Source organism: Aythya fuligula, chromosome 29 (genome assembly GCF_009819795.1).
Source record: "Aythya fuligula isolate bAytFul2 chromosome 29, bAytFul2.pri, whole genome shotgun sequence".
Classification (NCBI taxonomy): domain Eukaryota; kingdom Metazoa; phylum Chordata; class Aves; order Anseriformes; family Anatidae; genus Aythya; species Aythya fuligula.
In genome coordinates, this window is record NC_045587.1 from 923,892 (window position 1) to 1,027,448 (window position 103,557).

The 103,557-nt window shown below is 44.7% G+C and overlaps 2 protein-coding genes across 4 annotated transcripts; both read right to left on the reverse strand.

The window, feature by feature from the left end:
* Nucleotides 1-379: 379 nt before the first annotated feature.
* DIP2B (disco interacting protein 2 homolog B) lies at nucleotides 380-68,591 on the reverse strand. Of its 3 annotated transcripts, none has more exons than XM_032204814.1 (38): nucleotides 68,318-68,591; nucleotides 39,496-39,567; nucleotides 32,178-32,318; nucleotides 30,630-30,755; nucleotides 28,791-29,003; nucleotides 26,705-26,848; nucleotides 25,806-25,925; nucleotides 25,011-25,208; nucleotides 24,681-24,772; nucleotides 24,088-24,180; nucleotides 22,454-22,577; nucleotides 21,828-21,937; nucleotides 20,992-21,094; nucleotides 20,405-20,469; nucleotides 20,044-20,137; nucleotides 19,398-19,517; nucleotides 18,475-18,589; nucleotides 17,706-17,845; nucleotides 17,355-17,491; nucleotides 17,052-17,132; nucleotides 16,425-16,552; nucleotides 15,512-15,626; nucleotides 14,362-14,563; nucleotides 13,625-13,734; nucleotides 13,404-13,484; nucleotides 12,723-12,846; nucleotides 11,549-11,670; nucleotides 10,845-10,956; nucleotides 10,082-10,191; nucleotides 9,309-9,439; nucleotides 8,557-8,725; nucleotides 7,328-7,498; nucleotides 6,769-6,830; nucleotides 6,587-6,644; nucleotides 5,959-6,033; nucleotides 5,173-5,350; nucleotides 4,865-4,988; nucleotides 380-4,352 (listed from the first exon to the last, which is right to left on the reverse strand). In XM_032204814.1, exons 1-38 carry the CDS (start codon nucleotides 68,403-68,405, stop codon nucleotides 4,100-4,102), a joined length of 4,701 nt encoding a protein of 1,566 aa, XP_032060705.1. In that variant the 5' UTR covers nucleotides 68,406-68,591; the 3' UTR covers nucleotides 380-4,099. The 3 variants fall into 3 exon arrangements, with proteins under 3 accessions (XP_032060705.1, XP_032060704.1, XP_032060706.1); XM_032204813.1 differs by having other exon boundaries at nucleotides 24,070-24,180; XM_032204815.1 differs by lacking the exon at nucleotides 28,791-29,003 and having other exon boundaries at nucleotides 24,070-24,180.
* A 594-nt stretch (nucleotides 68,592-69,185) lies between these two features.
* LARP4 (La ribonucleoprotein 4) lies at nucleotides 69,186-90,610 on the reverse strand. The gene is given in 18 exon segments (XM_032204719.1): nucleotides 69,186-73,814; nucleotides 73,816-73,925; nucleotides 73,928-74,156; nucleotides 74,358-74,526; nucleotides 74,809-74,930; nucleotides 75,319-75,477; nucleotides 75,669-75,717; nucleotides 76,497-76,730; nucleotides 79,559-79,662; nucleotides 80,146-80,355; nucleotides 81,004-81,057; nucleotides 81,444-81,554; nucleotides 82,577-82,680; nucleotides 83,073-83,209; nucleotides 83,688-83,763; nucleotides 84,087-84,245; nucleotides 84,936-85,080; nucleotides 90,578-90,610. Coding segments are annotated over 18 exon segments (2,337 nt in total). The 5' UTR covers nucleotides 90,596-90,610; the 3' UTR covers nucleotides 69,186-73,667.
* Between the last annotated feature and the right edge of the window lie 12,947 nt (nucleotides 90,611-103,557).

Genomic DNA, 103,557 nt, shown 5'->3' on the forward strand with positions numbered 1-103,557 from the left:
ACATACCAAACCTGAATCTTAACCAGAAATTAAATAAGGAATATTTAATACTACAGTAAAATATTAAATATAGGTAGGCCATGCTCAAAATTGCATCTAGTTCCTCCTCAAAGAGTGATCTCGGTTATAACGCCAATTTCAAAAGCTGTAACAGCCTCCTACTGCAGATACAAAAAACTCCACATCCTGCCATGGAAGTGAAGTGCAGGGAGCTCAGCTCTTCATGGGCTCAGGTCTCATACATTTCTATATACATTTGATGAAATGTACTTGCAAAAATACTTACAGGTTCTCCCTTTCACCATGATAAATACTAACCAATGTTTTGCTTCTTACAAAATCCTTCAGGGAAGCAGCAGATAAAGAACTAAGCAAACAATCAGGCATCAATATTTATTAACACAAGACAAAGGAAACACAATCAATGCGTTAATGGAACACTGTCCAGCCAGATGTTAAATTTAAAAATGTATATCTAATCTAATTTTAAATAAATAAAAACTTTATACATAATTACATAATGCTGTAGTCTGAATTTGACAATGGTAAATAGGTTGACAGAAATTAAAGAAAATTGCATTTAGGGCTAAAATTTATCGTTTTTACAACCTTTTAAAGACAGTTAGTACGACACATCTTAATTACATTTATTTAAATCAGAAATGCAGTGCAAATGTTAACAAAACAGGACTTGAAATTACCTGTACCCACATACTTTGCTTAGGGAATATTCATAAACAGTAAGACATACAAAATATTTTAGTTCCAAGTGGTAAAAAAAAAAAATATCCTAGATTAAGTTTCATTGCAGCTGTTAGCTTGGAATCTGATGGACAACGACACGAAATAATTTGTCCTCTGCAACTAGATAAGCTGCCAAGTCAAATGGGCATGGAGAATCTGCTTCTTGGGACTCAACACTTGTTTCAGCAGTTATGGAGAAGAGCCCAAGTCTGAACCTGAACATGCAACATCAGAACCTTCAGTCGCCCTGCCAATTTTGTGAAGTTAATATTTCATTTTGTTCTCATATGGAATGACACCAAGCAAGCACTTTGAAGTGAAATGGTCACATCTCTTGACAGCCCTCCAAGACAACCAAATAATCATTTATCAGTTTGGAAGAACAAACTGACCCTGACCTCAAAGAGGCTAGCAATGAAAAATACTTAGCACTTAGTGCTGTACAGTTAGTTACCTCACAGGGATGTTGTAAGGATTAGATAATATCCTCATCTACAGATGAAGAAACTGAAGGAGTGAAATGACCTGTTGAAGGCCTTGTGGCAAGTCATTAGCAGAGCTGGAGTTAGAAATCAGGGTTTCCAGATTCACAGCTCCATAGTACTACTTCTCCAATACACTGCTTTTCACTGCGCCAAACATAGACAAAAGCATTCAATGAAATCAGAACTGGCCAGCTTCTATATGTCACTTACTGGCAATCAAACATAGAATGTTGTCTCATTCTAAGGACAGGACTGTAAATTTAGTTCTCTAACAGAGAAATGTAATATACCAAAGCAAAGATTAACAGCATGAGTAAACTTGCTAAGCATAAGAAACTAGCAGATACCTAGCCGTATAAAAAATGGGAGGAAATCAAGTGTGCCATTTAAAAATTCCATTTCAGAGTCAGTCTGCCACATACTGGAAGTCTGATCAAATGAATACATCCACTTTTTATTTCTGAAAAAACGGTAACTAAAAATAAAATACAATCTTAGAATTTAAAAAAAAATCATTTTTGATGGACAAATGTGGTAATTGTTGAAAGAATTTAGATAAAGCTTTAATTTCAGTAAGAAAAAGTCAAGGCCATCTTTTTTTTATTTTCCTGAAATGTGCAACAACAAAGTGAAGGCTGTACTGCAAGTCACTTTGCTGTGCAAGAAAAATTAAAAAGTGGTGCATAACAAAACAAGGAAATTCTCCCACTTTGGTGGCTGAAAATGAGTAACAACTTCAGTGCGTTCTGCACCCTAAATAAGTAGTTGCAGTACCAACTGTATTAATCACAGTTACACTTGTCACCTTCCTTACTTCGTGGCCAATTTGTTAAAACTAGATTTACAAAAAACTTCATGTGCAGGTAGTTTAGGACACACATAATAAGAAACTAGACACCAATAACAGAAAACCTGTCACATCTATGCTGCAGCACAATACCACGACAATTTCACCTGTGATGTTGTCTTAATCACAGTGGCAGATCAGGAAAAAGACGTCATTCAAAAATATGCACCTGTAAAGTGAAACCTTTGCAAAGAACTCAAATTGAGACTTGCCATAACAACTTGCAGTTTCTAAATCTATTTCCCCACCACATATTTTTCAAAAATATTCAGAACTTCCCATCTAAATTTTAACACTCCTGACCTCAGTCAGAGCTAACAGAATGCATCAGGAGTTTTTCAAGTACAAAACTGGGATTTGCTTACAGATACACTGTGTTCTGCTCTGACAACTGCCACAGGATCTTCAGAGTTCATACTACAAACCTTTTAAAAACTGCCTACAAATTTTGAATGAGGTAATGTGGAGCATTTTAATAACAAGTTTATTTACACTGTATACCATATTTGACTCAAAAAAAACCCTGCTGCGCTATCTGGTATCAGCTCTCATTGCTTCCAAAGTCATATTTTCTTAACATCCATATGAATTTATAAGATTATTAAGGATTACAAGAAAGAAAGGTAATTATGAGTCAAAACTTAAACACTGTCTCTCCATTAGCCCAGAGTGCAATCACTTACTAACAGCAAGAGCCTGTTCCCACTACTCTAGGGCTTCTGCTTCTTTACAGTTACTAATGTGAAAACCAAGTATTTTGGAGTTTGGAATATTCATTTTCACGAAGTTATTTAACAAGCATTTACCAGAATTACTCCGTTTCATTTTTGTGCCTCCTCCTGTAAAAGAAAAATTGCATTCAGCCCCAAACCCAGAAATCCGTAATTGTTTCTAGGGAATGTTTTGAAGAACTCTGGGTCTCCCATTTTACAGAAAAAGTCTATCTACAATGCTTCTTGCTATACCTAGAGGGAATTGAATGGAATAATGACTGAATTGCACAAACAGTGAATTTAACTGTGTGTTGACCTATAGGATTTTTTTTTTTTCCTTTAAACACGAGGTTTCAGAGGGTGGAGGCAGAGGCTGTAACTTTGCATCATTTCAGTTAAGCATTTTGGACTTAGCACTGCGATTTCTGCCAGATTGCATGTTACTGTTTAAATATTTCAGCCTCATTTATAGAGATGTGCCTTCAAATCATAGACTTCTACATGCTATGACACACTTCTGGCCAGCAATAAAAGACTACGTACTAAAATAAGAAAACTGGTGTAAGATTTATGTATCTCACATTATTTGTCTAACCAAATGTAATTATGCTAAGGACCACAAAAGTTACTTGTCCTTAAAAATGCCTACCTTCAGCTGTCATCATTATCCAAGTTAATTTTCTATCTAAGTGAATTATGTATAATAATATTTACATATTTAAAATATAGGCTTTTTTTTTTTTAATTCAAGAAATATCTATATGAATAAGTAACTCTTAGATTCCGTAAGTTATTGATTTGGTCATGGCACAATTTTAAATAAGTTGTGTGATCCCATGGAATGAATAGCTACAGTACAGATGCAAAGTACATTTTATATAGTAGGGAATTGCTGAACTCTGATGACCCTCCTCGTAATAGTTTATTATCTTAACTAAATAAACCCTCCCCTTAGAGAATCCTAAAACAGTATTAGATAAAAATACAAATATGTACAACGGATGAAAAAAGTAACACTACAGTAAAGGCCTTAGGAATTTTGCAGTTCACACGCTTGTCAACTTTGCATTTTCTAATAAAGCTAATATTTCAGTAAACTGTTACAAATGTTTTCCATTGTCTACCACATTTCCTTTTGTCCACTGGTAGTTAATGCGATCTTAATACCACAGGATGAGATGAAGGGAATATGGCAGCAATCTCAAACTTTATATCAAGTATTAGTAATTTTCACCAGCTTCATTTCTATAGCCACCCTTTGTCATTCGGTGGTCCTGCAAAGTTTCTGAGCATCACTTCCCCCATACATGTTACATGTTATAAGCTACATATATGGGGTCTAACTGATCCGCTAGAAAACTGTCACGGAGATGCATTCGTTGTTTCTCTCCTCTGGAATTGATCGGAATAACTCCAGGATCAACTACCACCACCACTCCCACAATTAGATAATGTTCTTCCAGGACCACATTTGTAACTAGAGGGACTAAATCCAGGGCTTCTTGTTCACAGCCACACAGCTCCACAACAACCACAAGCAAGTTGGTCCATGTGAACACAGCACTGTAGTTAAAAAGAAAAAAAAAAAAAGAACAAAACCAGAAAATCCAGTTATTTTCACAAAGATCCAAAGTTTTATATATTTTTTTTATCCCAAGACAAAGTTTATCACCTGGCTTTACGTTGTATTTCTAAACAACCTAACTCCAAGACCCAGTCCCAACGTATGAAAGATCAGCTCAAGCACATCTCAGTACTACCAGGTTTGACAAACGAACTAAATGCTGCCTTTCACTAGCTCACGTATGAATGGTTCTTTAAACCACAAAGCAGGAAATAGTAATTTCTATTTTGAATTAAGGCTTGTGAGAAGAGTCAGCCCAATATTATTCTGATCTATGGAAGGGAAAATAGATGGATATGAAGCTCACACAACTTGCTGATGGTAACACAAAGTAAGGGTCTGTCTTTGCTTTCTGGCCACCCCACTCCACCCATTAAATCCTGCATCTTTGGATAAAAATTGCTACATTCCATCTAGGTTAGGCTAAATTCATTTTTCATTGCTGTTTTACCATTCAGCAATGCTTCTGTGCGTTCGAGATACTGAAGTCTCAATATCAATTGGATGGTAACGCAATCCCCTCAGTTCCAGAGTTTCATCCAGTGCTCCAACAACATACAGTGCATCATGGCGCTCTGGGGAGGAGAAATGGGAAATGAAATGTATGCATACTATAAAAACAGAAAACGGCAGCCAATAAATGGATTTTGGTTACAACCAAGGGTCTCCTGTACCCCACCACATGGATCAGGACTCATTTGTTACACTCTGTGAAAGAAAACTCTCCATGTGAAAGACAAAGACTAATTTCTGCCGTACCTCCACTGGCAGCTGTAAGCTCTGTCCGACGAACAAAACCAAGGTATCCAGTCCGAGCCCAAAGGGTCTGAGCAGCATCACCAAAGCTCAGACGAGTGTTGAAATGATCAGCTTGAAGGGTTTCATTGTCATAGATGGTATAGTAGCCACTGGCTGTGTGTGGACTATTTACCCAAATCTGTATTAGAAGTGGAAAAACTGTCAGATCTACACACTACAACAACAGTGCATGTTTTGAGTATTTAAATAAAGCAGATAATAAAATGTAATGAGGAGGTTTTAGTTAGGTAGAAAGATATACAAGATTTTCCAGGTCCAAAAATATTTTGCATTTAGCTCAAACCCCCAAATATCCTATAGGATATCAAAAATGCATCTTGCAGATCCTCTCTCCTAATAACTGTAAACTGAGGTCTGAGTAATTTTTATAAATTCCTGGATTTTTATAACATGTGAGTCCAACAATTGATGGCAATCTGTCAACACAGATTAAATATACTGGTGTGTGATTCAGATAAGGAGAGCAAAATGTAACATCCATCTATTTGGAAGCCAGTCATGTAAGATTTAGAATTGAAGAAGCCTTCATTTCTGGCAGGTTTTCTTTTTCTTTAAACTTAACACTAAAATAACATCCCCTAAATCTGAATGCTCCAGCAATAATTCAACAAAAAAAGGCCTACAAGTACTGCTACTCACCAGCAACTTACGTAATTAAAAAGAGAGAATATAGATCAAGAAACAGACAACAGGAGAAGCTATCAGAAAAGTAAAATCGGTGTTTACCTCTCCAAGGTGAGAATCTCCTAGAGGTCCTTTTGTCTCAGGATTAACAATGACTACTTTGACTCCAGGTAAAATCTAAAGGTCACAAGAAGGAATATGCAATCAGTATTAGAATCACCTTCACACATAACCACAATACAAAGGCTGTTCATTTACCTCCACAAAGGCATGAGTTCACCCATGGAAACTACAAACATGTAAAAACACGCTAGGGCATGTACACTCCAGGTACAATACTCCAGTATGGAAGTATTTCACGTCTGCAAAGCCACACAGGAAAGGCATTATAGGCCTGCAGATTTTGCTAAACTTTGATTTTGAAGACTTCAGTGTTAAAAATTATTGCAAACATCTTCTGCTAATTCATTTAAAGGCAGTAAGAGCTACAGTAAATCCCAAATGGAACCTGATTTCAAGGATACTGTGGACAACACTTTTGATATGATTCATTTACTGTAAAATAGTAATATCCAAATAGTTTCATGCTCATTATAAACCAAAATAACCGTCTGGAAGAGCCACAAGACCACCTTTCCTAGCTACACATCAACATCATGAAGGGCATAAAAAGTGCTGCATGGTCACCAGGTGCTGTGTGCCATGCCACTAGGTAAAAACATGAAGTTACCTTCCCAGATTCTGAAAGCAGCAGGCTTTGAGGAGCTCCCCTTTCCACTAGACGTACTCTGAAATCAGAGAAAACATTGTCAGGAAAAGAAAAGAGCTGAAATCTACTGAGGGGCATGATAGCTTTAGTGACAACATTTTATATAGATGAGTTATTGGTAAGTTTACTTAAACTTACTGTACCTGTCATGTCTCAAGGATTTCAGATCTACATACACCGTGGTGGGATCAGGCCCAGAGGTTCCCTAAAGAGTAAATATTAAAAAAATATATATATTTTATGCAAGCTCTGCCTGAGCTCAAACATTCCAGGAACTTCATACTCACAGCAGAATTCATATCTGCTTTTCCCTACCTTTGCAGTTGCACTCAAGGAAACATGTCAGTAAATGCAGCCTATTTCTCTCTATACTAAGCGTAACAACAGTGTGAGATGCATCTTGAGGGGGAAAACAGCCCAAACACTTTCAGCTCTCAGCTCTGGGGCAACTAGAGTTACTGTTTACATGGAACTAAACAGTCCTCTAATGCCATGTTTCAGTAGTTTTGAATATTTCTGATGCAGCTGAAAACAAAAGCTGCTTAAACCTTGTGCTTGCTGTTCTTTACAAAGCAGACATGGGGCTATACTAAGACAGCACAGAAGCATGTGCAGATGAGGAAGTTTACCATTTCAGAATACAATGGAATCTGGAAATCTGATGCCAGGGACAAGATATGCACTAGAAGGCACTTGCATTACCTGTAAACAGATAGCAACATTGACTCTTGATCCAAAGGTGGTGCTTACAGCACGAGATGACAGGCCAATGTCTTTGAAGAGTTTTGAGAAGGAATGAGTGAGAGAAACTCGTGGTCGTTCTTCCGCAACTACCACACACGTCCGGACACAGGACAGATTAATTCCTCGTGACTGGAAAAGAGTGCAGACACAAATGAGTGCACAGGACTGTATGTGTTAATTACCTCTGCCATACTGCTCCAGGACCTAAAAAGTGGTATTTGCTTTTTATCCTTTAGATCCCAAAGAAATCACTCTAGAAATGCAAGAAAAACTCTGCTCTTGTGTTCATTTCCTCTCTTCAGCTCCTATGTGTAGTTATAAAATGTGTCTGACTAGAGCCCAGAAATACCGCTACAACAAAATCATCAACACTGCTCCTTCTTCTGAGAGATAGTGTAGCATCATGTGCTTCTGCAGTGCCTTTCAGATAAGATTACATCTGTTATTCCTTATTTATATACATGGAAACCAAACCAAGTGAGGCTGCAAAGTCATTTACTGAAGCTGCACCAACTCTTCAACAAAACTTAGACCAGAATCCCTTATTCCTTCTAGACATGATCACGAGGGCACTGAACTGCACTAGCCAGCTGTTCAAACCTGTGCATTATTCTGTGTGCCTGGTGACACTCGACAAGGTAAGCACCTTCAGGACTCTATGCAACCAACAGGACAAGACCAATCCTTAACCTTGTAAATGGAATACACAAATTATTTCAGTAAACCCATGCAAAAAGCCACCTCAAGCCTTTTACATAGCTTTTTTTTTTTTTTTTTTTCCCTCCTTCCTCTCATCTCTCAAGAGAAAACACCTTTATTTAGCCAAGCATTTAACGTGTGTGCTTTACATCATGTGCTGGTCTGAGCCTTCACTGCAGACTGTTATATAACCAATTCCTCTGCATAGCATTTTGCTGCTGGCATCCTCTCCTTAGGGTTTGCCCAGCAGTCTCTGACACTCGCTGGCAATGTGCTACCTACACTGCAACACATACACCTTACTCTATTTCAATCTTTTTAATTTCCTGAGGCTCCAAACATTTCTTTTGCTGCTTTTGCTTTTGAGCAAGCTGTAGACTGGGGACTTGTGCATCATGGTACTGTTGTGCTTAACAATGATATCGCTTTGCTTTACAACAACAGTTTAATTACTTTATGTAACATAACATTCAGGAAGCACTTCTTACCTTTAACATTTCAACTTGGTTTCCAAGTCCCTTTGTGCACAGTTCCATGACTGAATAGGAACAGAAAGTGTCCCTTATTTTATACTGGCTGACAGTAGATAACCAGAGAAAAAGATTGGATTCCAGCTCCATAGGAGGAATTAAAATTGACTGGTGTCCAGAATACACACTGTGAAGAACATCAAAGAAGAGAATATTGTTCTGCAGCAAGTAGTTATCTTTAAATTAATATTTACTGTATTTTCATCTCACATTCCTGCTAGGTCCCACAGCCCGCTTTTGGTCCCTGATCAGAGGCAAATTGATAATAGCTACAATGCCCACATTCGGTAGCAACACTGAATTATAAATACAACTTAGTTTACAAGAATAACGATTTATACACACACAAGCGTGCACACACACTGTCAGAGTGAAGGAAGAGAACTGGCTCAACCACACAGTTTACAGAAAGAAAATTCCCTTACTGCAACATATAATCAAGGAAGAAAGGCAAGAGAAACATTCTGGAGCCAGTAATATTCAGCAGCACAAATATGCATAATCAAGATAGGATAACAACTTGCTAATCTGCAGGAAAAGGGAACATATCATTGTCAGCTCACAGAGAAATTCTCCTCTTACTGTAAATTAGTCATTCTGGTAATGTCAACATATCTGTCTGTAATTACACCAGCTACAGACAGGGACTGTCATTTCCTACTTAAAACCAGCCGAGTTAATCTTCACCCTTTTCCACTCAAAGGTCATACCTGCAAAGGCACCAGAGCACAAAACCTAGTCCACAATAGGGGTCGAGACAAATTGCAATCTGCCGCGAGGAGTAGAGCTCGCACTGAAGCTTGATTGCCCTGCAAAGGCCACTCACTGCTGCGTGGGACATCTGCAACAGCAAAGACAGAGAAACTGTGCTGAAATTCCAGAACATCAAAAGAGGACTTCATCAAGACAGATAATGAGAGGTTTGCCTCGACAGCACTTCTCAATAACTGTATTTCTTCTTACCTTCCATTGCAGATGAAGAGCACTGCAAAACCCTCTGAGCCACAGTAAACCAGAAACAACAATACCAATAGCTACTGCTTAAAAGCTTTAGGTATCTCAGACCCCAGCTGATCATTAATGCCAGTCTAAGGCTTTCTTTTTGTTTTAGTTTCATCATATCTTCTCAATCAACTGCATTCTTATCCTGCTTTTGGTGTAGCAGCGGAAAGCCAAAGTTCATGGCTCTGCTACTCACATCCCTCACTGCTCTCCTAACAGGCTACTCTCCAGCGGGAGGCAGTAGCAGAATTCCTGATACTCCCTGTAGAGACCTGTCTTTCAGCACAGCAGAACTAATTCTTCAGCCTGCAGTCATACTGCATTCTGTGCAGCAAAACCATAGCTTTATTGGAAGAAAAGTGAGGTCTTTATTTAATCTACAAAAGCCAGTTTTGGTGGAGGTATGCAGGAGAGGTGGTTCAGATTATCAGGCAGAGGAAAGACTCCAAAAAAACCATCTTCTAAAACCATTTTACTGTACCTTTACTCCTGTAAGCATGCCTGTTGTGGAAACACTAAAATCTAGATATGCTAACATTTCAGACGTAGGTGGTTTATAGATCTGAGACAGCCGCTTCCTGGGCAAGTCATCTGTGCAAGAAAGGAACAAACAGATTTGATTTTTTTAAATACTCAACTGATATTTGAAAGGAGAACTTTCAAATAGGCTGAGGTGGACCACAAAGCTTTCAATTAATTCTCTTTCCAAAACAGACAGACTAGTACATGAGAAGACTTTTGCCAAAGTTCTCATGTAGCAAGTTATTCATTCTCAGAAAAAGGGAGAAGAGACCAACCAACTCTTCTATGTGTTTAAAACATTAAATACATGCTTTTACTTTTATTTTCTTAACCTCTAAGGCCAAAGGATGGAACATGACTACATAATAAGAGACACAATTAATGCAAAAACATAGCCTGCTTATTATGTTATCTGAGTTGCTCACTCTCTAGTGCTAGACAAGGAGACAAGGTAAGTTGACCATGACATGAGAAGCTGTCATAAGGGAATTACTGTTGTCTGCAACGTGATTTTTCAATAAAATTATGTTCCATTTATATCTCAAAAAATGCAGAAGAGAGATGAGCAAACAAGGTCAGATATCTTATATCTTGGACGGTTTGTAAGTATTCAAACAAAATTGTAGGAGCCATCTGGTTAACATCTACAGTGAGGGGCAGTGTTTCCCTTTGGTAATCCCTACACAGAACTTGAAAAAGTCTTCTAAGTCCATGGACCACACCTGTGTCGATGATGGTTGGCCAGGTTTTCACATCTACAGCAGCAGCTGCCTCTCTGGATTTCAGTAGTCTCATTAAGGTCTGGGTTGTGAGAATACAGGCAGCTTTACTGACCTAAAAAGAAAAACATTTGCTTAAAAAAAAAAAAAAAAAAAAAAAAAAGGACAAAAAGCACATCCCGCAGACACTGTCATTGCAAGACTTGATATTCAGAGAATATTTTTTACCATCTGTAGCCAGTTTTCCCAAGCAGACTTGCATTAATTTTCAACACTTCCTTCACTAAAACCCCAAATGCAGATTAAAATGCAAATAAGCATGGCAGGACCTTTAGTCCAAATCTAGCTTCCTCCCCATGGCTATAATGCAGAGACATCCTTTTCTGGTTACCAAACTTGTAAAGTAACTAATAGCAGGATTTGCACCAGTAAGGAACATCGATATGAAATTTGAGGTAACATCACATGTTCGTTTCCCTCAGAAACCAACTGTTTCAAGGCAATTTGTGTTGCCACATAAAAAGGAGAGGCGGTTCTCGCTTGCATCTTATGAATTAAATCACTGTCCTTCAGGTATAAGACGTGCTTCAATCACTGCTGTCATTTAAACAGCCTGGGAGTTTGGACAGCTATGTTACCCGTTCAAATCTGAGAGGCTGAAAGAAGAGTGCTCGAGCCCCGCTCTCAGCGATGGCCCCGTTACTCACTTCCACGATCATTCGCACAGTGGGCAGAGTAGCAGTGAGGCTCTGAGCATGAGGTGGTCTCACGGTCACGGGGATGCAGCCAGCATACAAACAGCCATAGAACGCGGTGATGAGCTCAATGCCTGCAAGGACACGATAGGCTGTAGCATGCAGCGCTGGTGGATGGATACCCTGGTGACACCAGCCTTTCCTGGTGATGCCAGCCTTTCCCCGAGTACTTGTTCTCTGAGCATCAGTTAAAATTTTCATTAGAAAAAGGAACACAGGCTAGTCACTCCCACGGCACAGATGTGTGACATAAGCAGTCCAAACACTGAGGCCAGCGTGACAAGGAAGCTAAGAAGCTTGGGATAAGGGGCTGGGAAAGCAGAAGAGACTGCAAAAAATATTAATCTTTCAATAAAAGAACATCCCAGCTGTTAAATGACTCCAAAGTCACGACAAAACACAGTTCTCTGGCAGTGAAAGTACAAACACCAAAGAGCACCTCTTGGTAGCAGTGAGCATCTTACACACGCTGAGTGATAAAGCCGTGTGCTGCTGGCCACAGCAGACTGCCCTGCCCCCTGCCCCCAGCCTCCTGCTGTAGAAGAGGCACCTAACAGTCTTGGAGGAAGCGCCCGTTTTCCACATGGCTGAAGGTGATGGCACCACTCTGTACCAGAAGCAAACTACATGCTTTCCCTGAAGGAAGAGCTGCCGACTGGCGTGACTTCAGGCAAACGAGACCTGAACAGTCCAGGAGCTGAGGAGCCTCTGGTAGGGAGACTAATTAATCAATTTCTCCAGCACATGCAGCGTGGTCACACGTTTCTAATAACCTTGAAGTGAGCAGATCATACCAGAGGTTCTTTGATAACCACAGAAGTTTTTAAACCTTTTGTTCTTAGAACAAAAGGAGACAGCAAGAGCTCACAGCATCTCTCCAGGAGTGAGAAGGTACAAATCAGCTCTTCCAAAACTCTAGAGAATCGAAGTTTGAGTCCTGATACTGCAACTGAAAGACATTAGGACAGCTCTCTGTGGAGTCAAAACTAGATCAGCAAGTTATGTAGTCCCTAAGGTACTGCTGCTTCAACGATCTCTCCTATATTTCCAGATCTCAGTGAGATTTCAAAGAAACACCACGTAGCATTTCCACAGTGGGATGCAGCTCTTATTAAAACTTGCTTACCAGGAGGATAAAGAAGCACCACATTGTCTCCTGCATTGAGATGTCCTTTGTCACAGAGAACTGATGCAATTCTCTCAGCCTTTTTGTGCAACTGAAGGCAGGTGGCTGTGCACACAGTGGTTCCCTTGAAAGGAGACAAAAATGTTCTAAACAAGGGCTGGCACAACATGGCAGTAAACCAGTTGCTGGAACCAAAGACAGAAAACAAACAAAACCAAAAGAACAACCCGACAACCTTGCTTACTACCCTCAGTCTATAGCTACTAGTTACTGATACCTATGCACTGCTGCCATTCATTGAGCTCTTTATCCACTACGATATCAAAAAGATAGAAACAGAGTTAGATCTGCTCTAGAAAATTCTACCTTCCAGGGAGTCAGTTCAGGTCTTCTTGCACCAGAACCTTGCCAGAATTTACTCAACAGGGATACACCATTAAATCATACAGGAACCAGTGAGACCTACAAACACGTTCAGTTTTAAAATGAAGCATTGAACCATTATGGTCATTAAGATGACAATGGCCTACAGGTTCAAAGGTGCCAATTTTAAGTTACAAATCCTAGGGCAATATCTGACACAGAGGCTAAGTAGAGGACACTACAGTGAGCAAAGATCTTAAACAGTCTCAAATTTGGGCTGAACAGCATGCTGTGGACCTTCAAGAAAACTGACTGTACCTTGGCATTTAATAGAAGGAAGAGCGGGTGGTCAGGAGTTGCTTGAGCTCTCCACTGTAATACCTCTGTCAGGAACTGGTGCTGAAACAAAGAGGTGGTAATTAAACACTAGTGCTTCTATTTCACAGGCAATACTTAAGTCTGCTTCACATTGCTGCTCTGCAGTCAGCTTTAGGGCAAACTCTTTTCCCATCCTTTAGTTGCAACAAATACCGATTTACCTTTTTAACTAAATCATTGTCTTCTAATTGACCAAGATCTCTCCCAGAGGCTTGAGCAATACGCTTCCCAGCGACCAGGTTCCCCACCATCACAGAGGCAGGGCCAACACCTGTTGATAAAGAACAGCCACGGAAGAATCAGAACACAGGAACACACCCACATGCTATCAATGGTGCCTTTCCAAATTATCTGCAGCAGGGTAATGTTTAAAACAAGCAAAAGCTGACAGGATGGGAGGCCTCACAGTGACTCATGTATGACCAAAAGGTAAGTCACTCTGTTACGAGGCAGACTGAGTTTCTTCTACCCCAAAAAAGGAATTAACACAAAGGAAAAAGTGCTGCTTTGTAGAGGAGGCTCTAGGTCTGGGATGCACTGCCAGAATCAGGACTTCTAATGCAAATGATAAGGAGCTGGCCTAGAACTGCGAACAGTTGAAGAGCAAAAGGTGCAAAGATTCTCTGTAGAATCTTTGGTGTTCAAAGATTCTCACTGCTCCTTGGCACAGATGAGAAGAGAGGTAATGAAATCTCACTTATGCAGTTCAGAAGGCATTGCTATTCTCCTCCTCATCAGCAGAGACAACCCCAATGTTCCCAGAGGCAGGAATCAAAATTCCTGATCAACACTAAGAGAAGCATCAAGCCTGCCCTAGCCATAAGTCATAAGACAAAAAAACAGCTTCCTAGGTCTGAGGTGGTAAGCTTCAGTTTACTTATGTTAAACAAAACGTTACCTGGTTGTTTCTGCCTGGGTTTTGGCAAATTTGTCACACACGTGTGCGGGCACATGAGGATGTTGCACGGATGCAGAGAGCCCTCCAGAAAGTGCTGTTTAGTTTGTGAGATATGGATCCCTCCCAGTGGAGTTTTTGGCAATGTATTAGCTGGCACAAGAGCAAGGCAATATACACCCACTTGGTGAATGCTGTCAATTGCCTAGAGAAAGGAAAGATGGTCGTCGCTTGAATTGTTGGTATTACTGGAAACGGTCTAGCGTTACTGGCTTCACTGACATACCACAAGACAAATCCCTACATTGTAAAGTACTGAAGGAGTGAGACAGTCACTGTCATTCCATCTGCCCTGTGTAACATTAGCAAGCCCTATGGTAAGAGTTAAGTGCTTGTTAGCATCTCTTCCTTTATAATCCATTCCGTATACATGAAATCCATTTTTAAATCTTTCATGACTAAACTCTCAAAATATACACAGTTGCTTGATGAATCATATGATTTTCATCTTAGGATTTCATCCATCTGTCTCCTCTGTGCCATCACTGTTCCTTTTTGTCCGCCTCGCCTCAGCATTCAGGCAACTAATACATTATTCACATCACCAGGTACTTCCCTGACTTCTCTCCCCAGTTTGCATACTTCACAGCATGCGTGCATGCAGCTCTCAAATTAAGCATTTGCAACTCATTCTACTTTCTTAGGACTATGCTTGTTCAGCTGTTTTAACCATTCTCTGTTCACTGTCTCCCTGCTGAAAACACATCTCAAAGAAAAGGGCAACTTTAAAGCCTAACTTTGAACACCAGCACAATGTAATCCTAAAAGCAGAATTGCTATGTTTGAGCACTGGATCTCATTTGCAGCGTCGAGAGGCAATTGTGTTTCTCTACACAGTCACCTTGCTAGCATAATGCCAATCACTTTGTCAGAGCTTACGCTATTCTGTGTTGCAGACGCTTTCCCAGGACCTTCAGGACATAACAGAACAGCTTGTACACAGCAGATGTACCCAGCTTGCAACCTTGTAAAAATACCTTGTGCCAAGAGGGATCATGAGCCTATGCTCTTTCCATCTGTAGCACGCTGGTGGCCTCTGATCTGCCCACACACTGCACAAACTCACCTCATCCACCTGTATAACTGGGCTTACCTGCAGCACTCGACTCATCCACTGAAAACTGTCCTCTTCAGATGCATCTGGCCTCTGCTCTGCAACCACCACAATCCTCTCATCATAGAAGACGGATACTGAGAATACAGCAATCCTAGGGACAATGGGAGAGAAGTATTGACAGGAATGTCAAATTTGCTCCTTGGTGTAGGCAACCAGAGAAACAGATTAAAGACAAAGCTCGTAAAAAACAAACGACCAACAACAAAACAACACCACAACCATGGGGCAAATACACAGAAAAAAACATTAGACAGTTAAACTGAGTCATAAAGGAAATACTTTGTGGAATAAAGGATTAATTCCACTTTCTGATTAAATTCCTACATAGCAAAGGCCCCTGAACTCTCATCCTGCTCTCACAGTCCTGTTCCAACCCTGTGGTAAATCACCAATGCAAAAAAAACTTTAACATTTTCTATGTGATAGAGGCTTAAAACCTTCTGTCAAGTCTTAGAGATATGAGCTCTAAATCTTCTCGATGATCTAGAAAGTTATATCCACAACTGGTAAATAAAATTAAGGACCTTTGAAAATTAATGACATTCATCCTTACTGCAGAGCATCAGCCAGTAGCCAGCTACTACAGAGACTTAAAACTAAATTCTACAGAGACTGAGAAATAAACTTTGCAGTGTCTCTGTGGCTGACTTATTTTGTTGCTCAATTCCTTCCCCTAAATTACACAGGCTTGAAGAAAAGCCAGACAGAATAATTGACCTGTGTTAGGCAGGATCAGGCCAACTTTTGTCTAAACCAAAAACATATGAATTCAACTGACTTAACCAAACAAACCAGTTACTGAAGAGAAACTGGAGATCACAGTAAAAATCACATTTCATTATATTACATGCATAAGTTTATGGGAAGAGGCAAGGTTTATTTTGCTAACCTTCCTCTGTAAACTGTTTTTATCGACTCTACAGCCAATCCAGTTGCGACGATGTCATCAGCGTTGTGTCTGCGCCCGCTGACTGTCAGCAATCCATCCATTTTTCCAACCACAAACACCAAGCTGCCCTGCAAGATAAAAGGGTATCAGTCAGTAACGTATATAAAGCAGGTATTCAAATGTCTTTGATAATTTGCATATTTTATAACTACTACTTGGATCTAGCTATTGAAATTATAGGCAACAGAATTTATATAAAATATTTTCTCTTTCAATTATACCACTTATAGCTAAACCAGGAGAAGCATCCAAGCAACTCACTGAGACAAGACACTCCAGCACGTGAAGCAGAGCCACCATACAAAAGATCCTTACATTTGGTTTTAAAAGAAAAGAACTAGTGACCTAAAAACGTAAGAAGCAATACAATAAGGCACTGTAATGACAACGTGCCCAGAAAGGAAGGGTTCTCACTGGTTCAAACACATTCTCTCTCAACTGCCTTGTCATCCACAGCTAGCAACTATGTACACATACTTTTGTACCCAAATTATTTTATTTTAACAGTTCTAGACTGTTAGCACAAATAAAACACAGCAGGGCAAGCTCAAAAGCTGTGTTACGTACAGGTCCAACAAAGCCCAGCAAGCCGGAACGGACAAATGGCACATCACCCACTGGAGAGCCAGCTGAGTTCACAGGGATAACCTGCAACAGAAGGGAGGACATTGGAGGCAAAGTGGATTTGCCTGAGGGTAGAAAGACATTCCCCTCAATGATTCTGCACTGAAAACATCTAACTGTAGCACGGTTTTCAGGGTCTCTCTTTAAAAAACAACATTAACGGTTCAGTTACAAAAACAAGAGATCATACAAGACCCAGTTCTACACAGAAAAAGAGGAAAGAAATATGCATTTGACTATACATACCTCAAATGTATTCTTCGTCAGCCCTGCCAGCCCATAATACATCATTCCTCCTGCTCTGGAGCTAACACAGATTTCACCAATCTCATCTGTTTTACACAGCTGAGGGGGTCCATCGGGTTTCACTATACACATCATTCCTAGGATAAATTATAAATTGTTTAGAAAAAAAGGCCCCAAGGCTTATGTAGGAATTAACATATTTAACCACAACAAACACAACATGTTTTGGGGACTCCTGCAGCACTGAGGCTGAATATGAGAGAGAATACCAACTGCATCTTTTTCTAAAATCTTCCAGTGCTCTAGAGCATTAGCAAAAAGATCTTACAGGGGACTTCTGCATATTCTTACCTCCTGGCATCACGTGGCCAACATCCTGAACAGTGAGAGCAGAGTTTTTATCTTCAGTGTTGACACGAATCACACCAAAGCTCAGCCCATTCATGGACAGTATGGCTCTTCCAGGCAAAGGTGCTCCAGGGACCCCAGGCCTTTGAAGGACATGCAAATCAAAATGCCAAATCAGACATACAAGCTATTATCAGACTCTGATGAAGATATCCAAGTACAGAAGAATGCCTACGTCAGTGTCTCTTCTCTACGTCACAGATTTAAAACTGTAAGATGGCAGCAGAGATTTCCCCCAGAAGAGCCACAATAAGAAATTTTACTCTTGTGCATGTGAATCACAACTCTTCTGCCAGGTCTTTAGCTTAACCAGCGTTAAACACCAGCTCCCAGGTCAGATGATTTTAGTGCTATATATTTACAGGAGGCAGCAACAGACAGAAAAACTGTGAAAAATACTGTCTAAAGTGACATTAAATTCAATCTCTGATTCAAAAATACCACACTGGCTGGGTAAACCAAGAGCAGAAAAAAGCAGTGCACACTTCTTAAAAGCGCTTTTGAGCTATCGTCCATCTTAGAGGGAAAAAAGCACTTACATGCTAGGAGAAATGTTTAACGACTTAGCTACTTGAACACCCCGAGCGCACACAGTAAATGTCAGTGGAGCTTATTACATGCTGAAGTCAACTACGACCAACAGATGTGTGCACAAACCTTAGCCAGGATCACTTAATCTAGCAAACAGACTGCAATGCTCTATGCCCATTACCTCCGTATTGCAATAGTCATCGCTTCTGGAGATGTGGCACATGGACAAATTGCCTCTGGTTTAAGCCCATGGCTCTGAAACAAGCTCAGGAAGGCATCACATGAAGAAACAGACCCTGGAAAGAAAGAAAATATGCAACTATGACTTTACATAGTTACATTTTAAAAACTGTCTCTAAAATAACCTAAAATAAGTCCAGTATATTTGCAGAGTATATATATACACCGTATCCCTTCTAAAAACTCCACGTAGCATCTCCCAAAATATCAGCCACAAAGGAGTGCCTACTGAATGCAACTTGGGAAAAGGCATGCTCTCCTTGAACAAGTCTGCTTTCCTCCCCCAGCTTGCTCTGGAGTTGGTAGAGTTGTTAGACACTCATAGTACAACAAAATTAAAATATTTTCCAAACCTGCAATGATTAGCAGACATGTAGGGTCTGTTTCTACGCAGTGGGCATAATCAAAACAGGTCTAACGGTATTCCAAGCATCCCTTCCAGTTGGTACCTCTAGATGAACATTTTTTTAGCCTCTTCGCTAGCAGCATTCCTTACAGATCTTTCAGGGTATTTTTTCCCCTTCAATTTTCTTCTCAAAAGCCTTTACCTTATCCCCAGTGAGCAATTTAAAACCAATCTCACTGTGCCTAGCAGAATTCTGTTTTACGCATAAGAGCTCTTCCCATTCAACTCTCCTGCTTCTGCCTTTGCAGTACCTTTCACAACTCGTACTCAGAGGATGAAAGCACAGAAAACCCATTGCCCTGGCATTCAAGTACCACAATCCACAGTTCTGTGTTACTAGGCAGCTGCCCTAACTTTGATCTTCTTGGAATTAACTACAAGAAGAGTTCAATTTGAGCATATGGTAACAACTCTCTGAGAAACCTCTCTTGTGGTAACAGCAGAATGTGCATACTCACAGGGATTTGCACCATCGGTTACAATCAGCATCCGTAGAGAACTCAAACTGACATCTCTTTGGTCTCGATGGGCCATCATGGCCCAGTGCAAGTCTCGACACTTGACTAAAGCAACTTTTGCTGCAATCCGACACAAAAATAGATATCAGAACAAATAAAAGCTTTCCATGAGTCGTTTTTACATGAATATACACTCAAACACTCTATAAGAATACTCTAAAGCAAGCAAGCTGTATTTGAGCCTGCAGTAACAGCAAACCCAACTAGACAACAGCATTGTATGCAGGACATTTCCCTCACCAACTCAGCCAGGGTCTACAACTGTTGTAGCCTCTCCTCCAAGACACATGAATCGTTACCATCATCTGAATGTCCTCGTTAAGGACTTGGGATCTTTCTGTGCTCAGCTATTTTTTTGATCTCATGAGACTTCATGAACACAGGCTGTGAGGTCTCCAAGTTCTCTGCAGTTTGCTGACGTCCATGTTGCACTAGGACTTTGTGCATATTTAGAAATAAAATAGTGTTTTGGCCCATTTGCCACTGAAGAGCATGAAGATAGGCTCTAAAGAATTTTAGATTTTAATGCCCTTCACTTGTTTATTCTGAAATCTTCAAGCTGAAGTTGTGGAACGTGCACAGTTACCTTTGTGGGTATGAACCCTCTGCACCCATGACAGTGGACAGGTTTTCATCACAGAATAGGGCACACTGATAGTATGCAATTTGTTCATTACATTCTGAAAAACGGGAAAAGGATTTTTAGCAAAGGGCTAATAAAACATATTAAGAAGCAGAAGCAGGAGTCACCCTTGGCCCCCAAACAGCCCTCCCCCCCACCTTAAATCCATATACATTTACTGATGATGCATCTACGCTTCCCACCAGATCTACAGTTCTCTGGTATGGCTGACTTAGTAGGTAATGGTCCTTAAACCATCTCCTCACATGCTGCAATTACGAAGAGTTATGAAATGCTTCAGAAAGCCTTCACAGGCTCAACTCACCGTTAGAATGCCATGCCACAACCCTGCATCCTTCTTAAAATCCAAAACATTCACTATTGTTTCACCTGGAAAAATAAAATTGCAGTTTTGAAGCAAAATGTCCTTGGACAATTGAGACCATTATTTATGGTCAAATCTGTATACATTTGTATCTGTCATTTTATTGTCAGATCTGCTCCAAGAGGTACACAAGTAGGAAGCAAGTACAGAGCCTTGTTTGTCTGATTATACATTTTACTAGTCAGAGTTCCTTGTTATGCAAAATAAGGCAACCAAACAGCAGTTGAAGAGAAGGAACACATCCCAGGAAGTTGCAGGAAATTTACATTCCAGCGTGTAATGTACATCAGTAGAATAGAAAGGGTCTTAACCTCATTATGCACGAGCAATAGCAAGGGAAGAGAGTAGAGAACATCATTGAAGCACTGACTCCCAGAAGCAGGGGAAATCAAAGTGATGGCTTTCAAAAGACATACTCTGCATTTTAAAGTACTATGACATACAGCTCTAAAAATAAAGTTGAACTCAATAGATATACAGATTAGCTTTTTTTTCTTCATTCCTTTGTTGCTTGTGACATCACCTACCTTCAGAATAGTTGCAAGCCTGAGACAAAGCTTGACAGTGAGATAGCATTGCGATCCGAGACACTGTAACACCCATAACACTGCCTTCTTTGCTAGTCTTGTACTGCAGAAGAAAAAAGGTCATGGTGTGAATCTGGATCCCAAATATGAAGAAAATTAAAACACAGAGTCCATCTTAAATAAAATTTTGTTCCTCTAAAGCTCTGAGAGAGACTCAAAAAAGTCCTTGCTTGTAGAAAAGTATCAGCAAGGTTCACTATGGAAAAGATAGTCGTTCAGGTATCAAATGTGTTCAGAGTAATCCCAGAGATGAAGAGAGTAATTTAATGTATTTGTGCTTATTTCGTTATTACTACTTCTCAGAACATCTCCTTCTCTTCCTGTAAGTAAATTGGAAAGCCAATTGGTAATTTTAGAATAGCCTAATTACTGTTACTACTTAAACCACTGCAATTCCTAGAAGCTGCCTTATTGGGATGTACAAATGAAAATAAGCTCTGCTACGAAGGACAGAAAATTCCAAGTGCTGTTGATTTAAGTAGGTACAGAAATCTGTGTAATCAAGTACACCATCTCAGCTAGTCCAGTTGTCTCCACTACTAGCTCTCTGGAACAAGAGCAGGGTTCTCCCATTCTTTTTAAGCAGTGCTCAAAGTCCACAAAAATACTAACAACTAAAATAAGCTTCACAGCAGGCTGTACACAGTGAAGGACTTGCTTCAGTGGCTAACAACTGAGAAGTTTAAGGTACTGAGGTGATGGTATTCGCTCTCTGATGATTAGAACATTACATTCAGCTCACAGGAACTACTTCCTATTCCCCATACACTACTTACCTCAATATATGCTGGCTCAGTTCCTGCAGCTGAGATGTTGGGCTGCCAGTCCTTAGGAGATTTGGAGAGGTATTTTGAATCTGTCACAACCCATTTGAGTCTAGGCCAACCTAGAGCCAAAATTAAAGTGGAACATTAATACCAGTTTATTTAGTGACGGATTTATATTCTGCAAGAATACTCAAAAGCCCCCCATCGTTTATCCAACTTCAGTTATGCAAGCACAATAGCAATCCAACCCAAGCTGCTAGCCAGAAGGCATTTCTCATCAGGGAGTTCAGTGGGCAACAAGGCACTTCCTCTACTCAGGAAAGATCCCTGCAGTATTTCTAAATATAGCTTGCTGTAGCATTAATAAAACTGCTTCTGAACCTGCCAAATGCCACTGAAGGGATCTGAGGACAACCCTGGCTCCTGAGGTGGATTCATCACGAATTCCAGAACAACAGGGTAGCTCTGCCAGATACATGAATCAATCTATACCATATGCATAAAGCCCACAACAGTAAGCGATGCTGTTGGAACAGTTGTTCACTTTGCCTCTCCAAAATGCATTCAGGCTTTTGACAACTACTTTCAGACAGTTCAGTTAGTACAATCAAAAGCGAGCCTATAAGCAAACTAACCTTTAAACTGCACAATTTCTCCATTTTGGGTTTTTGGAAGCCCTTTCAGACAAACTTCGGTGGTGAGGGCCAAAGCGATCCCACAGCTTCCCAGCAGAAAACCAATCTGCTGACCACCAGCATCCTGAGGAAAGAGGCGTGGAGAAGAGGGGGAAGAGTCATTCCTGTTTAAGGATGCAATAAGTCAACTTTCCCCTTACCAAACTCCAAGGCTTGGTAATGCTCTGGTAACTGGATGGTAACATTATGGATCACACTGAGAGGAGACGGAAACAACCCATGCTCGCAAGCACTCTTTCTTTTGGTTTGTCTTTTTCCTCCCACATCCAATGTCTGGCAATGGTTTGAAGCTCTGAAAACCACTGTCTGGCAGGGAGGAATGTAACCACTTCCACGTTTATGTAATAGCACATTTTGGAAGATGAAATATCCAGCACGAAGTCATGCTGGGTGAAAACAGAGACATACCTATAAGCCAGAAAAAGTCCACAGGAAAATAGTAAGTCATTGCAGAAACGCAGAAGGGCTACTTAATCTTCTGCTTACCCAGTCTGCTCTTTTCAATTTGTTTTGAAGTTCAGAAACAAAAAGATTACGTAACTGGGGATAGTTTGCACAAAAGATACCCAAAGCAAATATTGCATTGGCAAAACGAAGATGCATTGCATAGGAAATCCACAGAAAAGGAGTGCTCATGTCCAGTGTATAGGCACTGAGTGTGCACCATTTATTTTCATTAATGGAAGGCCAGATGCTTCAAAGAAGAATCATGAGGCCAAAAAAAAAAATCAAAATGTGTAATTACACTGAAATAACAAGGCTTCTGTTTCCCCAGTAACTAATTTCTATTGCACAATGATAAAAACACTGAAATGAAGTAGCTCACTAAGAAACCTGATTGGACAAATGCTAAGTAAAGCTTTAATTTTATATTTGGTTGCTATAGCAATTGTCATGTTGAAGACAAATGAAAGCAAAGCTCTGTGATTCCCATAGTATTACCAAACTAGCTTACCATTTCATTACCACCTTTCTTGCCATATGCTTGCCATTATCCTATTGCTTTTGTTAACTCTTATGAAACTGTCTAGTTTAGAAAAACTTTAGACTTTAATAAAAACTTCAGACAGTTTTTGACATAGCAATAATATGGCAGTATTGCAAAAATTCTGGTAAGGGTAAAGAAAATGCTTTGTAGAGAATTTACAAAAGGTGCCAGGAAGTCTTCGGAAATATTTAATACCTCCAGCTTCCAGCAAAATCAGACACTAAGCATGGTTGGAAATGAGCCCCCTTCAAATGAATCAGTAGGCAGATTTACAGCATTATCTGTACCATGCAAATTATTTGCAATAATAATCGTCAATACTACTGTAGTCAGAACTACAGCATTTAGGCAAATGGACCATTTGCAGCTGCTCAGCACAGCTCTCTGGTCAATATGTTTTTCCATTTTTAAACTCCTATTCCAGGTTCACAAAGGTCTCGCACATTGCGTTGATACAGAACTGCTCAGGCAGCAGCTGGATGCTGTGAAACGCTTTCAGAGGTTGATGGCCTGACTTGGGTTTCATCCCACATCAGCCTACCACTCCTCTAAGTTCCTTCAACGTTACCTTTCTGGTAAGAGGTACCTCTATAGGCACTGGTATGACTTCTGCTAGGAGACAGCCGTAAAATGCCACCATAAACATGACTGGGTCATTGTTGGGATAAACAAGGGCTACCTACAATTCACAAAAATGTTTTTGTTAGTTGAAATACACGGAAAAATTGAAAAAGTTCAAAACAATAGTGACTTGAAGTCAGAAAACTGTTATTTCACATTCTAACAGAGCATTTTTCACAGGGTTTCTTCAAGCACTCTTCCACAGAATGCGTTATGTGCGCTCATTCCTCATGCAGTAACAGCAGCATTCCCTGCGCACACATACACATAGATTTGCACATACAGCCAAAACAGATCTAAAATTCTGTATTTCTCTCAGGTGCAATGTTCTTCCTTAAGACGTGCTTCAAGGTCCAGAGCCAAGAAGTTGCTTAGAGAGGAGCCAGGAGGACTGAAAAGTCACAAAAGTATCATTCCCAAATAGCCTGTTCCTGGGATAAAAGCCTTGTTATTAGAAGAACAAGGTTTTAGTGTCTGTGGTAAATTACAGCCCCCCCCCACCCCCCGCAAAACCCTCTTTGTTTCAGAGGGAGAACCAGACAGTCCCAAACTCATTACCCTATCTCCAGGTTTTAACACGGGTTCATTTTTGGTCCCCAGTTTATTAAGCAGTGTGTAGGCCAGCTTGAGACTTCTGCTCCACAATTTGCCTAGAACACAAAGAAGAGAGACTTGCACAACTCTAAATCAACCCAGCAGACGAGAGAATATTTCAATTCCTGACTGCTTTAACTGTCTACAGTCACCTCTGTTTCAGTTATGCTTTGTTTACAAAGCTCTCACAAGCCAGGAAGGTGTTTGCAACCCCATCAAGACCAACAATCCCATGTCCTATCCACTACTGCTCTTCCAGAAGAGTTTAGCAGAGGAAGCCAGGGCCCAACTCACCGTATGTGAGGGTATAAACTGGTTTTCCTGTAACATCCAGTGCTGTCAGACAGGGGCACTTAGCCTGTGTGGTTCCCCAGCGCTGCAGGGCTGCTTCCAAGGCAGGAGGCCAGTTACAAACAACTCCCAGTGGTTCTCCCTTCACAGGTGTCATCTGGCGTCCCTCCGGCTTGGGCTGATTCGGGTCAGGCTGTGGAACTGAAGAAAATTCAACAATGTTCCCAGTTCATCTTGGACCGTGTGTTCCCAGGCAGTTAAGCTGCCAAGGCACACTGAAAACAAACACTTTTCCTTATAGCCTTTAGGTTTAACAACTTCTATGACATTTCGGTTTCTAGGAAGCTCTGCACAAAACATCTTTACGAGCATCATCCTAGCTTTTTCCTAAGGTGCTATGAAAAGGTATTCAAATGCAATAGCGAGGAACTGGATAAAAGAAAAACAATCTTACAAAATAAGGCGGTAATAAAATTATCAGTAAAGACTTTCATTTTGGAAATCTAATTAAAGAAACCTAAGCAAATGAAGGGTTTTTAAAAATGTGTTTAAATACTTCTGTTAATAAACTTTAGTAATTTTAAGAAGTTAACGTTGAGGATGCTACACAAACCTTGGCAGTACAGTATTCAAACACTGTTTCTTTTTAATCAGACTATTAATGAATGCTACTGATAGCAGCAAACAGGAAACTAAACTGAGTCAACTTCAGAAACAATGGCATAAATAAACACAGAACTATGCACATCAATTTTCTTATGACAAATGACTAAAAAAAACATGATTTGGTGCTATTACCTTCCACAATTTCTTCAAAATCATCCACAAAAAATTCTTTCAGAGGTGGCCTTTTAGGTCTTTTCAAGGTGTTAAGCAACTGCTGAATTTTCGTGGATACTCTACTACTCACAGGAACACCTGGAGGGAAAGATTTTGTCTAATAAAAGCATTCATCATCTCTATTAACATTTATGACTTACCTCCTTCTACTGGAGGATACTTCTCTTGGCGTGCTTCCTTTATTAAAGGTTGTGCCAAGCAGGATGACATTAGTATTATATCAGTTCTTTATTAACTTAATGGTCAGAAAATGCTAGTAATAGAAATCATTTTTAAGGCATTTACTCCATTCTATGGGCTGAATTCCTTCTGTCTCTGACACACTGCGCTTGCCGTAAAAAACAACCTAGACATCTGCACCTGCCTGCAGGATCGATCAATTGTAGTGGAAGAACTGCCAGCAGAGGGAGGACACAACAAGACCAGAAGCATTAATGCTGCCCCTCTGCACAAAGGTTTATGGCAACCAGCTTGCTGTGAATATTATCAGCTTCACGGGATCTTAATTACAGATAAAAGTTACACACTTTCAGTCATCTTACCTTTCCTTTTGAGGATTACAGGACAAAAGCTTTTAAAAACAATTAGCCTACCTATGCCTTTGTATTTTTCTTTGCTTTAAAAAAAAAAAAAGGCAGGAAGGAGAGGAGAAAGCCAATCTCTGCCGTGATTATCTCCTGCTCAGTACAAAGTAGGTGATTGCTGTAGCATGGGAGTGTGCTAATGCAAGTGACAAAACTATCTCAAACTTATGAAGTGCTTCAATAGGATAAATTTAAGTCACAGGATTTGTTCTCCCAAATCAAGCCCTTCCTTAACACGGTTCTAATTTCTGTGTACTCTGAAAGGTTCCATACCATCAGCAGTATCCATGAGACTAGACCGATTAGATCCCTTGTGCATGCCTTTCACGATCCCTGAAGGAGGAAGGTCAATTGCTGCCGGGCGTGCTGAGGAAGAGGAGGTAGTTGCTGTGACATCTGGGGGAACTGAGAAATTTTCTAAAAGAAGGGAGACAATTGAGATGACAATTAACATATACCTTCCATTATCAGATGGAACAAGCAAAGCGTTAGTTACCTGTTAATAACGAACTCAAAAAGAATTTAAGGTGTGAAATTTATGGGGGCTCTTACTAATGCTGAACACACTGCTTAAGTAGCTCTGGGAAGCCTATATTATCTATTCTAGAAAACCGTATACAAAGGCACAAGATGAGTGGCTTTATCCATGCCAGGAAAGCAGTTTGGTAAAACACTCAAGATGTTCCAATTTTTGATCTCTAGCCTTTAAAAGTAAGTTAAATCTCTTGGCATTCAATACCGTTTAAAAAGTTTGTGATCCAAATGAGCTCTGAAATACTCAAAACCCCCCAAAAAAAACCTCCCTCACCTATTTGGTAATCTCTGTTGCTAGAATTATACTATTTAACTTTTTTTTTTTTTTTTTTTTTTTTTTTTTTTACAGTAAAGCCTTCTAAAACAAAACAAGCAGGAGACTATTGACTAAAGCACATCAGCAAAAAAAACCACAACACATTGAGTTTAAATTTTTTCCAGCTCGGTGGCTAAACAGCATGAGCCTGCCCAGCAGTCAACAAATTTAAAATCTAACTAAGAGAGTGAGCTGGGTCTGCCTCTTGCTTTAAGTTGCAAGAGGCTGATCAGCTTTTCAGATGAGTTTGTAAGCTTCAAAACTGCAAGGAACTGCATACTTCTGCAGCTCTCGTTAACTTCCTCTTCAATATGTATTTTTTGTTTATTTGGGATTTCTTTATACAACATGGTAGGTTGGATCATTTGAAGGTTTTGCATAACCTTTTAGCTATATCAGATAGCAGTTATTCTGTAGGTAAAAACCTAGATTACCTTAATTCATTAGAAAAGGTAATGTGGCTTTCTGTATAGTCCAACTAAGAAGAGCCTCCGTGCTTCACAGAGGCATTAATTACACTGACTACATTTTATGGGCAATTCCCCCAGTTTTCCATTTCAGAAAACAGCTTGCGTGGCAGCAAAGAAAGAAACAAAAATAACAGAGGGGAAAAAAAAAGAAGTGAAACAATTAAAAATACCAGCACTTCTTTGCACTGCTTGCCCCAAACCAGTTAAGCAAAAGCACAGAGCACACAAAATACAGACATCTCCAAGATGCAGTAATATCCTTAACAGCAGATAAAAAAGACAAACATACACAGAGCAAAAACAAACTTTGCCATTTCATACAGAAGCATCAGCAGCAAGGAGCACCTCAGAGCCTCAAAAAACTGAGCCTGGGGTATCCAGATCTGTAGGTTTTTGCTCCGCCTTCTCAGTACCTGGATGCTCTGGTTATTTCTCAGACTACTCACAAAAGACCTGTGCTAAATCTTTATTTCGCTGTGGCCATTTTTTGGAATGACCTGCTCAGCTGTTCTCATATTTTGGTTGGTTTGGTTTGATTTGTTTTGTTTTTCTTTTGGTGTAACACAAACAATAAACCATTAGGGCTTACAGCAGAAAGTGAACGTTCAAACACAACATTTCCCCCCTCGATAGGCAAAAACACCCCGATGGTCTTCATCAGGGCACAGATGCCAAATCTGACTTGCGTATGGTAGCTTTGTGCACAGAGTAGCTTCAGCTAGCTGTGACAGAAGCAATGCAGTATGCAGAAAGAAAGCTGTGCCCACTGGACCTGTCAATGCTCCCATCACACCACAGAATCTTTTCTACTCCAATAAGCTCCGGCTCACCACCTCCCCTTCTTTCAACCAACCCAATGTTCTGAAACTCTTATAGGGGGAAAAACAAATCGTGATGGTACAACTCTAACCAACCCTAACAAGTTCCACCCAAACTAACTAAGCTCTTGTTCCAAATTTCCCTTGCGAAGTGGACAACTCCAGCTTTATTAATGCAATCTGAACTTGAAGCGATTTTTCTGTTCATACCCATCTCCTACCTATTCGAGTATTGGCAAATACATCAGCTAGTGACCCACTGGTCCCTTTGCCTTCTCCATGGGAAAGTGTAGAAGATGCTGATGAAGATGTGGATGACCCCTGAATAGATCGGTTGATCCAAGACTCAGCATTCTGTAAGCTCTGATGCAATGCAGCAGAAAGAGCAGCTTGACGCCTTAGCGACCCCTCATCCTCGGATGCGGAAGACGTGTCTGTGTGGAAGCAGAAAAGAAAATCTAGCTGCTTAGGGAAAAGCACATTGCACTGAACATGCTCTCCTTGCAATTCACATATCAACGGCACAGGCTTGTAATATGAAGATCTTTTTTCCCAGGCTGTGTCAAACAAGGTTATGTAGGCCAAAACAGAAGTTAAAGCAGCAGACATATCCAATCCGACCATGTGTACTCCTGGTGTTTTGCCCTTGTTTAAAGCACACAAAAGATACAACGCATCAGACAAGTATCCTTCTCCTGGGTTCTCCACGTTTATTCTCTCTCATTACTTTTCCATTCGTATTCTGCTATCAGATGCTGTTTTGCCTAACTTTGGTAAGTCTGAAATGGAAAGTGAGGAGTCAGTTTCATTCCCCAAAGTGAAAATTCACAGCAACAAAAGCAGAATGCAGGCACTGGGAAACAAATGTGCCAAGGCCACATGCAGAAAATGCTTTTGTCTGGTATTCTAAATGGTTCCCTTTCAATGGCAGAAAACAAAAAGGGATGGGGGGGGGAACGGATGCACACAACCACAAGAAAGGAACAACATCCTGCATTTCCACGAGAATTGATATCCAGAAAGCTGTGAAATATTTATCATGAAGAAAGCACCCATCGCTTAATACCTTAAGCTGTTCAGCGCTACATATAAACATTCAGATAGGCTTTCATCTAACACTTACCTGTTCTTCAGTGATCACCTGCCGGAGGAAAAGACTGATTCCAGATGATCATGAGTGAATGCTAACCTTTATCTGTGTAGTGCCCACAGCTCAGAATGTGCTGTAGTCCTGGACAAGTTAGTACAAAGCTGAGACCTGAACAGACACCATAACCAGGCACTAGCACCCAGCAGAAAGGGAAAGATAAAAGGAAGTATGAAGAAAAAAGGAGGTGAAAGAATAGTTATAAGTGGCCTAACAACGTAGTTTAATAGAGATGTGAATTTCTAATTAGGAGGGTTTTTCTCTCTTTTTTCATCTCTCATTCTCAATCCAAATGACCTTGGTGCTTCTGCACAGTAAGAACCAACATAAAAGACACTGCTAAAAATTACAAATATCCCTTTTTAAGCCGGGGTACATAGCTACTTGAAAATGGAGATGTTTATTAATATCTGCTGCACAAGCATCATAACAGACACCTCATTATCCGAGGTGTTTTGCTGCTGAGGCAAAATGGCCATTGCATGGGAGGGATAAGGAAAGAAAAGTCCTACATGTCATGGAATCCCACAGGATGCCCTCCTTGCCCAGAAACACACCTCGATGCATCCTCCTGTATGTTGAGTAGTGTAACCTTACCAAAACATGAATTCTGTAACTGAAATACGTGTGAAGGAAGCAAAAGATTCAGCATCAGTCCAGAAAGCCCGCTCAGTTCTTCCCAATTGATTCTTTAAAAGCTCCCAAAAGAGGACTCGTTTTCACAGCCGTTAACAGCAGCTCCACGAAAACAAGCAGCTGCTCAAATGTAGCAAGAGAGCTACAGGAGTAACACGCTACCTACAAATGTGCAGAAGATCTTGAATATTTTGACAACTGCAGCCTCTTGATTTGGAAACTGTTACTAATGCATACCTTAACATCCACCCAGACAAGCACACTGTAAGAACCTAACCTGGGGGAGTGCAGGCATCAGCTGGAGACTGAACAAAGGTAGATCGTCTTTTTGTTGGCATAGGCAGGGCCATCTTCTGTTCTTTGTGTTTTGCCAGTGCTGCCTGAACTGCTTCTGTGTGGATATCTGCAAAATGGAAGTTAATGTACTCAGTTTTGCAACAGTAGAGGAGAAAAAAAACACACAAGTCTTACAAGTGCAACTGCTGCTAGCCTTCTGCATTTATGCAACGCTCCCATGTTACTCTACCTTCCCAAACAACAACATTTTGCAATCCTGTACGTAACCTTTCCTTTTTAAAAAACAAAAAAGCAAGCAAAACAAAACAACAAAAAGAAACACAAAAACCAAGCAAACCAAAAAAAGGAAACTGATGCTTCTAAAGTTAGCAAGCTCACAGCAAGGCCGGGATTTTAGGTTGGAATCTTCTGGCTTAGTCATCATATTCTTGTGTCTATGGCAAATTTTATAGAAAGTCCCAGCCCCACCAGACTGTTCCTCTTGCCCAAAGATTATCCTAAAATATGCTTGTGCATAACAAGATATGCACACATGCTACCAGTGTATACAGCCCCAGGTGCAACTCTGGTCTATAAACTTAAAAATTCTGAGCCAGTTGTCTAATTTAGGAAAAGCTTTATGTTCTGAAAAAATATAATAGATACAGATTTCATGTAAATCTTGGAAGTTATTAACTGCAGCTGTAAATCCATGTTGATCATTAACTGAAACAGGCTAGGACAGGAGGCTACCATCCTCCTGCAAACATGCAGAACTCTTTAGAAGAAGACACATCACTGATGATGAGAAGACAACATATTAAACTACTACAACAAGTAAAAGAGTTCATCTACATCAATTTCACAAATTAAGGTATTTTAATGATGCTCTTCCAAAAAAGAGAGAGAACTAGGCTCTTCTAACGCTTCTTTAAATGGTGATATGATAGCAGTGTTACTGCAAAAGGTATATTTAATGTAATTCGTTTGCCCCTGTTGTGAGGAAAACTTGAATCCCATTGATGTGAAGTGAAAAACTAAGCCAGGTTGAGACAAAAAATAGGTGCCAGCTTCCATTCCTTTCCTTTTGTGGAGAAGGAAATCAGCAGGGCATTAGTCAGCCAATGCTGCTGCTCTTTGGAAGTGCTTTAAGCATTGATAGAGAAAGACAGCTCTCACTTTCCAGTATCCTAGAGCAGATCTGCACAGCAGTCATCAATTCCACGAGCAAATTATTACCTGACATCTCACTGAATCTGGTTACTTACAGACCCGGTTAAAATAGGCTTTCCGTTCTGTGAACAACTGGCATTGAAGAGCTGCATTCAGGCCAGAAAATCAAGAAGGCAAAGAGTTACTTGGGATTTTTTTCTGCTTAGCACTCTATCTGCTTCAGCAGCTACAGCCCAACAAGTCTGACGTTTCCTCATACAGAACAAAGGTGGGACTTTCGATCAGTGGACAAACAGTGAGCTTGACTCCTTGAAAAGACATGGTAAATTCCTCCTCACTGACAAAAATCCCAGGTGAATTCTTGCCCTGCCCTTACCAGATCGATAGCGTTCATCTCGGGCTCCCCCTGAGCGGGCTCGGTGAAATTTGGATGAGGATGATGACGATGCTGAGGCTGGAGCTGCAGCTGGAGCGGGTGTCTGAGTTCTGGATTCCTTCTGTAAAGCTGGATCAACCCCTGGAAAACAGCCCACAATTTTCTGAGTGCAGAAAAGAAAATGCAGCCTTTTTTGAGTATCCTTTTCTGTTTTAACATACAATTATAGGATTTTCCTTTTATTTCCTGTAGCAAAGAAGACCTAATTAGTATGTTAATACATCTGTTCAATTACAACCTTATCAGTTAAAACATACCTGTTCCTTCTTTGACCTTATTCTTAAGAGTTTTTTGCTACTTTTTTTTTATTATTATTATTTTTAAAGGGTTGTTAGGCACATGAAGTAAAAGACAGCTTACAGAAAGTCTGGAGCAGGTGACATAAGACACAGTTTCACATAATTTAAGTAACCTACTAGTGACAATGGGAGCTGAAGCCACCTTTCAAGAATTCATTACAAAATACAAAAGAAAAGGTGGTGAGATTCAGATAAATCTGGATGGGTGAAGTCAGTAGATCAGCCAGGCAAGTCCTGCACTTCCAAGCATTTCACAGGGATATATGCAATGAAAAGCATGTTTTGTGTTTTCGTACCCGTGTGATTTTCCCCCTTCTTTGCCACGTTTCCAATGGCAAACTCTCATTATTTCATTAAGATGAATTAGCAGTTTAACTTCTGCTGAAGTACCATATATAAGTTGCTTTTAGAGATTGCATTCATTTACACCAGAGTCCTCTTAGACACCACTGTTACGGGCACAGGGAGTAAATGCCTTTGGCTGATGCAACAATTTATAGTCTCAAGCCTGAGCTGTGAAAAAGATCAAACCTGTAGAAAACATGTTCAGAAGCTGGGTTCAGTACTCGTCATCCCACTGACCAGTGTGCCTTGTTGACAGGAAAACCAATAATATCCCAGCGGCAAGAGCCTTTGCTATTCGTGTTAATTACAAAACCGAGCAGACCTCTCTCTGGCTCTCCACGTTCTGCCTGCTTCCAGCATGTCAAGAAGTGAGTGGCTTTATCGTCCTGGAAATGTCTGTTTTTTCCCCATGGATACAGGGAGCTAAATAGAGAACCTAAGACCTGATGGTTTTGTGTAGTTCACCAGGGCATGCTAGAAATGGCTGCTACTGGAATTTCACTTTTAAAATGAATCCTGCTTCAGTGGGAACTCTTAAAAACCAGAGGTCACGCAGCTGCAATTAGCCTGAGGTTGTCACCTGAAGTCATGCAGAAAAAAAGAGCAATTGTGTCATCTAAATATGCTCCGCTGATGAATTCTCACAAACTCCCAAAGGATTAGAGAAACGAAGAGGAAACCACAAGTCCTGGGTTCCAGTTCCACCGCTTGCTCGGTGTGGTTCTGGGTAAACAACTGAAGGCAAGAACCTTGAGTTAAGAGAACTTCTAATAACAGCCCATCACACTGAACTTGTTGCAGACATCTTTGGCCATCCTACTCCTTCCAGCACCCTAACGAGCAGAATATTACTTGAATTTTTACAAGCTAAATGGATAGTTAGTTCATTCGCTAACATTTTGTTACCAGTATTATGCAATTCAGAGAAAATTCAGTAACATGGGGACAATGCGCTCCTGGAAGTTCTCTCCTAACCCCTAACGCTATCATTTGGCCTGGGAATCGTTTCAAAACTTCCCACCTCTTGCTCAGCTTTGGAGGAGTCCTGTTTGTGATCTCAGCATTCAGCAGAGGCAAGCTACTGAGCTTCTTATTAACCCTTCCTCAAACAGCCATGCCAAAGAATCAAAACCTTCATTTCCAGTTAAAATAACAGATCCAGCTAGCCAGAAATCCTCAAGCCAAAAGAAAGGATCAAACAATTACTCTCAATTTTCCTTTTTTTTTTTTTCTTTTTAATATCATAACACACAGCACAGCTTTGCATTTGCATATCAAAACCTAACCATTGCCTGCAACAAGATGCCAGCAGCACGAGAAGTAGGGTGGGGTAAAGGAAGAGCTGCTGTGGTTTAGGTGCAGGACGTGGCAATCAGAAGACCTGCACTTCAGAGCAAGACTCACTACTCCACAGCTCAGCTTAAGCACATCCAAAAGAACCAGTATTTGTGCCCCCTTGCTGTGATTCTGCAGCAGACCTGATATTTATAAGCACTGGAATTTAATGTCTTTGTAGCATCATTCATCCAAACTTTGAAACAAGATAATTAAACAGGAGCTTAAAACTTGACAACTCTAACTCTGGTGTTTAACACAGTCTGATCCTACCTCATAATTCCTTAGACTCAGCCTCTTTATGCTCGCACGCACAGCGCCGAACACACCAAATTTACATAAGCACAGGCTGTACGTGATCCAAATGAAGTCAAGTGTCTTCCCCGAATAGCAAAGTGAGCTTCCCTAGGAGCCAAGCAGCAGAGCAGAGAGCTGCTGTATGCCCCCAGACGGGGCCGTGTTTGGATTCATCATAAATGAATTTTATTTCGATCCAGAGGAAAGACAACTTCACAGACTAAGAAAAGCCTAAATCTTTCTGATCATTTGAGCATCTACAGAGTCAAGTACCCACTAGATGTCAGCAGCAGATTTAACACTACTTTAAATAATTTATTTAATTCATATTCAGTTACTTCTTATAACTCTTGCAGGAGCATCTCCTCTGCTCTACAGGGCATCACAAGGCAAATATGACATTCCATTTGCAAAGGGATCCGATATGTCTGTAAGCGACATGACACACCAAGAGCAAGCCCTTTGATTAAATATTTTGCTATGACATAATAACATGCTACAGTAGCCTAACAAAGCATCCAGGCGCAGATCAAGAAAATTGTGTGTAGCTACAGTAAATCACAAGTGGTTAAACAACAAAGCAACGTAAGTGAGCTAAGCCTGGCAGGTGATAGGTGACTTTATTTAGCATTCCCTTTCGCATAATCCTGCTACAGCTGCAGTTTCCACTGGCAGGATTGGAATCTAAAGAGGCATGAAAAAGAAAAAAAAAAAGATGCAGATTTGCTTTTGAATGATGCTACGGATTTTTTAATTAACAATATTTTTTTCCAAGGGAATTGACTGGTTTGTGGTCTCTGCAGTTTACTGAAGGCAGAGAGGCTCAATGATTTGGAGATTTACAGATTTATTTATTTTTTAATTAGAACATTTTTAGACTAAAGGAATCAATAAAAACATCATGTATGATCAGCAAGGATAAATGTTTACGTTAATAACAAGGACAGTCAGTGCTAGATTCATCTGACAGAAGAATAACAGGTTTGCCTGCTGCTTTTCTGCTGTTTTGCATACAGCATTGCACAGAAGCGCTAGGATTGGGCTAATCCTTCAAACAACATGGTCTTCAGAATAAAAACTGTGTAAATAATAAACTCAAATACCTAGGGTTTGCAAACCAGCCTGAACAGCACTCCCAGAAGGATTACTGCTCTCTCCCAGTGCTGAGAACCCATCAGACTTACAAGGTTTCAGGCTTTTGCAGGAGTAATTAGCCAGATGGATCTTAATTCTGCCCTGAACGAGATGTGATGGGAGAATTCAGGTGCTCCACTTAGTCCTGGAACTGATTTCAAAGATGGAGAAATTGCTTTCCTAAAGTCAAGCGATAAGCTTCATTTGCAATGGTGATACCCCTCAGACTTCACAAAGAAAGAAAATAATTCCCCATTTGTGGTAGCTGCAAGTCGGATCTTGTAAACGGGTGAAACTCTCTAAACAACGCTAAGCTGGAGCGCGTGTGCGTGATTTACAGGTTTAGACAAAGCTGGTTTATCGCCGGCTACCATTTCACATTAGCTCCCGTTTGAAATAACACAATGCCAAAAGACAGAAAAAAGAAACTAGAGAAACTTTGGAGTAGAGCTCTGCCGGTTTATCAGCCTCCGCAGCACGCAGGACAGCAGGAAGGACTCTGCCGAGACAGGAAACGCAGAGACAGCCCGCTCGGGAAGTGGAGAACTGCTTCGTTTCCAAAGTGCCATGATTTGAAAAGAAATTTAGCACTAAAACGACAAAATCTGTAACGCTCCTACCTCAAGCTACCCAGTAAGGGCACGAAGCAGATAAAACCAAAGCACGTATTGCCAACAACAATTTACGGATCAATTAAATTAGTTGCAAACGTTGTCAGTTCCCACAGGTTTACAAGCCCATCACTCGCGCCTTCCAACACCTTTCCCTGGTGCACTGAAACACAAAATACACCGGGTCACGTTCACCTTCCCTTTTCAGAAAGAAGTGCTCCTATGTTCTCTTCACAAATGCAGTTAAAATAGATTAAATATATTTATTTATTTAAGAGAGCCCTGGGAATAGAGAACAGGAGCAAGAGCACGGAACTCCAGCAGCTACATGGGAAGGTCTGACAGTGAACCAGGGCGTAATGAATATCATTTCCTTTACACATTAGCAGAGGAACAGAATGCATTATCTTAAATAGCAAGCAAACATACCCTGCCAAAAGCCTGTGTGCAAGGGCTGCTAATTTTGGCACAAGGTATTCCTGCAGCGGCATTGTTTAAGCTGAAATGCTGTAAACACTTTTCCAGATTTGCAGCAACCGATGTGGAGAAGTTTTCCTCAAGGCAGGAGTTTGCCTGGTGCCTGCAGCAGACCAGTTTCAAGAGGCGGTGGGTTTCTGTACCACCTGCTAGTGCCACGACAGTTCGTCTGCCTGTCCAAAAAGCACTTTGCAAAATAGTGAAATTGTATTAATTCCTTTAAAATGGGCCTAGAAATATTTGGCCCTAACTAAGGACTCTGAGGATGACTCCCAAACATCAGCTTTACTCCAACAAAACATCAACTCACAGCAGCAAGACCCCCTCTGACCGTGCCAAAAGGACGCCTGCGGTTTAAGCTCGTTACCGTAAAGCGAAATTAGCATCCGTCCTCCCTGCTTCGGTCCAAGGCAAGAGTGAAACCTGCAGCATTACTTACCGTGTGGAACCTGGGGAGCTGCCCAAAACGCTTTCTTCAAAGCCTTTTTGTGCCGCAGCCAGCGCAGAGCGGAGGAGCAGCAAGCCTGGCACGGCGGCTGCAGCACCTCAGCGCGGTCCATTTACAAAAATGGATGTTGCACCGGGAAAACATGTATCTTTAGGTAATTAACATTGTTGCCTTAACTCAAAAATAATGAGGCGAGCTCCCAGAGGCAATGTGAATGGAGCCCAGCTTAAGCAATAAGAATCTCCCGAATTACAATGCCGACGTGCCCTGACCTGTCATCATGCCTTCGTTTGTCTCGTTTCACATCTGTGAAATGGAGACAATGCGTTAGCTAACATCAGGCTGGGGCCTTGAGAAACCTAGGGCACTAAATGACAGGAGTAAACATTTTCTTGTTGTGAGCTAAATCAGGTTTCTGCTCGTTAAAAAGGTGACCTGATTCTGCACCCCTCACGCGTGGCTTCAACAGGATTTTTACAGCTGGATATGGGGGCAGCTGGATATAGGATATATAAAAAAAAACAAACTAGAGGGCTGAGCCAGAAGAGCAGTCAAAATACTATCTTAATTGGTGACCTCCTATCAACCTGTGTCTCTTCCTGAACTTCGGTTCATTCTGCAGACTTGAAAAGCAGGACAATTAGGATAGCAGGGCCGCAGACAGTCTTGCCATTTTCTTCCCCGCTTAATTAAACAACATTTGCTGAAACAAACCAAGCAGGCGTGCAAAGTGACAGGCGTGAGGGGCGCATCACGCTGGCAGATGAAAAGCAACTTGGAGAGCTTCAGCCTCCACGATGAAAGCAAACGTGCCAAGAAGGCACCCGAACATACGGGACGAGCCCACGCTTCCTCCTAAGGCTCAAGATCTCCCCTGGTGTACACGTCGGACTCAAAGACCTGCTGAGCAAATACCGACTTCCAAAGCCTGTAAAGAGGGATTACTCATGTGTATTAGTTTGGGGTTTCTGTAAATAACAAGCAGATTTGATACAAGGGCAACAACCGGGCCTCCAGAGCTTCCCATCCCATCTGTGGCTCAGGGAGGAACTCGTCAGTACGCAGAGTGCTGCTTGTAACAAAACCTTGTTGAAGACCGAGAAACAATTTTTGCTACCTTCAGGATGTTTCCTCCGGCAGAATGCCCTGTTCTTTTGTATACAAAGCACCCGCTATGGCACGAGTCTCACGCAAGAGAGCAGGCATCAGCTTTTGTAGAATATGCAAAGAGAAAGTGGAGAAAAAGCTGGGCTGGAGGAGACCGGGAACGCAAACATCGATGTTTTGGAGTGGCACAATCTAGATGCTACCGCGTGACAGTGGCAGAACTGTTTTGTGTTGCTCAAACCTTGCCTGAACCACTGCAATTTCAGCAGAAAACCCGCACAAGCTTCCCCCAGTGGAAGCAGTGCTAACGGTCAATAAATGCACTTTTAGCCTTCCTTTTTTTGTTTTGTTTTTTGGCAGTAGTTCAGTCTCCGTGAATTACAGTAAGTCCAGTCACTGCTGCCTATCAGACCCATTCACTCCCCGAACTGCTAAGAGCCAGACACATTAGTTTTGAATGGTTAAGCATCTCAGCATATCAGCCGTGCAATTATTTTGGGCAAGCATCCCCATAATTATTGGACATTCAGCCTTGTCCTTCAGTTTAGAACTATATATAATTATCCCGCGGCCACTCAGCTCTACAGCCAGGGATCTCTGAACCAAAAGAAATAGATGTAAACAAAGTACGTGAATTCAGCTCTCTAGTAAAAAAAAAAAAAAAAGAAAAATAAAGAATATTCTCTAATCAATATAGAAATTCTCTAATATTCTAATAAATAAAGAAATTCTCTAATATAGAATTAAGATGGCTGAAAGCAGGGCTATGTAAAGCCAGTTTTAAGATTTCAGGAGCCATTCTTGAGGACCTCACACTTCATGAGCAATTCAAAGGCCTGGACTTCGCAGCTGACGAAGGAATAGGAAGTGATTTATGCAGGGGTGAGATAAAGACGGGGCAGGGAAGGCACTGAGGCACACACAGCGCTCTACGAAGCCCCAACAAACAGCCCAGCCAGCAGGAATCCCTGGAGGCCAGTACGAACCAGCAAGCTAGAGGCAAAATGCTGCCCGTGGCTTCCTGGCTCCTGTGCAAACTCCACAAGTGTCCTTATTAGATAGCTACGGAAACACACACCAAAACACAATTTTTGCCAGGCTCAGAGCTGGTAAACTAAATGTCAGCGCTGCGTTCCACAGCCATCTCGGATCCCTTTAATGCCAAGGGTATGCACACTCGTTACCCAACCGAAACAAGCACCCACCTTGTGTTTGTGGAACATACGGAGCCAGCAGCTTTGCTCTCTTCTTCTCATACCCCTTTTGTGTGATGTCCCCTGAAACCAAGAAAAGAAAACTTATTTAACCAGTGTTTTTGTTTTGGGTTTCATTTACTTTTCAATGACACAAAGGTTTCACCTGAACATGTCAATGCAAACGCCGAAGACAACCTGAAACCAAATAGAAGTGGGTGCATTATGATTTCAAAGCCTCCATATTACAGAGTTTCTGTAGTTTCCCTTGGGATCATAGATATACACTATTTAAATGCAGTAATTTGAATCAGAACCGCTATCTAAATGGAATATCAAAGCCATGAAAACGTAAAAAGGGAAACTCGAAGCACATGAAAATATTCTGTAACCACAAAGCCAAGTCGGCTAACTAATAGAATAATTCCCAAACAACAGGGCAAAGGGAAAGTGCAAATTCAGAGCCTGAGCTTAAACTAATCAAAGGGAGAGCAGCTTCCAGCAAACAAAAGTGGGCCCAGTGCAGGAGGGAACACTGCTTAGAGCTCCTCAGAAAATGGAAGGATGAACAGAGGCACCTCTGAGACTACTGCCCAGCAAGCACACGCTGTGATTCAGAAAACCAGACTTGCAATATTCAGTTTGATATTCAGTGAAAGGAAGCTTTTTTATTTATTTTTAGAACTTGTTGATAGCCCTAATTCCATCGCTTGCCTGCTAGTAGAGCCACGCAGAAGAGAGATGCTTGAGCTCCACAGAAGCAAAACTCCAGAAGAGAATGCGTATTAGTGAACGTTTCCCTTTTTTAAAAAAACTAATCTGTCTGATCCTGGAGATGTACCATCTGGCTGCTGTCTTTTGTTTTAATTTCTCACATTACATCAGAACCACAAGAAAGCCTGAAACCTTGAAGGGATTAAAACAAAAAGCCCCGCAGCATTTCAAGCCTTTTTGTAGCCTGACCCTGCACTCATAACCTCATCTCTCTTGGGGCTGAAGGATTGGAAGTGATCAAATACACAGCAATAGGAAAACAGAATTATTTGGTATTCCTTACTCGGGCTAAAATGAAGCCATCGCTTGTGTTATAACAAGAAACTAGAGATCACAAACAACATGCTTGCTTTGCCCTGAGCCTGATTATCGTAAGGCTGCAGAGCATTAGACACCGAGCAGCACAGGCCCCAGCTTTTCCTGGCTCCTTGCAGCATCTTTCAGCCAGACACTTCCAGCCGGATCTGGACGGGCACATCAGAAAGGTGATTAAAGGGTTTAGGCTCTAAGCCGCCCTACACCGCTGGCATCCCCGACGAAACATTCCAGCCAAGTGGCCACTGGGGTTCGAAAGGTGATTTTGCAGCACTGAGATGCTTGGCAAGGGTACGGGATTAGCTCCTTTTGCTGGACAGTCGAATCTCAGCATCGTTTAGCACCTAGCCTAAAAGTTTTGAGGCTGCAGCGGATAAATACGCTGCCTAGCGGAGGGCGTGCATTTGCACACACAACTTTATCTCACTTCTCTTTTGCCACGTTTGAGTCAGGCCCCGACAAGTCCGAACGAATCCAGCAGCAGCACATTAGAATGGCCATGAAGCACCGAAATGCCAACCAAAGCATTAATTTTAATGCTTGATTGCAATACACGGCTCAGTGAAATGAATCCAGCTCACGAGAAAGGTATGCTGCCAGCGTACGAAAACTACACCTTCAAGAAAAGCCATACAAAGAGCGGGGTAATGTTTTCATTGACTGCGTGAGCTACAGAACCTACAAGCTTTTGAGATTTGCCTCTCCTCCTTCAGGAGCAGCTTGAATTCCCCCACATTTGGGTAGCAAATGGAGCGGGGTGACTGCCACTTCAGGAAAAACAAACCTGCGCAGGCAGGGGGAGGGATTTTCCCTTAGAAGCCAACCCGCAGATTTGTTTGGAGCTTGTTAGTTTGTGATTAACTTCTCCGCAAGATTTAATTGGGCTCCTGACATCGGTGGTTACGCACTATATATAATGCAACATCTGCCACAGAAATTTGTTGGTATTACTGAGGAATACTAGTGCATTACCAGCAAATACCAGCACTCTCAACGGTCAAAACGTTTGCAACCTTCCCTACCACGTGATCCGAGGCATTTATCTTATCGCTTGAAAAAAAAAAAAAAAGGATTCTCCGAGCATGAGATAATAAGAAAAAGTCAGCTGCTATTTGGCAGGAGCAGGGAAGTTACAGCCAGTAAAACCCAGGCAGGAGAAAGGAGGGTGAGAAATTCCTGGGGCTTCCCTGCAGCTCTGTGCCCTCCCACTGCTGGGTTTCCAAGTAGTGCTTGTAACAACAACAGCAAAACCAACCCAAAAAAATAGGAAAAAAAAAAAGGAAAACCAAAACAAACCCATTCCAGCAGTATTTTGACAAAGACTGACAGGCTCAAGGACCTGTCTTACGGGACAAGAAGCCATCACATTTAACTTCTTAGGCTAGCCCCATAGAAGGGGAACTGGCCAGTAGGGAACAAAAAGGTTAAAAGAAACTGATAAAAACAAAACTGATAAATAAACTGAGTTCTTTCTTTAAGGACAGCCACCCCTGCAAGCTAGAAACAGACCACAATTAACTGAAATGGGATCTCCAGCAAGACACGGGGACTAAGGCTAGGAAAAAAAGGCTGCATGCAGGTATGGGTAACAGGTGTAAAATCACCTTAATAAAACCATGATCCAGTTACTGCAGCCACAGGAGTTACGCCTAAAGCGACATCGTGAGTCGTGCAAACAAATGTCTTTTTAACATGGTGCATGAATGGAAGGCATTTATGGCACAGTGTCTCCTTCCTCCGGTCCCATATACCCCAAATTCGGGATCGATCCACTGAGAAATCAGAGACTCACCAGGAGGGAAATTTTCTTTCCCGCTATCCCTTTTCTGCTGATCCACAGGAAATGGAACTGGCTCGATCTGAACATAAATGCGGATTTCCTCGCAGAAAGTCATAAATTACAGCAACAGGAAGAGAGCCAAGACAATGGGGCTGCAATCTCAAGAACCATTCACTCCTACTACATAAACCTGGTAACTCCTCATCAAGCCTGCTCCCATAAATTCAAGGCTTTGTGACGTTTGCTGTGCTGAATTCTTCTGGACAGCTAAAAACCAACCCAAGAACTCCAACCCCTCTCTAGGCAGACGTAGCACCACGAAGCATTAGCGAGGCAAACGAGGGCTGACAATTTTGCTTTACCATGGTGCTAGTGTTTGTTCACTCCTCGGAAAGAAATTCCAAACAAAAACACTTACTGCTGAGGCATTCTTTTGGCCCTCTCCCAGCTACAACTGTTTCAGTTCACTTGGAGGCTATATTTATCTGTAGCCGTGCTTGTGCCTCCATGCGCTGAGGAGGCCCTGCCGAGGAAAAGGGGATTCTTGGGAAAAGAAAGCAAAAATTCAGTTCGTTTTCCATCAAGAACCATTCACCATCACCAGCTGACGTTGTGACATCGTGACCTTGCCTACTGTCCACAAAGCATCCCCTCCCCACGCTGCCCCTACCCCAAATTCAGCAGAGCATCCTCACCTACATGGCCTCAAGGGCAGCGGTCCCAGCCCCGGGCCACCTCTCACAGCACGGCGGAGGAGTTTTAGCAGGACTTGCTACAAGCTATGTCATTACCAGTTCTGCTCTCACGTTATGGTCAGAGATCTTCTCTTTATTTACATTTAAGGGTTGTGTGAGCGAGCTAGGCCTCCGGTCACTGACGCGACGAAGAAACAGGCTCGCCTTCCTTCTGGCACCAGTAGCCACCAGCTCGGGTGCAGCAATGTCTTCAGGCAACCAGGAGGGTGGAAGAGGCTGAAGGGTAAATGCAGCCCTGCTCCATCACCACGATCCATCCCAGCAGCTCCACGCACCACCATTTTCCTCCCTCTGCCACCCAAACTCCCAGGTTTTTCCATCCCAAAAGCACCTCCGCGACTCACAAAGGTGAACCCATCCCAACACATGAGAGATTTGCTCCAGCCCAGCCACCAGCTCAGTTTTCCTGCTCATTTGCACAGCGTTTGGTGGACCAGCTCCAGGCAGCTCCACAGAACAGGTTCTGTGGCAGGAGGGTATGGAGGTGCTTCAGGAACTCCTCACCTTGCTGGGTATTGCAGTACAGATCCCTCTTCCAACGCTGCCCCCTCCAGCCCGTTTCATCTTTCCTCTCTTCCGACAGATTTAAAAGAATTTAAAAACATTCTACTTTTCAAGACACTGCAGGTCTTACAAATACATAAGAGATGGATGTCGTTCCCTGGAGTCAGAAGTAACTCAGCATTTATGGTTTGCAGAGATGGAGTCGAGTCCGGGAGCAACCCTCCGCCCTCGCCGAGGACGCCTGGACAAGGTCCTGACCGCAGGAGCTTTGTTTGTTTGTGATTAAACCAATTGCAGCTGAGAAAGAGAATTCCCTGGAAAACACAATGTTCCCTTCTTCTGTGATTCTCCTCCCTTAGAAATCAGAATTCGTCCTCATCACACGCATCCCCCTGGCATTTTCTGCCTGCCGAGAGTTCACGCCAACAGAGGAACCGCGCGGGCTTACCCAGGGCAGAAGGAAGCCCAGGGAACTGCCACCGATCAGCCTTGATGTTACACCTATATTCAAATCATGCAACAGAGGAGCCTCAAACTTCAGGAGCCTCACCGCCCTGTGACGCCAGGCTGCTTTTTAGCAATTAGGGTTGATGATCTCTTCTAACCAGCGGTGCTCAATCAGTGCAAGGTGGTAACACCAGCTAATCCTGCTACGCTCAGACAATACTCCTCTTTCAACATCCTTGCTCCCCTTCCCCCCATGGAATGAGAACACTGAATCATTTACTGTCTAACAAAACCATAATTACTACAGTGGAGAAATTAAGGAAAATGATCACGTAGCGCACAGCATCTCTCCAACAAAGCCTCCAAACACTTGACTGCATCAAGCAAAAGAGTCGAATCTGAAATGAGTTTGTATGCATTTGGAAAAATGTTTGGATGCTTTTAAAACATCAACAAAAAAACAATTTTGATATTTCTAGCAGCTTATGCTGACAGAGAATCCTGGAAATGCTTCTGGTCCATTCATTAGTCCCCCAACATGGTTACCTGCTCTGTTTACTTAACAGCAAACACTCTAACAAGGTTATAATAGGAAAATAAGGAAATAAATTATATTATCACCATTGCATCTGCTTTTCAGGTCTCACCCGGGTTAAGTGACCTTGATGACTTTGCCCTTCTTCCCTGCTCCCCTTCTCGATCCCTAGGCATGTGTGCCAGGCCATGTCTCCCTGCAGTTTTACCACCTCTAACTCTGAAAGGACACGATACCAAGCTTGGCTTTGCAGAGCTTGATTCTGGATTTCCTGTCCTTGACCAGAAGTAGCCACCAGCTGGAGATGTTGAAAGCCAGAAGTGCAGAGCTGGAAGTCCAAAATGTTCTTGTGCTGCATGCCACATCCAGATAAGGCCTTTCAAGTGTGCTTGGACGTGTTAGGTGGCATGTCTGAGAAATCCCAAACTAGAAAGGCATGCACGTTAACACTTCTGACCGTCTCAGCTACAGCCTAGGCAGAAAATAGCTATCACACCAACCAGTTTGGCACCTCAGGAACCAACATTATTGCCACTCACGTAATTAATTACCTATTTCAGAGTTAGAGCTCACCTTTCTTCCACCGCCTGGAGGACTGGCACCTTCCAGACACCCCCTGCCATGGTTTTACCAAGGCCAAAAGCTAAGATGTCCTCAGTGCCAGGCTTCAGCAAACCAAAGAATAACATTTAAACCTCTTTTCACGTGCCCAAACAGAGCATACCTGTTAAAAGGTCTTGCACTCTCAACACTCTTTGGCTATAAATTCAGCACCAGAACTACGTTACAAGTTTAGACAATTCCCTCGTTCTGTTTGAGGCCAGGTGATGATGCAGCTTCAAAGATTCCCTCCTCCTTCCTTCTGGTGAAGCTGTATATCAGGTTTCCTCCTTGAAGACAATACCAAGGTCTGCAAACTACAGTCTTACAGAAAAAAAAGTCACAGATTTCTTAAAAAAAAATATAAATAAAGCCTTGCTCAGTCCTTATATCACAAAAAGCAGTATGGATAACCAAAAAGAACAGGTTTGCGCATTGCAGTTCTCCTTTAACAGCACCATTCTGTTCCCTTTAAGAACATGAATAGGCTACTGAAAAAGCAGCAAGACTTACAAAGCTGTGTTTGTTAAGCACCAGCATTATACTGCTACAGTTGCAGCACTAGAAGTTTCACAGACAGATCAGCTCCAGATTAATTTATATACACTACAAGTCTACTTGGCTGCAGCACTGTGGGGACTCTGTTCCACACTTTAAGAAGAAATCTTTTCTAAAGGCTGATGAATGCTGTTTTATCAAGCTAAAACTATTTTAATCTCAACATTTATTACTTCGAAAGAATGCAGTTGGATTTTCGTGGCGTGGTCTGCCCCATGTGCAGAGGTCCAGGGCTGTGTCATTCAAGGTCACAAGGTGCACTTCCCCCCACGTCACTTCGTGTGCACCTTAAGCACTTTTAATATTTTTTTATTGCTGTTGTTTCACCTTTAAACAACAAATCCATCTCCTGAAGAATGTCTCTCTCGTACAGCAGCATTTCGGAGTTGCAGCTGACCCAGTGTCCTCGCTTCACCCGTCTCGGCGCGTGTATTATGGGCAGTAATCTTGGATGCCATATGTGATGTATCACCAACCTGGGTGAGCTCAGGACAGAGTTCAGTTTTCTTTGTGTGCACGGGCAGGGGGTGACCGACAAAAAGGAGGTGGCGTCAGATCAGTTTCAGCTGAAGACCCTCCCTTCCCCGCAGAAAAAGACCCGTGTGGCATCTTACTGCTGCTGCAAACGGCACCGTCCTGGGTTAGCAAAGGAGTTCTCGAAGGCTTAGCAAGACTTGGACACTGAAAAATACTTGGAAACTTACCACTGTAAATAAAAGAGCCCCTGATATGAACTACAACTCTGTTGATTCTTCTCTTTGGAGCAGACACGAGAACATTCCTGCACGTTGCACGTGCACAGTTTTTGCAGCATCAGCATGACCCCGGCATGCTCCGGGGTTGGCTTCTTCAAAGGATTTCCCCAGCTAAGTTGCTCAAACGAGGACGCAGCCAAATTTTAAGCCATACTTCTAACTCATTCCTGTGTCAGGAGAGGAAGGCTGGAGATGCTTTGCCTTTCAGACCCTTACCTGTGACAAGAGGATGTGTGATGAGCTCCTGCACCAGCAACTCAGACCTTGCTATCGATGCAAGGCTGACATCTACCTCTGCAACAGGCAAAATGTTTAAAATAACAAAACTGCTGGAGAAAACCACTCAAAACCTTTAAATACATCACCAAATTCTGTTAACTCTGATAACCCTACTAAATAAACACTCTGCTCGCAGCCTCTAACAAACACCTGCAAAGTACAATCACTGAATGGAATTTTTATCTAAGCCATTGTTTTTCAAAGTGCAGCCCTATGAATTTCACGTGGAATCAGCCAGGTTGGAAAAGACCTCTGAGATCATCCAGTCCAACCTTTAACCTAGTAGTAGTAATAACATGTTACCCACAAAAGCAGCATACGCACAGAAATAGCTTAATCCCATGCACAAATAATAAATCCTGCCTCTAACCCCACCCTGGAGAAAAAAAAATAAATAATAATATACAACTTTTAAATAGCTGCGACTTGCATGGGGAAAAATAAGTTTTCCCTTCTGAATATTACACAGGGCACAAAAGCAAAGCTTTGTCACAAATAGGGCTTTTACAAAATCTGTTCAAGAGAAATGTTTTCACCTATTTTTAACAAGCAGTCCCTGGGCAGAACTTGGGTTTTGGTGTAGGAGCCCTTCACGGGGTTTGTAACACCAACGCAGCATCAAAACAACGCATTTAGATGATGAAAAACAGCAAGAGCCACATAACCGTGTGCAAGACCTGGCTATATGCACAGTCGAAGCTGAGTAAAATGTCAAACAAGACGACTCACAATGAATTTTAAAGCCCAAGTGAAGCAAGTCTGCAAAAATTCTCTTTTCTGACTAACCTCCGGCAGAAACTCATTTATTTCACCCCCAGCACAAACACGCAGACCTAGCCCTCTACCACCAGACTGAAAACAAAAGTTTCCCAGGAAATGACTAAACTCCAGGCAAGAGCACCAACCCCGTGACTCAGCACCTATTCAGGAGGTGCATCATTGTCCTCCTTCAGGGAGAAACCGAGCCCTCAGAACCCTGCGTGTTGATAACCTTCTCCCAGGAGTCGTCCTTCCAGCCCAACTAGCAGGGATTACACACAAATTCTCCGCCTGTTCCAAGCAGCACACTTTCTCCACCAAATAGGCTACTGTGGACAGATGAATTTCCAAACCAAGCCTGTTTTCAACACAGCCTTAATACCGAAAACTTGCAGGCTCCCAAAGAGAACTCATCCTGCTTCAAAATGAAATATTTCAACCTATGTAGAAAGGCATCTGTCACTAGAAAGCCAAGCATCTCCCCTTAGTTTTTCCACAACCAGCATCCAAAGGCTGTCAGGGGCTCCAAAGCAAGGCGATGGGTTGAGGAGGGACGTGTAAAGCTTCTACCATGCAGCAGCCATCGGTGGCACTGCCTTACAGTACAAGGCATGCGCCAAAACCTTCTTCCCAAGGGCTTTCCTCTTGCCCCCGTGCACAGAAACATCAGAATATTGCTGCAGTGGATCTACCTCGGATGAGACTGAAACAGGAGTTTGTACGGATTTTATCCTGTGTGCAACTCCTGCCCCTCACCCTTCCAAGGCCTGCAGACGGCAATGATTAAGAATGCTCTTGAGGAAGGCTTTGATTTTCCTACCGTAGGCCAACTGCCACGGGTATTCCTTGCTGGTAGCCCTCCTCCACACCTGACACGGAGCAACACCTTGCCAAGCTGTCCAGAAGCATGCTTTGGATATGCAACTTGTTTCAGTCCGACTGTGCCCGAAGTTGCCTTTTGTAATTAAATTCTAGATCCCTGAACACGATGTCAGAATGGGAAAAGAAAGAAGTGAAGAGCAATTACTCCCCTATCTACTGATCAAACAGCGCTTCTTATCACAAAGCATTCAGGTATGGAAATGCAACTCCCATCCTCCTTTAAATACAGCCCTAACCTAGTTGGCATGCTGTACTGCACCATAGCACGATAATTATGGAGCTCCAGATGGGCAAATGCTATTCCAAATAACTGGCTGAGCTCGATGATTATGCATGTTGAAACAAAGAAATATCGCCGCAAACGCATTAGCACTTAAAAGACCGATCGCCCCCCAAACAAAAAAGCCATCAAAAGAATGAATTTATCGAACTAAAGAGGTGAGACATCTATCACGACGTGTTCTCCCGCATGCCTCCTATCCCGATCCTCCCAAAGAGGCAGTGCCAAGCCTGTATTCACCAGGATGTCACTCCTAGCTCTCAGAAAAGGGCAGCAAGGAAACGATGGCTGCTTGAGAGAGCAAAACACATTGTTTGTCCCAAAGCACTCAGATCTGCAACACAAACCGCAGCCACGCTACAGCATTAGCGAGTGCTCACTCTAGGATAGTTACTATTACACAGCATTAGTCACCCCAGTAGGATCCCACTACTTAATGCTAAAGCAATACAATTATTAATTTTTTACCCAGCCTCAAATTAGTGTGCAACACCAGTAATTCGCCTTGCAGGAACTCCCACCCAATTCCAGAAGCGTGCTCGACGAAAACACAGGCGGCAGAGCGGGTGAGCAGCTCCCAATCTGCTCCTGGCTCCCCTATTTCATTCCTTCTGAGCCCGACTGGTGGGAACCAAAGCGGAGATAGCCATCGAGAGCCATTTGCACTGTGTTAAATGCCCTTAAACCTGCTCTGCACGTGGTCATTCGAAACAACCCCGTGCCCAGCACAAATCCTACAAAAGCGGAGCTGCGTTGGGGCTCATGGCAAGCTGCTCGGCGCCGCGCACAAGCCCCGAGTGTGTGCAGGCTCCTCCACGCCGAGGCGAGGCCGTCTCTTCGGGACTGAAGAGCACTCCCTGTTCAAGTTGGCTCCAGGCTTGGGAAAGCCGACTAAAACAGAAAGAACAGAAGAAAAAGGCGCTGTGCAGCAGGGCAGAGGAAGCAGATTTCAGGCCCCGCGCTTCAGTACAGGCTGTGTTAAGCTTCCAGCTATGTTTACATCAGCAACCGTGGCTTCTTGAGGAATTTCACTGCTAAGGAAACCACGCTGGCATGTCCCCAGCAAGCCTAAGAAAACCCATTATTGTGTCAGCTGCAGTGCTCTTTACAAGAAAGCTGATGCGAGGAACGACTTCTGTTCGGGGCACGCCGGAGAGTCAAAGCGTCGGCTCCAGCAGCACTTTGTTCAGACGGCGGGTAGCAGGACGTGGTGAGATCCTGCCAACGTGAAAGCCTTTCAGCTGGATGGACGAGCAAAACTGTGGCAAAACATCCTACTGCAGACACGGCACAGCTCGGCAATCCAGCTCACAGTCAGCCCAAGGGCTGGGAAGCCCACCCGAGATCCCCCCCGAAGCTGCTGAGCACAAACACTTCCAGAGAAATTGGCTCCTCACAGCCAATTTTCCCACCCTGGCCTCTCTCAGGGGGCACCATCTCCTTTTTCAATAAACTGAACTCTCAAGTGTCTTACTTGTAGAGGGAAGGAAGTGTGGAGAAATCAGTAGGATTATTTAAGAGCACACAGTCAGCAACCTGGCAAAAAGAAAAGGAAGGCAAAGCAAATGAGCAAGAGAGGTTACAAAAAAAAAAAAAAAAAGAGTTTTCCTGCAGTTAAAGACGCGGTCTAGTTCGAAGAATTGGTCTTTGAAAGCAAATAGGGGAATTATTTACAATGAAACAACCTTCCCAAATGCAATGCATTTGTTATGAAAGCTGTCGCCGCAACCTTGCTAAGCGCTGTTCCTGAGATCACATTTTCCAGCCAAACGTTCACGTGAGCAAAATTCACAGGAGGAAATTTCTACCTTGTTGACTTCTCATTAGGGAAAAATAAAGCAGAAGATAGCAACGGAGGAATCACAACAAATGACCCCAGAGCACCTCGCCGAGATCCGCAGCGAGCAGGGACCAGAGGCACTGGATAAAACAACAAGCGGAGCGACACAAAGCTTTGGACAATCGCTGCTTTGTTCGTGCCATAATTAAAATCTCCCCAGCAGCCTAGAGAGCGAGGCTGAGAGAAACATCTCATCCCAACTCCTCCCTGGCCTAGCTATGGCATGATTTTGGGAAAGCTGCTTTCGTATTGCGAATGACTGAGAAAATCTGCTGATGCTTCCCCCCCTCTCGGGGTCAGCTCTTCCCCGTGCACGGCACGAGGAGGGCAGAGAGCTCCCCACACGGAGGGACCTCCCTTCTGGGAAAGCAAAGCTCAGCTTAAAAGCTAATAAACCTCACTGGAGAGCCGACTGGGCAGCTTCCAACACTGCCAGCTCCACGCTGGAGGCCTGCAAACCAGGGACCGGCCCTCGCACAGCACGGCCAACGCTGGTAATTAATGAGGCAGCCCCTAACGACACGCAGGAGCTGAATAGCAATGAAAGAGGGAGCGGGTTGCACATCTGGCACCTGGCAGAGCGCTGCTTTGCTGGCTAAGCAAACACCCCAACACCCTGCGAACTGCTCCGTCTGACGCCGAGGCTGCTGCACCCTCTTCCCACGAAGGCCAGGGACGTTGGATGCAGTAGAAATAAACTCAGGGTGATTTATTTATGATAGCAAGGGAAGGAAAACAAACACGCTCGCCTAGGAATGAGACAGCTTTCTGCAGGTAAATTGAAAACTCCTGTTGGTAAATTCGGTATGAAAGGACCAAAAGGCAGCATTAGCTATAAACAAATTATTTTAAACAACAGATCGACTGATCCAGCAAACAGCAGCCAACTGGAAAGAAACATGAGCTGGTAAACAAAAAGGGGCTCTGCCAGAAGCCAGAATGCTGACTGCATTTCCCCTTTTTTGTTTGCATCTTGAATCACGAACGCCACATTTCGGGAGGCTGAACGTGGGACTCAGTCATGTCTCCGTCAGCTGAAAAGCACAAACTCCTCTGCAGGCCTCACCCAGAACTGCCTGAGCACGATGCAAACCCACCAGGAGCTTGTGTACCACAGGCAGCTGCACGGTCTGAGTGGAAAAAAAGGAACTCAGCCTCTGAACTGGTTCCAAATGTTCCTCAGGATGAGTTATCTGCTGTGCTGAAAGGCAGCCTACCTGAACCAGATCTGCTCTCACGTCCTGTGCTCTTCACTTCCCACAATTTCTTGAAGTTGAAGGAGACAGAGCTTTATTTCTAGTAACTGGTTGAAATGTCACGGCATGTATGTGCTACGGGTAACGTATTGTGCTGACAAGCTGCAAGCTCTCCAAAATCAAATATACCGTGAAAACACTTGTTAAAAAAAAAACAAGACACAATGAAAAGCCATGATACAAACTTCCAAAAGATGTACCAGCCGCGTAAATAAGCACGCTGCAGCCCTAACCGAGAGGAAGCCGAGCACCTCCTTGACACCGAAGCACCCGAGCTCTCTCCTTTGCAGCGCAGGGCTCGATGTGAGCACAGCCCGACTTCTGCCCCGAGCCCTGGCAGCCCAGGCGAGGTGAAGGAATCGGGCAGTGATGGATCAGGGGATGGTGCTGCTGTGAAAGCTGCTGCTCCCTGTGCCATGCAGCTGGCTGCTGCTTGCCCACGCTTTTCTCCGCAGGGCGACACCGCCGGCAGTCCCCATGGCACGGACGGGTATCGATCGCGTGGAGGTGATGAGTGTGTGCTTGGTGGGACTCTAGCTGGAGAAAAGGAAAAACTGCTGGATCTGTTTTATGGTTGTTTATGGCAAAGCTACTTACAGAACAGGACGAGCGGCTTAGGAGGGTTTTTTTCAATCATAAATCAAAATAAATAAAACCGCATTCCATACTGCGAGTTAATCAGAACGCTCTCTCAAGTTGTCCTCACGTATACCACCACAGGGAAGAAAGCCTGACAAATCTGCTAAAAGCTTTAAAAAGCCTAAATTAAATATTAATATTCTGAAAATGATGAAGCCAGCACAAAAACACAAGTCTCCTTACCACTCCAGTTCTGCATAGCCCAGAGCTGGAGATGAAAGATTCCTTGCAAACAGGGATGCTTTTTTTTTTTTTTTTTAATTATTATTTTATTTAAAACACGCTAGATGGTATTATGAATAAAAGAGGAAAAAAAAACAAAAGCTCTAGCTGCACAGGTTGGGAGCTGCAAGCTGTCTGAAAAAGCAACAAACAGCAAAACGTATTCAGAGTAAACCAGTAACAACAGTTAATTGTTGTAACGCCAGCTAATGAAAAGCAGAGCCAACGGGCTATCAATACTGGATTACAGTTACAGTTAGCGTGACGAGAACAACTCGTGTCAAAGCTAAAGTCAGAATCCTCCCCTTCACAGTTCTGCTTCTGATGATCATTCACGTTCAGGGCATTCACAAGCCAGGTACCTCGAGACAAGCACGTTAAGAGGAACTTATTCAGCTTCATTTCCAAATTTTGCTGACTTCACCTTACTAACATCAAGACAGAAATCTCCACAAAGAAGAAATCTTTTGGTAGCTCCACCGTAGAGTGGTTTGGGGTTGCTGGGTTTGGTGGTTTTGCAGACAGGTACTTTGTTGAGATGCTCCTTCGTATCTGTCAATTACTTATCAGGGAAACATCTCCCATCCCCTCCAGTTTAAAGATGCTTCGTTGGTCAGGTCTTAATAGCAACCTGGAATGACTTGCCAAAAGCTCCCGAAAGAATCTTCTAATTGAGAGATGACATCAATTACTTAATTTTAATGAGAGTGAGATCACATTTGAGTTTTTCATTCTGCAATAAATTTAATGCAAAGGTGACTGTGCAGTTTTCTCTTTGCAGTGGCCAATCTGCCTCAAAGGTGCAAGAAGCATTAGATTAGTTTAAATAACGACCTAAACTCTCCCTCTTTATTTACCACTGGCATTTAATTCTAACAGTATTGGCCTGTTTTTATTACCACGCAATAAATGTGCAAGCCCTCCAAATTACTCATCTAAAACAGAAACCCAAAAGTGTGAACTCTCCAGTTCTCACAGAAATGGTGAAGTGTGAGCCACTTTCCTTCTAGGAACGGACAGAGAGAAAATAAGAACAGGCAACCCAAAAGTGTCCAGGAAACTATTTGTTTAACAGCAAACTCTGAGTTTAACCAAAGCATCACCTGAAAAAGCAAGTTAAGAATTTCGTAGGGTGTTAAGTTTGATTTATCTTACAGCTATCAGCGTTCACATCGTGCCTGCTGAAAAATACCTGATGGAAGCTCCAACCGCGCGCAGGTGCACAGGGCAACTGCAGATGTTCGGCAAAGCTGTTGCTTCATCTCCACAGGATGACCTTGGCGAAGTTATCTGATGTCCATGGCCTACTTCCACGTCTCTTTTGGCTGGTGAAGAAGGCAGGGACTTTCCAGGCCTCTCCCTCTAACTGAGTAGCCGCAGGAGTCTTACCTCTTCTAAAACCTGGACGTTTTACAGAAAACTGTGGTCTGCCCATCTGCGGATCATCCTCCCTGTGGCCTCGCTATCCATTCCAGTACCCACGCTCGCTCGTCTTGCTCCAGCATGATTCATTATCCCTCTCCGGCCTATTTTGCATCACTCTGAACAGCAGTTTACTTTCTCCTCGATCTGATGACCTGACATTGATAGGAGATCCTCCGGCGCACCACGTTAATTCCACGTTCTCTTTCATTTTAGTATTTCTGCTATCAATGACAACAGAAGAAGTACTCGTATATTAACCATCTGTTACTACGCCTAATGGAGCCGTAATCACTAGATATCAGCCATTTCAAAGAGCACTGTTTATAAAAGCAGTGTGGAAATGTAGTAATATTAATAGGAAGATGGTTGTATCACGTTGATCAAGTATTATATTCACGGCAGGCTTTGCTTTCAACTGCAAAACATAATGGCCTTTTTAATAGCAATCTGAGGCACCACAGCCTGTGCTCCACATTTTGGGGGAGCGGGGGGAGCAGGAAGGGCTAAGGACATGCTGACAGCAATAATTTAAGACAGGACATTCTGCCAAGAAGGAGAAACTACAGTCCAAACAGAAAGCTTGCAATTAAGCAAAAACTCTGAAAAAGGAGAAACGGAGACAACAGGCATGGGTTTGGATTGCTGCCCTCCAATTTGTTCGCTAAGACTCGTCTGCTGACTCCATATGTTTCATATAAGTAAAACTTGTGCCATGGTACGTAATAGTCTCTTAAGAGAAATTATGGTCTTTGGGAAGCGAAGCAATCACTCCTCCTCGATATCCCTTGCGCAAGAGGATCGTTTCTTCTTAAGCATTTGGCACTGCAGAAGCACAAAGCAGTGCCGTACAAACCCCACAAACAAAATAAATTCCTTGGGGTCATCCAGCTCAGATCTCCTTCCGAACACGATGCTGAGCTGGCCTTTCAGCCAACCTGGAGCGTCCACAAAAACACCTCGTAGTTGGATGTACCTCAGACACTATTTGGGGAACTCTGGATGGATGTTCTGCCTGACCCTACTTCTGCTGGAGGACAACACAACAATGCTTCTCCTGAAACCTGAAAGTCACGCTCAGGTCGCTAACACAGACACCACAAAGGCAGGATGTGCTCACCACCAGATACGATCATCACAGCTCTCTGAAGCGTGATACCTGTATCAACTCTCCTGTGCACGGATACGATTGAATATTTCATGTTAAAAGCTTGAAGAGGAAGAAAAACCCAGCCCAGAAACGCAATGCAGAAGCCAAATTCTCATCTACAGCAGAGTACTGACGTGGTTGATGTGATGTGACTGGCGTAACAGCTACGAACTGCTCCAAAACCTTCTTTTCATGCAGAAAACGGCAGAGCAGTGCAGATTTGAGAGTGGAAGTGTGTACATTTCTAATTCAGTTAGCTTCACTGGCTTAAAATTGAAGTTTATTTTGGGACTTGAGTTTTTCTTTTTTTTTTTTTCCCTCCCAGCTCACAGCAAACCAAGAACAAGGACTCTACCGTAAAGACTCTACCCTTCCCAGAGCCATGGAGACATCTCCTTCCTTGCGACCAGCACAAAGTCACACGAAGGCTCCGTGCAGCTCGACTAGAGATGGGTTTTGCGAGCGTCCTCGTGCAGAAGATGCTGTCCTCATGGTTTACTTTCACCAGATGGGTTAAGTGCTGCACTGCCAGACCCACAGGATGAAAACTCGGAGAATTAAGCACAAGATCTTAGCGTTCAAACAACAGCCAGGGTCTGAAGAGCTAATGTAGACTGACATGCAAAAGTGTGCAATCATTTCCATGCGGCTGCCTTCATCTTCTTTACATATGAGGCCAAGAAAGCCCCTGGGGCTGTACTAGTGCCTAAATGGGCGCAGGTTTCCTTTAGTCTCTAACAAAGGCTTTAAGCAATTGGCAAGCTGCCCTCGCCTAGCTGCCTTCTTCCTTTTCATATGTGCCTCCATCCCCAGATAACGCAGGGCGGCTCTGAATTTGCACCCTGCACAATCAGAGGTAAAGGATATCACAGGAAACCCAAGTCAGCTTTTCCCCTCCATGAGGTAACTCCCTGGAACAACCAGCAGAGCCCTTTTCATTTACGTATCTAACCGTATGTAACGCTTGAAGAGCAGACAATATGTTCAAAGCTCAACCATCAACTGGTTTAGTGAGTTAAGGAGATGCTGTCTGCAATTGCTTGGGGCAGAATGTGCTGAAGGAGCAGAAATCTACCTTTCAACTGGGAATCCATGAAGCAGCTTCAAATAGTCCCTTCAAAACAGGGAAGCAATCCCGAAAACTGCTGCCTTACTTCGGCGTGACAGTAACTCGGGGAGACTTTTTGTCACATTTCACCCACAGAAAATTTAAGCTGTTCCTAAAGAGCAATTCTCGATAGCAGAATTACAGAAAAAAAGGGGTTTAACTTGGCCCAACTCTCTCCGCTTCGCTGGTTCCTTTCATTCTTCCTTTCTTGGACTGTTCTGTAGGCTCTCCTCTCTCGATGTCAGATATTCAACAGCAATGCTGTTCATTTTTGAAGCCTGGCAGCTCTTCCATCCAGCTTTCAGGACAGACCCAGAGCAGCTGAACCAGCACAACTGGGAGAGCGTCACTTTGCACGGCAAAGCACCATCAAGCAGCAAACTCTCTAAGCTGTGCTGCTGCCAGCCTGCTCGTAACCTGCAGCCAAACTCCGTTCTGACAGAAGACTTATTTACTCCTTCCCCACTTCTCCACGCCAAGTCTTCCCTTTCATCCTCCTGCCCAAACACTTCTGTCTCTGCTGGAGGACGAGGGTGCCTGCAGTGCCGTGCAGCGCGTCCGTGTCCCTTTCGCACCGGTTTATTGCTCACGGGAAGGTATTCTGGGATTTGAAACAAGAGAACATAAGCAGCAATAACTTTCCTAAGAGGAAAGGCCAAGTTAGGGCACCTCGCATGGCACGGAGAACACAGCTGCCATCATCTACCTCCCTTGTTGCTTTGCTGCGTCCATTTCCATCTCTAGAACATGAAAAATAAAGCGTCACCTTTGCTGCTCCATCAATAACCCCCCGAAGAGCTGTCAGGACACGAAGCTCTCTTTCTATTTGGCTTTCTCCATCAGGTTTACCACTAGAAATTACCTTTTCACTCCAGGGAAACGCACGGGCTGAATATCATGAGCTGTCACGCTGCAGCACTGATAAACTGAGAAAGATTACTGCAGGTACGCGTGCCTAAGACAAATCTCTGCAATTCCTTCGAGTCAGAGGATCACATTTCATAGGCCACATACACAGCCCAAAGGACAGCAGGCAGCACAAAAGAACAATGCGAAGCAAATGGTACGTGTTTGGACAAGAACCAACAAACAAACCCTAACCTCTCTTAAAAAAAAATGGAATTAAGGACGGCCACGCTCACCAGACAAGCCTTTGTGCCCCCTTGAGGGGAGCTACAGGAGAATTAGGGTATGGGGTGGGAGGGAAGGGTCTTTTGTCTTTTGTATTATTTTTTTTTAAAACCTCTTCACTCAGATTTCTTAAAATTAGCTTATCCACAACGCAGGAGGGAAGGAGACGAGCTATTAGCTAATTACCCAGTAAGACACATGGCAGCAATCACGATACATCAAATACAGTTCTGCTAGATCAAAACGCCTTCCCTTACACCTTCCACGCTACGACCAGACACACCAGCAGCGTTTCACTGAAGCTCTATACAATGAATAACCTTTTGCTGCACAAAAGCCAAAGGGGAATTACATCTTCCTGTTTGCTCTTCTAGCCAGGCTTTTTTTTTTTTTTTAAAGGCCTACTGCAGAAAAAGAATTGCCCTGAAAGCCTTCCAAAGCAACACCGGCCCCAGGATTGTGTATTTTCCTAATTTTGGGGAACTCCGAGAGCAAATTAACTACGTTCTAGCACAGGCATCTCCGTCTCTGGTCAAAATTCCTAAACCAACATTCTTAAGTACTGAACACTGCTGGTGAGTAGCCCTAGACGATTTTTACATGCTGCAATTTGAAAACAGGACTTAACAAGTAAAGTGTATCAAACGGAGGAATAACTAAACAGAACAGCAGTGTTTGTTCAGGGTTTCTAGGTGTGGCAGCAGCCAAGACATAATAGGATTATTTATATCTGACTCATTTGCTTTGTCTTCATCCACGATTCTCCCTACTTGGGACTCGATAATTGACTTTTTTCTACACTGTAGGACTTCTTAAATTCATCACATTTTCACAAGGGACCCGAGAATTTAAAGCAGAAGGGGAAATTCCACAAATGCAGCCAGTTTCTACCCACGTGCTCAACCACAAGCTACCGTCACTGCCATGGTACACGCAGCCGAGCATGAAAACTCTCAGCATCCTGCACAGGCACCTGGTTAGGGGTCACCAGGCTGAGTATTTGAAGCCTCCTCCTCTGCCAGGGTTCAGGCACGCTGCTGTAGGAGCTGAGGGCCAGGGGATCTCAGGTGTGCCTGGCCCAGGGATGTGGCCCTGAAGCAGAGCAAGGCGCTCACCTCTGCGCATCCCAGCTTCCCAGCTACGAACTGAAAACACTTCCCCCTCTTCACTGGAGCAGCTTCCAATCTCGAATTGCGTAAGCGTGGAGGTTTTCATTCCAGCTACAATAAGAATTGTTCGCTTTTTTTTTTTTTTTTAATCCACAAGGGAACACTTCAAGTCTCTGCCCTAAGAATAAACACAGGTCTCGGTCTCAAAAAAAAAATAATTAAATAAATCTCACAAACACTTTGTGAGCTCTACTTTTAGCTAACACAATACTTCAGTCTGGTGGCCAGCATTTCCTTCAGGGCGGCCTTAAAAGCTTAAGAAAAACTGTAAAAAATAAAAAAATAAATGTAAATTTGGTTAACTACAAATGCTTGACTGCAAACAGGATGAAGTAAATAGTTCAATACTTTTTTTAAAAAACGGAACTTGCATTCTTAAAAGCTGAATCAACTGCCCTGAGCTCACCACAGTTCACAGCTTTAAACCGAGGTGTCTGTGCTCTGAACGGTGCAGAGGAGTAAGGTGCTAAGAGGTGTGAGCATCCTGAGCTGCTACTGCTGCCAAAAGCTGTGTTGTGAGACCAGGGCTGCAAGGTGGGGACACCCCAAGACCACACGAGCTCTTCTCTGGCTTCCAGACCCAGTAAAGAGTCTTCTGAAGCAAACCTCTCAGCATCGCCCCCCTCCTTTTGTACACACAACCGAGCTGGAGCCTTACAAGAAGCCCTGTGTCCAGCCACCCAAACGCCAGCATTTGCTACAACCACTCCTGCGGGACAAATAACAATCTTTCCTAAATGCCAGCAATGGAAGACCTTTAATAGGCACTTTCCATTTCTGTTCAATTAAGGAAAGAAATGGGCAGCGCGGTTTAACGAGCTGCAGATCTGTTTCTCTCTCCAGCAGCCCCACCGAGGATCAAGGACCTTTTATCTCCGTTGGGATCGCCTGACTCGGCTCTCCACCGCTCGGTGAGTAAGCACAGGCTGGAATTTGCCATGTCACTTCCAGCTCCTCGGTGTAATTCTCCTTCTCCTCACCACAGTGACAGCGCAGGAATGTCAGCTGCTGCATTCGAGGCAAAACCGTGCTCACCACGCGCCTCGCTTTCTTGACAGGAAGGCACCGAGTGACCTTTTCCAACCTTCTGGTGACTTTGCTCGTGCCTCTTTCTAGAAATAAACCAGAAAACTTCAAAACCTCAGGTTTTCTTCTCCTCCTCAGGTTTCTTTTGGCCGGTCGGCTTATCTGCGTGATCGTTGTCACCAGGAGCACACGCAGCTTCCAGCGGGTAATTACAGTGAAAGGCGATGATGAGGACGTGACGAGTAGGCAAAGAAAACAGCCTTATCAGGACGTCCCTACTGACATACGTGCGCTCATCGCTGCTCTCGGCGAGGCAGTTGGAGTACTTCTAGCAAAGGTTCTTCCTATCGAGATGGTTCTTCATTTCAAAGACTGAGCAGCACTCTAAATGAAAAGCTGAGGTGTGAAGGTAGAGGTGACAGCAGGTGACACGTCCTCACCTGGCTCTGCCCTCGCCGGAACGGTGGCTGCAGAGCTACGTAACGAAGCCACACGTAGGGACAGGACCCGAAACCCAACCTGCCAACTCTCAATCTTGTGCTTGATCAACCTTGAGATCCCACCCTTCCAATTTATGGCCAAGCACAACTCACCTTGTCTGCCTGTTCCCATCCTCCTGGGCACCCTGACGGCCCCCAGCTCAACGCCCTCCGCCCAGCCGCCGGCCACCCCGGGGCCAACCACAAAAATCGATCACACATGAGATTACTGGGGGAAAAATACTTAATTCTTGCCTTCCCTTAATGACATTCAGCAGCTACGAAGGAGGAGCTGAAGTACCACATGATCGATCAATTCCCAGCAGAACTGGGCTTTGTCTGCGCTGGTGGCTGCGGTGACACCGGTGCCTCCCCTCTGCGCCGGGAGCTGTCAGGAGAGGCAGGCAGAAAGCACAACCAACACCTCGATTTTGCCTCCCTCCAGCGAGTTACCTACACTGCTCTCAGAGAAATTTATTATAAACTCATATTAGAGGAACACAAGAGGTCCTAAACGACAGTTGCTTAATGCAGAATGAGTGCACATATTTCCAGGTCGCAGCTAAATCCTCCTCTCTGCAATTTACACTTTATTTCCAACAACAGGACAGTTCTGTTCCCCAAATCCTTTAGGACCAAGGTACAGGAACATCCCTGTTAACACCACGAGACAGGCCAAACATCCCAAACAATCCTTTTCCACTGCTGCACTTTAGACCTGCTGTTTGACATTAGTCCTGCTCCCAGAGGCAAAATGGGAGTGCTTTAGCCACTAAGTCGAGCAGCTCCCACGGCTATAGCCATCCGAGCTGGAATGCATTATTCCTGCATTAAAACATATGTTTGTGAAGGCAGCTAGCCATCCGGCTGTTCTGCGAGAGATTACAGAAGACCTAATTTTATCAGGCTGGGATACAATTCTCTTGGTTATTTTTGCTCCCTAGGGTCAGGGAGCTGGTGAAAGCAGGTTGCCTGACTGCTGGGGAACAATTCCGAGAGGCTCAGTTGCTGATCACCGAGGCACTGAACTCACATCCCAGGTTCCCAAAATACATCCGTGCATGCCCAGGCTCTGCGGGCTCCCACCCCCATGGAATTCAAAGTCCAGACAGACCCAGTCGGTATCAGCAATTCTCAAGTCAATAAGGGACAGAAAAAGTTTACATTGGGAGAGAAGTTCTACAACTTTAAGCTTTTTTTTTTTTTTTTTTTAAATCCTACTCAGCTGAAGTTACAGGAAACAAAACAAGGTGTTTGCTCACTAGAGCAGAAAGGAGGAGTTCAGTCACTAATACATCGACAATCTTTGGTATAAATACAACCTCTGCCGCCTGCCTGTACTCCAAGGAGTGTTTTAGACCCTCTTCGATTTGAAGCTGGAAAAAAAAAAAGCAAGCAGATAGAAATAGGCATCTTACTCAGAAAAATACCCAGGCAAGAGTGAAAACACAGCGCTGGCAAACATTACTCAGAATGAGAAATACAGGTGTGAGGCTTTTCCCAAGACTTGTCATCGAAATGTAATGGGAAAATTTGTGCAGCAGATGGAATGCTGCTGCCTGCAGAGCATCCGTTAGCTATAAATCACCGTTTCCCTCACACATGGTGCAAATTTAAGGATCTTCCATTCTAATTAATAGAACGAGACATCCTGGCCTGATGACTCTTCCCTGATTTCATAAGCTCCACGAAAAATTTGGGATTGAATCAACCTCCACAGGAGAATGCTTCAGCTCCTCAAGCCGACCCGCTCCAAAACGCGGTGGAACAGCTCGCTGCGATTCAGGAAATGCTTTTTATAACTTTGAGGCACGCAGTTTAAAGAAATCCATTTTAAGAAATTATCTGAACGTTAGATTTGAAACAAATCAAAACAGGAAACTATTCAGCTTCTGCTTGCACCTCTGGGACGTCTCACCATTAGTTCACTCTTTGGCTTCTGAAACGTGCCACTGAATAAACACGATAAACCCGATGAATAGAAAGCTTCATGACAAAAACTAATCAGAGGGGACCAGGAAGGAACCCATCCCCCTTTCTGACACGTTACCCATGAGCCAGAAGCATGAGGGGTCCTCTGCATGCCTGCTTTTCCATGGAGCTCCGAGTATTTTGTAGCTGGATGTAGTTTGGAAGAGCAGCCCTCCGGCTCCGCGCCGCTCTGCTACCACCCAGCCCGTTTCCCACTTAGTATTTCATGCCCCAGACTTTAAAATAGAAAACTGGAGATGGGTTATCTAGGACAGCACAACAGGAACGCCAGAGGAGGCTTTTCTGCAGGCACGGCAGGCCAAGGGGCCTGACTGATGTTTCCTGAGCACCCAGCTCAAAGTGCAGATGCCACCACGACGAGGAATCATCGCTACCAGACGTGCCCCGCGCCCAGCTGAGGGGAACTGGTTCCAACTCCAGCAGGGCTTCAGAGAAGCAGTCGGGGAGGAGGTGGAGGACTGCCTTTAAAGCCTCTAATTTCCTCCTCTCCCCAAGGCAAAGGGTCAGGGCTGCAGCTTTTAAAAATAGCCCCGAAGTCGCTCCTTGTTTCCTAAGGACTGGAGGGAGAGCACAAAACACCCGCACATTCTTTGCCTCTCCTGGCTATTCTTTGCTATCCCAACCTGCCTGCTCCAAAAAAGCTTCCTTGTACGGTAAAACCTACTCCCAGGCACAGGCTAGGCAAAATATTTCTCCCAATTTTTGCGTTTAACTCTCCCCAAACCGTCAATCACTTTTCCCACTCTTTAAATTTGCAGTGCTCCCATGGACCTCCCGCTGGAGGCACCGGTGACAGATTTGTTACTCTGCTCCTCTGCTGCCCGTGACTTGAGCTGCATTTCCTTTTCCTGCAAGACAGCCATTGCGAGGAACCCACGTGCTACCACGCTCGCACCACTTCTTCCTGCGTTGTAAAGCTTAAGAAAATACACCACCATTAAAAGCGAAGGCTCTTAGCAGGATCTTCAGAAAGCCAAGCAAGGCAGGGACAATCACCTCCGAATTTGCGTGAACAACTCTCTGTGACGTGCTCCAAAACGATTTTTCTGCATTTCAAAGCACTGCCTCGGAACTGCACCTTTGTTGGCTGCGCACAGAAAGGCTCCGTCAAAGCCCTGCACAGATTTCTCAGCAGATTTGGTACCCATCAGCTGTCAGTCCTGCAGGTGAATTAAGGAAGCAACATAAAAGCTTTCCCATTCCTAGTTTTGCCTAATGCAAGACTTGTGGGTACAATGCGGCATAAATGCACAAAAACCACCTGTAGGTCCTGCTAGCTGCAAGAAATCAGATCCGACTCGCTCATGAGCTCTGCAACCTCTTCCCTGCTGCAGAAGTTTCCCTCTGAACAGGAGGAAGGAAAGAGAAGTGAAACCTTTCTGCCCACTCAGCAAACTCCACATAAGCAGACCTCACTCGGACAGTTGCTTCTTTTGACTCTTCTCTAAACCTATTTAAGTGCTGGACTTCAGCTGCTGAGCGTGCGAGAAGAGATCCTCTCCTGCTTTGGTAGGTGCCTGGCAGTCAAAGAATGAAAACCAACAAGCGCAATTTTGGGGAGAACAGAAAAAACACCACGATTCCGTAGGAATTTTTCAAGCCAAACAAAATAAAGCCTCTACCCACTTGCTTGAGTCAACATGTTTTCTTCCAGTAAGGTTCTCTCCTATTTGGCTGGCCTTCAGACCTGGGTTTCAACTGTTTTGCTGATACTACTTTTTCCACGCATGCCACCATCCTTGCACTTTCTTCTGAAAACCCTTACGCGAAGCTTTCCTCCGCAGCCAGCCTCGATTCTTCAGTAAGAGACAATCAGCTTGAAAAGGAACAAACACAGGTGCACGAAGCCATTCACAGAAACACCCACACAAGATCACAAACCAGACAGCCAAATGGATGTTTAACCAGAAAAGTAAACAGAAACCAGCTCCTTCTGTACATGAGGTAAGAGCAGCGCTATGATAACGCTGTCACACAACCCAGAACGGACAAATCGTGTTCCGAGCCCGAGCTGCTATCAGAGGAATTCCTCGTTATTACTAGGTGGAGTTCCCCCCTCCCCTTACCTCATCCTCTCACAGGTGGCACAAGCTGAAGTTCACGCTGCTCACATCCCTTTACTAGGTAAAAACCAGGGGAGGAACCACAGTCAAAGGAAACTCAGCAGCCAAGTAAGCTCTTTATGCGAGGACTTAACCCGCTCAGAGACGAGCTGGCCCATCCAGCGTGGGCTGGGAGACAGCTCCCTGAGCAGAACAGCAAATCCCAGCCCCATTGTGCCAGGACCAACAGCCACAGTCCCAAAATGTGCAAATCTACTGAACACGCTTAATTAAAGCCATCTGAACCTGGCCATGCCAGGGTTTCCTAGCTTGAGGAACCAAAGTGTGATGAGGTTAACGGGAGGGGAGCTGCTGGAGAGTTCCCCCAGAGCATCAGAGCGCCTGGGCACCCAGAAAGGGTGCTGGAGTGCTTTGTGCTGGCCTTTTAGCCTGGCCATGGGAGGAATTGAGAGCTTTTCTGTGCCCTGCAAGTGCACCAGCAGGCACTGGGAGCCTTGTAGGACACAGCACGGTGTAGAGGATACAAAGTCACCTTCACACACAGCTGCAGCAACACCCCAAAGGTGTAAAGCCGAGCTCCTGCGCTCACAGAACCACGAGACCTCTAATTTTTCTGACCCCCAGCCGATGGTGGGGGTAAAGCCTTTTAAGTTCACATCCCCGGCACCTTTACTCATTAGGCAGCAGCAGATGCAAATACAAAGCCAGCCCTTCCCATCATTACCGATGCAGGACGTGGGCGTTACTGACAGATGAAAAAAGCACTCGAAAGAAAAAAAAAAATAACCCTAAAGTGAGAAAAGAAGGAAAACATGAGTAATCAGTAGGTTCCAGGTTCCACACAGCTCCATGACTTAATTCTTCGCTTGTGTACGGTTATTGTTATTCAGCCTAATTAGAGGCAACAACACCGGTCCCTTCTGCAAAGAAGGGAGATGTGTCCATAAAACACGCTGCTTCAGGTTTGGATCTGATGCACTTGGCATTAATGGAAGACAACTGAACCCTTATCTAAGCTCTTCAAGTAATAAAGGAGACTCAAATCAATCGCCGAGGCCAAATAAAGGCTCACAATGAAAGACCCAAAATAAAAAGACAATTTCTCCTGCTGAAACAAGAAGGACTGCTCCCTGAAGCTTTTTTGCTGTTTTGCTGAGACATTTGAGTTGTGTTCAGGGATGGGGCTCCTGTTACTTCCACGCTGACCACGGGGCTCCGCAAGGAGCAGCCCTGGGATGGCAGAGGTGTAATTAGCCCTGTTGTCCTCTCCGCGTAGATTGCTCCTGAAGAAAGTCTCACGGCTCATCACGGCAAACTATGATTTCTATTTTAAGCATACATTAAACTAATCCTTCTGTTCCACTTTGCATCCTGCTTGCTGACACAGCACCTCGAACGAGCGCAGTGCCAGATAAGATTTTAATACAGTCTTTCCCCCATATTGTTATAAATCCTGTAAACTGGGAAAGTTCAGGGGAACGCACAGGCAACTTGCTCACACTCCCAGCCCGCATCCGAAGCCACAATTCCTCCACCAGTCTGCCCAGCGCTCCCCACCGTGGGATCCCACCGAAGGCAGAGCGCTCTCCCACCTCCCCGTCCGTGCCCCAAAAGGAGGTGTTCGTCCTCAGAAAGCCCCCAAAAACATTTACACACCGAACAAGAGGCAAGCCCGGGGACAAACAAAGCTGCAGCAAGGCAGGGGGGGAAGGACGAAGCATCTTTATCGGAGCAGGAACAAATCAGTCAAACACAAAGCACGACTGCCACTCGAATAAAATGCTTCTATTCAATATTGTTTACCATCAACAGATCCATAGTTATACTCGGCTGAACAATGCACGCATACACCTTAAAATCTTTAAGCTTAACTCTCAAAGTAGGGCGTATTTTCAAGAAGCACACAATGACATTACCTCACTGACTCACCCCGCTCCTTACAGGGCAGACCTCAGCTATCTCAGAAGCCAGATACCAGGAAGAATGTTTCCAAGCAGCTTGGGGCCACAGTCACACAAAATTCTTTGTACTCGAAGCTTTTTGATGAAAAAAAAAAAAGTGAGCTGCGCCAACAAATCCATAATATGCATATTAAAGAATCAGGGTACTAAATCCATAAAGTGGTAGTGGATTTAATATCCACAGAGTTACTTACATAACGTAGGAAACTTCAGTGTAAAAGCAGGGAAGTTTAAGCTGTTAGAAGCTTTTTAAAGATTAGCATGATGTCATAGCCAGCCATTCTAGCAAAAGGGTTTAAAAAAAAAAAAGTTTGCAGGACTGCATATAGCAGGGTCAGGCCACAATGGTCTCTCAGTATCACACGAAACAGAAAATACAAGCAAAAGCTTAAGAACATTCATCAAACTCTTCTTCACGAAAGCATTGCTTCATATTGTATTCTGAGTGACCTAAGAGGATGTTCTTCAATCCTTTGCTATCACGGAGCACCCGAAACCAAACAGCAGATAGAGTTATCACTTTAGTTAAATGTTTACAGAAAGCATATCTGAGAAAGATTTGACAAAAAAGCCACCACCAAGCAGCGAGCATTGGATGTTTAACTACAAACAACTCGCGTTGAGCTCTACCACTGCCTCTTCTAAAGGCTTAGCACTGGACACCACGGCGGGCAGCTCAGGGAGCGAATTCCCAACCTTCCAAACTTCAGGGCTCCTTTAGGCGCTGCACGTTCTGGGACAAAGTGACAGAGCAAAGGTGTCACCGCAGCCTGATTTTTCATGAATTTCCATGCTAAGGGTGATGACTGCGACCACGCCGATGACGCCGCTCAGGGCCCTGCTGGATTTGAAGGTGGGCGACACGGAGCTACCTGCCCGGCAGCCTCCAGCCTCGTCCCCCGGCTCCGCGGGGGAATTTACAACAAAGCTGCACGGCGAGCGGCGGGTTAGGCACCAGGAAACAAAGACGGACCCGTGCAAAACGGGAAACAAATTCGCTGGGTTTTGTTCTCGGCGAACAAGCGTTGAGCTCTCGTCCTGACTGCGGCTAGGCAAAACAACTCGGGGAGCGACGAAGCAGCCGCTTGTGCCTCCCTCGGTCACCCTCTGCTCCTCCGAGCCCCCACCTCAGCACCCCAGGCCCATCAACCTACAGGGGCGATGCCAGGACACGGGGAGGGAGCCAGGTTGGGTTGGGTGGTCCCCAAATGACGCCCACAGGCAGGGTCCTTCCTTGCCCCACTCCCCACAGTGGGCATGGGGCCCCCTGACACAGCCCGGGCCTCCCTCGGCAGCCTCCGCTCCGCACACGGGCACAATCCCGGCCTCCGCAGTCCCAGGGCCTCCGGCACACAACCACGCGCCCGGCTCCTCCACAAGGAGATTTCCCCCCCCCTCAGAGGCTGCCCCCTCATAGGGAGCCCCCCCCAAAATCCTCCTTGACACCGAGAACCCCCTCCACGTCCCCAAAATACACACCCAGACCCCCCCCATCACACCGAGGACCCCCCCACGCACACACACGAAGCACCCCCTCGCAGCAAGAGCTTCCCCAAAACGCACCCAGAACGCTCCTCATGGTACCAAGACCGCCCCACACAGCCCCAAAACACACGCAGGGACCCCCCCATCACACCGAAGACCCCCTCAAAACACGCACAGGGACCCCCTCGTCACACCGAGAACCCCCCTAAAACACACACAGAGATCCCCCCATCACACTGACCCCCCCAAAAAAACAAAGAGACCCCCCCCCATCACACGGAGGACCCCATAACCCACACAGGGATCCCCCCATCACACCAAAAACCCACATACGGCCCCAAAACACGCACAGACGCCCCCTTCACACTGAGACCCCCCTCTTCCCACAGAGAACCCCTCTAAAACACACACCGAGACCCCCCAACCGCACCAAGGACTCCCCCACACACCCCCAAAACACCCCCGGCGGCTCCCCCTTCACACCGAGAACCCCCCAAAACACCCCCAGAGACCCCCCCCCTCACACCACGAACCCCTCAAACCACACACGGGGACCTCACTTCACACCGAGGACCCCCCCCCCCCAGGGACCCCCCCACACCCCGTTCCGTGCCCCTAACCCCACAGAAGCCCCCCCCAAGACCCTCACCCCCCCACCCCACAGGCACCTTCCGACAGCTCCAGCTCCAGCTCCGCCAGCTGCTCGCGGACCTCGCGGGGCAGCGAGGAGACGCCCGCGGCCGCCGGTTCGGCCATGGCGAAAAGAAGGGGACGGGGAAGGAAAAAAGGGAAAAGGGAAGGGGAGGGGAAAGGGGAAAAAGGGAAAAGGGACCCCCCCGCCCCCGGCAGGCCCGGCCGCCGAGCTCGGTGCGGCTCCGGCTCAACGCCGGGGGCTCCGGGTCGCGGGCGCGGCGGGAGCGGCCGCCACCTCCGCCATGCTGAGCCCCAGCGCCGCCTTCGCGTCACGGGGCGGGACGGGGCGGGAAGGAAGGGCCCGAGCGGCCGCTAAAGCTCGCTGCCACCGCGCCCCCCGGCGGCACGGCACAGCCCGGTTCCCTCCCGGTCCCCTCAGCTCCCTCCGGGTCCTCTCGGTGCAGGTTCCGAGCTGGAAAACAGCCGCAAAACAACGCCCCCCCCCCCACCCCGTTCCCCGCCTGCCCGCCGCCGCCGCCCTCCAGCCCCTGAGGGACGCGGGAAGATGGGGTGGGCGCTGCCGGCTCCACGCGGCGCTTTTGGGGGGTTAGGAGGAAAATTTACCTCAGAAAGATGGGGTTTAGGGTACAGAAAGGGGAAAGGGGGTCAAGGGGAGGGAAAACGCGACTCAGGGTGAGGGGAAGCCTGGCCCAAGGCCCGACCTTCGTCCCTTATGGGGGGCATAAAGTAAAGGTGAGGGTGAGGAGCAGGGTTTTGAGGAATAGTTGAGGAACTTAAGTAAAAGAACCCGTTCAGCATCACAACATCACACAGGCCAGCAAGAGCTTGGGGTTTTGGTGTTTTTGTTTTGTGTTTTTTTTTTTTTGGGTGTTTTTTTTTTTATTTTTTTTTAAATCAGCTTTATTTTTCTAACTGTTATTTCAATTTCCCATAGCACCTTGGCAATGTCAAAAACAAATACAAATACATGTATTATCATTTTAACATTTAAAGCATGAACCTACTTTACACAAATTTCGTTTTGGACAGGTTTGACAACAGGAATATATACCAGAACAGACAAAGTATAGAAGCCAGATAGGTTGCTTTTTTCTCCTTTCACTGAAGCCCTACCACTTTGAAGAGAGATAATAAATGCCAAGGGGAAGCTGGATTCATCGGGGAGGAACAAGATATCTGTAGTAACGTGAGCTCAATATATTATCTGAATATTTTGTATTCTATAAAAATTAGAACAAAAACCATTTATGCACAGTCTGTTTATATTTGAAGTTGCATTTCTGGAAACTGTATCCATAACTGAAGCTCCATAAAAATAAACCTCTGGTTCTTAAATATAAAATTTTAAAGTTGTTACAGGTTAGTTTGCAGATGGATTTTTTTTCAGAAATAAGTTGCTTTAACTCCATTTCAAGTCCTCCCAACTGTACATTAAAAACAGACTCAATAAGCCTCTTGAAGTGCCTATGCTAAAGGCACTTAAGAGAAGAGCCAACTAAAATACTACACCAAACCAAAATTATGTACCATCCTAAAGGAAGCTCAGACTATATGTAATATATACACACAAAGAAGAGCATGATAAATCATTCAGATTAATGGCAACAATCTTATGTTTCAGAAGGAAATATCAAAATTAGAAACAAAAATTCTATTGCATATCTGTAGTAATCAAGGATTTACAAAAAAACTTATCAGAAGCAATTTCCCCCCGAAGTGCATTTCTGTTGCATTGTCTGTAATACGGCGCATTTTACAAATTTAAAATATCATCTGTACATACCAGATATTTTACCCCAGGTGACCATTCACTTGGGTAACAGTAAAAATATCGGACATTTTCAAGACAATTAAGCTGATATTGACAAAGTAGTAAGGCCATAGCTATTTAACTACAGTAAAGCATTGATTAAGTCACTTATTTGCTACTGATCTGCCACAGTATCATCTTTCTCTTCTGGTTAATAGAGTGGGTTACATTTTTTTTTTTTAAAACCTACTGCTAAAACTGCACCATCATACTGTGCCAAGCTAACTTTTTTTTTTTTTAAAAAAAAAAAAAAAACAAAGCAGGAATGTAAGATACTATAAAACTAACTTAATTTTAGAAATTAAAAGAAATTTTGCACTTTTAATTTTACTATCACATGCAGATAATTACTCCTCTTTTCACTCCCCAGCAGAAATACAAGAGAGTGGCCCAATCTTCTCCATGCACAATAATTTGGAAAAGAACTTAACTGGGGAAGTATACTTCTGTAGCTAACAAAAAATCAACAATTCTGAAAACAAGTCACAACAGTTCATGAAATTGAAACTTACATGTGATTTGCACCTTCTGGTATTTAATATCAGCAGAGTAGGAAAATGTGTGTTTACATCATGTGGTAAGCTACCAAGAAGGAACCACTGAGAACTGTTATTTATCATTTCAAGTGCGCTCTGAACACTGTTGTTGAACAAGGGGCAGTTTCAACTCTGCTGCTGATGTGATACAACCCAAGTGAAACCAACGAGCTGCCCCCAGCAGTCAATCTGGCTCCCAAGTGATCTTTTTCTCCCTGTTTTCCCCAGTCAGAACAGGCAAACTTCATGGGGAGAGACACAACAGCTTGCCCCAGTACGTTACAGGGATGAGAATTTAGCAGCTAGCCCAAGTTAAATGTTTGCCATGCAATACGAGTACTGCAGGAGAACTTGCACACAGAACTATGGTTTTCACAGCCTTCATATTTACTTGGTTATTCCCCCCGACACACAAAGAATTACAAATTAAAAAAACAGTAAGTTGCAAAGGGGGGGGGGGGGGGAAGGAGGGGAATGCTAATGTTAAATCCTTGCACACAGGTATTAAATAAATAATTATGAGTGCCCTAATTTGATAAAAGTTTGAATATGCTGGAAAAAGCCAACAGGTTTACAGACTTATTTGCATACACTGTACAAAAGCCATATTCTGCTGCTGGAAAATGCACACCCAGGTCATACAAAGCATCCTTTCCACGGTCAAGTTTTTCCAATTACCGTTCAAGAAAGACTGAACTGCAGTTAATCCTTTTCCACATGTAGGAAAACGAAACAAGTTACATTTCACAATTGTTAAAAAAAAATAATTCTATCTTTCAGCACTACAAGGTTATCATATGCACTGCACTGAAAGCGGACGCCTACACGGGTCACAGTTAGCATGCCACCTTTTCCACGGAGGCCAGAGATCAACATCTGCAAAAGCCTCTTCCCAAGGAACTTCCTTGCAAACAGCAACCAGCTGAAGGCAGCTGTTAGCATCCCAAAACATATTTGACTTCGCAACGACAGTGCACATCTATCTAAACATCTGTGACTATCATTTTTTTTTTTCCAGTTTGACTGCAGTAATTGTTTATAGCCTTTAAACTGATTAAAAATTAACTCTGAAATTCACTGCATTTCAGAACTTTAACATCTCAAAACACTTAAAACTTCTCTATCATTCCAACAAATGTAGCATTATTGAAATAAACGGAGAAGGGTTCTGTAAGCATCCCTAAACTGTAGATGTGATCAACTTTTTTTTTTTTTTTTTTATTTTTACTAAATTAAAAAAAACCTTCCAAACCTAGTACAGGTAGTCTAAAAGTGAGTAATGATTTTGGTTGTTTTTTGCTTTTTTTTTTTAATATATGTATATATATATATAACATGCCTAGAAATGAACAGTTAACTGCATAAATACATTATATTGTGTTATGAATCAAATCAAAGCAATTGCCAAGCTGAATAATAAGTTAGAGAAATGACAACTCTGGCTTTATATATATATTTATAAAAATAGATATGAGTGTTCTCAAAGCAGTTGATAGAGAATGCCTACTGAGTAAGAAGTCGCCAAGGGTTATCTGGCTAAGAAATCAGAAAATGAAAATTTTCACAGTTATTTTAACTGCCACTTACATTCATTCTAATGGCAACACTAGCATATATTACTAAGATGTTTACGGTATATATCACAATTGAGTTTTCCAGTGTTCACAACTTACGACTTTAAATTTGTACACTTGCTATTCACTAAAAAAAACAGAAAAGGAAAAAAAAGGTGTGATTCTTACTGCTGGAAGCTACTTTTCCCTAACACTTTATACAGAACTTTGAACCCTGGCATGCTGATTTTGGCAGATTAATGCACTGAATTTTCCTATTTCAGTCATTATGGTAATCACCTTTAAACTTAACCACTTACTACACAATAGTGTTGCAAATTTAGTCAGCATAAAGCTAGGCAAGATGCTACCTTTCAAGTAGCTTCTCTGAACACGAGGGTTTTTGTTTAACTCTTTACCTTTAGTTCCATTTTGAACAGTTAAAAGGAAGTCAGTTGTTACTGTATCAGCTGTAAACAATGAGCTCCCAGTACACAAACCCTGATTTCTAACATACAGCATCCAATACCCTACTCCAGAACACAAAGATAGGTCAGGAACAACTATTCAAAACCAGACCTCAGTTTAAGCCTGGTGGGGTGCACAGGGCTCTGTGCCCAGAGCCCCCATCCCCACAAGAGAATTCCATGTCTGCAGCTGGAATCCCAGGCTCTTCACCTGTCAAGCTAACATCGTGTACTCTGTAGCTGTCCATCAATCCTACACTGGGCCTGCCTCTGGAAAACATACCAAGATACCACAAAAGCCTGTGTTAGAGATTAGAGAAAGTAACAAGCAAGAAAACAAACGAACAAACAAAAACCCTATAAAGTTGCCCTCAAAAGGAGGCGAGGAAAATGGCAAATGAATAACTCTGACATGCTCCCTTCTGCCTCCTTCCAAGTGCGGATACAAGACAAGTTTTGCTGTCCATGTGCTCTGATCTACAATCCAGTCTCCTGTAAAAAATATAGTTTAAAAAGCTTGCTGAATGAATTACTAGTAAGGTCAAGAGACTATACTCCAAGCTGGAAACACAAAGTTTACTACAGTAGTACATTCAGTTTTTTATCATCAGTGACTAAGTGATGACAACAGTATCTGGCTGCACTCATTCAACTCACACGCTGACCAAGCACCTCAGCTGCAGATGTGCTCTGCAATGCAAGGCCATTATGGCAGACGCATCATCCTACAAGCCAAGTGTTAAATAGGTTAAAAAAAACTTCTAATTTTACAGAAACGCTCATTTTTCAAAAATAATAATCTCTTATCCTTTTCCTCCTACACCGAGGGACATGTTAATTTGTCAATTCATATTCTCTCACTTTGTCAAAATGCTAGTTTCACAACCCCAAAACTGATTTCAAGCAGGAAACCCTCTGCAAATTAAAAACAAAAATACAAAAATTATAATCTCTATATTTATATTGATTGGAATCCTCCAGCATTTGTGAAATCACTTTCAGAGATGAATTTTGGGACCCTCCACAACTTCTCCATACAAGCCACACTCCAGTTCAGTATTCCCCTTCACGAATACTTCTTTCTCACAGTCTCCTTTGCTGCTTATTAGTCCACAGCTCAAATTAAATAGAGAGAAATTGGCTGGACAGCGTTACTTTGGTGACCGAGGTGGCACATACTGCTCCTTGCCGATACGTCGCGGTGCTCCCTGAGGCGATGATCTGCGTCCAAATTGGCGCCTCTGTTCCCTGATTTTCCCAGCAGCTCCCCGGGGAGGCCCGTTGCCTCGGAACCCCGAATAATCCTTCATTCGACCTTCGACCTTGTCGTGAGGCTTCTCCAAAGCCTTCTCAGGTGTACCATTTTCTTCATTTTTGGCAGGGGGAACTATGTTGGTGCGAAGTTCCCTAAGAGGCTGAACAGGAACTGGAGGAGGTTCCTTTGGGGGCTTCTGGCAGACTTCAGCATAACTTAGCTTGCGTGGCTCCTTTGGGACCAAGGGAGAAAAGCAAGGTTTACATACCAGAATACCCACACTGAGGTCTTCCACACTATTCCAAGACCACATACGGGGAGTGATTAAGCCCCAGCTGCGGCCAACTGCACAAAAGAGCTCCCAGGTGCTACATCTGCATGCCTGAGTGAAAACTCCCCAAGTTGTCCACTCAGCCCCTGCTCTGGACCTTACCTGCATCAACACAGCAGGAGCTGCACTTGCATTAGTAGAAGGTGAAGTGGTATTTGTCCTTGGTGGCTTTGGAGCACTGACAGGACAGACAGACACGGATGGAGAAGTGTGGCTCGTAACATCTTTCTGAACAGACACTTCTTCCGGTTTGCTGTCTGGCTGAACTGTGCTGTTAAGTCAAGAACAAGTTAACATTTAAGACTATTAACACAGAAATCAATGTTTGAGGAGATCTCTTCCATCTCTGAAGCCACAACTGCAGTTTTTGCAGAACAGAAAGGTTCAGCTTCTATTGCCACGATTTGTTATTTTTATCTAGTGGCATCTAGAGAAGCTACCTACCACAAATAAAGAAGGAAGGACAGACATCGCTGCCACCTTGCAGGACTCCAGCTACAGTCTTAAGTCAGAACACTCAAGTTTTAATACTCAGTTTAAATAAACAGCATACCTTAACACCACAGCTTCACTCTGACCTGATGAACTCGCACTTGTCACGGGCTGTTGGATAGTGCTGTGCGTCTGTTCTTCCTGAGCAGGAGTCGGACAGCTAGACAACAACTCTTTGCTTTCCTGTACAGAAAAAATAAGTTGCAAAATATGGAAAAAAAAATAGCAGACGCACTTAAATTGCTCTTCATGACAGTACAAGAAAAGTGGGATATTTCCAAAGGCTGTCAATTATAGGAATTCTACTTCTGGAGCACCGGCTCTAAACTTCAACAGCCAACAGTCTTCATTCGCCTGCTTCATGCCAAAACAGTACTGAGTTTACAGTAGTTAACTAGAGATGCTTCAGGAAGCCAAGGAAATCCAAAAACAGAAAGGCAGAAAATGCACTTAATGTACAAACTTAAAGCTGTACATCAGAATAATTTAACCCAAACAATTCTTTCAGCAGGGGAGAAGGGAGACACAGCATATCCATACTTTTGTTTGCATGCCAGAGAAGAGCAGGTACCTTTTCTTTGCAGATTCCTTTAACAATGTCAGACATCCTGCTCTCCAGCACAGGCTCTCCTGGTATTTTTGCTGTGCTGCCAGGCAAAGGTGGGAAATTTGATGCTAGCAAGTCAAACTTTGGTGTTGGAGTCTTTGTTTCTGCTGAAGGCTGAGGTCTCTAGAGAAAGAAAATGTTAACAAAGACATGATGTAGCACTGATAGTACTGAAAGCAAGCGTTGGTGAGTTTTCTAGAAACACTGTATGCCCACACCATCAAAAATTTAAGGACTATGCCATTCCTTCAATAAATGCAAAGCCAATGCACTGCACTTCACAAAACTCCTTGCAATAAGGAAGTGGAACTTACCGAGATCCGGTCATCTTCCCGTCTTCTTCGACCTCTGAAAATGTTCCTCCTGTAAAGGCAAAACCAAGTCATTAAGAGCATTCATCTAGCTCAAGCACACAGCTGCATAAAAGGGACCCTGTGGCAGTGGGATTCACAGCAGCCTACTGATGTTTCTCAAGACACAGTGCCAGGCTGTTCTCCATCTTCAGGAGGTCAAAGCTCTTGTACGGCTGGAACACAGCCAACACGAGAAACAATTGCTCTTTTCTCTCCCCACAGAGGAGGTACCCTAAGCATTGTATCTCAACAAGCACAGTGACAATTAGACTGCAATATTATAGAATAATATTCTGTAACTTCATAAAAATAAACTTATCCACCTCATTTCTCACTTCTCTACCTTGGTCTCTTAGTTTTTAAGCGTCTTAAATCTGAATTAAGAGACAAAAGATTAAAGACAGTTGATCTTAGAGCATTTAGGAGCATCAAACTCCTAAACTGAGGATTTGATTATTATTTACACCAAGAAAAATCCTGACTTTAATTCATCAACTGTTTTTATACAGGAGACTAATCAGTTATTCTGAAATAATGACACCTTACTATCTTCTTTAAGATATTTGTCAGAACTAACAGGCACGCAGCCAAGCAGGAAACATTCATGCTCACAGTTCAGTATTTATCATGCTCCGTGTATTTAGATGTCACTTTTCCCCGGTGACTGTTTACAGCAATATATACTGTGCTAATGGTTGATGATCCTTGGTTCAAAGTCATTTCGGCCTCCACCACCGTGTCCCAACCGCATCGTTGGGTCACAGCAGATAAGCAAACAGAGATCTTTACCTGCCCCTGCCAATGCCATAATCTCCATTCTGCTCTATCTGCGCGGTAGGAGAATCCTTCTGGGAATAGCCTTGGTCTTGGTGCCCAGTTAACGTGCTGTTATGGCGCTCCATAACAAAATTCCTGGAGTTGGTTCTGTTCAGTGGTCCGTCCCCCATTGACACGGTACTGGCAGCAGCTGGACCCTCCACGGCATGTTCGGAGCTGTTTGATGATCGGAAGTGAGGCTTCACACTGCAGGACACACGGACAAGAGGCTCTGCAGTCCAGAGTTTAAAGAACAAGAGGCAAAACTACCACCAACTACAGTTTGTAGCTGACAAGAAAGGAGAGGTTAGCACATACTGGAACTTCACCAGACAAGTCTTGGTTCCTGAACTTTCCTAACACTTAAGGAAGAACAGAATGTGTTCTTCCTTACCTTCATCTACGCCTTTCATTCTAGTTCTCTCGCAACCTCCCTTCCTGTCAAGCACTGCCAGTACAAGAAAACACAGAGATCACTGCCTGACAGAGACCAAAGGCCACAGAACAAGGGGAAGCACAAGAGCCAGAATAACCCAAACCTGGACCTGCAGCATGGGCACAGGGCTCTGGAAAGTGAGCTGGAGAACAAAGCCAAGCCTGAGGAACAAAACTTACTTCACAACAAGCAAAAAAATGAACTGAAACAAGAAGCTGGGAGCAGTCAATGGCTGAAACAGGGTGAAGAAGACAGGGCAGATAAGGATAGGGTAACTGCAAGCCCACATCCCCAAGGGCTTGAAAGGATTTTAGCCCCACTGCCTTGTTACCAAACACCCACAGGACTGACTTTGCAGTTTATGCTAACTCAAACCTTTTACCCAGTTATTGACTATTCAGCATCAAAGCTGTATTCCCTTTGAACTGTGCATGCTCAGTGTTACTACTCGTTAAAGCTCACGGTCCTATGCAGAGAATTACCCAGAAAAACTCCGACCTACCAGAAAGCAGAACAAAACCCATCTTCTAATATCCCAATTCTGAGTGTTCAAATCCATCTCCTTTGCCAAAGACAATTTAAACTAGCTTTTAGATGGCTGGACATAAAATTATCAACAGTAGCACTGTAGGTTTTGTCACAAAACCCAGCCTTCCTTTCCCACAAGGATGTTGCAACAAATCAGGGCAAAATAAATATAACCAGCTTAAACAAATGTTTTGCTACGGACAAAAATCCAATATTTAACTAGTGACTGTCTGTATGACAAAACAAATGAAGCTTAATGAACCAGGGCAGAAACCTAAAAGCAGCAGCTGAACGAGCGTCTCTGAATGAACTCTTCTGCAGTTCCAGAGACGACACACTGAACAAAGATTAATTTATACTTGGCACCTTTAAACTGCAGTAAGAACCAGTTTCTAAGCCCCAATAAGGGCAAGTTTTCTACCAGCAACAAGCACAGGAAAGAGGAGGTAAACCAACTAAATTCTCCCATTTTGTTCAGCTCACTCTTAAAATTGAAAGGGTTCTCAGGTCTTTGTTCAGCCCTCAGATCTCATAATCTTACCCGTCACTGAGAAGGCCACAATCTTATCTGGGCAGAAGAGCAAAGCAGAAAAGACAAAGAAAGATAAGAAGGAAAAAAAAAGAGCAGAGAGAAAGAGAAAAGTGATGTCAAAGAGCAAAAAGAAGGAAAAGCATGAAGTGCAGGCTGCCCAGACAACCGACTGTTGGACCTGTTCTCTCTTAGCGCGATACTTGATCATCACTGGGCCAGACCTTCAGGGCTGTGCATCGCTGTTATTTTGGCAGTGCCCTGCCTGCAGAGGAGTCCTGCTGAAGCATAATCCCTGTCTGCTTCTAGAACATGAAGGTTTATTACTGCAAAAGCAGAGCTTTGGATGAGCACAAGAGTTGAGCAAGATTAATAGGGAAGATAAGACAACCAAGACAAACCAGCAGAACCTGTACGTGTTTGACCCTGAAGCCGTAACTTCCCAATAACTGAAGTTTTAAAAATGGAAATCTTAAAAAAATAAAGTCTTAAAATAACCCGATGAGTTTTAAGAAAAGCTTTAAACAGCGGTGATCTACAGGAAGGCAGTGAATGTGTGGGCATGTCAAGACATTAATCTTCAGGCACGTACAACTTTTGTACATATTCAGGATCGATCCATACATGTGAAGAGTTCTACCAGTTTTAAGTTTGGACACAGTTTAAGTAAAAAGAAAAACTTTAAGAATATCTTAGTTGGGAGCTGCACAGCTGTAACAGAATCAGATGCCTCTTCTCCTAAGTAGTCATACTACCAGCCTCAGAGCCTGTATTAAGACACCGCTGAGTCACCACAGACCAAGTTTCCAAGTTTATCTTCTGCCAGCTGCCACAAACCTTAACTGCATCACAAAAGCATTTATGGAACTGGCAGTTGTCAACCCATTTCTCAAACAGTACACAAAACAATTCCTGTGCTACCAGCCCTTATGCTGAATACAGTAAAAGAGCTTGCAAATAAAACAATTTCCACCCACACAAACAGATTACTACCCTACTGTATTTACAGAGCACTGTTCCAGCAAATACAAAGCTGTTTCCTCCACCCCAATGTTTATATCTGAGCTGAGTCCTTACAGTTGTCAGGAAAGATGGGGATAAAGCAAATAAATTACAAGTAACAGACTCAGCAGCAAGCAGTTTTAGCGTAAGCAGACAGGGCATGCAACTCTCGGCTGCATAAAATGAATGGCTCTCTACACGACTAATCACACAACAGGAAAAGCTTATGTTTGTGCTGCAGGAGTTTATAATCTGCGTATAACAAACATAATTAGAAGTATTACCTTAAGAGGAAGTTATTTATTTGTCTGCAGAAATTCCTCCAAGACTTTTGCAGGAATTACCTCTGCTCTCACCAGCACGTACGTCTGGTATTTTAGGATCTTAAACTGCCACCTTTATTTTTATTTTATTGTATAAATCAAGTTGAACGTCACACATATTTAATAAAATATTTAACCATATCAATATGAGGCACTGTACAAGTGCAAAGAACACTTCAGGATCTCAGAGAGCACACAACTGACACAGCTAGCTTACCGATTTCTATGGAATGGGCGACCTATACTCAGAGAAGCAGCATTTGTTTTATATGATCCTGGTGTATTAAAGCCATTCACAAATCCACCGTTAGGAAAGGGGGCCTGCAACAGACAGAACAGTTTCAATGGCTGAATTTAAGAGAAAAACGTTTGCAAATACACGAGATCAGTTTCAGCAGTTATTCAGCTAGTCTGTGTGTACTTTTATGCTGGGCTACTTTACCTACTATGTTTTAATCTTATTACTAAAGAGAAAACCCCACCAGATAAACAGCCTGCAGATCTACTTCAGTGCCAGTCCTCTGGTTCCTGACAGAGCTACAAAGCTCCTCTGGTAACACCAGCCACTGGCTAATAGAATTGCACAACAAACTTCGACAACAGTAGCCAGCCAACAGAGAGACCTACAGCCTATTTAACAGGTTTTATCATGTCCCTGACATAATTTATCATAAAACTGAGGAATCTGACTAGAAAACCTGTCCACTCCGCAGCTGAGAAGCCCACACTGATTTGTTATCCCATTTATTACTGGTGCTTTGGGCTAGCTCCCCTTGTTTTCAGCAAGTAGCAGCTGTTACTTACCAGTGGTGTTTCAAAGTAAGGTGCAGGACTTGGAGACCATGTTTGAGGCACAATGCTGTAAATAGAGTACTGCTGAGGACTATATACAGGCTGCATAAACAGTGGTGAGGCAAACTGTGCTTGTGTTTGAACTGGCTGAGTATAAACACTGGAATCTACTACCCGGTAACCATTCTTAGCAAAAAACGTGTTGATGGCTTTTATCCTTGCCTGTAAGATATCAATTCACATCACAGGCATTAGAAGGGAGAAAAGAAGAAGCAGAACATGAAATCTTTACTGCCTACTACTGAAACTGTAACAGAAGGGATGTAAGGGGAAGTAGGTTGGTTACTGCTTACAAATAAGAACTAGTAAAAATCAATGCAGATTACATTCTTAGAATGTGCTAAAAGGAAGGATACATATGCTACTTTAGCTAGAGAATCTCTGAAGTTTAAAATAACACAGCTTTCCATGGCAGTAATTGTCCAGACTCCAACTTTGACAATTGCTCTCGCAGTACAACCAGCTGGCTTCAGCCTTATTTGTAGAGCAGCTAACAAACCAGAGACTCAGGATGGCAAGAATCCCTCTCCTGAGCTCTGCAGACCCAGATTCTTGGGCAAGCAGAGAAGGGAAGATGAAACAAGAATATATTTCACACCTCCTGGGAAGCAGCACTGCGAATAACCAGCAGTCACTGAATGGTAATTTTTCAAAGCTACTCTTGACCTCATTCCAGTTAATAGCCTACAGAGCAAGTGTTACGAACTATCTAAGCCACAGTTAATTCTTTACCTCCCCACTCCCATAAACACACACTATCACTTCAACAAACAGTATGTTATTCTGAAATCTCATGTGAAACAGCCTTACCATTATTGGCTTGCCCTGAAAGGTTTTCACTTCTTCCCTTAAGTATTTAAATGCCTGCACAAAAAAAAAGATTAACATTAGAATATCTTTATAAAACTCTACTGCTTAAAGGACTTCATATGATTTAACGTGAAATACTAGCAACATGCTTCCCTGTTAGCCCTGTTAAATTAACAACTTCAAATTCAGGATACTAGACAGTAGTTATAGCTGGTGAGTATAGAGGCAAGAAGATGGGAGTTATAACCCTAATTTCTCAGCTTTTTTCTCATTAACTAGAATTTGCCAATAGCCTCTTAAAATAACAAAGGGGGTGGTGAAGAAATCAGTAAATAAACAAACAAGCCTTTTTAGCTACAGGCAGCACACATGCTTCTCTTGAGCAAGGCAAGTACCAATAACAAAATAGAGATGTCATTAAGAGCCGAAGGCCGCCTTACCTGTTGGGCATCCGTATCCGACTGGAATGTAACGTACCAGTTGTTGTTGTGAGCAAACTCACAGCTTATTACTTTGGGGCAGTTTTCGTTTTTAAACAGAGCCTTAACCTCCTAGGGAAGAGAAAAAGGCAGGCAGTTAAGGGGATGTAGCTCAAGCTCTAAGCTGTAAGATGAACAATAAGCCAACAAAACTTTGAACTCCAGCTCCTCAGCAGCAAGTTTCTCTTGACCAGGAATGCTCTTTGATTCTCTTCAACAGGTATGCAGAACAGCACGATGTCCTCTACCAGTTTATGAACTAAGTAATACAAACCCAGCCTGCTGAGCTCCCCAAATAAAATGTAGCAGGCACAGCTGGTTAAAAGAGTAGAACTGGTGATACTTCCATATGAAAGAAGTAACAAAAAAAATCAGATGATCAAGACAGGCTTCTAGACAATGATTCTAAGGAGTATTTCTAAACCAAGGCAACTTGACAGCTTTGCAACAATCAACCAGATTTTACATACAGGGCAAATCAGCTGTTCAGCATTTGCATTAAAAGAATTAATTAAAAATGCTAGTAGACAAATACCCTGTGTTACAACTTTAAAAAACAAAGAACAAAAATCATTCCGTTAGCCAAATATCAGTAGGAATTTTATTATCCTCCCTTCTACGAACATAATGAGCTCAGCTCATATTGGGCCACAATGAATGAGAAATGTGTGTTTTTAATAACATACCTTGCTGCCAAAACAACCATCTGACTTCAAGTAAAGTTATTGCTGTGACAAAAATTCAGCCTGAATTCCACACTATGCCCTGGACTGATTTTATTTCTGGATCTAAAAAGAGACCAGTGCAAACTTCATTCCAGAAAAGCCCAGCTAGCTCAATTTTCAATTGAGGTTTTCTTAAAAGCATTTTTATGTATTAGAAAATAATAGGGAGGGGCAGCAGCAACTATTTTTTGTTATTGTTTGGCTTTCTCAATAGTGCATCCAGGCAGAGAAAAATACTTATGTGGTTTAAAAGAAAAGTATCAGAGTTTAATTAAATAACAGTTGACCTTCTAAGCAACACTTTCTGTTGAGGTTTGAAGCACTGCTGAAGATCCCTTCCAAAAATATCAACAGCCTTTTGTTTCTTACCTCTATAGGTGTCGTTTCAGGGATCTCACGGAGGATGATGATACATCGTTTGTGGTTTGGTCTTACTTTCTCCCCTGTCTCATCCACTTGTACCATTGGAGAAGCTAAAATCAAAATATACAAATTGGTTTAATATTGAACACTGTACATAGCAAAGTAAATTCTCAGCAATACTAGACTTAATTACTTACAGTAATTAGTAAGTTTCACAGTGAACAGAAGAGCAGGCTTACTCCCCCCCAAAAAGAACACTTTCATTGCTAACAGTATCCTAGAGTGGTCTCTAACTGGAACAGACTCAGAAGTTTAGTATAAAGCATAACTACAATTCAGGAGCCTGGAACAGCCACTTCTATACAAACATTCTTTGCTAGGTTCTCTTCACTATCTACCCAAAAAATATGCCATAACCAGCTAAGAGACTAGCCCATTTTTTATTTAAAGTAAGGATGGATTCTTTGTTTTACTAGTACAGACACCAAACAACCAAACTTACATCTCAAAACTTCAAGAATAAGGTCCATATCAGTTGTCAGCTTCTTAATACCTTCCATGTTAGCAATTGTCCATATTGGAACAAACTGATCGCTGTCCATTTGAGACATCAAGTAGAGGTCCTTTGAAAGATTCTCACTAAAAAGACATACATTATCTGCTTCACAAAAATCCCAAACTTTACTTACTGAAGCCTAAAAACAACAGGGTAACCACAGGCTTAAATATTCACTAATGCTATTCACAGCCACTCTAGCCAAAACATACTCAGATTTTCGCTCCTGGAAGAATTTCATGCAGATGAACAGAAAACATAATTTAAAAAAAAAAAAAGAAGAAAATTATAGTGTTCTGCACGTCACTTTGTCTTAAAATCCTTTCTGCAGACATCTCTGGTAACACAGGCCAGATTCTCATTAGATGACAGGGACACGTGGACAGGACTAAAACATGCCACAGGGTTTCTGAAGGATTTCAGCAAATCTTGTTTCATATCATGAGCAACTCCTTTCACTCACAGTTAACGTTTTTATGATAACATGTATCAAGCCAAAAAATGGAAATATTTACTAACTGTTTTAATAAAGGGTTCACACAAAGGGGTCATTAACTGTACCGTGAGAAGCAGAATTCAAGTTGTTTTCTCAAGCATTCTCTAATGTCTTCTGTGGACACAGCAGAGCTGCCTTCACCTGAAATTTATCACACTCACCATCAGATCTTAGTTTCACATTAAGAATACAATGAAAGAATGCATTTCATTGTACAACAAAAGTATGAATTCTTCTGGATAATAAGGAGAGGAAGAGGTCATCTGAGACTTGCCTAAAGACAGCTATACTACACATTCCACACTGTATCATTCCTGTCAAAATGATTTGGACCCCGTGGGCTTCACCTGCGTGGCCAAGTGTGATAGCTGACTTGGATTTCCTCAAAAATGTCTAAGCTTCCATTCCAAATTTCTAAGTGCAGCAGACATCACAAGATTACAGATTCTTACTTGAATACTCACCGGACACTTCATAGATTTGGTATCCAAGATCTTCAGTTGCTAAGACAATCCCATTTGCAGCCGCTTCATCAACTCCTGTGCCATTTCTTGTAGCTTCACAAGGCGTGGAATACATCACTTCATATTGCTTGCAGCTATCCTCCGAAATCTCTATGTTACCTGCCAAAAGAACGTATCATCATCATCAGATCTACTATAAGGTTGAGCCTACTTCTATTTGAAAGTGCCAACAATCAAACAAATACTCAATGCTGTACCCAAAAGGTCTAGATCTTCAATGTCCGCTTTGTAGAGGATAGCGCCTCCTACCTCTCTATTTTCAGAAAGATCTGGATTGCACTTGGGTCTCTGGGCTAAGTAAATAACAGGATCGTGAAACTGCAAGATCCCCAAAAGTGGGGATGATTTAAAATACAGGCTTTCTGCCTCGAGTTTAATATATTGAAAGTTCTTAAAAACTTTGAAAAAGTGCTTTGCACTACTGCACACCAGTTTCCAGCAAACCTTAGTGATCTAGCAGGTCTGTGAGTGGCCCTCAGAACTTACTTTCGCGTTCACTGGGTCAAGGTTCCCTCTTAGCGCGTTACATAGTCATCACCGGGCCCCTTAAACACTGGTACCCCTGCCAAAGCGTTCTGTCCAAGCAGAGCTCTGGATTCCTTCTTGAACTCCTAAACAAAACCTGAGTGGCCCAGCCTCTGATCTGTAAACAATTATTTTTCCTCTCTACTGCTTTCTCACATTTGTTTCATGATTGTTGCTACATCAGCACTAAGACCCTTGAGGACAAGAGCATTTTTCCTCGCTGAACTCAGCACTAACAGCAGAGGACGTATCGTGACAGCTCACCCTCGGGATGAGTCCCCTGAGCAGCTGCTGTGTCTTGCCACGAGTGCTCCGCGCCATTTGTTGGCGGCACAGCCTCACCGCTCCCTTGGGGTACTTCTTGCCACACTTTTGCGTTCGGGTTTAGGCCAGCACCTTTCGATGTTACCTGCTGAAGAGAGCAGAATGCTTCTGTTAGGAAAAAACAACCCAAAGATGCTCTGAGAGGAAAGCCAGAGGACACGGGTGAACTTAGTGATTTCCGATACAGATCCACACCTCAAGTCCCTGACTGGCTATTAAGCACCTCTGTAATTTTTCATTAACCAAAGTGGGGAACTCCTTCATATTTTCCACGTATTTTATTTCTGCCCCATTAGAAGTGTTGCCTCCAACCTGCGACATCTGACACCATCAGTAGAGGAAGAGGCTCACTGGGAAGGGCTCTGGTAACTCATGAGCTTTTGAGACTTGACCCTCATAATCCACCACTCCCCCTTTCACCAGGGAGTGAAATTTCCCCTCCTCCAGACCCCTTCCTACACAGGAACCTTAAAAACGAACCAACAACAAAACCCAGTACGTTCCAAGGCGAAGAAACCAATGAGTTACTAAATTTAATGAGTGACAACTACCCAAACCAAGCATCGCCCACGCTACTGCAGGCGCCCTTGTGAGATTACACAAGGGTTCCCTGATTTCCCCATGACTTCACCCACACCTTGCACACAGGAGCCATGGAATGGTTTCGGTTGGAAGGATCCTTAAAGACCACCCAAACCCCCTGCCACAGGCTTGGATGCCCCCAGCAGACCAGATTGCTCACAGCCCCATCCAACCTTGCCTTGAGCACCTCCAGGGATGGGGAAAAATGTGCTACCAACTTTCTTAAGCTTGTAGTCAAGGAGATAAATGCTTTCAAAGTGCCAAGGTAAACACATGCACCATCACAGCCTGCTGGGGGGGAACAGGACCGTCTGACTGGGCAACAAGGACCACAACTAAGAGGGTAAACAGTAAGAGAAACACACAAGAAAGCACTGGACTCGTCTGTCAGCAAGCCCAGGTGAACGCTTATCTCTACAGCTAAAGATTTCACCCTCCCGAGCCCCTTTCTGAGAGCTGCTCAGGAGCTCATTTGGGTAAGGAGTCAATAATCCAGCATCAGAGCAGAAAATAAGCGCTGTAATGGCTTTCACTCTGCTGTGATAAAACAAACTCCTGTCCCCCAGAGAAGAAAACGAGGCTCTTGCAAGAATTCTCCTTCCACCAACTCCTGACTCCCTCTCCAAGCAGCTAACGCCATCTCTTCTCAGCAGCTTCCTTCAGACCCCTGAGGACAGCCCACTCCATTCACATTTGCTTGAATTCACGAGGCAGGAGCCACTAATTCCAGCTCCTATCTCAAAATTCATAAATAAGGAAGTTTGGTATTTCAGAGTCCAGCCTGCTGGAGGCTGAAATCAAGGAGTGGCGGGCTGGCAGGCCTCAAGCCTAAAGCAGAAGGATAAGGAAGCAGTTGCAACAGCTTTATAGATAATTTCTCTGCCAAGGTCACACCTAGCTCCAAAGCTATTTGCTACAAGGACAAGCCCAAATCCAGCAACAAAAAGCCTCCAAACACCAGAGAAGTTCAAGACAGTCATGACAGAGGGCAAAACACGGATGACGCCATTTGCATGGCCTTTTTTAGCACTCAAAATCTCCCAGGTACGAAGAATTTCAACCACACCGTGACGGAGGTTTCACCCTCTTTCATGAATGCTAGCAGAAGAATACAGCTGGAAACAGAAAGAAGAACCAGCAGCAGTTCAGTGTGAAAGGACACGCACGTTTCCCTTCTGATTTCTCACTGCAGTTCCCCTCCAACCAAAAGTTAGCAGAAAAGCCCGGTTACATGTTGTACCCACAAACTATCACTGGTTGCTCCTGCTCACACGAGTGCTGCATCACACAGGCACCTGCTTAAGAAAGCCACCAGATCCCATTCCCTGGGATTTTCTTTTCATCACAGGAAAAGGAGGAGAAGACAAATCCAGCAGGTCGAGTCGTTATTTCATAAAAATCAGCCTTGCCTCGCTGTCTTGTGTCTTACAGGTTGGTACCGAACTCGAGATGGAAGGATTTGGAAGGGTTAAGTACAACGAAGTGAAACTGAAACATTCTGGGGAGATTACTACGCTCCCAAAACGAATCAGAATTAAAAACCAAGCTTCTGAAAAGAGAGGATGACGTTACTCACTTGAGCAAGTACTGAAAGTCGCACATGTTAACGTGGAATTTCAGAGATCGCAGGTTCAAGTGACGAGCTGCAAGAAGCGGAAGACTCAGGCTGATAAAGAACTGCAGGGACCTATTAATACAGCGCCTGAAATGCACACCTGAAACACAGCGTGGGCTACTTCCTCTTTGTTCTAGAAACATTTAATCATGCTTAATGCAATTCTGCAGGGCCCGGCCCTGATGTCATGCAGCTTAACAGCAAGTCACCGTGGGCTCCGAGGAGATAAAAAGTCCCTGATTTACATAAGCTTTTTGGAAATCCACCGTGCTCCGCTCCAGGAGCGGCGCCACTCTGCTCTGCCAAGGGGCTCTTCTGCAGAGAAGGCCAAAACCCCAATTCTTGCGTATTTGACTGAGGTTAGCAAACGCCGAGGCTGTTTGATTGGCTGCAGAATGATCCTCCCAGCTGCTATCGGGAACTTTCACGGCGAGGTTAAAGCTTTACAGGGATACAAAGGTTAGGAACACTCGCTGGTATCCACGAGCTGACCAAGCTGTCCTCCCCGGCTGAGCCTCGCTCCGGTTTAGGTTACTTTCAGCCAACGCGGATCAAAGATTCTCCTCCAGAAATTCCTCCAAATTGACTATCAAAGCTTCTTCCTCATCTTGACAAGGTGGCAGAGATGATTTTCCTGATTGTAACTGCATGAGTTACGTGTCACAGATTCAAATAAGCCAACCAAAGGGAAAATACTCCCTTTCTTTTACAGCTTTGCATTAATGTGAACTCAAATCATCCTGCAACCAAAATCTAAAAGTTTGAGACAAACTTCCCAGAGCAAACTGACTCTCCAAAAGGGGATCTAAGTGAAAAAAAAAATATATATATATAGTAATTTAATAAAATGGGTGGTGTGGGAATCTAAACATTTGCCAGAAGGGGAAAATAAGCGGAGGAAACACAAATAAGTCAGTGAGTCCACGGGAGGCTGGCAGAGAGGAGCCTCGTGCTGGCCAGGGGACACGACAGGTAGGGAAACCCACACCTGCAGCGGACACAGACACGTGCTGCTGCAGCTACTGCCACCTTCCCAAAGCTCACCCAGGCTGTGAAGCGAGCCAAGAGGAGAGCTTGATGGTGTCAAAGCAAAAGCAACGCGCCGAACTCCTTCTGATCTGGCTGCGGGGTATCCCGTAACAGTCCAGCACTCTGAGTGTCCCAGGTAACTCCCAAAACACACACAAACGGTCACAAAAAGAATTCCTTTTGCTGAACGCAGCGTGGTTTCTCATCAGCCAGTACGAGCACCCCAAAACTAGGAGGATCCCTGGGGAAAAGGGTCTGTATGGAGACAGAGCCACGCTCACCTGGGTAGCTCGCGCCTGGGTGAACCGTGCCAGCAAGGCTTGCTGCTCCTCCCAGCCCTGCCTTCCCCACCAAAACACATCGCTGGCAACAGCTCGGGCAGCGTTTAGCCCGTCCCAAACACACAGACTTCAGTTTTTCCCCAATAAATTACTGATATGGCCCTACTGAGTGGGAACGTGCACCGAATTGACCCAAACCTCCAGCTGGCACAGCCAGCTGCCACCAGTAATATTTTTCACTAAAACTCCTACCGCAGCTTGGTTATCAAATGCTAACAGTCCCCTTGCCCTGGCTGCGAGCAAAAACCAGCACCTACCCCAGATATTAATGCACAAAAACCAACAAAAACCAGCACCATTACCTCCCCTCGGCAAGTTTTCTGAGCTACGAGACTCTCAGGGCAGACAGAATTCCGCCCTTCATGCTGTGAAGAAATCAATTCCCAGTCAGCACGTGCATACAGCAGTTAAGCCCCAAATATAACGCTGAGGGCTCGAGTCAGTCACAGCTAATCCCTCCCAAAAGCTCAGGGCCTTCTAGATCACTCCTGTTCTGTAGGGTATTTTTCAGGCAGCCCCAAAGAAGCGGAGATAAACGCTGGTGTTTCGCGCCTTTGACTACAGCATTTCCTAACACCTGGCGAAGAGCTCAAGTTCCCTGTCCTGGCAGGGAAAAGGCACCTTCAAGAAGTCACGATCGTTCCCAGAAGCTCAAAATTAAACAGTATTGACGTTCCCTGAGTGAAGATCACAGAAGTTAACTCCCGATGCTGTTGCCAGAGAAGGGAGGAGAGCAAACAAAGCGACTCAAACAAGCCATGTTTGTGTTTTTCACAGGATTCACCAAAACCCAAACACACTGCCTGGCTCCGCAGGCCCCTGGCTCGCTTCAGCTCCCTTTGAGCTGCCCAAGCCCCCTCCACGACTGCTCCACTGCACTGAGCTGCTTCAGAAGCTGCTCCCAGGCCTGCTGCTCAGAGCCTCAGCTCCTCTCCACCACGCTCAGCTTCAGCCTGGCTGCCGGCACCGGGCTGCAGCTTGGATTAGCTCGAGGAGCTCCTCTTCCATTTAAATACTAGGAAACCAAATTGTTAAGGCTCGGCTTGCTGTGCTCAGGCCACCTCTGCACAACTCCAGTTGCAGAAATAATGCAACGAGCTTAAAAAGTGCTCCGAAACCTTTTTATTTAAACGCTCTGAGCGCAGAACACGTTCGTGTGGAAAGACCCCTAGGGCAGGCCCGAGCACGCCGTCCACAATCGCTCAGCTCCCCTCGGTTATTTCCCCAGCACCGCAGCAGCTGTTTGCTTCGCACGCTTTTCGGACGAGACTTACTGCAAAACTTTCAAGCAGCAGCGGCCGCCGTTGGGCCGGCGAACACCGGGGCCGCTCCTCCGGACTCCGGGGCCGATTTTTTGCTTCCCCAGATCGCCGGGAAGGCGACGGCGAAGCGCCGGGAGCAGCGGCTGCCAAACCAGGCCCGGTGCTCGCCTCGCGGCCGCAGCGCCCCGGGTGACCTCCGCGCCCGGGCACGCAGCGGCCGAGCCGGGAACCGAGCCTGGAACCGAGCCCCGCAACACTCAGGGCCCCTCCGCCTCCCCGCAGCCCTCCCCCGGCCGCCCTCAGTCGCTCTCCGAGGGCCGGGAAGGGAATTAACGGATTTAACGGGGGGCCGCGGCCGCGATTCAAGGCCTCGGAAGGGGAAAGAGCGAGGAGGGAGCCCCGGGGGGGCCGTGAGGGGAGCGGGGCCGTGAGGGGGCCGTGAGGGAACCGTGAGGGAGGCCGGGCCCAGCCCCGCCGCGCTCCCCGCAGGCCCCGCTCCCCGCCGCCGCTTCACCTTCAGGGCAGGCCGCGGGGCCGGGGCTCCCCGAAGGTCACCGCAGCGCCTCGGCGGCCCCGAAGGAACCTTCCAGAGCCCCGAGCCCCCGTTATTTCCCCCCTCCCCCCCTCCCCGGATTTGCTGTGTCAGCCCCGTCCCCTCCCCTCCCCCTCCTTCCAGCCCCCATCCTCCCCCCCCCCCCTCAGCAACGTGCGCGGCCCTTCCCCGCCACATGGCCCGGCCGGGCCCGGCCTCACCTCGACGAAGAGCAGCATCGTGCCTCCCCCGCTGCCCCGGCAGCCCCTGGACCCCAGCTCCCCGCTGCCCGGCGGCGGCCGCACCAGCGGGACGGGGACACCCGGGCTCCGCCTCCGCCCGCTGCTGCCGCCGCCAGGCCCGGCCCCCTCCCGCCGCCCTCCGCCCTGCCGCCCGGCCGCCGCCTCTTCCGGGTTCAGCCGAACGCTTCCGGGCCCGCCGCTTCCGGGCCAGCCCATTCCTCTCCCCGGGGAAGGGGGGGGGAGGGAGAGGGAGGAGGAACCAAGCGCGCCGCTAGGGGGAGCCAACCCCGCTGCCTCCCTCCCCCCCCGCGCGGGGTGGAGTGGGATGCGCCGGGGCACTGGGCGGGAGGGGGACAAGATGGGGGCGCTGTGCCCGGGGGGGGGGGGGAGAAAAGGAAGAAACGGCCCCAAATTCTTGTCCCGGCTGAGTTGGGGTCTCGGCGCTCTGCTCCTCGGCCCCCTCGCCCCCCGGTTTGGCCCCCATTTTCTTGCCTTCGCCTACCCCCGGCAGGTGGCGGTGTTGGTCAGCACGAAGGCGGCGAGGCTGCCCCAGCGCCTTAGGCGGAGCCGTTGGGGTTCCTGAGGGAGGCGTGAGGGGAATTCACCCGGTCCCACTGTCCCCAAGCACCACCGAAACATGTCCCCAAGCACCACAGAAACATGTCCCCAAGCACCACCAAACCATGTCCCCAAGCACCACCAAACCGTGTCCCCAAGCACCAACCTCTGACCTAACACTAACCAGTCCTCCACTAAACCATATCACTAAACTCTACATCTAAACGTCTTTTAAAGACCTCCAGGGATGGTGACTCCACCACTTCCCTGGGCAGCCCATCCCAATGCCCAACAACCCTTTTGGTAAAGAAGTTTTTCCTAATATCCAACCTAAACCTCCCCTGGTGCAACTTTAGCCTGTTCCCCCTTGTCCTGTCGCCCGGCACGTGGGAGAATAGACAAACCCCACCTCAATACAGCCTCCTTTAAGGTATCTATAGAGTGCGATAAGGTCTCCCCTCAGCCTCCTCCTCCAGACCAAAACCTCCTGCCTCTTGCTGTGTCTGCACCCATGGGTGATCTGCAGCATTCACCCAGGGCCACCGAGCAGGTGTTAAGGATGCAGGAGGCTCCCAAGGAGAAAATTCGTGCAAGGTCACAGCGGCAGGATCGCTCCTCGCCAGCTTGTTAGCGGGCTGCCCATCTGCCGTGCCCCTGGAACACAGCCCCAGATGGGGAAGGGGCTGGGGCGGCTGCCAGGGCTTCCACCCCTGGGAACGGGGCAGGGAAGATGCTGGGAAGAGGAGGGAGGCCTTGGCTGCAGTGAAAAACGTCACAGGACACAGGATTTCCTCCAGACAGCGCCAATATAGAAATGGCATAAATCCACTTCCAGTGTCTTTGTAAACCTAGGCCACGATATCAGTTCGTCTACATGGGAGGGACACGGCTGAGCCCACTGGAGCTTGTGTCTTTTATTCTGTGCACTGCACATTTAATATTCACATTGCAGCAGCAGCATATTCATGTTTAGAGCATCCAACTGACAGAGAAAGGGCCAAATCTCACCTGCTGGTAGCACCAAACACAAGGTATCACACCTGCATGTACCTCAGCTCACTGGTGTAGTGCAGACCCAGTGGAGCAGCAACACAGAGGGGATTCCTTCCAGGAAAATAACACTTTGAAACCATTTTGCTTTAGAGCAGCAGGGAAAGACTCCACAAAACTTATTACAGCAAGTTTAAGGGAGCAGGGATTATTTGGGGATTTAAGGTGATCAAGAAATATTCTCTTAAAGAATTAATACATCCTGCAGTGGACTTGGTTTGGGTGAAGGGTCTGGTTTTCAGCACTCAAGGCTCGAGATCCTCATTGGTGCCTGCAAGGCAGCCCAGACTCACTTAACACTATTACCTGCAATTAGGGTCTAGCAAATTGGGGGTGTTTAGGTTAGAGCCAGTGAAGTAATCACGGTCCGTTGAAGAGATTAGAAGGGTAGCACAAGCTGTACTATAAATTGATGGTCCAGCTGGCAGATTCCACAGGTATTTCACTGACCAGCACGTCCAAGACTCACAACTAAACTGAAAGAAAAGCAAAATAAGGTAGAAGAAATAAATAATTTTAAGCAGAATAAACGAGAAGTGGCTATTTACAGACTGCAGAATCTATTGTGGAAAACTATGTTCTGCCAGGGACTACATGACTGCAAACCACCGGGGACAGCATGAGAGCAAACCATCTTCAGATTGTTATTTATTATGACATTGAGCCAGTCCTTGTTGCTGGTAGTTACAGGAATTGATAACCTCTTCTTCATTCTTATCCGCTTCACCCACCAGATGTAATCAGACTTAGCACTTTTCATCTTCAAAGCACTTTGCAAACATTAATTCATTAATCCTTGTGCCCCCCCGTGAAGCAGTTAAGTATTATCCCTGTTTTACTGGCCTCTTTATCTCCAGAATCTGTTCCCTAATTTTTAGCGTATCCATTACTTTACCTTGTGATATCAAAGCAATAGAGAAATCGTAGCAGGAAATAGTTAGGCTCATTTTCAGACCTGCTGGATACCTGCACATCCCACAGGAGCTCAGGACTGCTGAACCCAAGCCCTAGGTCTGCCCTGCTACTGGGAGATATCATTAATTAATTGACATGCCCAGCCAGGAAAATCCTTGGTGCCACAGACATCGGTCAAGACGCTTCCAGTTTTGGCAGAGTTTTTACACGCTTAAAACCTGCAGATGGGGTAGAAAGCCAAGCCCTTTCTATAGAGCTAGTGAATAATTCATTTTGTCTCGATAATTGTCTTCTAAGGGAGCAATGCAGATGTGACAAGTCAAGAAACAGAACAAGCTATAATCAGATAACCTTTAATACCTATCTGAAAGGCAACTAGAAACAATTTTGTGTTTACACCACGGCCAAGTTTCTTTCCTGTTAGTCAACATCTTCTGTTAACTTACAGGAGGATGGCAAGGCCAACAATTTTCCTTGAACTCTGTCCAGAGCTGCCAGAGAGCCTGCTGTCTGGCTCACCACTCTTCTCCCAAAGGCCCTCTCCCGACAGTTGATTTTGGAATCATAGCAGAAACAATTGTGCCTTCTGTCCGTGATGTGGCAGAGCAGAATGAATCGATGCACACACTGAAATGAGATGTTGTGCTGTGAGAACAAATGAAGGGCATGGAAGAAAGCTCCTTTTTTATGGCAGTCATTTACTCAGCTTTGTAGAGCTGGGCTAGAGAGGGATTTATGTTTTGTTATTCGTTAAATTATCTGATTATGAGTAGATGCCAGTAAAAACTGGGATTTCCTGCTACCTAGCTTTCCTCTGCTCTATTTTTGCTTCCTTGGCATGCACTTTCTGAATTTATTATTTGCTCCCTTGCTGAAGAGAGTGATCTGGTGGCACGTGGCATCTCAAGTGCATCTTGCCTGCTCCTCCAGAGCAGTCAGGAGGGGCAGGGGCAAGAGGAGGGCTGGGGCACGTCCCTCTAGCAGAGGGAGCAAAGCCTTTCCCATGCACCAGAGCCAACAGCCCATTTTCAGCGCCTGCTGATTTCACAAGAGGAAACTCCACCTCGAAGTAGTGCTGAGGGCACAACAGCAGGAATTTGTCCTTAAGAGGCCAGAAGTTGAATGTTATAACCACCAGGCAGACTGATGAATGCGAAGGAGCAATACCTATTGTAGTCAGAAGCCTGGAGCGGCTGTGCTGGCAAAAAGATTAATTACCTCTGGGCGTGAGCTGGAACCACACACCCAGCAGCCCTGAGGTTTTTGTTACTCCCTAGCGAAGTTGGAAATGCTGCTCTCTCCTGTATAAAGGATTCTGTTACCCTTTTCCTACAAATTTACCTCAGTTCTGCCCTGCACTGGAATGGTTATTAGCTTCAATCACAGCTGAATACAAACACTGGGTAAGCCAAGCAAGAATAAAATGTCTTACTCCTGGTTTTGATGCGGTCCCTGCACAGCAGGAGCTCTACCTGCCCCTTAGGCTGAACACCAGCCTGTCTGAGGTCGGACCCGGGGACAGGGATGATGCTCTGGGCTCTGTTAACCACAACAAGCCACCAACCAAAAGCAGAGCTGATGCCAGCCCAGCTACGACACCTTTTGGCTCCAGCGCTTCATCCCAAGGCAAAAGGTGCTAAATTTGATCTGGTTACTACACCCTTGACACTGTCGCCACTATCAGCGAGGAGTAAATACTGATAAATGGTGAATAAACACTGAGCTGGCGGCACCGTCTCTGCCCCAGCTCTGTGGGTGCAGTCCTTCCGGACAGCCAGCGTGCCTCCAGCAGCTGCAGCAGAGCCTTGGGGACTGCAGGGTGTTCCTGACTCACAGCGCTCCTTGGTGGCTTGGTAAATATGTCAGAAAAGGCTGGTCTCAGCAAGCCCGGTTGGAAACATCTGGTTTTAATTCTTCTTGAAAGCTGTGACATCCATTTGGACACCAAACCACTTTCCTTTCATCTATCCGGAGGACTAAGCCTGTGGCAGAGCAGCTGACTTTCTGCCTGCCATTATGGCGTGCTGACTTTCATTACCCTGCAGGAAGAAAGGGGTCACAGAGGAGCCAGGGCCGTGCTTTTTGCAGGAGGAGAGATCTCAGGAGAGGGCGGCCGCTCACAACTGACACTTTTTCCTGCTCGCCTCCCTCCCTAGAGTTCTTTTCAAGTTCTTTCAAGGCATACATTTCTCTGTCGACACGTCTCGAAGGGGCTCAGAGTCCAGCTTAGACCTGATTTCCCTCTTAATTCACTCGACTCTGAGAACCAAAGCACTTGAGGAACAGACAGATGTGGCATGCTGCCCCAAGCAGGAAAGAGAGGGCCTTTGTGCTGGAGGGAGGAGCCGTGTCTATTTCGAATCTCTCTGCTGAGGATGCTGAAGGCTTTGTGGATGGGCTGGCACCCTGAGCAGGAACCTGGGATAATCAGGAACACAGAGGCAGAGGGGTTTCCTCAAGAACTCCTGAAACTGTGGTGTCAGTAACTGAGGACTCTAGCAAGGGGGTGATCTTTTGAACTCTAAAATGCATTACTGTGCAGCAGAAGAGGCCTGAAGCAAGAACACTAAATGCTGGAAAGATCAGCTGCGCCATCACATGATCCCGTGGAACCACAGAGAAGTTTTATCCAAAGCCAGCCAGACTCTTGGCTCTGCTTCGGGCTCTGAGCTCAGCAGAGATTGTGCAGTTGCATTTGCACAAACTTCCATCGATGCTGAAGTAAAACGGTTCACTTTCCAGGCAGCTCCGAGTCCCACCAGCGTGGGATAGGTGCCTCGGGCAGCCTCCGAGCCGATGAGCAGCAATTGCTGGGTCTTATTCCAACACGCTTCAGCGCAAGGCAAACAGCACAGGGGCTGCAGCTCTACGAGGCAGCCAGGCAACAGCACTGAACAATCAATTTCCCTTGTCAGACTGGCTACGCCCAAAGACTTGGCAGTGCTGGAGTGTAGAGACTGGGGCAATAATATTAAACAAAACAGCTCCTCTCAGCTGCCCACCCTCCTTCCCTGCTAGTGGGCCGCTCTCTTGAAGCTGTCACGGTTAAAAGGATTTACCTTTTAACTGAAAGTGCCCGTGTAGAAGCAATATACACAGGGAATGGCCGGACAATAAGCCGTGGTGTGCATTCACAGCCCATTGTCCAGCGCTGCCTGGAAGGAAAAGTGCTGTGCTGTGTGGCAGGAGCAAAGGACTGCTAAGAGCTGAAGGAAATTCTTCTGTAGCTTAGGCAACTCTTTGGGTACCTAAGACTTTCCCTCCTTGCTGCTCCAAAATGACTTGCAGGACAGCCAGGAAACACACCAGGGTATCGAGTTATCAGGAGCTCACCTCCAATAACCCGGTGCGAGAGAGCTGGAGTGTCCCTCTGCCTCCTCACTGCTCCAGCCAGGACTAAGGCTTCCTGGCAGAGGAGGAGGGAGTGAATCATGCGGCAGGAGAGAGCTGGAGCAGGAAATACAGCTGCCAGGCTGACTCAGCACGGCTTCCCTCTTGAACCTTGGACAGATGGGAGCTGTGAAGAATGTTAATGTTTAACTCCACCAAAATTCCCCTCTTTAGCAAGAGACATTCGAGACTCATCGGCTTCTCTGCCAGGAGACGTTCTGCTTTGCCAGGAGTTGTGCTGGTGACAGTACCTCTGTGACCAGGTCAGCAATTATGCCTTTCAAATCAAGTCCAAAGGGCCTTGCAAGCCTGATAAGCTCCAGGAAGGAGATGGATAAAATCAGGTTATCTCTGCGGGCCTGCACTTGGCTGTGCACACCAAGTTAGGGAGATGGACCAACACCATGAATACACACTCTTGTTAGTTGTTTGGGGAATAACATTATCAATGGTCTTGTCTAAGAGAACATTCTAGAGCCACCTGCCACCCTGCTTTCTCATTCTCCAGCAGTATTTGACCTTGCAGAGAGGGCTCACAGCCTGCCCTAGCTTGGTAATGCTCTCCTGCAGATTACTGCCTCTCTTTCTCCATCTCTAATTCTTCTTCCCAAGGGCATTTACTTATTTGCATACCTGTCTTAGTTTGAAAAAATAAAATAACAACAACAAAAACTACAACAAACATGTAACACCTAACAGGTAGGGCTAAAACCCTAGAACTTTAATCCCAGCTCTGGTACTGGTTACTCAACAGCCATTTCAGCTTCCTGTTCCTCACTTAGCCCATTATAAAATGGAGATGATTCTTCCTGAGCTTCTATTAATGCAAGAATCACCTAATGAGTGTTAATTGGGAAGATTCAAAAACAAATCAATAGATTACAGACTATGAAATACACGTTCCAAGAGCTCCAAGCACTGAGGCCAAGGACAGCCATGAGCTGCCAGGGAAGGGGGGTACAAGAACAGCTCAGCAGTTCTGGCTGTGTCCCCCAGAGAATATCCAACCTGCAGGGAATCTATTTGTCCCTTCAATTTCTGCCTTTGCAATAGTCTGAAAGGGGTACAAAAGGGAAGAAATCCACGACTCTTCATCAAACAGATCCAGTGTCCTTCTCAGTCCCCAGAAGTGAGAATGAATTCTGTAAGTGAAGAGAAAGAAGCAACTGTGAGTGTCTGAGAATGAAAGCGCTCACAGTCAGCACTTGCGTGGTTAAAGTTACCTGCAGGCACAAAAGGCCTTGGGACGCACCGGGGGGAAGAGATCGGGCTGTCCTGGGGGTTCTGCTATGGAGCAGTGCTGCTGTCCTGAAGGGAGGTCGGATTCTTTCGCCGTGAAGTAAAGCAGCTTTGGCTTTATAAGCCTCCAATGTGTACAGCCATAACAAAGCGTTCATCTGTGCTGAGACATGAATTGTACAACACTCACCGGGGAGCTGGAAAAGAGACAAGCAGCAAGGTGACAAAGTTTCCTGCTGCTGCAGAACTACTCAGGACATCCAAACCGACTGGCAAGAGGTAGGGAAGGATCCCACAACACCCAATACCTGGGCAATCAAGCTGCATGCAAAACGAAACACAAATGAATACACAGATGCTGGGGCAAAGGAAACCTACCTGTAATTATACAACGTGGGGTCTAGGTTGGCTGCTGCCACTCAGGAAAGAGCTCTTGGAATTATTATGGGGTACCCGACTATGCATTCACTGATGGTTAGAAGACAATAAATATATTTTTTTAATGCATACGTATTAAATATGGAATTTAAAAAAGGAAAAAAAAAAACAAAACAACTTGCAGTGACCTTTAGGATACCATCGCATTATTTTTTTATCATACTTTACTTGCAGAGTTAGTACCTAGGTGTGGGGTTGTTTTCTCCTTTGCTGAGGTGACACACGTGCTGCTGAAAGAAGTGATCCTGGAGCCCTAAATCATCTGCTTGAATGAGAGCTTGGCAAGGCCTCCAGGAGCCAACGGGGGCACTTGTGCTGTAAGGTATCTAAAAGATATTAGCTCACATTTCCTGGCTTTCTGTACAGCCTGAAGCTTCTGCTCTTCAGCCCAATCGCCACATCTAACACCACATCACAGAGATGTGAGGTCTCCTTAGAAGAGTTATGCCATGCTACTGTAATGATGCATTTTTCTATTGCCTTGGTGTTATTAAAAAAAAAACGAGGCGGGGGGGGATGTAAGGACTGATAGGGTATGTTTGGAAGCGAAGTAAAATTCCAGTTTAATCACTGATTAAACAAACCGGTGGTGCTGTTGGGAGGGGTCACATGAAGTTCATTGCTTGGGTGGAGATGTAAAAAAAAAAAAAAAAGAAAAAAAAAAACAAAACCATGTGGGTGTTCAAGCACTGTCCATACCTCCAAGCGTTTCTTCACCCTCTCTGCTGGTGCTGGGCCTCTTCTGTAGGAAGCTTGGCAGCTCCAACAATCAGAGAAATCAGAGAATGCAGACTCCCTCAGGAAGCGCCGCTGCGCCAAGAGATAGACCCTTAGATGAAATATCAAAAAGGGAGGACTGAATAGACAAAAAAATATTTCTTTGGACTCTCCTCTCTGGTATAAATCTGCTAGCAGAATGGCCTTCTGCTGCTCTAAGAGTAATACTAGAAACGATACTGGCCCTGGAAAGAACCAAATGCCGTGAACATGTTAATAATTACACCTGAGATTATTTCCCGGAACAGGTTGTTCACATCCTATTGACTCCTCACCCTTTCTGCCTGCAGTTCTCAACAATCTCTTACCAAACCAACCCCAAACCCCACTTTAAGCATTCTAAATCAACGAGCTCAGAGCTCTCAGCTGCAGCTCAGGAAGGAGATCCCAGCGTTGCCATTTCCAGTTCTCTGAAACCACTGGCTCAGGACGCAACAGCAGCCAAAAAAAAAAAAACAGCTGAAGGTTGGCTGTTTTCAAGAAGGATACCAAGGTGAGGCCAAAGCCCTTATTTTGCTGATACAAAAATTCTCAGTGTGCTCACAGCCAGAGCATAGAGGGTGGCACAGGTCCCAGCAGTTCAAGAAGAGCATGATGGAGTTACAGAGGGGCCAGAGGAGGGCAGGGACCAGCTGCTTTCATAAGAAGCTACCAAAAAGCTTGGGACTCAGTCTTGAGTTTAGAGAAAAGGCTTAGAAGGATCACACTGAGGTTTGCAGGGTTCTGAAGGCAGTAGAACAAGTGAATAAAGACTCTGTATTCACCAAATCCCCATACAAAAGAATGAGGAGGCACACCTTGCAACTGTAAGATCAACTGAAAGAAGAAAGCGTTTTTTGACAGAAGTCTGGAACCTGCTGCTACAGAAAACTGGAGACACTACCAACAAGTTTAAAAGAGTCTGCATAAATTCAGGAACAACAAGTCCATAAAGTGCTGCCAAAACGGCAGCGACGCACCCTTGAGCCTCTCCAACCCATTCAGTGTGCTGTGGAGGAAAGCAAGGACCCAGGCTCATGTGCTTGCCCAAACAGCATCCCCTGTTGCCACCGCTGGAGACAGGATATTGGGCGAGAGGTGTCATTGCTCTGCCCCAGGAGGATGTTTTTAACCTTCTAAATTAAATCCTGAAAACCTCACAGTTAATTAAGTCAACATGGTATCTTCTAACTGCGGCACTCGTCTGCCTTTCGGCTCGTCCTCACTGCTGTGCGCAGCGCCTCATGTTACAGCGTGGCCTCATTTAGACGCTCGCTAATCCTACAAGCAGCTCTGCGCAGGCAGATCCCTTGGCCACATGCGGCTCTGCTGAGACCAGCAGCGCCAGAAACCGCTGGAGAGAGGAAGCTGCACATGTGGCACAGGCACCAAGGGTCAGGCTTTACACTTTGATGTGCGGCTTGACTGTTTTCCTTTATCATTATCTGTCACTGATTCTGATCAGCAGTGTGTGAGCTGTTGTAGTGACATGCATCACTTGATATCCTTGATAATTGGATAATTAAACTTACAGATCCTACCACAGTATGCTTTGTATTCACAACATTGCCAAAGAATCGCTCCATCATATATATGTAGCTCTTAAAATGATCATTGTCTAAGTATATATTCATAGAGAATGAATAATAGAGAGTGGTGATTTCTCACTTTGAAAATCTCGAAGTCTATTGAAATAACACCACTTTCTGTATCATCCTTAGTCAAAATAAACCACTAGAGCATTTCTGCGGATGAGGCTGTACGTTGGTGAAGCAGGAACCTCTTGCTGTGAGTGCCTAAACGTTGGCATCTGGTGTCATTTGAGATACTCTGTGGTGTTCCCATCAGCCAAAAAAGGGGTGAAGCTGGTCCAGATTGGGGGCATGCCTCCAGTGGTCCCGTGTCATGCCTGCCAGGCCTGTGCAGATGTCTCATGTGTCTGAAACAGCAGCAGGCACTTCTGCTTAGGCAACTGAATCAAGCTTGAAGCGTCCTGCTCACATAACCTAAATAAACATGCAATTTCCTGTACAAGTCATGCCTTTAATAACAGCACATACAAGTTTATCTGACGTGCTCTAATAAGTGGCACATCTGCTCCACCTGGACATGCCTCCGAGCCTCCAGTACAGAGATCCCTGTGCTATTTATTCAAGCTGTGAGGGCTGTAATTTAGAAGGTGTATGTATTTTCTGGGCCATAATTCAGGCTTTTTACTGGGATGAATAAATTTCACGTGTCAATGCTAAGAGTACTGTAAAAATAACACTAACATTAACTAATCACTTCCTGCCTTAATGGCCATGGCATCTGGTGAAGGTTTAGGAACAGATCCTAAAGCACAGAACGAGAAGGCTGAGAATTTGGGACAGCTCAAAGCAGAGACGAGCTGCAGCTATGATAAAGGCCACATTAAACTCCTGGTCCAATTAACAGCAGCGGTGGTGAGGCTGGGTTATAGCACTAATTACATTATTTTTTACCTCAGGAATCTGGTACTTTACATGTTACGGAGAACAACGAGGAAACAAGAGAAGAAAAGCACCTACAGCTATTCCTCAAAGTACGTTGCTCAGATAAACATCTTGAGGAGCTGCGGTGCTGGCTGCAGAGCGAACACTCGTGTCATGCTAATGAAGACACATAAACTTTCCAGTATCTCAAGAATGCAGGTTATCTAGTTTGGCTGCCGAAAAACCTCATTTTTTGTTTTTAAACAAACCCAGGCTGCGGGGGACCCCAACACCTAGCAGGGGCACGCCTTCCTCTTAGCACACAGCTTTATTCTTACTGCCTAGCCCCTCTCAGGGACCTGCAAGCCATCAAGATCAGGGCATGCTTGAAGGACACAACCAGCCATGGCTCTGAGACATTGGTTCCACCTCACTCAGTGAGCTGAGGGGGAGACTGGGGGCTGTGTGCACCCGCTGCCAGCATAACTCTGTGGGGAGAGCGGCCGGGACATGAGGGGACTGTGAGGGGCCATGAGGGACCACGAGGGGTCCGTGAGAGGCCATGAAGGACCCTGAGGATCCATGAGGGGCCATGAGGGACCACAAGGGGGCCATGAAGTAGATATGAGGGGACTGTGAGGGAGTCTTGAGGGGACCATGAGGGCACATGAAGGACCCTGAGGATCCATGAGGTACCATGAGGGGATGATGAGGGAACCGTGAAGGAGACATGAGGGGATTGTGAGAGGCCATGAAGGACCATGAGGACCACAAGGAGCCATGATGCAACTATGAGAGGCCATGGGGGGAACCACAGGGAACCATGAGGAGCCATGAGGGAACCCATAAGGGACCATGAGAGGACCACAAGGAGCCATGAAGGGACCATGAGACCAGAAGGGGCCATGAAGAGACCATGAGGGGACCTATGAGGGGACCATGAAGCATTGGACACAATTTGGGTCCCTTCCAACTTGGAATGTTCTATGATTCTATGATGAGGGGCCATGATGGGCCATGAGGGACTCATAAGGGGCCGTGAGGAGACCATGAGGAGACCATAACGGGCCGTGAGGGGCCATAAGGGGGGCGAGCACCCCGCCCCTCCCCTCCGCACCCCTCACAAAACGCAGCAAGGCGCAAGCGCACGGAAGCCCCCCACGGCGGGGAGCTGCGCATGCGCCGGGGAAGACCCCGGCCGAGCGCGCCGTGGGGGCGTGCCCCGGTGCGTGGGCGTGGCAATGGGGCGTGGCAAAGGGGCGGGGCCGAGCGGCTGCCCGGTGCCGCCGCGGGCGGGGGGGGCGCAGTCGGTGCTGCTGTTGCGACAGGTGCGAGAGGGGGGGACCGGGATCGGGACCGGGACTGGGACCGGGACTGGGGACGGGACGGGCACAGGGACAGGGATACGGGGACACGGGGACGGGAACGGGCGTGGGACGGGACCCAGGACGATACCCGGGACCGGGACTGGGACCGGGGGCTGGGTCTCGGACCGGGACCGGGGACCGGGGACCGGGACGTGGTGTGGAACCGGTGCTGGGATCCCCCGTCCTGTTCCGGAGCCTGGCGCTGAGGAATGATCTGTGAAGGGCCGTGCCAGTGCCCGGTGCCCGTTATTGCACCCCTCCGAGCTTCCCCTCCCGGGGCTGCCGGTGAGCAGGGCAGGGCCGGCTCATTACCGGGTGGGGTGGAAGGCAGCGGGGCCGTGCTGCTGGAGAGCAGCCCCCGAGCTGCTTGGGCAGGTGCCCCGCGCTGCAGCCACCTGTAAGCAGCCCCTCTGGGGCCTTCGTTAAGCGGCGGTCCTTCTTGAAGGACTTTATGAGGTTTGGTCCTGCTTTATGGGGTTTTATGGGGCTTTATGGGGTTTTATCCTGCTGCGAGGTGCCTGGTGGGGTCACCGGAGCCGGGTCGGGTGCGTTACGGTGGTTATATCGTGGTCCTTTCCTTCCTTGCTGGCTCGCAGGTTCCTTTTCTCCTTCTCTATCCCCTTTGGACTATATGCCGTGTTAAATGTAACCTGCACCATGCTCATGATCTTGTTTAAAATTTAGTACATGCAGTAAAAGGTTATTTCTTGGAACAACTTGGAAAAAGTGTTCAGAACGAGCAGCAAAAGAAGCACAAAAATGCTCAAGTGAGTTGAAGCCGTAAGCATGCAGG

Bases quoted from the DNA above. Each gene is read 5' to 3' on its own strand.
- DIP2B (XM_032204813.1), bottom strand. From the start codon at position 68,405: ATGGCCGAACCGGCGGCCGCGGGCGTCTCCTCGCTGCCCCGCGAGGTC. The intron at 21,938-22,453 runs GTTAGTTTGCTT...TTTTGGCTCTAG, and splicing joins AGAAATTGTGCAGTTTAAAG to GTTGGCCTAGACTCAAATGG. The intron at 10,192-10,844 runs GTGTGGTCCATG...TTTCTTGCACAG, and splicing joins GCCAACCATCATCGACACAG to ATGACTTGCCCAGGAAGCGG.